This window comes from Pomacea canaliculata, linkage group LG1 (genome assembly GCF_003073045.1).
Source record: "Pomacea canaliculata isolate SZHN2017 linkage group LG1, ASM307304v1, whole genome shotgun sequence".
Taxonomy (NCBI): Eukaryota; Metazoa; Mollusca; class Gastropoda; order Architaenioglossa; family Ampullariidae; genus Pomacea; species Pomacea canaliculata.
This window is the reverse complement of record NC_037590.1, coordinates 7485462-7629147: the sequence shown is the minus strand read 5'-3', so window position 1 is coordinate 7629147 and position 143686 is coordinate 7485462. Positions and strand designations below refer to the sequence as shown.

Here is a 143686-nt window from a genome sequence, read left to right as displayed (position 1 = left end):
TGAACAATGATCAAATCTTAGCAATTAGGGTTTTTTAACACCTCGATCAGTCTCCTCTTTCATATTTTACAGGTTTTCTGGTTTGTGTTTGATGAGTTTTGCTGGAAGTGCTAGTACTGTGTCCTCTTTTAGCACAACTTCATGTACCCTCGCTATTTCGATTTGAATACAGCCGAAGAGAATGTGAAGCGGGTTATGGTCTAAGGTAGACAACCCCTAATATCTACATCCTGCTTTATACTCTACGGTTGTCTCCCATTTAACACCGAGCCCTCATCTAGGACTCCGCACAAGAAGTGTTTGTATGTTTGTTCGTGCTGTTTTCGCATTATGATTTTAATGTGTTTTTGTGTTTTCCTCCTCTCACCGGGCTGCTCTGTTCAGTCAAACAAGTCTTCGATAAAAACGTGTATTAACATTGAACTTTTATTACACTCTCAAAATGATTGTACTATCCGCATCAATAGCTTTGTCTGTGCTGGTCCACCCGCAGAAGACTACTTGAAGGCTGGTGACAGGAAAGAGCTGCTGAAGGTGTTCAAGATGGCGTCTGGAGCGCCGAACATCCGGCTGCTGTGGCCAGGTGTGGAGGCCAGGTACACTTCGTCACCCTGCATCAGCTGCAGCACTACAGTCACAGCTGCGCACACACACACACGTGCACACACAATATAATATGCAGCAACAGTGCTACATTCCAAAAAGAGATGCCGACGAGTTTACATAATTTAACAGAAGAATTTTGATATTTCTGCCCATTCAATTAGTAATTTGTATGCAGTATTATTATAGCCATTTAACATTGTATAAACTGTGTGTACCTTTTTTTTCTTTTTTGGACAGTTTTTTTTAGGTAAGTGATTGATCAAAGTTGGATGTTTTGAGGTTGAAGATTATTACAGAAATTAAAGTATGCACTGAAGTTTGATAACAATAATAATATAATAACAATAGCAATGAAAAATAATTATAGCGCTGAATTACGCTGATATATGAGTATACACAGCGCTTGATACAAAACTAGATTAACACAATTTGTTTCTGCTTTGAAGACCAAAAAGGCAGCCAAGTTCTGTACTTTCTGAATATTTGAAAGATATGTTTAGGGTAGCCCACGAGCAAGGAATTGCAGTAAAGTCTTGATAGAAGGAAGGCGCAGATATAGAGTGTCGGCAATTTGTCATGGTGGAGTCACTAATCATACGGAGCTCGTAGTAAGCAGGAGAAGGGACTTCAGCACGACAAAGACAAAGACTACGATAACGAACTTACTCTCCGCCTTAGAGTACTCGTCTGCGTGCACCTCCATCGTCTGCACGCTGGTGACCTCGTGATACAGAGACAGCCACAGGCTGGTGTGGCGGGGAGCACACAGGTGGATTTTAAACACATATCCGCCGGTCTGGTCAACACAAATAAAAGGACTAAATAGCATTTCTGTTAGACGATGAACACTGAGCAAAACTTCATATTAAAAGAAATTGCTCTGCGTGAACTTCCCTGAAAACATAAAAATAAAATTAAAAACAACACGAGTAACGTGTAATATGTTAATATTTAATAAATAAGTAGTACATAATTAATAGCTAATATAATAAAGAAGTGACATGGCTTTTATTATACGTTCCTTTTGTTATACTACAGAAGTCTTTAATGAAAAATCCATTAGTTTAACTTGGATATTTATTTTCCCTTTGAGAGAATGACCAGTAGACACATATTGTGAAGAGAGGAAAGAGTGGAGTGAAGAAAAAGTAGAATGTGTGTGTGTGAGAGAGAGAGAGAGAGGAGAACACTAATATCACGCACACGTGGACATGTAAAGATGCCAGTTATATTGTTGTAACCACTTCCCTCATTGACAAACACTGTGTCGTATACAATCCGCTGAGCTTTTGTGGCCTCCTGGTAGTGACTCAGACCAGCTGAAAATATTACGGACTCCTCCCACTTCTTCTTACCTGTACACATCATTTAAATCATCATAATATCCGCTCATCTATCTTAGAACTTCCGGAGAATTTGGCACGTTTACACATTAAAAATTTTCTGAAAGCAAATTGACCATATGCCCCACACAAAGATTACGAGCTTCCCAGTGACTCTAATTTTATCCTCAAAACGTAAATGTGATCAGATTAATCTAACATTCCTTAACTTTTCGCATGTAAGTACAACGACTACTGACAGACCTTTTCAACATGTCCTTAAACACACAACATCGCAATTTCTAATTGATCGGACGGCCATATTTTTCTTCATTTTGAGTTTGCTATTCGTGTACACCTCCGCCCCACCTCTTTTCTCACACTCCCTGTCACTGAAAAGAACAACGAACGACAAACGATGACTTCCCGTGGCTCTTGATGTGCCAGGTGTCGCTGTCATCGCTCACTTCCGCCGAACGACGACGTCTACTGGTTTCATGTACGTTGATCGTTAAAAGCGCTGGACAAGAATGATGGCTATTTCAAACACCTCCTACTGAAATAACTAATCCACAACAAAACGTGTAAGTCCCTGATAGTAACATAAACTGTTTCTGAAATCTCGTTTTACACGAGAATTAACGAGACTATAAATTATACAGATATGTATGTAGAAGAAGATTTACGGAGACATTCTGAAGACACATCCATGCACTGACACTGTAGTGTTTATCAAGTGTATTTTGAAATGTGGCTACTAAAGAAGTTACACCACGGAATTGGCTTTAAATAAATTGGAGTGGAGCACGTGTGCCATCAAATGTCGCATTGTATCTCGCCAAGCTCATTTTTCAAATCTTTGTGAAAAAACATTGCTCTACTTGTACTTTGGTGGTCTAGCCCCTAAATTTCAGGAAACAAAAATATAGATTGAAAGCTAAAAATTAAAACAATATTGCTGAAAACCTTGTTCTTTAACAAGTAATCATACCTGTATCTTGCTGAAGACTTGGCTCGGAGGCATTCACATCTTGTACTTGCAATGTCAGATTAAACTTTGTCACCTGAGTACTGCCGATAGGTACTTTTGTGTATATCATCCCATACTCGCTATCAATATCAATCCATGCCTAAAGAATAAGCAATGACAGATTAAGCTTTTACACTTTTCGCAGAAGTTAGTTCTAGACTGACCTTTCGAGAGAAGATGAGGATGATGATGATAGTTGTTGATGATGGTGATGATGAAAACGTTGATAAGGACGAGACAAAGAAAGATAATGATGCGAGAAGACACGTATGAAACTGCACCAACGTAACTTCTATGTTGAAATTTGTTTGTACTTAACAAAGATCATTTTAAATGATGTTTAGTTCTCTACACTTCTGTCATCAAATAAAATTTATTGAAGAATGAATATATCCTTACTGAAATAAACAATGAAAATATCTTTAGCGGAATAAACAATCATTATATCCTTAGCGAAAAAAGAGCGAGCGAAGAAAAGACTCCAATAGATTGATTAAAATAAAATTATTTATATTTAATATTCAGCTACGTACTCTCAGGTCCTCGCCAGGTATAGTTCCAAGCGCTTGAGATTGCCCATAGCTGTCAGTCCACAGAATGAAGTATTTTAAAACACTGTTCTGGTCTACGTCCACTGCACTCATGTTGTACACAGCACCCAAGAGGTCAGGGGTGACATCAACCGTCACGTGGTTCTCTCGAAACCGAGGCTGCTCGTCGTTAACGTCGGCAACATCGATGTGCACCGTGCAGAAGCTGTGAAGTGGGTCGGCTGCCTGGTCCCTGGCCATGACCTTAATGGAGTAGGTGGCGACACTCTCGTGGTCTAACATGTCCACAACCGTGATGGATCCAGTCACGTGATCAATCGTGAACTGATCGCGGTCGCCGGTCTCTAGAAAGTAGTAGACGTGGTTGTTGGGGGCGCTACCGTCGGCATCACGTGCACGAAGCATGACCACCTGGGAGCCTGGTGAAACACAATTGTTTCAATCTGTGAAAAGTAGATTAAGCAGTAGTATAATTAAATTTTTTTTTTCAGAATTAACTTTTTTTGTTACATTTTGAGGAATAGGTGCTTTCGAATATTTAAGAAGAGTTTAGGAGAAATGTCCATACCTACTGCGATGTTTTCAGGGACACTCACATGGTATTCAGAATACTCAAACTGTGGAGTGTTGTCATTGATATCCTAGGACAAAGTGAAGCAATACTTACATACACGATGCTACAACTGGTTGAAGGCAACGCTTACACGACTTTCTTTTCTTTTTGTCTGTCACTCACAGTCTAGTTTTGTCACGTGTTCCGTACGTTTGTAGCAGTGCTTTTCCCAGGTTTTGTTGTTTGACGGTAGCTAGACACCTGGGGACCCACCAGGCAGGTGACTAGGCTGCCTACGATCTGGAGGAGTCTCCTGAAGCATTTCACCTACTTGACATAGAACAGCACCCAAAGAACTCGATAGGCTTGGAGTATATTCACCACCCGGTCAGAAGAGAGATTCTTACCAATAGAGTGATAGAAACCTCAACAGTTGAGCTCAGAGGTCCAAGTCCATGATCGCTGGCAACTGCCGTGAGAGTGATGGCCCCTACTTGTTCGGCACTGAAGGATATGTTGTCGAAGTCCAGGGGCTGGACGACTGTGATGTCGCCAGTGAGGGGGTCGATGTGGAAGTGACCAGTGAGTCCAGGAGGAGTTGTAGACGACAGGCTGTAAGTAATGTTGCTGTTGTCTGTTCCTGGTTTGTCTTTATCTGTCGCCTGTATATATCACGAAGATTTGTCATTGCGTGGCACCAGAAAAGTCCTTTTCTTTTATAAATTATTTATTATTTTATTTTTTAATTATTTTTGATGTAAAACAATTTCTGAAAATGCTGGTGGCTTTTTTTTTATTTGTCAGTAACTAAATAAACATGTAGCATGTAATAAGGTTACTTTCGATTTTTTTAAAATTAAAAGTAAGTAGTAAGTGAGTAAAATTAAAGAATAGTCATATACCTGAGCAGCAGAAGCTTTATAAGTTCAATATGAATACCACAACAAAAGAGCTCGCTCACAATGGGTATTGAACACAAACCTCCAGACGCAGAGGTTTGCTCAAAGACGTTCCGTTTTCAAATAACATCATGTCGTACTGAGTTTGCCGGAAGACAGGCGGGTTATCGTTGACATCGTCGATAGATATTATCAGTGTCCTGATGTTGACGAGTCCACCGCCATCTTGAGCTTGCACGATCAAGACATAAGTGTCTTTCGTCTCGTAGTCGGTCGTGTAGGAAGCCACGCTCACGACCCCACTGACTGGGTCCATACGAAACCTTCAGGACATTGAACAGGAATTTTGAGAAAGGGTTTGGTAGGAGGGTAAAAAGTCAATTTTATAAACCTGTTTGACATACTTGTTAAGACTTGTCTTTATTACTGAGTATTTGTAAACAGCTTTATCCTCCTTGTGGTCACAACGAGGTCATGAATGGATGAGTGGATAATAAATACCAAGCAATTCCTGAGCTAGTCAAAACATACTCAAATGTAGTAAAGGAATAGACGAATCATGGAAAGTTATATCTACAGAACTTTCTTAATAAGTAAATTGTACGCACATGGTCTGAGTAGCCTGAAACGAGTAGGTGATCATTCCGCCATCTCCCAGATCCTTGTCATACGCCTTTAATTTAAAAAAAAAATACAAAATAGGGCTAGAAACTTATATCAGAGATGAAACATTCAAGTTCAGTTACCTTGTCAAGAAACTTTTATTTTATGGCAGCATGCAACTCTTATAAACAGCATTCGAGATTCATTTAAGCGACAATGTTTTGAAAACATTTGTACTGTTTTGCTTTTTCGTCTAATCCTTACTTTGAACCCTTATTATGGGTGTCGGACTACTTTTGCTGGAAATAACTTTTGTGGAAGACCTAGAGGCATACAATTTTCACACACACACACACACACACAATCTAACCGTAATGATGACAACGAAGTGCCCCACAGGACTCCCCTCTGGGACCGACGCCCTGATGTCAGTGAAGTTGAAGTTTGGGGGGAAGTGGTTCACTGGCTCAACTGTAGTCAGGCCGTCTGTTGGAGCGACTGCTGCAACGCTCTACAACAATCATGTCTCTAGGAATAACAGTCACAACCCCAGGTTCATGTTTCTCAAACAGAATATAACATTGTGAAGGGAACTGTTACAACAAACAAGTCGTGACTGTGACAAAGAGAACTCGACTTTAATGACATCCTACTAAGATAAACATGGATATGTGTACAGCAAGAACAAATATCTATATTATGTATAGATGGGTCAGAATACATACACACAAAATGTCACGAGCAGTGCACATAGTAATGTTTCTCTCTATAAAGTTAGAAACATTTAGAAAAATCTTACATAAACTGCTACCGCCATTATCAACCTCCACAATGTCGCCAGGACTCCCATGGCGAGATCACATGTATACGAGTAACTATGGCGCCTCGAGATTGAAGAAATCCGAACTGAAAAATTAACACAGGCAATGAATCTAAGGTCCCCAAGTGTGTCGGCTGATATAATACACAAGTGACTGAAGGTGACACAGTTCAGGTGATATATTTTATCGCAACACATCAAAGGCCATTATCACTCAGGGTGTGATAGCGAGAAGCTGGTGCAGCCTGACATTATGTGTCTGCATCTGTTTCGTGTTGATCTCCGACACCTCTTCATTCTCCATGCTTATTTTGCAAGAGGACGGACAAACAAACACAAATACATGTCTACATACGCACGTTTACACACACAAACAAACGCACGCGCGCACGTTTTATAATTACAATGTACAAAGAAATACAAAATCATTATTATGATACTTTTCCCTTCTCTCAGCAAGTGCTCAAATGTGTCTTAGCTGAAATAAGAATCTTTAAAGTTTATATCTCTGTGGCAGATTTCTGACAGGTGCGTTACCTTTTGACGTAGTGTGTGAAATTAGTCTAAAGTTTATGGTTGTAGCGATTTCCTCGTCTATCCTTTGCTATAACCCATCTCCCTTCTCTCTTACACTACAAACATGCACGAGCGCATGCGCGCACAGGCACACACACACACACACACACACACACACACACACAATTACAAAAACACAATCACATGCTAGAAGAAACACACATATTATTTGAGTTCACAGCAGTACAGACTACAGACACAAGGACAAGTATCAGCAGACACCTAATAAACTTCAAGGCAAAGTTATTGTAGCAGCTTTTATGTTTGGTATTTATTCAAATCAGCAAACAACACGCGTTATTCTACTGGTGAGTACACATGCCTGTGTTAGCTCATTAAGCTTAATGAGTGATTGGACCTTTTCCTTTACAACTTTACCATTGACAACAAAGCTTCACAACAATTTGATACAGTACAACCTCTGCTCAACCGTAAGACAAACTGACTCCGCTTACTACTACAGTGGTTATACAGGGAGGGATATCAAAAGACAATGGGAGCCAGTCTTGGTGTGTATCAATGCAATGCAGTCGAGTCAAGCTTCCAGATGGTGTCCGATGAATGTTCAGTCCGAAATAAAAGCACATACACAGTTTTTCTCATAACTTCATAGATTTTCGAGAACAGTTTCCTCTCAAGATGGAAGAGAGATCTACTCAGGATGGTATCTTTCTTTCCCTTTAGTGAAACATTTGATTCGTGTGATTCCCCTCAAGAGACAGAAGTCCATGTGTGACTATGTATGACCACTTTGTTCTAACAGGCATCTTTTCTCTACTTCACGCAAACTTGAGAGAGGGGAAACACAAGGTTGTAGTTATAAATAATATGACATCCATGCTTATAATGAACTGGCTTACTAACATGTTGTGTGTCTCGCTCTTTCTCTTGGTGCGTTTGTGAATGTTTAGCTATATGGGCTGATGTGTCCTTTAACTACTGTTGTACACGAGTTTATGAAAAGTTACAGGAAAGTGATTACAATAAAAGTACTTAAAGTTATATAAATTATACACAAACGTCGACTTCAAACTATTTTATCATAGAGAATTCAAAATATTGCCCATATCTGGGGGTCATTTGAACCAAACGTCCCTTTTGAGTGAATTTTATCGTCCATGGAGGTAAGAATTTAACGAAGTACACGATATTAATTGACAAACATTTAAAATAAAACACTTGTATGAGCATCGACATTTTTTAATTTGCTTTTATGACTGTACTTCGGTCAAAATCCAAACTGAAGGGTGTCAGGCGTTAAAATAAACAAGTCCTGCTGTGTGTCCACATCAACAGGTGGGTGTGGGTTGGTGGACCGGACAGCAGAATGCTACTCGGAGGCTGGTGACAGGAGATAACCGCTGAACGTGTTCAAGATGGCGTCTGGAGCGCCAAACAGTCGGCTGCTGTGACCAGGTGTGGACATCACGTACACTTCATCGCTCTGCAGCAGCTGCAGCACAGCAGTCACACCTGCAAACACATAATTATAACTCATAAGAAATTCTGTTATACTGTTAAACTGATTATGTCAAAACGCAGAAAAGTGATAGAAATATTTTATGATTATGACTATGATTGCGGTTATTATTCTTATTAGTAATGCAAGGTAATAAGCATAATCATTATCCATCCCTTAACTGCTATAATTTTTTAACATTAAATTTCAAAACAAATGAAAGTACAAAATTGATGTAGTAGTGCCTGTTGTAATAACATCATGAAAATATAAATACTAATATTTTTTCTATATTGTTTCGTTTAATGATAAAAAGTTCCGCTAAGTATTTTTTAAGAAACGTGTTCTAAAGTCACCTGCTCATGATAGTGAGTTATTTATTTCTCATAATCTACTTTGGAGTCAAAGGCAGCACAAGAAGGTGTCCCTTTATTTGCTCGTCTGAAAGTAATTGTTGAAAGTTGTATGCATTGAATCTTGCTGTTGAAGAGTACCGAGGAACTAGCAGAACACATACATCATTAACTGCTACAAGTGCTTACTCTCCGCCTTCGAGTCCTCTCCCTCGTGCACCTCGAGTGTCGTGACCCTGGTGACCTGGTGGTACAGCGCCAGCCACACGCTGCTGTTGGGGGGAGCGAACGTGTGGACCTCAAACACGTACTTTCCAGTCTGGTAAATAAATAAGCTCCAACAAATGACAAGTGATTTATAGTACTGCTGTTTGTCATTAATGAAATGTTTACTCCATAAAAACATGTTCTGGTGAAGATGCAACAACATCCGAAAAACATGGCTTACATCATGGGGTAAGTCTCTCATTCTAAGACTTCTCAAGAAAGGCTGATACCAAACTATCACACTCTCAACCTATTGAGTCACCCATGTAAAGTTGTGCTGAAAATCAACTGACTGTAAGCTCACAAGGAAAAAAGAATTGCATGTTTTTCAGAGCAGATCTCAGCCATTCCCATCAAATCTTCAACCTAAGAATAACAGCCGAGCAGTACTTGCAACACCAACAGGTTCTCTAAAATGTCTTAACTCATTCACTACCGAGTTTCCCAATGCCTGCCTAAGTATCCAACACCCTGGGTGGAAGCACTGCTGTAACCACAGTAGTCTGAATTTGTAACCCAGTGCGTAAATGAATAAATACCTAAGGGAGGCAATACTGGAAGTTGTAGGAATAGTACTTCTTTGGATTACTTCCCTTTAACTGCTGAGTGGCTTGTTTCTCGTACGGCGCATACCAGAGATTGGTTGAGTGAGAATATTGGCGACAGTTGATATTAATATTGTAAAGTGTCTTTTGGTCATTCAGGACTCAGGGACTGTGGAAGCAGTTTAGACATTTTCGGAAAGTAATGAAGGTGAGTGGGAAAATCACGGAAAGTGGGAAAAGAAAAGCAGAGAGGAGGAAGCGGTCAAATACCTGAGAACATGTGAAGGTACCAGTTGTGTTGCTGTAACCACTGCCTTCATTCACTAATATTTTCTCGTACACAATTCGCTGAGCGTTTGTCACCTCCAAGTAGTGAATATTAGCAGCCAGGAAAGATATTTTTGCCTCCCACTTCTGATGCTCTGTAAATATCAAGATGATCTTTAAAACATTCTTTAGCTTTTTTGTAACATCTACAGTTGGGAAATATTTTTCAGCTGCTCTGTTCTGTACACCGTGATACAAGATCTTTGGCAACCAAGTGACAATATGTTCCACGTTTAAAACTCTGCAATCACCAGTAGTAATGGTGTCCATAAAATTTTAAAATATCTTTTTGAGTTTTCCGACATAAAGATAATACACCTAAAATATTCAAAGGTTTTCTTCGATTTTTTCCGTTAATGAACGAATATTTTTTTAAATAAAATTTAAGTAGTTTTGTGCTAAACATTTTTTTTATTCTTGAAATTTCTATATTCTCCTGGCATTTAGGTTCTTTTCACTGAAAAGCCTCACGCTAAAGAGAAAAACGATTAACAAAATATGACTTTCCTTGCATTTCGTTGCTGACGTTGCTCAAATCTACAGAGCGGCGACGTCTGTTTGCCCCAGTTATGATGATTGCTACTATGGCTGGAGAAAAATTCAAGCTTTTTAAATATAACAGTCTATGAGAACAAACTTAACGTATTTCTGAGAAAAAGCTAACCAAAACAGTATTTTTTTCATCTTCGAGAGTTTAATATCGATCATTTCGAGGGAGGTATCGAGTTCTTTTGTTTTTCCCAACATAGTTATACAATACACAGTATTTACAGTTTGTAAGAAAAAGGTATTTCATGGGATACATCTTTAAAAGAGCCGTGACTGCTGGCAGCTAAGCCATACTCCAGAAAAGTCAGGTGCCAGTGTATGTACATCATTAAATATATTTTCCCTCCCGTCGCCTGTTTATTTAAAATAACATTCTCATTGAAAGCTCTGGCAGAAAACACACTGGAATTTGTCTTACCAGTCACTGAAAGTCACATTCTTTAGTCTCAGGGATACTTGTTCAGATTACTATCAGAAGTAATGATAAACGTAGAAAGTGAGAGGTAGTGGGAAAAATTCATATACCATTTTCAAAAGTAGAATACCGTACCTGTGTCTTGCTGAGGTTTTGGATTGAAGGCGTTGAGATCTTGTACTAGCAAGGTCAGGTAAAACCTTATCACATGACTGCTGTCGAAAGGCCTTTTTTCAAGTAGTATACCGTTCTCACTGTCAATATCTATCCAGCTCTAAGAAGTGGAGGAAAAGGAAGGAGAATTTCAGTAAAGTTAGTCCTAGACAGCATGGTTATTATCTTACATATCAGTTTTAAGCAATAAGCGATACAGTTAAGTCTTCTTCAAAGTGCATTTGCGTAAACAATGCATAAAACAAACATAAAAATTAATATGGATAAAAAGGTAGAAGAGGCTGCTGCTGCTGTTGAAATGATGATTACCCACAACTGATCACCAGTGATCATGGTCAGCGAAGCAGACAACCCATAACTTTCATTCCACAAAATGGAGTACTTCAGTCGGGCATCCAGGTCCAAGTCTACAGCACCCATGTTGTAAATAGAACCAAAGACACCATCAGATTCCGCGGTCGTGGCGTGTTTCTCTCTAAACCGTGGTGGCTCGTCGTTGATGTCAGAAACATTGATGTACACTGTACAGTAGCTGTACAACGGGTCAGCTCCCTGGTCCCTGGCCATGACATGGAGTGAGTAGTTGGCCAAAGTTTCACGGTCTAATTTCCCTACAACAGTAATGACTCCTGTCACGTGATCTATCGCAAAGTCATCGCGTCCGCCAGTCTCCAGGAAGTAGAAGACGTGGTTGTTGGGGGCGCTACTGTCTGAATCACGCGCATGAACCACGACTACCTCGGAACCTGGTGGAATAGAAGTATTATTTAGAATATCATGTAAATGTGCACAAGTCAATTGGAAATGTCAAATTTGTCATGTAAATAATTTTAAAGACATATTGTGCTATTTATCACGAATAGTGACTTCTGAGTTTTTGAGGAATGACCGTGAAATTTAAAAAGTTTAGGAGACAGGGCTATACCTGTTGAGATGTTCTCAGGGACAGTTTTATGGTATGTGTCGTTCTCGAACTGTGGTATGTTGTCATTGGTATCCTGGATGTGGTTCGTTATCGCGTTACAAGGAACGTACTTAGTCTGCCATCCATAAAATTAAAGTGTGTTAAGAGTGAAAGAGAGAGGAAATCATAATAACAAATAATGAATAGAGAAAATGAATTTTTTGCTAGGTGTGAGAAGATCAAATGTGTTTAAATTTGCTGTTCAGTTTATCAATGTTGAATCGACGATATCAATACTAAACCTAAACAATACAAATGGATAGGTAAATATATGAGGAGTCTTTTAAGCAAAACTGCTTGCAAGCAGCTTTTGTTCTAGCATTCTAGACCAACGTTCCAAATATATTGTTTCTTCTTTCCGGTTTTTGTAACTGATTTTTGCGATAGCAAAAGTGAAAAAAACAAAAAACGATATGAAAATAAAAAAAACTTACTGCGACTCAAGGGTTTAAATAATTGCCAAATGTTGTTTTTATTTTCTTACCGTGATTAAAATCGTTAAGTTTCGTGCCTTGTTCTTAACATAGAATTTGACTGAGAGTAGGAGATGTCGCTTGACCACATGAAGCACACGATGACATGAGAAACATATCAAGATACTCTTACCACAAGAGTGATGATAACAACTGCGGTTGAGTTCAGATGGACACGTCCATGATCCTTGGCCATTGCTGTAAGAATGATCTCCCCTGGATGCCCAGCACTGAATGAAATGTTATCGAAGTCCAGTGCCTGGACGACTGTGATGTTACCAGTAAGGAGGTTGATGTGAAAATGACCAGCAAGACCAGGAGGATCGGAAGACGATGAGAGACTGTAACTGATGTCGCTGTTCTCTGTCCCAGGCTCGTCGTCATCTGTCGCCTGTACAGGGCACACATGTTATCGTGTAAGGTTTACCTGAATAAACATCATCCCTCAGAAAGGGAACTATTGTTGGGCTGTGTTTCAGACATCCTAATGGTGTGGGCATTATTGTCATAATACCAACTATAAACAATTGAAATATTTACAACAATATTAAGAATGACAATACCTTGAGCTGTAAAGGTTGTGTGAAATACATTTCATTCTCAGGCAAGATAGCACTGTAGGTAGTTTGCCCGAATATAGGTGGATTATCGTTTATATCTTCAATAGTTATTATCAGTGTCATGGTGCTGAAAAGTCCTCCATCGTCTTCTGCTTGCACGAGCAGAACATAGGTGTCCTCCGTCTCGCGGTCAATGTTGTGTGAAGCCACACTAACCACTCCACTGACTGGGTCAATACGAAACCTTGGGAAACATTAAAAAATGTATTTTAAGAAGTAGTTGGCAAAGCTAAGAGGAGACTTTGTCTGTCTGATACAGTTTATTTCAATTGTGTGTGTTGTCCTGTCAGAAGCGATCCTGGTAATCCTTCTCAGAGTCTGATAACTTGCTGTTATAACAATGATGGGTAATAAATGTATTCAATATCTAAGCGAATTAAAATATACAACTTAAATAACAGTAGTGGTAGAACTGGTAAGTGTCATTTGTGTGTGTAGATAGGTACGATACATGTTAATAACTCACATCCCCTGGTTATAATGAAGTGAGTAGGTGATCACACCTTCATCTCCTGCATCTCTGTCATATGCCTTGAAAACAAAACAAAAGTGATAGAGCAGCCATTACAGATATTTTAACAAACAGCATTAACCATATACATCTAATAGACACAAAAAATGGAACAAGGTGAACATGAAATAGTCTTATCAATAAATAGTACTAAAACTATCTTAATACAACAAACGCCCTAGTCTATAGACTTACTTATAATACATTTCTGAAAGATATAGAGACAGAGGCTTCGCAGGGTTTACTTGTCCTCTTTAGTACATGCATTTTATGTTGTCTTAAAGCGTTTAGCTATCTGTGTGTGTGTGTGCGCGTTCACGTGCACTTGTGTTTAAACTAACTGTTATCTTGACAACCACTTGTCCCAAAGGGCTTCCTTCCTTCACAGACACCCGCATTTCAGTTGTGTCGAACTCTGGCGCGAGCTTGTTCACGTGGTCCAGGCTGCCTGTCCTTGTAGCAGCGCCACCTGTTGGACTGCCAGCCGCCACTCTCTGGACAGTCAGAAATATTCAGAATTATTGAAAAAAAACCCACTGTCTGTATACATGCCCTTGAATGTACATATGTTTTCGCATATTTGTCTGTATGCGTGTGGTTGTCGATGTGTATTTGCATGTATATTTGTATGTAACTGTCGGGGTGCGTATGCGTGTATGCGTGTATATGGGTATACCATACCTGAAGAGAAATCGGATGTATCTTCAAATTTCAGAGGAGCATCATAAAAAATAACGACAACGATGACGACGACGACGACGACGATGATGATGTATAAATATTTTTTCCAAATTTCCAAATGATATGCAACAATACTTTACTGAGCTAATAATATATAATTGTTTATTTCTTCTAGACTATCTAGTTTACAGAGAGAGAGAGCAAGGGGGTAAACACTTATTACACTAGCTTACACCCCAGGCATGGCTGGTGGTCATTTATTCTCAAGGCCAAAGAGTATGAGTGACCTAGATAGATGAAAAAACTCACATTTAAATAAATGCATTACGAAGCACAGAGAAATATTACTCGCAGTCAGATAAATAATGTGATGATGTATTGTTTAAGATATAGACGCATTTGAACATGCAATTTCGTCTATGTATCAGACAAGGGAAGATTGTTTACTTTCATTTTGTTAAATATCTTACATAGATTGTAATAATGATTGTCAAAGTCCATGTTGTTCGAAAAGTCCCCATCTCGATGACCGAGGTAGAGAATGAGCTGTTGTGTCTAAAAGAAAAGAAATTAAAGTGTAAAGTTAACAAAAGGGAAGAAATCGAAGTGTAAACTTTACAAAATAAATGATGCTCAGTCACATAGTATGTAATGTACCGACTTCAATGTACATACCTGTCAGGTGAATGCACTAATGATGACAAACTCAACAAACGTCAACAAGGTGCGAGATCGTCGAGTGCCTTTATCGTCGAGTGTGTGATAACCAGCAAAAGTCGGTATAACTGTGACGAGAGCCTTACAAACGCTATCTTACTCTATATCCAGATCTCACATTCCTAACCTCTTTCGCACACCAGAGAACACTGACACCCATACACACGTGTGCCCTCATGCACACATGCATGCTATGACACTAACAGTCTCATGTTCTGACACCAGTGACTTGTAACAGTCTTTATCATCCCGGCTACACACAGGGAACACTGCTACTACAGCACGATAAATGCAGAACTTCGGAGTCTGAATAATTCGAAATGTCCCTCATTTCCTCTCTGGTGTAGACGTCTGACAACGGTGTGAATGGTGCACTAGCGTGACGTAGTACACTGTTAGCGTGACGTAATACACAGTTAGCGGCACACCACATACACACACATACACAACACATGTACACACACACACCCCACATATATACACATACAAAATTACAAAGATTTCAAGAACTATTCTACTAGCATCAACATTTTTTTATTTTGCCTTTATGACTGTACTTTAGTCAAAATCTAAACTGAAGGGTGTCAGGCGTTAAAATAAACAAGGCCTGTGTGTCCACATCAACAGGTGAGTGTGGGCTGGTGGACCGGACAGCAGGAGGCTACTCGGAGGCTGGTGACAGGAGATAACCGCTGAAGGTGTTCAAGATGGCGTCTGGAGCACCAAACAGTCGGCTGCTGTGACCAGGTGAGGACATCACGTACACTTCATCGCCCTGCAGCAGCTGCAGCACAGCAGTCACACCTGCACGAACACCGCAATGTGGCATGAAACAGCAACAATATTGTATGAGTTTAGAAGCTAAATTCTTGTATAACATCAATAAACTATAAAATGTTTTAAATATCGAATTGAATAAATGGAATTCTTAAATACCAAATTATTTTGTTTTTTAATTATATACTGTTTGCCTTCCATTACGTAAGCAACTGGCATTTAGCGGTCTATAGATTTGAAAAATAAATAAAATCTATTACTTGCAACAGTATGTAATTACTTTGGTGTCAATAAGAAATCTGTTATGGAGATAACATAGAACTTACTCTCCGCCTTAGAGTCCTTTCCCGCGTGCACCTTGAGTGTCGTGACCCTGGTGACCTGGTGATACAGCGACAGCCATACGCTGCTGTTGCGGGGAGCGAACGTGTGAACTTCAAACACGTATTTACCGCTCTGTTAATGGAAAAATAACAAGTAGATAAGGTGTTATGTTAGTGTCTATCGAGTAATAAACAAATGTTGCAATAGTTATTTTTAGCAAAATGTGAACGAACGTCTGCAAAAAGATTTAGGTGAAATTGTGGGTAGCTTGCTTGTCTGCTGATATTTAATTTAGAAAGCTTGGATTTTTCGTGTTCTGATAAATTTATAGTCAAATAGCTTCGTTTAAAGCAAAATGGATTATACCAGAAGAAACACCATTTAATAACATGCCTGTCTGTATTGAAATAATGACCTCATGGAGAAACATAGTAAATATATGTAAACATGAAATATACTGGTCTGTGAAATCTATCTCCTTATACTGATATCTTTTAACACGAAAGTAAATTAAGCATTTAAAAGAATCTGTTATTTTGGTAACAAAAATTATTGAGAAATAAACACGCACATGCACGCACACACACAGAGAGAAACAATCAAGATAACAGACATACCTGAGGACAGGTAAATGTACCAGTCGTGTTGCTGTAACCACTGCCATCATTGATGAAGACTTTGTTGTACACAACCCGCTGGGCTTCTTTTACTTTCAAGAAGTGAGTCAGACCAGCTGAGAAAGCAACTGCTGTGTCCCACTTCTTCCAACCTAGAATCATCAGAGTCATTATGACCAGTGTAGCTAACCTAGTATTTACAAGGGTTAAGGTCATTTTATTTTAACCATATAATATTTAATATCGTTCCTGTTAACCAGTACAGCTGATACATTTAAAGCAGTTTCTCAAATAAACAGTCATTCAAAACATCATTAATTTTTCCTTGATATGTCCTTGCCCCTTTTCACTTTTCTTATTCTCCATTCTCTCTTTATATTCTTACCATCCTCCTATTTTTTTGGCATAATATAAAAAATACATAGAAAAAACCTAAATATTAAGCCAATAACTTGCCTTTGTTGGAGATGTGCAAAGTGTTGCTGATGTCGCTCACGTCCGCCGACCGGCGAGTTCTGATGGTCTCTCTTACATTGATTCTTAAAATGGCTGGAAAAAAGGTTAAACTGTTTCGAACATGATAATTCACTAACATTGCGGACTAAAATATCATAACCTTGTTTAACAAATAAAACTTCTTCAGCAAGGTACGCGAAAAAAATGTACAACAAAAAAACAACTTGCACTGTAAAGTTCATGCACTATTCATAAGAGTGGGGTGGCTGGTAGCAATAGCTTGCTTTGTTTCATGAGTATCAGTTTACAGCATTATCAAAAGTTGCAGTTATATTAAGTGACATCGTTCTTTTGTTTTTGGTTAGATATTATCTTGTTTAACAGGAAATCATACCTGTGTCCTGCTGAAGATTTGGGTCGGGGGCGTTCACATCTTGTACTAGCAAGGTCAAAACAAACCTTGTCAAATGACTACTGTTGAAAACCCTTTTTTGGTATATCATCCCGTGTTCGCTCTCAATGTCAAGCCATTGCTAAAAGGTGCAAAAAAAACAAAAGAAGCCCAACTTCATTTACATACCTTAAATAACACAGAATTAATTAAATTAGTTAAATTTGAGGTGGATAAAAAAGAATGAATACACCATATGGAACTGAACCCAGGGAATAAAAATAATAGGTGTAAAAATAAGAATCGTATGAGACTCATTCATGGCATAGAGACTGACCAGGACATCATGCTTACTGCCAGGTCTCCGCCACGTATGATGTCAAGTGAGGCAAAGACACCGTAACTGTCATTCCACAAGATGGAGTACTTCAAATGACTGTTCAGGTCCAAGTCGACAGCGCTCATGTTAAAAGTGAATGGAAACGCGCCATCACTGACTTCAGTGGTCACGTGCTTTTCTCTAAACCTTGGCGGCTCGTCGTTAACGTCTGAAACTGTCACGTGGACGGTGCAGTAACTGTAACGGGGGTCGGCGCCCTGGTCTCTCGCCATGATTCGAAGAGAGTAGTTGGCTACACTCTCGTGGTCTAACTTGCCGACAACCGTGATGATTCCAGTCACGTGATCGATTGCGAACTGGTCCAGGCCACCAGTCTCCAGGAAGTAGAACACGTGGTTGTTGGGGGCGCCACCGTCGCCGTCTTGTGCGTGGACTGCGATCAACTTGGAGCCTGGTGAAACACAGGTACTGTAGTTATAAACTAGTGGACTACATTGTAGCGAACATTTGATTATTAATCTTGGTAAATATACTTTATTTTGTTATAGTTAGATGGAGAAGCTGAAAACTGAAAATTAAAGTTATACTGTACTGAGCTTAAAAATATCTATGCCTATTGAGATGTCTTCAGGGACATCTGCCACATATTCCATAGCCTGGAACTGCGGGGTGTGGTCGTTGATGTCCTGAAACAGTCAAGCACACCTTATATTAAAAACGTAATCATCGTCATCATCATTATCATCAGCATCAGCATCAGCATCAGCATTTAAAATTATGATAAATGGTGTTTTAAAAGAGATTGCTATGCAGTTCGATCGACATTGAAGAGAAAAGGATGAAAACACAACCACGAGGGTAACGGTAATGTCCTTTGTTGAACTCAGAGATACAGGTCCATGATCCTTGGCCACAACTGTGAGGGTGATGACCCCTGGTTGTCCACTGAATGCGATATTATCGAAGTCCAGTGCCTGGACGACTGTAAGGTCACCAGTAAATGGGTCGACATGAAAGTGACCGGCAAGTCCAGGAGGACTAGAGGACGATGAGAGGCTGTAGGTAATTCTGTCGTAGTACGACTGCGGTTTATCTCCATGAGTTGCCTGTAAACCAAGGAAAACATAATACCAAACTGACTTTGTGATAACGGAACAAAAATCAAACATATTACAAATATTGGTGTCCTAAACAAATAAGACAATCTGTTAGGTTGGGTTACAGAATTTCAGGAACAATAACATCTTGAAAGGTGTATCTAATTCATATAGGAACAATATGAACAGAGATACGAACAGTTAATTTTCTGAATAACTCGAGGGCAACTCAAACCTCCAGTCGTAAAGGTTGGTAAAAAGAAAGTCCGTTCTCAGGCAACATGGTTTCGCACTTGATTCTCCGGAAAACAGGAGGGCGATCCTAAGGCGTACAAGAGAACGACAAAAATCACAATGAGTGTGGTAAGAATGAAATAAATACATGTAGAACGATATTAACAGTAATGTGTATAGATCTTAGACTGTAGATAATAGTATCTTTTATCTTCTTTTTCTTGTCTGCTTTCTTTCTTTCGCTCTTTTGTTTCTTTGTTTTTTTTCTGTAGTTTTTTTTTTGGTTTGTTGGTTTCTTTCTGTAGTCTTTTGTTTGTTTGTTTTGTATCTATCTATCACATATGTGTGCTTGCGTGCGTTTATATGTATACACACCATTGTGGTGCTATTCTGGGCAAGAACGGTGTATGATGGAAGAGTGTTCTTTACACCCAGAATGGCAAAGTAGAGATCTGCATGTGAACGGAGACCACCGCCGTCCTGATGAGGTTGAAAGTCGGACATTTTATTTTGTTCATACGTAGCACTGTATTAGTACAGATGTTTCAGGGAAGACATGGCATGATCTCACAACTTTAGCGAGAAACGTCAGTACAAAGAGGTCAAGACCGTGACGTCATGTTGGTACACAGTTACGCCTAAGAACCAAGGATACTATCAGTTTTCTTGTCTGAAGTATTCACAATGGAAAAGTATAGATGTACAATTGAGACGTCTGTTTGACCTCTTTTTGTGCATCGTAATTTTTGCGGGCATGGATAAATAGAACAGAAAAGAGAACTCACCAAAATTTTATAAAGTAATATCTTTCACTGCTATGCCCAATCCAAAGAAAAACTTGGTGCTGATCTCTCGTTATATCTTTAAAGTAAAAGCAAATACTTTAATAAAAGGAATAAACAAAAAGTTAATGGAAAAGATCACTTTAGAGATAAAGAAATTATCTGATATTCACTATTTCTTTTTTGAACCGATTATTATAAATTTACTTCAATGAACATCTTACTGTTGCTGTGACAAGATAATGAAATGAGTTTGTTGTCTGGAAGTCCAGTGATTGATTCAGTATAACACTTCCGGAAGTAGAGTTGATGACAAATATGTCATGGGTATCTGAACCCACAGGCTGTTGACAGACAACCAATCACACTTTAAAAGTCCACAAGGTGTACTAGCACCAACACAAAGATTGAAAATTCATGTTGCTATACTGTATGTCTTACCAATCTCATCGGAAAAAGATGCACGCGAGTTCTGAAATGAAGTGCTTACCACCATTTGATAGAAAACCACGCCCCCTGTTCCCGTGTCCGGGTCTGTTGTGTGGATGTCATTGAAGACAATTGTCCCCACAGACGTGTTCTGCAGAATTCACAAATTACTATGTCTTGAAAACATTCTGTCACACTGAGCTACCTACTAGGAAAGCATTAAAGACAAAAACCTAGAAAGTTGGGAAGTGTGAGTGGTGGAAAGGTCACCAACACCGTTCGATTTGAGTTTTATATTTTAAGTAAACTTGAAGTTATTGTGAAATCTGAGTTCCGTGATTTTTACTTCAGTCTTTGTCAATGTTTCAGTGTATTTGTTGACCCTCCATGAAAGAGTCATGGTGAGTAATGAAAACAGTGCAGCGTCTGATGACAGAATATTCTGCTGCCTGTACTCGTGAAACCTTCCAGCGGTGCGGCTGACACGTGGTTGACTACAAATAGTCTGTGAATGATGTTCTTTACAGATGACTAAGAGCAACAAAAGAAAGGATGACTGCACTTAACTACAGGGCAGCTGGACTTTGTACCACTCCATTCCCAAGCTTACACAATTTCATGGCAATTGAATAATGAGCAAACATAAACATTGTAGTCCATTCATCCAGCGTGTTGGCTGGCATAAATCGGTGCAATTTTATTTTGCTTTTATTACAATAATTTACTCTTTCAAAAGTTTATATGTATATACATGTTTATTGTAAAAAAGTCAAATATAAGTATTTAATAATTGTGATTTGAGTTTAGTTACTTAGATTCATCACCTTCAATTCTCTCAACGAGCATGCCTTGTGTACATTTTCATTGAACATAACTGTACAAATCTGAATTCATTATTCCAAATACTCATATATATATATATGCTAATTACGATTACTTTACTACCACGAGGAAACACAAACCTTATTGACGTCAGCAGTGTATACACTTCTGTCAAATTTTGGAGGGTTGTCGTTGACATCAGTAACCAGCAGCATGGAGTGAACTTCGAGCACAAACTGTAAAATAGTGAGATGATGGCTAAATTCTTCTCATATTCAAGTTTTAGAGGATCTGAACGTCTGTTGCTTTTGTTTGTCAAAACTCATATCCGTTCATTCCTCTGTCTCTCTGTCTGCCTCTCTACCGATATCTATCCCAGCAAGCAGCCTACCTTTAACTTTAATACTATGGAATACTTTTCTAGATATACTTCTGCCGTTACAATAACAAATAATAATAACTACAATAATAGTAAACGAGACATTGAGTAACTTAGTATCACACATTGTAAGGAAGGATGCTCATCATGTCTTTAGAAATACCTGATATTATAAGAACCAAAGAAATGATTAAAAGATCGTTAAAAATTAATGTTTAAACATTGCTAAAAAAATAAAATAATAAATACAAAATTTACATATTTACATCAAAAAAATTTAGACACGTCGTGAAAACAAAACAATGTATTAAAATATCCATTTAAAAGACGATGTGTAGGAAAGATGTTTACGAATGAGAACGACATATCTGTCTACATCTTTATTCTTCTTAATGGTATATATAATGTTTATATACGAGTTCTAATTTGCATGAAAAAACTTCTTTAAAAATATATAAAAAGAGAAAAGTACCATTGTCTCTATATCTTTCTACTTTCACAATTTTATGTTATGAAGAACTAACATAAAAAAACATCCATTAGTTTTTCTGCATTTGAAATTGAGATTTGACGAATTAGTGTATTTGGAGAAAAGTATTTGTAGGCTGCTGCACAACTTACATCTCCGTAAAGGGTAAAGGTCAGCGGAATTCTGTCCACATCCTGTAAGGAATTGAGAGAAAAGAAGTTCATGGGATATAACTATCTATGGACACAAAACTGCAAGACTAGACATTTATTATGTTTATTCATGTTACTTGCGATCGGAGGAGAGGTTATTCATTGCCATTTGAGGAACTAGTACCTTATTCTGAGCGCTACCCAATGATTTAAGTACAAAATGTTGCGTGGAATATCATTTAGTACTTACTTTATGTCAGGTTTGTTAAAGAAAGAGTTTGTAAAAAGTTTGATGATTAAAGTACCTGGTTACAAAACAAGTTTACAGACTACACACATATCTTCCAGTCTTTTCGTTATTTTATTCACAACACTTACCGTTCAACAGTCCATACTAAATGTTTAAGTATAACATTTGGAGATCGATACCTCTTCACAATCATAAACACACTTACTTTACTTGTACGTAAGCAACTTCCCGTACCATGTTATTATTGTACATTTGATTCATCGTAGTCGTCTTCTTTAAAGTTGTCTCAATTATTTTTGCATGAAAAAAATTCAATGGACCCCGCATATAGGAATATACAGGATTTAGCTCTATGTACAGTATATGTATCCACCCTTACCTCTCTATCCAGAGTTCTGTTCAGTATGACATTCCACACGCCTTGTGATGGAGTGATGCTTTGTACTATGATGTAACGATTGTACTCAGCTGTAACGGTCACAGCTCTATGGTTATCGTTGTACCTGGCCGTGAAGATGAAGAGGACCGAGCCTGGAGGAGTGTCCTCAGCAGCCACGTAGGAATGACGTAGAGTGACTACGTCAGGCGGTAAGCCTGTGCCCACTGCTGTTGCTACCGACAGAAGACAGTTTCAGCAATAAAAATGGAAGAAACTGCATTTAGTATTCAATATATTTCATAACATACGAAAAAATATGTACAAACACATTACGAGGATACAGATTTGCCAACTGTGGTGTATGTGTGAGCATCAATGGGGAACTGCTATATGAAGCCTGTCATCTTATTTGCTATTGTTGTAGAAATTAAGATGGTAAGGTCATGTCATTACAGAATACATAAATATGTACATAAATCTATATTGTATGTCATTATCTGATCTTTAACTTACTGTTTACACAATCTCAAGTGTGTAAGTGGTATGCATGTGTATGTCCAAGACCCTCCCAAACAAACTCACTTGAATGATGTCAACTTGATCTTTGCATACTCTTGCACGCTCAGTTTTTTAGTACAGGAAATATTTTTTCCTCTTATCGTTGATTTTTCTCTAAAATACAAAAATCATGACAAACAATATTTGTAAAACAAGTATAGAAAATACTTACATAAAAGTGCAGCCACCACCAAACACGACAATGGTTTTATTTCTCCCATCTTCAGCAGGCACGAAGAAAACACTAAGCAGCTGACGAACAATGAAATAAAACAGAAGACAAAGCAAGTTATGAACGCACAAGATGAGCAGTTGTACTGTGTGTATCTCTCTATAGTCTGTCAAATCCCGCTATCTGTTGCTGATAGAGTGTAAAGTAACTGCTAATGACAAAGTTCAGAGGCAGGTATCTTCCATCAAGGTTGTCTGGTGAAAGCAATGTGTACATCAAGGTGTGCAAGCAGTGTGTGACTTACATGTGATGTAAGCAGAAGATAACGGTTGTAACCTCTTCATCCCTCACAGCTACTTTCTCCCCATCCAGTCCAGTCTCTAATTCCGTATGTGGTTAAAGTAAGAAACGCAAATGATAAAAAATTTCCTGAGTCCTAAATGTGGATTTTACTAACTATCGTAAGTAACAGATGTGAATAATATCATACAGAATCAATGTCAAGGTGAGTGATATGTACAGGTAAAGTAGAAAAATGTTAATTTTACAATTGTGCGGAATGGTCCTGTTTCTGCCCGTCGTGGAGATAATTTACTTTAATATTCAAGCTCCGATGTTGAAGATGGTTTAAAATTAGTGGAAAATACTATTTCATGGGATTTTTTAAATGATCGTTAATAATTCTGAGAGAATATTTCTACATCAGCTGTGTTTTTTGTGTGAAAATGTTGGTATGTGTTTATTTTGTACCAAAACAATTTGAAAAAAGAAGTGTATCCAAAATAAATGTAAACAAAATAAAACAATCAAAAAGAAACAAATACAAGGAATAAGAAATAGGAAAACCAAGAGGTGTGTCATCCTGTCCTCTTATCGGTAGAAATTGTCATTACTAGTTTCCTCTCCACCTCTCTCACTCTCTCCAACTAGTATTCACACACAGACACACAGTGCGAGATATCTTCTTTTGTGTTTGAAATCAGACAAAACATATTCTCGTTTTTCAAAAGTTTAATATGGTTAATGTTTATTCAAAGCATGTAAAGAAATGCGAAAAAAGAGTCTCCACAAATAAAAGCTGTATTGTAAACATGTTATTTTTAGGTACATATTCACTGTTGATGACAAATGATAACTCGTGGATTTGAAGAAAGCGAAGTCAAAAGATAAGAGAATGATGCTGTGTCCACACTAGCAGCCTTTCCTTCACTTGTCATTTGACAGAGAAGACTACTCAAAGGCTGGTGACAGGAGAGAACCGCTGAACGTATTCAAGATGGCGTGGGGAGCGCCGGACAGCCGGCTGCTGTGACGTGGTGTGGGCGCCACGTACACGTCATCGCCGTGCGTCACCTGCAGCACGGCAGTCACACCTGCACACACACACAAGCCGACATGCAGCAGCAGCAGTGGTTTATTCGAAGAGAAAAATGTCAACTTAGTCAAATAAAGACGTTACTAAATAGCACAAGCTAAAGAGATTTTATTTATCATATCACATTTGGAGAACCATTTAATCATTCAGATTTTGTAATAAAAGAAGAGGAAACAATAATAGCAAACGGGCTGCTTTTACGTTTTTTATAACAAATATTATGAAACTTTAGTTCCTTTAGGTTACATGTAATAAATTTTAACGAGAACCTAGCCACATTTTCCTAACAGTTTTCCCTTACCTCAGAAAATTGACCAATATTGTAGTAAGAGTGTTTTTTTTAGGTAGTATGTATATATTTATCATAGCTGCTCAATAGCTAGTCAAGTAAGATATAAATATATATTTAGACTTTGAATGTGGTACTAGTGCAGCCTCGGTGGCGATGAACGCTGTGTTCTTCAGGTTCCACGAGACGCTTACCGTCCGCCTTAGAGTCCTCTCCCGCGTGCACCTCGAATGTCCTGACCCTGCTGACCTTGTGGTATAGAGACAGAGACACGCTGCTGTTGCCGGCAGCAAGCACATCAATTCCAAACACGTACTTGCCACTCTAGAAGTAAACAAACAAAAATATAGACAATGTTTCTGCTTAGCTCAACACTGTCTAAAAGTGTTTCCTTTAACAAAAACAAATTTCTGCGAGTTGCAAAGATCGAATGGAAGCAGACAGAATCATGCATGCTGCTTTTAGTTAATAGTTGTAGCAAAAATGAAAATGGATTTCATTCATGTATTACTCAATAATGAATAAAGCAGTCGTTTCGTCAGGTGTTAAATTTCCAGGTATTTTCAGGATATATTTCCTTATTAAACAATAAGTTTTTCATATGATTTATATTTCAATAATTCATGGTGAGATTGAGGGGGAACGAAAGAGTGAAAAAGAAAAGTAGAGTGTAGAAAGAACACTAGTGACACCTACTTGAGGACATGTGAAGATGCCAGTTCTGCTGCTGTAGCCGTTGCCCTCGTTGACAAAAATTCTGTCGTAGACAACTGGTTCAGCCTCTGTCAGTTCTAAGTAGTGCGACAGTCCAGCTGAGAAGGTCACCTTCTGGTCCATATGTTTCATACCTGCAAATGTCATTACATGATCAAAGTTTATTCTGGGTTATAATGTAAGGAGACACTTTTCAAATTTCTCAGGTGCAGTTGACAATAATTTCCCAACTGTCGTCACGAAAGACAAAGGTTTACTTAAAAATGAAATATAATCACATCTTCAATATTTTTCTATTTTGTTACGGACAGTGACTAAAACACAAAGTGAAATGCTGCTTGTTTGATTATTTTAAATTTTAATTGTTTCTAACTAGGTTATTTCGAGAATCTTTAGAATGCTTTCAAACAAGTTTTATCAGTAAATTTGCGTTGAGTTGAGTAAAAGTCAAGCTAGAAGGAAATAAATCCTTTCTCGTCTGACGTCTGTTAGACTTCCCTCGTCAAAGGAGAACAAGAAATGATAAAAGTACTTCCCATGGTTTGAAAAGGGCGAAGTGTCACGAACATCACTCCCTTCGGGCGAGCGGCGACTTCTGCTGAGTGCTCTCACATTAATTATTAAATATGCTGGAAAAATGTAAGCTCATTTCAAACATTACAGTTTGCTAATACTGTTTTTATTACAGCACATTATAGTATAATCTCGTAAATACATATTTTCAATTTGCCTAACTGTAACATTCTCCCTCACGTACTTTCACTCTGTCTTTCTAACTTTTTGTGTCTCTAATATATATATACACTCGCTTATACACCCTATATAGAGACAATATACCCATGGCAGTAAGAGACTACAGAGAATAAATTATATGCCAGCATTTATATAATAAAGATTTCCAACAACACACTAGCATTATTAAAAAAAAACAATCTTTTCCCTCTCCTTTTCTTTCATTTGCCCCATTTTCCTCTTTTTTCTTTTACTGTTTTCAATGTGAAAAGACAACTTCATATAATATCTCAATATCGTGTGAGACAGATGACCATACCTGAGTCTTCCTGAAGTTTTGGGTCTGTAGCGTTGAGATCTTGTACTAGCAAGAGCAGGTTGAGCTGTCTCACCTGAGTTCTGTCCAAAGGTCTCTTCTCGTGTATCATTCCATTGTCAGCGTCAACATCAACCCATTGCTAACACGGGGGAAGAGCGCAGAAAAAAAGATATTTTTCAATTGTTTTGAAAAGGATTTAAATAAGTAGGAAGCGATAAAAGTCTTTTTTAAGATAAATAGACAAAAACATTACCCCAAAGGGAATAGAAGACTACAAAGGTAGAGTAGAGGATGTAGAGTAGACTACAGTAGAGGATGATGATGAGGAGGAAGAGATTCCACTTACCATAAGTTCTTCGCCCTGTAAAAATTCATTTGAGCCAGTCTGCCCGTAGCTGTCCTCCCACAAGATGGAGTATTTTAAATGACTGTTGAGGTCCAAGTCCACAGCACTCATATCGTAGATGTCCCCAAAGGCGCCGTCACTGACGTCAATCGTCACGTGCTTTTCTCTAAACCGAGGAGGCTCATCGTTGATGTCAGAAACATTGATGTACACCGTGCAGTAGCTGTGAAGTGGGTCGGCTGCCTGGTCCCTGGCCATGACGTGGAGCGAGTAGGTGGCGACACTTTCACGGTCCAGCTCGCCTACAACTGTGATGGCTCCAGTCACGTGATCAACAGCCAACTGATCGCGGCCGCCAGTCTCCAGGAAGTAGAACACTTGGTTGTTGGGGGCTGTGCCATCAGCATCATGTGCACGAACCACCATCAGCTGGTAGCCTGGAACAGCAAAACTTCTGATTTGAATAACTATGGGACTAGATAGCAGACGTTATCAATATCATTTTATTTTATGAAAATTTTAATTATTTCATGACTAATAATAATAATAATAAAAAAGTATTTTAGATTAAAATTGAGCAAAACAAAATAGAGATAGATATGTATACAAAGCATAGAAATGTCCATACCTATTCTCACGTTTTCAGGAACAACACTAATATATTCAGATTTCTCAAACTGTGGAGTATTGTCGTTGATATCCTGGAACACAGAAAACAGACCTCATCAAAAATACTACATTGACTTACAAGCTGAAGGACACTTCAACAATCAGTGAACACCTCTGCCATCGCATTTTTCTCACTCACAGTTGTGCTTAAGTGCTACTGAGTTCAGTTCGCACATAAGAAAGTCGATCTGACTTTCAACCCAAATTAGTATTTCTTATCATAGGACTACAGATCAATAATCCAATCAGTTGCCATATATCGATATTTGACAAAGAATGTTATCCAGATAATGAAGTTTGCGAAAAAAATAAATAACAAAGAAACATATGTGGAAGATATTTTTACCAAAAGAATAATGGTAAAAGTACTTGTCGAGCTCAGAGGACTTCGCCCATGATCTCTGATTATTGCTGTGAGACTGATGGCCCCTGGATTGGCAGGACTGAATGAAATGTTATCGAAGTCCAATGGCTGGACGACAGACACGTCACCAGTGAATGGGTCGATGTGAAAATGTCCGGCAAGTCCAGGAGGTTCCGAAGATGATGAGAGGCTGTACATGATGTTGCTGCTCTCTGACCCCGGCTCTATCTCATCTGTAACCTGTGATGTAAGAACAAAATACATAACTACTCATGAAGTGACATTGAGGAAGAATAAAACTTTTAACTATTAGGATCCAGAAAAGAAAAAAAAACCTCCGCGTAATCTTTGTGTAATTAATAGCAGAAACTATAATAGGAAATATTATAAGAAATACTGCAGCAGAATCAATGGTGTGCAAGAACGTATTATAATCATACATTCTAATAGGATTCAGGTATACTCCACAGAAAAAGTAGACCTTATAAGTATGAACGGGCTTTTGTCAAAGGGACGACTCATACCTGTATGTGTAAAGGTCTGTTGAAGGAAACTTCGTTTTCATGCAAGATGGCATCACACTCAGTGCTCCATAGAGAAGGTGGAGGAGTCCCCCAGGTGGAGGAGGACTAAAGTACAGAAGGAAATGACAGTTATCTATTTATCTCACACACGCATGTCTGTGTGTGTGTGTATTTGAGCGTAGTTAAGTCACATTGTTTGTCCGATTCTCACTAAATTCTGAATTCTTTCCTATGTTTCTCGCCATCTCTTGATCGTTTAAGTTCCGACTTTCACCAAAGCCACTTCGCATTGTTTATATCGCCATCTTGAAACGCCGGGCCTCCTTTCCCGCTCTCTTTTGCTCTAAACGAGCTTTCAACCTCAACAAGCTAGGAAAGGGACATCCAGAGTGCAGCAAGTGCCACATTTAACTATCTGGACTCACTATGGCCATGATTGTTAATTACTTAATTGATTATGTTTGACCCACATGATAGCAGATCACAATAGAACAACCAAATCAGAGAAGAACTTTCGACAGGAATGGGCCACGGCGACGCTGTGGCCCGGTTAGTATTCTACATAAACAAAAAATAAACTAAATCATAATTGAAATGAGTATTTAAAACACCCCGATCTAGAGCTTTCCTTCAGGCGGGAAATGCTGCGATGTGGAGGGTTTTGTTATATAAGGAGATGTAGTCATCCTTTTTGTTGTGGAGTGAGTTGTAGTCTTCCGACCTAGTGAGTAGCTGTCCCATCCTTTACAACAATTATCAGATCTGCTACAGAGCTGAGACCATTGCCAGTTTGGGAAGGTTAAGAAACGTACCCTAGGGTGTCTATAACACCATATCGCTCCTTAACTCCGTACAAACTTGAGAAAGTTTGACTTACATGGTGGCTATCAAAATCAGAGAAAACCTTTTCGGCAGAAATAGGCCATGGCGACCCTGGGTGGCAAGGTTAATTTTCTATATTCTATATAAATTTTTAAAAAGTAACTCATAATTGCAATGAGTGCTTAAAACACACCGATGTGGAGCTTTCCGTAAGGTGGGAAGTAGTGGATTCCGAATGGGGCCATGAGGTGCGACTTGTTGTAGTCCACCGGTGAGTAGTTGTCCTGGTCGGTGTGTGAGTAGAGTGAGTAGATGTCCAGCTCGGTGAGCGAGTAGAGAGAGTAGATATCCCGTCCCGTACGACAAATATCAGGTCTGCTGCAGAGCTGAGACCATCGCCATCCTGGGAAGGTAAAGCAATGTACTAGACTGTCTATAGCCCCATATCGCTCCTTAAGCTAAAATTCAAAATGTAACAATCTCAAGATCTGAGCTGCAAGTTCCTTAAAAGAGTTAGAAAGTTTGGTAGCTGTCAAATCAGAGAAGTTCTCTACAGAAATAGGCCATGGTGATGCTGGGTTGCTCGGTTAGAATTTTATAACACCACATCACTCTTTAAGCTAAAATTTAAAATATCACGATGTCAAAACCTTAGACACAAGCTCCGTACAAGCTTTATATAAAACCAACAAAGCAGAAACCATCTCTAAACGAAGATTTCTTCAAAACACTAGCATAGTGCCGTTAACTAAAGTCCATTTGTTTGAACACAATTTTTCAATAAAAGTACACAACAATTAATGAATAGATGTGAGAATCTTACTGTGGCGGTGACAATGTAATAATACGACTTCGTTGTCCGGGAGTACAGTCGTTGGTTCAATGTAACACTTCCAGAGATGGAGTTGATAACAAATATGTCACGGGCATCTGAGTCCACAGGCTGTGGACAGAGAAAGTAGATTACTCATCCGGTCTGAATGAAAAGCTAAATAGAATAAATCGCGAGGCTTACATGATAAACTTTAGTACATGTAATAACATACAGCGTGTCCAATGTCATACCTGGATGCATCTTACTACTATAGTCAACAATAAAAGAATAAATAATGATTTCGACAAGAAAGTTTCTTACAGTCATGCTATAGGTCACCACTCCACCAACTCCTGTGTCTGGGTCTCTTGTGCGGATGTCAGTGAACACCGTCGTCCCCACGGTTGTGTCCTGCAGAGTAGACACGTGACTACATTAATTAATAAAGACTTTTCTTTTATTAGTCTCACACTGAAATGATTTACCCATAACAATTCTATGAACGACAAACTTAAATCGATAGACTGTTCATTTTCCATGGCTGACAAAAATCACACGAGTAAACGTCAAATATGAGCAATTATATAAATGACTTAGTTTCATTATAGTGTTATCCTACTTTTCATTTGCATCACAATACTGCTTGATCGCACAGACGAACCTCGCTCACATCAGCAGTGTACAAACTTCGTTCAAACGTGGGAGGGTTGTCGTTGACGTCCGTGACGTACAACGTGGTCCGAATTTCAAGAACGTCCTGTGAAAACGACGGAAGTGAATTTCTCAAGTTAGTTTTTTAATAGATATTTAAGCAAATATTTTCTGTATGTCAAACGTCTCATTTCTTCATTCCTCTTTCTTTGAAAGGAGAGGGAATTCTTTATTATTACTGTCTTTTATTCTTTCCTTTATTTATATTATTTCTATTTTTTCTCTTTTTTTTTCCTTTTATATTTGTTATTAATTGCGTGGTACTCATGTATAAAAGGTATCAAACACTGTAGAACGATTTTTTTTAAGGTATAAACAAAACTTTCGTATTTCTCAAAAATAATTTTTCTTTATGATGCTCAGCCAAGACTTACTACATCAGACCATTGAGTAACTTACGTCTGCTAAAACGAAGAAATTCAATTGAATTTCATCCAGAGTCTGAAAACAAATTAACAAGAAACATTATTGCAAAACCTTTAGCTATCTAGAAGCACCTCTCCCCTACAAATGTTTAGTGGTCGATGTCGATATTTTAGTCTATGAATAATTTTTGTAAAAAGTAAAGGTAAAAATGATGACAAGTATACCCTTTTAGCGTATCATCTGTGGTATTGTTCAATACACACAATCCACTTCAAGAGAAATGGTTTTGATTTGAATGTTTACTAATGTGTTATCAACTTCAGGTATGTAAAGCACTTCAAACCCGCCTTCGTTGATGGAGAAAGGTGCTCTATAAATAAATATTTTAATACTTGTTTGTGTCCACCGACTCCTATTTGTTCACGTAAAGGAGACTGGATGGTAATGTTAAATTATGTCTAATTAGGGTCATATTTCTTAAGATTAAAAATATTTTACTATAAAATGAATGCCTTTTATTGATAATCATACAGTAATTTCTGGTTATGCGCACAATGATCATCTCCTGTATCTTCTAAAAACTCATCGAACAAATGCCTAAGAAAATTAAGGTTTACAGCCAAGTTTACAGCGCAACATTAATACATGTGACAAAATGATTACTTCAGAATTATTTTAGCTTTAATGTTTTTCTTTCTCACGTATGTTGTGGTTCGTTACCTCTCTGTCCAGAGGGTAGTTGAGTAAGACATTCCACAAACCATCAGGTGCACTGAGTGGCTGGACTGTGACGTAGCTGTTGGGAGCAGTTCCCACGGTAACGGCACGGTGGTTGTCGCTGTAGACAGCCCTGAAGTTGAAGAGGATCGAACCGGGAGGGGTATCCTCGGGGATAAGGTAGGCATGACGAAGGGTTACAATGTCGGGGGGCAATCCTGCCTGCACTGCCACTGTGCCCAGTTCAATAAATAATATTAAAATGGTCAAGTTGTACTGATCTTAATTAACGGTACTATAACAAAGTGAGAAATGCAAGAATAGCAGGAACATTTGGAACTTCCAGTATATGTGTAAACACAGGAAACTGATGGTTAGATGTAATGTGAACTAGTGATGTATTTTCTACTGATGCCTTAGACAAAGCAGTAAGAGTGCGTGCCAGTGCGGTATGGGTGTGTTTATGTGTACTATGACCCACTACTTTGCATTTCAAGAAAGCAAACTTTCTACGCCTATTTAAAATGTTGTTTACATTGCCCAGAAATAGGAATATCAAGCCTTTATTTTAGTGTACGTTAGTGTATGTTAGTGGATGTTAGTGTGTGTGTGTGCATGAAGTAGTGCCTTCGGGGTCTGGAAATCGCCTTATAACTTTGGAAACTAAACGCTTTTCCTTGCGTTCCCCGGTTTGTCCTGGGAAAACGTCTTACTCTCACTTCCTAACTGTGACCCTAGGTGGTTTACGACTATATACAATCAATCCTTTGCCTGTCATACTTTTTCTCTTTACTTACAATCAGTTAAAAACTTATACTAACATTTTTTTAAAAAAAAGAAGCAAACATTGGAAATACTTACATAAGAATATGTTCATTGTCAGATACCACAACAACCCTATGCGCACCATCTCTAGAATGCACGTAGAGCGATTATGTTGTCCAATTGAAAAACGAAAATAAGAAAACTGTTGATAGAGTAACACAGCGTCAACGGTGCACAGGTGTTTGTATATATGTCAGGTTTGTCATACACTCGTATCTACTGCCCACTGATAGGGTGTGCTGTAGTAAGTGTTATCGACGACATCAGGTTATGTATCGAGATCAGGTTATCTACCTTCTTGCAGTGGTGAGGTGTCAGAGGCTACTGACAACAACGTGTACGAATAGTGATATGATAATGAGCAGTTAGTCATTGATTGAGTATTCCGTGGGTCTCTTGTGTGTATTCAAAATAGAGCAGTAAAATCAAAATGCATTCTTCTTTGGGTGTCTTGCCAATGACAGGTTAAAATACCTTTAACAGGACATCATCTCTTATATTGTATTTATTCCTGCAAAATACGCAAGCATCTCTGCAATTTACTTATATATTTTATCACTCGATTAGCCACCTTATCAACAATGCACGGTTAGCGAAATTAAATTTCCACGAGGAATAATTTCCGTTTACTTTTCTTGTTTCTTTACAGTCTCGCACACTTATCCTTCATGGTAACAACGTGGGTACCAGTAGCTCCCATAGTTTATAGATGAGATTCAAGATGTTTTCATTTCATTTTTCCTTTAAGGTGTGCAAAGTAATTAAATGTGTAATATAATGTAGTGTTTTGAATGAGAGGGATTTTTATACAAGTGATATTCAGTAATACATAGTTCGTTTAATGGCAGGCAAAGCGATTTATAAATTAACTTTATTTATATTTTGCTGAGAATTGTTTTTGTTTGTTTTTTAATGAAGGTTCTTTTAATGTCTGCCTTAAAAAAGTGTGATGGCATGACTGTGTGCCAAGCGTTTTGGGTCAGGCTGATGCTGCTGACAGGTGCTTTATGATTGTGATTAATATTATTTTCGGGTCACTTGAGCTTAGACTTGCTGTCCGGTTGACTTAGACTTGCTTCATCTTACATCCAGGTCCAAATTTAGCCAAGTACTTGAAAGAACATACCGAAGAAATTTTGACAAACAAAATTTGTGTAAGCATGAACCTTTCAGTAATTTTATTGAGGACTATACTGGAAATCCAAACGGAAACTCGTGGAAGGGAGGCCAGTACAGAAAACAAGAAAAAAGCCAATATGTCTGTGTAAATGATGTTGTCTGCTGGTCAGCTGACAGTAAGTGGTTACTCGGAGTGTGGTGAGAGGAGGTATCCACTGAATGTGTTCCAGATAGTGTCCGGTGCCCCGAACAGCTGGCTGCTGTGACCGGGTGTGGACATCACGTACACGACATCGCCCTTCGTCAGCTGCAGCACAACTGTCATGCCTGCACGCACACAATCCGACATGCAGCAGCAACATTATTTCGAAACACAAAAATGTTATTGTAATCCAATAAACAAAGTTTCTAACCAAGTTTTGCGTATAAAATTTATTAAAAAAATTGTTTCTTTCACGCTATCCAATGTTTTCTTTTTTAATAACACTTTAGAAGTCATTTTGTTCTTTCTTTGTTTATATTTTACTTGACTGTCGATACTAACAGGAATGTGCGTGTCTGTTGTAAATAAACATAGTCTGCTATCGTCGTTTGGATTTTAAAAATGTAAGAAAATAGAGACAACACCTTCATTAGTGGAAGCAGTACGGTAACTTTTTATCGCTGTATATACTAAACTATGTAGCCTTATTTAACGCGTATGTCTTTTTTCAGTTCTAATATGATAAAGTGTGTATTATAGCTATTTCACTGTCAACTAATAGTATAGACAATAAACTTTAAACTCTGTCTTTTCTTCGGTAGTGTTTAATAACTAATATTTGAAAATTAAATCAACGAAGGATGTACTACTCTGGGTGTATGTCTAATAAGGAGGATGGTAAAATTGGCCAGCAACTAAGGCACATTACGCAAGGCAGCTAACCCTGTAAACAAATGCAACATGCAGAGAAATAAAAGCATGCCCAAGACGAGAGCTGAACCCAGGACAGCCAACCTTCACTGTATTGATGACAGGCGCTAACCGTTGCACCACCGGACCACCCGTGTATCTAAAGTGTCTTTCGCACAGAGAAATAATTTTGTGTGCTTACTGTCCGCCTTAGAGTCCTCTTCCGCATGCACCTCGAGTGTCCTGACCCTGATGAACTTGTGGTACAGCGTCAGCCACACGCTGCTGTTGCGGGGAGCGAACGTGTGGACCTCAAACATAAACTCACCGGTCTGGTTAAAATAAAGATAAAGAGTAACTTATGGTACAGACTGAGAAACTACGTACTTCTAAAAGAAATGTTAGATACAATAAAAATAAATTGAAAGCAGCCTGCTTCTTGGATATCTAGTAAACAATTTTCAAACAGTTCTTATATCTTTTATGATTGAACAAACAAGTCTCTAATGAGTTTTTTTCATTCGATCTTTTTATTATTTCGTCATAGAGGAGGAGCAAACTTATATCTGTCTTATAATTTTGTTACTCCAGGATAATGTCAAGAGAATGAAAGATATGAGAAAAAATAGGAAAACACACCTGCGGACAGGTAAAGGTGCCAGTTTTGTTGCTGTACCCGCTGCCATCATTGATGAAAACGGTGTCGTACACAACTTGCCGGTCTTTTGATATCTGTTGGTTGTGAGTCAGACCAGCTGAGAAAGTTACCTCTGCATTCCATTCCTTACCACCTGTACATGTCATTTCAATGATTATGCTTAAGTTTCTTCGTATATCGATAGTCTGAAATGATTTTAGGAGATTTTTGAAAACGCAGCTCTAAGAGAAAATGGATGAGAATTTTCTGATCGCCAAGTGACAGTAATTCTCGCATAACAAAAGCTGTTGTAGCAAAAGAACGAAGTTATTCATAATAAGATTTTACTTTTTGCATCCTTTGATTTTCTGTTATAACACAATTATCTGTAGACTGGTGGACGACTTGACCTCAACCGGTTTTATTAATTTTTTGCCATTTATTTTATTCGTAGAATTAATGAAAATAAAGTTTTTCAAGGATACTTCTAAGACTTTGCGGTTAGAAACCGTTTCTTTAATAGGCAGGTCAGTCTCCACTCTATTCATCTTTACTGTCGAATGACTAACGATTGACCTCCCTTGTTTTGAGATGTGTAAGGTGTCGCTGGTATTGCTCAGCTCCGCCGACCGTACAGATCGCTTTGTTGCGTTTCTCCCTCCAAAGATAACCCTCAGAATGGCTGGGAAAAATGTTAGCTGTTTCAAGCATCTTAGACTGCTCATTCATTTGACGAAGAGATCAGAAAAGTACTATTTCATCACTAAAATCTTATTATAATACAATTATGATACACTACAGATTTATGTGACAATAAGTTATATCTATCTACATGCAATTTTGTAAGAAATGTAATCTTGGTGCTTTCATTGTAGAGAAACACATCGCTGAGTGTTGCTTTTGACTTAAAATGCATCCACTTTAGAAGCTCCATCGGTGTTTCTAGGAAGTATATTTGTACATTGCCCTAAGTAAATAGTTACATACAATAAAAACAAAAAGATGGGTTGCGAAGTCTATAAAAATATATTTCAATACTTTCTCCAACGAGAGCATGCCATACCAGTATCATTCTGAGGTTTGGGATTGAAGGCGTTGAGATCTTGTACTAGTATGGTCAGGAAAAACTTTACCACCTTACTGCTGTCAAATTGCCTTTTTTCATTTATTGTACCGAACTCCGTGTCAATGTCGATCCAGTTCTAGAAAATATATAAAAAGAAACAGATTGCCTTAGTATTGTTTGTCTTCTTTAGCATAAACATTTATTTTGCACATCGGTTTAAGAAATAGGTGATAAAATATTTGGTATTCGTTCAGATGAATTTGGACTAATGAACACAAGAAGAAGAAAAGAAAGAAAGAAAAAAAAAGAAACAAGGAGAAAAACAATACAACAAGAGCAACAACAGCAAGATTAAGAAGATACTTCAATTTCTTGATATTAAGGAGATGATGACAAGGATGATTGTTTATGTCTGTCTATTATTTTTACACACTTTTATTTAATCCACTATGTATATTTGTCTGAGAATTGTGTGAGGGGCAATCTTGGAACCTGGAACGCTCTAAGGTCCCTCTCACTTTTATGTATTACAAAATCCAGAGGCATAAAGAAAAAAAAAATAGTTTACCCTTTTAGTGTTTCAAATAAAAAATGATTGCTCATATATTCTGGAAAAGAGTAGAAGATAAAAGCGAGAAGTGAGATGGACAACAACATAGTGCCTGTGTGAGTTAAGGTTTCGTTTCTTACGGCGAGTTGATCACCGGGAAGAACTGCGAGTGAGGAAGACAGTGCGTAGCTTTCATTCCACACAATGGAGTATAGTAAGTGACTGTCAAGATCCCGGTCCACAGCACTCATGGTGTAAACAGCACCAAAGACGCCATCACTGATTTGGACCAAGACGTGTTTTTCTCGAAACTGTGGCAGTTCGTCGTTGATGTCAGAAAGGTCGATGTACACGTCACAGTAGCTCACTGAAGGGGGCGTTCCTTCATCCGATGCCATGATTCTCAACGTGTAGTTGGCAACAGTCTCGCGGTCTAACTTGCCCACAACCTTGATTTCTCCGGACCTGTGGCCGACCTGAAAGCTGTCATGGTCTCCCTCTTCTATAGAGTAGAAGACTTGATTGTTGGGGGCGCTGCCATCGGCGTCGTGTGCATGGACCAGAAGCAGCGTGTAGCCTGGTGACAAACATGGCGTGATTCACGTGAACACTTCACGTTACAGATAAGTGTAGCTTTCCTAGACCATAGCAGTAGCAACTTTTCCCACAGTCCTCTTGTAGGCTTCAAGAGACAACACGATGTAAATTTTCTGTGCTTTTGTATTGCTCTGATGCATTTGTCAATAATAAAGAGTTTAAAATTATATAGATTTTAGACATAACAAAGTGCTATTTCACCTTGTTATTCGACTTTTACTACAGTAAAACCTCGATTTTACTTTTCTCAAAGGACCACCAAAAATAAGAGTTCAATGGAGAAAAACGTTATATCAAGGACACTTTTATTTGTTTCAGAATACATCCAAACTTGGAGAAAGTATGATAGGCGCCGCATATCACAATCCTGTCTCATCCCGTCTAAATATATTACGTTGTAAAAGTGGAACGGTTGACCAGCAACGTTCTTCTCGTTTGCATACATCGTTTGCAGTACTTGATTTCCCCAATGGAGATGAAGTCATCCAAGGTAGCCTGTCATGTGCCTTGAGCTCGTGTTTGCAACATAACCTTTTCCACACGCTGCAAGTGTCCCAACATGTCGCCGCCCCCAGGTGCGCTGAAGGCAAACCTCCGTAACGTTTCCAGCGCTATTGGGACTTTGGACACTGCGCGCTAGTGTGTTGAGTGGAACAAAACCTGTTTTACACGTGTAAACAAGTCAGTAAACGAGTACAGAATATTCACAAAATTATAATGAACATACCGTTTGCAGCATCTTCAGCAACCGATAAATGATACGTAGTATTGTCGAACTGTGGAGAGTTGTCGTTGACATCCTGAAACATGGTAAAGCAGTAATGTAAGACTTATTCAGGAATTATTTTTGTGTCGTTATGTGTTTGCTTGTTTTGTGTGTGCGTGCGTGACTGCGTTAGGGCACTTGGGCGGTAAATTGCTACGCTCACCTCTTTATTGCCTAATCACGTTCATCGTTGTTTGAACATGTATGATCAACATCGAACCTCCTGATGAAACTACCTCCTTACCTTGACGGTGACGACGACAGAGACGTTGGTACTTAGAGAAGGTGAGCCGAGGTCTCGAGCGCCTACTAGCAGAGTCACTCTACCTGTTGTCTTGTCAGGTAAAGACTCGTAATCCAAAGGCGAGACTAAGCTAAGCTGTCCAGTAGACTTGTCCACCGTGAAGTTTTGATGTAAAGTTGAAGTGTTAAAAATGAAATATTCTATCTCCTTATTGACTCCAGCATCAGCATCAGTGGCCTTTAGAAATACAACGAAAACATGTGATATTAATGCAGACCTCTGGGTAAAAGTAGGACTGGGTCTTCATCGTCTTCTAAAGCCACGTGTTACTAGTTGTTGCATAAAACAGTTGATAGGATACTAGCCAACCAGACCAAAAACTGTACCTTACGTATCTCTATAAAATATTATTTTCAAAGGATTAATAAAGACGGATAAAGATTAATAAAACATAATCCCGTGATCCCGGTTCCCATTCTGATACTTTACCTTCAGGACAGTCATAGATATTACCTTGTAAATCCGTGTAAATATGCATAAGAATCAACACAGATAATAAATTTGCAAATTTGTTTTCGGTAGTTACACTAAATTATATACTTTTGTAGTGTTTATATAATTTATTAAATGCAATGGCTTGCTAAAATAATCTTTCTCTTTATTTTTACAATTTATTTGTTTATGTATTGGTCTGGGAAATATCAAAGAAAGTATCCTTTAGACTACCACATAACTGGTTTCCCACTCACTTTCACTGCTATCGGGGTGTCGAAGGAAGTCGTGTTTTCAGTAACGAAGGCCGAGTACTCGGGTTTCTCAAATATCGGAGGGTTATCGTTGATGTCGGTGATGACGACGTTAAGGGTGGCAGTGTCGCGCCTTCCACCACCATCCGTAGCCTCGACTGCCAGGCTGTAGGCTTGTCTCTTCTCGTAGTCAAGGCCGTTGTCCTGGGCAACCGTCACGACCCCTGAGCTGCTGTCAACGAGGAATCTGCAGACATGCGCAGTGCGTGTGACTCGCAGCGTGACGAGTGACTTTGCTGATCTTTAAATTCATCCACAAACCGTTTATCTTTTTACAATCATATCAACATTCTCCATTTACTTGTCTTTACTGTCTCCATTCGTTTCTTTTTTTCGACATTTACCGTATTTAGCTTTAATCGATGTTTACAAATATATATCGTACTAAAGTACTTCAGAACAATAAAACAGTTTTGGTATTAAACACGAATCCCATTAGTACTTTATGAATGTCACCGCTAGATCATCTGTCTTTGCTTACAAAGTTGTTTGAATACTGGCTGTAGTTATCACATCGTCTGATTACTTACAAACTGTTGGAGTCTGGCAGTGAGTAGGTGACTGTGTTAAACTTCAGACTTCCATCTTTATCAACAGCCTGTCAGAAACAACACGTATCTTCTATAAAAGATTTTCGCTTCCATTTCAGGACAATGCATAAACACTGTTCCAATCTTGTTCTTATTTACAGTAAAGTCCACATTTCTTCTTTTTTTCTGGTAGTTGAAATTTACGGCAACGAACAGCCCTAACATGCCATCGTAATAAAGAATCCTAATGTCGGTTACTTCTGTAAAATACAACCGCAGATTTGGGCTAAACTATCAGTTTTTTCAGTAGTTCTAATAATAAAGATTCGAGTTAGAATAAGAATGATAATGAAAATAACTTATTGAATGAACTGTCTCTTGTCCTTATTTCTGCTGTTGTCTCAGTTTTGATCGTTTGGCAGTTACTGCAATGTAGTCTGTGTAGTACAGGTGATAAGTGCATTACGTGAACAGTGGAGATGGATATTCCGTGGGAGGTGTTCTCTGGAATGGAGACGTTGTAGGAATGTTTGTCGAAGACAGGACTGTTGTCGTTCTCGTCCTGTATGGTCACGTGTACCATCAAGCTGTCTTGTCGTTTTTCAGCCGTCAGCGTCTCCATGGCCGTTATCTGAAAACAATTAAGCCTTTCAAAGGATAATGTTTACAGCGATATTTTAATTAAGCTTGCTATTTTTGCTTAAAATCATTTTAAAAACTTGTGTCTTTGTTTGTAAATGTTTAAGTGTTTCCTGCAAAATAGGTTTCATCGGTAAAATTATGGATGAATTAAAAAAAATTTCAGCTCAAAAAAGGCACAAACATTTATATATACTATTTTATCCAAATTATAGTTTTTATATATATATATACCATCTTTTTTTTACCAACTGATGAAGCATGTACAGCACTTTTTTAAATGCACGGATTTTGCATTGTGACTAGCGTTTTTCTCTGTGTACTCTTTTTTGTGAATGCCACAAGGATAGCTGATTACTAAAGGGGGGTAACCTGTGAAGGAAAGATGTTCGATTTTGCCTCATATACGCCAGAATTGTCAATCTTAATCTGCTTTATCACATCAGTTTAGTAAATAGCACAAAATAATGCAACCAAACTCGATAAAAGTCAGTATCCTAATTTTTTAAGTGCACTTTAATCTTACTTTGAGGTCTAGAGTTTGCCGCGTCTCATAGTCCAGGACGGTGTTGTTTTTCACTCGAATAATGACATCGGCAGACGACTGCACCTCCACAGGGTACACCTCAAAGTATGGTGCGAACGGCCCTTCGAGAGTCAGTTTAAACTGACTATTTTCATTCTGTCAAATGTAAGTAATGAGCAGTGTAAAAAATGATAAAACTCTTGACAATTAATCCAGTATTATACAATTAGATAAATGATAATATGATATGAACTGCGAGAAGCAGTTAGTCCTTGCACTGTTCTTCACTTTATATTTTTGTTTATATTTTGTGATTTTGTTCTACATCTTTGTTACTTTCTTGTTAACTTGTTCTAAATCTTTGTTCATATTTGCTGATCATGTTTAGCGCAAAGAGTTCACCTTTGGCTGAGATATTGCGCTTTATATATTGCCCCTTATTATTATTAATAATATTATAATTATTAGTACTAAGTTCATGGTAGCCCTTTAGAGTATTCAACTCCTCAACATTAACATTGTATTAATAACTTACATTGAATAATTTTGAAGTTTCAAATTTAAATATTACATTGCAATACACATTGTCCGTAGGAATAGTTTCCTGATTTCACTGTTAGCCTCACCTCATCGAGATCAGCAACATGAATGGAACCAGTCAAGAGAAGCGCCATGCCCTCCACACTGTTTTCTGTGACACTCGCCGTCACCGACCCACTGGGACTAAAGCGAGGTGGATTGTTGTTGATGTCGATTATGTTTATCTTCACAAATCCTTGAAAATAAATACATAATAAAGAATCCGTGCTAGCTTTGCAATATTTAGTATTGCCCCATGAAGAGGAAAGAGAGAGATTTCAGAGTTCGCCTTTCGTATTTTACATTGTTACCGTTTAGAAACCAGTCACAGAAACGCAAGTGTTCGAAAGATTTGAACACAAATTAAAACATATATACTATTTTAAAAATAAAATATTCTATCTCTACCTTTTGCGGACTGAGGTTTGTTCTGTTCGGCTTTGATGTCCTCTACTTGTATCGCCAAAGTGAACATTCTCGTCGCTGTTTTGTTTAGCGGTTTAAGAGCCATCAGTGCTCCAGTATTGTTATTTATTCCAATCCATTGCTTTACGAAGAAACGAAAAACGTCATAAAGTGAAAGTTACATAAAATTGTATTATAAACCATAACAACATAAATACTCGTATGCGTCGTAAATGATCTGTAGTTTTACAGGTTTTACAGCATTACTTATTCTACTTACATAAGTACGAGCACTTACGTTCAAGACCTGAGGATCCAAACTAGTGTAGATGCCGGACTGTCCAGTACTTTCAGTCCACAGGATGGAGTATCGGAGCTGGCTGTTCAGATCCGGGTCTGTAGCTGTCATGACGTAGAGTTGACCGGATGCAGTTTCGTTGACGTCAATCGTGACGTCACTCCGATCGCCAAACGTCGGCTTTTCGTCGTTAACGTCCGAGAGTGTGATGTTGACAGTACAATTAGAGGACTTTGGGTTCTCTGCCTGGTCCCTGGTGACGATGGTCAGTAGATAACTTGATGTTTTTTCGCGATCCAAGGGACCTGAAACCTTTATCGCTCCGGTCGTGGCGTTAATCCGAAACCGATCCTGAGCGCCGCTTTCAATGAAGTACGACACCAGGTTGTTGGGGGCGCTGCCATCAGCATCAGATGCGTGGACAGTCGTGACGACGGAACCTGACAGAAATTTATAGGTTTTTACTGATTGGAAGCAAAGAACATTAAAACTAATTGAAGAGGTAGTGCAAATAACAGCTAAACCCATTGTTTGTCATAGAATAAAATTCCCTGTATAATTCCAGCTTATTTGTTAATAAGAATATCTGAACAATAATGAAAAAATGATATTATGTATTCTAATATAGTCAAAATACCGTTTTGTAGATAACATTTCTCTTACAATGTTGCGGCCTTAAGTGCCTCGAGAAGTCACAAGGACTAAATTAATTCTCTTACAAAAACGAAAGTATCTTTTTACAACCATGGTACGAAGAATTTAAACAATAACAAATATCTGTATTAAATTACACTTAACGAGAAAAACCAAAAGGATCAAAGATCCCCTGCGAGATCAGCAATAGGAGCACACATACCTAGAGAAGCATCTTCTTTAATTATTTGCGAGTATGATGACTGTGTGAAGTTTGGAGCGTTGTCGTTGATGTCCTACACAGACAAATAAACAGTCACCTATTCTGCTCTTGTATGACAGGAAGCTATGACTTCTTACAGCAAAATAAGGGAATGTATAATCATAAATTTATAGGTGGTAAAGCAATACATTCAGTCAGTAATTATAAAATATTTACACGATATATCTAGACTTCTTACCAAAAGAGTGATGGTGACGTGTACTGTGGAGTTTAGAGGCGGCTGTCCCTGATCTGTGGTTACTGCTGTGAGAGTGATGGTCCCTGGCTGTCCAGCAAGGAATGAGACAGATTCATAGTCCAGTGGGCGGACAACTGTAACCTCACCAGTCAGTGGGTCAATGTGAAAATTACCAGCTTGGTTATCAGGAGATGAATTCGGTGACAGCGTGTATGTAATGTTGCTGTTCTGTGTTCCAGGTTTATCATCATCTGACGCCTATAACAGAAGAAACACGTGACACTCAAATATCTTGTGACATCAACTTTCTATGGACTCCGTGCTAATGACCCTTACCTTCTTTACATTAATGGCTACAGGAGCAGGCAGTGGTCTTTTTATTTCGCTACCTCTGTCGATTTTGTTGTCATTGATCTTTATTAGATAGTGTATTTTCTTTTTGGACAATGAAGCCTTGTATGGAGGAAGTTACCAGCTTGCTCTCAGAGAAACTCTCAGCGTCTCATACGGACGCCGGTTGTCCTACGCATGTAGTGGGAATATGTTGTCAGATGCCGTACATAGAGAACTGCTTGACAGGCCAGTTGGTAGGCTACTTGATGCCATTGTGAAAATACGTACATTTATTGTCCGTGCGAAAATTCGGCGAGATATATGATGAAAGCAGTTGTGTTTCCTCGGGATGAAAGCTACCAGTAGGAAAGGAGACTATTGAGTAATTTATTTAACACGATTCTTACCTCCAGACGTAAAGGTCTGGTAAAAGTGGTGCTATCTTCAGTCAAGATGGCGTCGTACTGAGTTCTCTTGAAATTAGGTTTGTTGTCGTTTAAGTCTTCAATAGTTATTGTCAGTGACGTGCTGTTGATGAGTCCTCCGCCATCTTGTGCCTGCACGAGCAAATTGTAGGTGTCCTTCTTCTCGCGGTCAGTGGCTTGTGAAGCAACGGTCACAACACCGGTATTGGGGTCGATTCGAAACCTTTCCAACATTAAAGAGAATCACTTGTATTAAACTTTAATAGAGTGGTTTCATAGCAGGTTAAGACATATATTTTATCATTTGTATAAAGATAGTTTAAGAAATGACAATGACATAAAAATTTCAAAGCCAGTATTATGAATCCAATACAAAAGAACTACAGGAAATGATAAAACAAGCAATACACACGTACATTCCCTGGTGGTTCTGAAGAGAGTAGGTTATCCTTCCATCACTTCCACCTTTATCTCTGTCAAAGGCCTTTAAAACGATCCACAAAGACAATCATTAGAGGAGCCCTTTGCGCTTTATACGAATATTTTGTAGACAACACCTGCATTTTACTAATAAAAAAGTGAATTGAAACAGACTATGAGAATCCATTCAAGCGCGTTTGACTTACTACAATGATCTCATGTCATAAGTAAATGTCAAAGGGTTTGTATAGTTTCGATGTGTACGTTTGTGAGTGGACGGAAAGCTGAGTATATTTGTGCCAGAATGAGTGGATTTGTGCATTCATTTCCCCTTTAACAGTAAAATATAGCCTGAGTACTTTATCAGTTTAGACGTAACAAACAAACATCTGGAAAATTCAATCGCCTGAACGAGGCGCTAAGCATACCGAGGCGTTGACCACCACGAGTCCCACAGGACTTCCTTCTGGCACAGAGGCCTTGATGTCCACTGCGATGAACTCTGGTGTGAACTCGTTCACGGGCTGGATGTTCACTGTCACTGTGGCAGACGCTGAATTCGTAGGACCTTTAGTTGAGTTGTCCCTCGCAACGATCTGGAAGAGTTACCTTTCTGTGAGCACTGGTCGTTAGTAAGGCAGATGCTTACAGACAATAATGTGAGGTACATCAATGCAGTGTTTCATTTAATAACTTTTTTTCAAACTGCAGATAACACAAGAGTTGGAATAGACTTTAAACTTACCGTAAAACTAAGTGTATCAGACTTTTCGTAGTCTAGCAATGCTGGGTTCTTAACCCGGATGAAAACTGGACCGTTAGACTGTATGTGGGTCTGTTCCAGGTCAAAGGTATCTCCTGACTGTATCAGTGATATCGTCAGAAGACTATTAGTGCCCTGGAAAAAGCAGAAATCGTAATAGACGACGAACATTCAAAAACGTTATGTGCAATTCCTAAACAATTCTATCATAGCAAGAATTCTGTCGTTACACCTGCCTACTGCAATGCTTCATTAACTTATGGTCGATGATCACCCATAGGTTGGAAACTTCACAAAGCAAACATATTTAATTGCGAGTCTTTGTTTTCTTGGCAATATTTGAACTGTTTAGTCTTTTCCGAGTGAAACCTTTCTCTATCCTACAAGCCCACTTGCCAAGGCCACTGCCTTGCGATTAATCTAGGGAGCGACAAAGACTGAGGGAGTAAGCATATAGAGGAAAGTCTGATCATGTCGGGGTTCAAGACTTACAATCGCAATCAAGGAGACCCACTGTTTGAAGAAAAGTCTCAGAGGAGAGGTAGGTGCCATCAGGTGTATAAGCCAAAAGAAAGGACTCAGGAATAATTGACGCAGATAAGACATGAGGATCAAAGTAACAACGATCACTCTCTCTACCAATAAAACTAATGAGAAGAAACTGCCACTGGTACACGTAATGTCCGTACCTGAAACCAATGTAGCAAAGTGAATGAAATCACCTATTAGGCCAAAAGATACTAAAAGGACATTGTGGGACTGGTAGAGATCAGATGATCATTTATGAGGAGACAGCTAATGACGAAGAATACATTGGCAAAGGTTTCTAACGACGTTCCCCACTGGAACCAATGTATAATTTTGTCACCATTCTTAAATAATAAAAAATAACAAAGAATGAAAAATGCTTGCGACTGTGTTTAAGAGCATTACAGAAGCTAAATCTGGAGTAAGCAGAGAAAAAGGGTTGTAATCCTTTCGTGTGCAGACTATACAAACCATTAATAAAATGTAGTAAACTATTATCAAACAAACCTTATTCAAAGTACTGAAAAAGTTTTCAAGAACTAAACGTACCTGATCTTTGTCTGACACCATGATCTGTCCATTAGACGGTAGGGTCAATGACACACCCGCCGGCGAGTTTTCTTTGATCATCGCTGTGAAAGAAGGACTAGAGAACTGGGGAGCATTGTCGTTGAGATCTTGAACCGTGATGGTCACCGTCGTTGTGGCAGTCGTGTTTCCCAACTGTGGAGGGTGCGTGTCTATCTCAGTAGCCTGCAGCATCGCCAGTAAGGAGGCATCAAGTGTTTTACTCCTTTTATTTTTTCATTCCTTTTTTCCTAAATTTCCCCAGTCGCATTTCTTCAATAATTTGGATAGTTGTTTTCACATTCTTTGAGTTTTTTCTATAGCTTTCGTTTGTCAATACATCGTAAAAAAAAGTAGACTTCTGAGGACTAGTCTTTATCTCAAGGTGATGTATTCAATTTTACTGACTTATTTTAATCAGCATACAGTTTAATTTACTTGTACATGTAGTTATTCAAATGTATGGTGCCTCTTTTACAAATATAAGATAAATGAAGTTTTTTTTAGAGCATTTTCTTTACTATTTAGAAAAGATGCCGGCTAGATTATCAACAACCAACTTTGTTCGCCTTCACCTGCTGGACATGAAGTATGAAGGTTTACCTGCACAGTTACACTGCATACACCGTTGACATCAGTTAACGGCGTCGAGTCTCGGTCAAGCTGAGTGTTTCCTACTGACAGAGCTCCTGTCATGTTGAGTTGAAACAGGCCTACACATGACTCTGAATAAAGACAAAATACAAAGAAATTATGATTATTTTTTGATCGAGGGAAACTATTCAGGGTTATCTTTTTCTCCGTCTGTCGTCGATATATAGAACCAACCTTGACAATGATGTAAACGTGCAATTATATCAACGACTCTGTTTGTCTACCTGCTATCCTGTCATTAACTTACTCTTTTAATTTCATTAAGAAGTGTACAAATATAACAAATACTCATGGTTTTGTACCTGCCGTGATGCTGTATTTCACGGCGTTGGATATTGCAGGGAACCTGTCTCCATCCTCCGCCTTAATTTGTAGTAAGTCTGTGTGCTGAGAAAAGAAACATTACTTCTGATTACATGGACAACAATATGTGAGCGATCAGTGGACTTAGCCCACTTTATCATACTCCTTCACTTTCTCTCCACTTGAGATTCTTAAATGACAAGATACTTGATATTGTTTGAGAGGCTGGGCATGTCATCAGCAAGTAAACATACCGCTTTGGTGTCTTCATCGACGGAGACAGTGTAAGGCAGGCCAGTGAAGAAAGGAGGAGTGTCCTGAACGTCCAGCACCGTGAAGATGAGATCTGCTGTGGAGTTGAGGCCGCCACCGTCCTGTGGAGGAGGGACTTGTGGTTATTTTCCCGTGTTCTTGGCTTAATTTTGTCTATTTTCTAAATCTTATGGAATAACATGTGGTATATAAGTATAAGGAGAACGCGTTCCCAACAGTGATATTTTTAATGTCGGAAACGTTAGTGGCTAATTATGTAATTAATTCTAGTCGTACAAAACAAACAGTTATATAATTATATATAAAGCAGTCAAATGAAAGGTACCGTAGGCCGGTCCTGTACCGCTACGTTTTATTTAAATGCCTATCCTAATAAGAAAAAAGGGGTAAAAACCAAACTAAAGATAAAGAAGACTTAAAGTTTTCTAGATATACAAAAACAATCTAAAGAAGTTTTATAACCGAGAATAGAAAAAAGATTCTTCTCGATGAATATTTTTTAACAAGTAGCTTGGTGTTGCTCGCAGAAAGTTAAAGATAAGCTAAAGTGTACAAAGCAAGCTGAAAGATCTTCTGTAAAATAAGAAACTGGCGAAAGACTAAACAAAATAAATTGTCGATTACAGCTCTGACATCAAAAGATATAGTAAACAAAATGATTATGGAAAGACGATGCTTCAATCGCAGAATTATATGGACTGACTGTAGTTAGTTAAAGACTACCTGCTGTAAGCACTAAAAATTGAAAATAGATAATGAAATATGAAAATTAGTTTTTGAAAAATAAAAGCCATTTAATGTTTCATCGTGTTTATTTGTCTGGCTGAGAGCATCTTACTGTTGCTGTGACGATGTAATGGTAAAGGTTGATTTTCTCGAAGTCCAGTGGTCCAGTCAGATGAACACTTCCAGTGATGGAGTCCATGGTAAATGTGTTCTGGGAGCTTGATCCTACATACTAAGCACAGAGATACACACTCACAGGCATGCAAAATAATGTGTACGGACCACACAATATTTAGATAATAATAGAAAGGGATAATATTAACAATAGACTTTAAAATCAGTGTCTATACCTTTATGCTTTATTAAAGGAATAATAAACAACAACAATAATAATAACAACATTAATAATAAAAATAATAATATCAAATTATAACTGTACGATCCTTACAGTCATGTTGTATGATACTGTTTTGCCTATGCCGTCGTCCGGGTCTGTAGTTTTGATGCCAGTGAAGACAGTTGTCCCCACACGCGTGCTCTGCAGAATGAAGATAGACTGAACACATGAACCAACAGACCTCGCTACCTAATCAAACACATGCACCAGCTGCCAACGGGAACCTTGTCATGTCTGCCTCTTCAACAAACCTTCACCTCAATTGTTTTACCTTCTGCTATTCTGTCCAAACTAAAAACATCCACAAAACCTCTACCTTAACCTAAAGACTACATTTAAAGCTCAAAACTTAACTAATCCTAAAGCTATGTTACAGATACGTCTTTAGCTAATACGTTAACAAAGAAACAAAAAAAGCTCTCCGGAATAATAAAAAAAGTATTTCAATAGAGGATAGCAAACCTACAACCATTTCATTAAAAACCACTTACCATTAGCCGCAATGCTTTCGCTTGTTTAACTAAAATCCGTTACGAATCAATCTGTTTGAATTGCAATTTCGTTGGACACCGTTAAAGGACAAATTAACATACGATGTACCCATGCGCGGCAGACTTGAGTATAGAAGAATTGCAAACCGAGTGAATGCTGGCACAAAGTAATGGTCAGGCGAAAAATACCTTTAGTGGTTCTTTTTAATTAACACATTTGGTTGATATTTGTAACTTTTGCTTTGTTGATGTTTGGATTCCAGCTGGTAGGTGAAGTTAAGAGAATCTCAGCAAGGTAGATTTTAAAAAGACATCCACCCGGATAAACAAGAGTCCTTACTGCGCAATCCAAGTAGTGTGGATTTAGAAGGTCAACCGAAAACAAACCTCGTTAACATCAGCAGCATAGAAAATTTTCTCAAACTTGGGAGGGTTGTCATTGACATCGCCGACAAACAACATGGTGCTGACTGGAAGAACAACCTGTAGACATGAAATGGCTTTTATGTTTCCTGTCATTCAAGTCAAGAGAGTTTGCTCTATGCATCATCAAATATAATCTAAATTTGGAGAAATTAAATAAAACAAACAACAACAAGATAATAATGTCACAGACATGAAGTGTTTTGGTGTTTGTCGGCATATTTGAATATCACTTTGTGTGCTAGGACATTCATTCATTTGTACCTGTTATACCTCTTTCAGTTCTCACTTTTTGATTATATTGATACACTAAGTCTGTATTTTGTCCTGACATGCGTAATTGTGAAGTGGAAAAACTTTTGGATAGTTACATTTGTAAAGTCTCCTTTCATTAACTAGCTACTTCATGTGTCTAAAGATTGTTTCATAAGTTACGCAGTTTTTTTTTTAATTTCGCGGGATTTTTTTTTTTTGGAAGATAGATTGATAGCACTGATCTTTGGATGGGAGTATGCCTCTGTCAAAACAACAGTTGTGGGGCTGGTAGAGAAATTCAGCTGCAGCCAGAAAATCGCCCGTTAAAACTATCATGTTCGAATGCAACAAAACATTGGAAGAGTGCAACACAGTGGGAAGTGAGCCTCGTGAAGTCGCTCACAACATCTGGGTATGTCAACATCTTCTGTGCATCAAATACTGAAAAAAAGGTTTTCACATGCACTCCTTCAGCTGACACAAGAGCTGAAAGCAGTAGATCATCCAAACGAAGAGGAAAATTCAAGGGATAATCGGGGACATTGTCAGGGACGTCTGCTAAAGAGTTATCGTTAATGTCAACGATCAGATGACTGCTGTAGAGAAAGTGATGGCGGACATACGCTCAATGTCATTTTTCATTATTAAATTTTGATTGAAATTAAATAAGAATCTTAAAGTTTTCTTTGATTTTGTCTGATTTATTGCATTTTTAAAAAAACTGTGTACTTTAGGAAACACGCTTTACCCTTCGTTCCTGTCCAAAAGGGATGTTGAAAGCAACTTGATAATGTTGTACAAGTCTTTTCGTTTTACTTTATCATATCCTATTACTAATACTATCACAATATGAAATGTATACAAATCTTTTTAATGAGGAAGTGTTTCTACTTTGTGCTGGAAACGAGTAAATAACACGATGTGTTAACTGCTGTCGTCTATTTGCATCGTTAACATCATCGTTGTTGATATAATCAGCTTTGTTACTTACATCACCGTGAAGGTCGAAATTCAGGATTATGTGGTCCAGGGTCTAATAAAAGAAAAACGTAAAAGTATTAAATGTATTCATAATCATTTATGAAAGAAAGATTAATACTACTATTACCTGTGCTACGACTACTGCTGCCCTCTACTACCGCTACGACTACGACTGCTGTAGTACTATGAGAACTATTACTACTACTGCTCTACTACTACCACATCTGTGACACCACAGCCCTTACTACTAACAATACTGTAAGTGATACAGCTTCTATTTAAAATATTTTGCTGTGGTTTCACAGCAGTTGTGGCGAAAAGCCTTACTTCTCAGAGGGTAAGATGCTCACCTGGCATAAACTTCTTACAAGATCATCTGAACAACGTTTTAATCTTCTAATTATCTACTAATTATTAACCGTTACAAACAACTCATAGAATGAATACATATTTTAACTTGAAAGCGTGAGGTCCTACCTCTCTGTCGAGGACGTTGTTTAGTCGGACATTCCAAACGCCGTCGGATCCTGTGACTTTCTCGACTGTGACGTAGATGGGGGAAGCAGACGTTACAGTAACATTACGATGTCTGTCCATATATCTGGCTGTAAAGTTGAATAGGATCGTGCCATTTGTGGTGTTCTCAAGGGCATGGTAGCTACGAAGAAGGGTAAGATCATCGGGTGCATTGAGCTGCTGTCCCAGCACCGCCACTGCATCCGCGGAAATACAATGTAACAAATCGAATACATCCATCAGAAAATAAACATGTTGTATTAACAACCTTAAAAAAACTAAATATTGCAAACTAAAAGAATAGCATTTTTCAAAATATTACACGAGATAAACTGTAACTTTAGTAAATAACTGAACCTCGAAACATCCTCTGAGTATGTTAGTATATGTGTCAGAGAGCACTCGCGCGCGTGGTATACACACATGGCATTACCAATGTTAAATAGTAGTGTCAACAATTTTAGAAAGAGAGAGAAGATTTGCTTTTTCTCTAGGGACTTGTTTTAAATTTACTGCAACAGTCGAAAATAATTGAAACGTATTAAAAGTACAGAATACGAAGTATACATCGACAAGTTTAAAAACCGAAATTGAAAGAGATGCGACACACTATACAAAAGTAATTTAATGTAAATAAATTAAAACAGATATATGTTAAAAACAGGATTTTACATTGATAGCACTAAAAACGACCCAAAACTAAGTAAACGCCCACAAAAACAAGTGCGCTACACGTCAAGTCATCTGCACACTGTGCACACGTTAACACTTACCGATCCTCACACTTACCTTGGGTCGCATACAAACAAACGCATGCTCACAAATGTAAATGTAAGAAGTTATTTTACTTGTAATATTCAGTATATTAACACTGACACATGCTAACAATACTTACACACTAGTCCGGTCACTACCATGTACAGCAGCATCTGTGTGATCAGCTTCTCCATGTTGCACAATCAACGATGATTTGTCAGTCTGGGAAGTGAGTAAATACAACTATTAGCAATTGTCTATTCGATAGCTTGAAACAGGTCTGTGGAAACAGATTCACTCGGTCTTTTAATGGCTTCAACATTTTAAATCGCTTTACGAATAAAAGTAAGTCAAGATGAAGGGTCTCGGAGGTTAGTGGCTGTAAGGCAGAGAACTGAAAGTAACCTGAAGTAATTTATTCTGGACAAGACATGCAAAAGGTAGCTAAACCTTCTTCCACCGACTGTACCTTTAACTATAAATCAGGACACAGTTTGCTGAGGAAGTATTTGGAGTTTTTCAGTACAAGGTACGATCAAACCTCCAATAAGTAGGTACCTTGCTTCAAAGTTAAACATACCAGTCCACATTACATCATTTTACGCACTCCACGCTCTTTTGTTTTCGTTTTGGATTAGTTTATTGTAACTACTTAGAGTTGTTTTTTTTACATATATCGGTACATAAGCCATATAAACCTAACATGTAAATATCAGTTTCCAAAAACCACCCATTAATTAATTATTCGCTACCAAAGTACTGGATTCGCACCTTCGATCAAAGAGCTCCGCTAACAGTGTTCTACGTCACGTTAGTACACAATGCACAACATTGCCAGCCGTCAACACCAATCAGAGCGACAGTTGTGGTTATTCGGACGTTGAATGTCTGCATTTCTCGTGCTGCAGTAACAGTTTTTCAGAACCACGAGAAATGCAGACTGTGTGGTGTTGACTGAAGGCAATGTTGTGAGTGGTGTACCAACGTGACGTAGCACACTGTTAGCGTGACGTAGCACACTGTTGTCAGAGCTCGTTGATCTCAGGTGCCAGTCGTAGCGGATAATTAATTATCAGATGGGTTTTCGGAGCTAAAATTTACAGGTTAGTTTTATATCAGCTACATCTACTGATATCCGAAAAAAAAAACCGTTCAGGTTGGTGTTTAAGTAACTCCTCATTGATATAAAGATTCTATCTGACAACTAAGATAAAATATACTTTTACTGGTGACATCTACACATCGTAAAAGCTTCAGATTATTACCGCCATGGGGGCAGATATGAGGTAGTTGCTCGTCTTTTGCAAAATCACGATACTCTCAGTCCTTTTTTGGTTCGTCTCTGCATTTTCTGTCTTTGGTTTTATTTGTCATCAGTACTGTTGTTTATTCTTTCGTAGTTCATATGTTGTTAGCTATTATGCCCCTCTTATGCTGTTGATGTCTCGTTTTTGTTTTTACACGCTAAGAGCATGCTCCTTAGAAGTATAAATATACCCTATACAAATGTTTGCGTTAATTATTATTATAAAAATAAGAAACTTCCTATTTAAAGATAAATTATTGGACATCGCACAAAAATAGAAAACTAAATTTGCCAAATTTTAGTAATAGAGTCAAGAGGGTGTATCACCAACAATCACAAATAATCTAACTTTAAACAAAGGAGGCGGACAAATAATTAAATGTAAAACGTGAGCTCAGTCATTCACTACAAGGATGCAGAAGTCACTGTCATTGTCAAAGATTAAACACAAGTATCTGCCGGGTGCCAGGTGTGAAACTGTTGACAACAACGCAATACCCCAAGTAACGAGTGACACAGGGTAAGATAACGAGCAACAGGCGGTGTGACGTTGATAACGGTCACCTTCAGTCTAACTTTCCTAAATATTCTACATCACCAGTCCACCTGCTCAACGCTCACTCACTCACACTATCAGTCTAGAACTCAGTCTCACACGCATGCAGGCCACACACACACACATTCAAACTAGTAAAGTCCAGTGCAGTTCTCCTGTGTAAGTGCTATTTGTCGTTTTGTTTTTATCCACCCTGAACAAAAAACCTCCCGCAGGGTAGGATCTTTTCAAACTGTGACATTTGAAGTTGCTGCCTGGGAGTTTATCTTCTCTTCGAGTGACTAAATCAGTACTGTGCCTTCAACGGAAAGATATGAGGGTCTCAGTGTCTAGGTGGAGTTTTAAAGATAAAACGTTGAGGCGAAGGTATAAACTTGCTGTGGCCTTCCATTGACTCCCACACGCAGTCTGGCTAACACAAAGCCGACTATCTTGAAAATATAATACACAACTTGAATAAGACACCGACAGAAATATTTTCCAAATATATAAAATACCATTAAACTGATGATAAGAGGCCTTATACACTAAACGCTGTTATCTCATCGCCTGCAGTGAGAAATTTTATGAAAAACAGGTTTTATTATAATGACTACTCATTACATACACACTAACATCGTAGACTGTAAACAGCAAGAATTCCTTACCTTAGTATTTTTCAATATTCACAAATAGAGTTCCCGTAGGAATGCAGATTCATTACATTCGTTGTGGTTTTTTTATTCAGATCTTTGAAATACCACATGTCCTGATGGCGGCCAGTCTCTAAACAGTAACAGTTCTCATACTGACTGCAAGATTTTCTTGGAACCGGTATCCGTATAAATTTACAGTTAGTCTCGACTGTGTGACTTCATCACAAGAGCATCGCACACACCCTGATAATCAGGTGGACTCCTAACCCGGGTGGAGCGGAGACTAATGCACGTGATAACAATGTCGGGTAGGGTCAAAGGTTCTCGGTGTCTTTTGACAGTAAAAGGTGGATTCAAAAGGTACTAACAGTCTTCTCTATCTCAGTCCATCCATCCTCAAGCTCGTTCTGTCTCGGATGTCAGTGTCTTAGATGCCACGTGAAGTCTGGAATATCTAGGATTTGAATCCCACACCATACTTGCTTTAACTCTGGTCTCGTGTTCAAGCAGGAACAATAGTACATCGGCACTAGAGCTACTCCGCACTATAACATTTCAGCCCTCGGCCAATATCTCTGAGAAAATTCTATTTTAGTGCTCACCTACAGGCTCATATCTGTGATCAAATATTTGAACTGACTGATGTCACTTCAGATCATGTCAGAAAGTTGATGAAGAGAAATCTGGTTTGTAAAATGTCTCGACTATTTATATTCCCTCATTACCTTACCTTCCCAACCCTTTATGGAGTCAGGTAAACATTCCCGCCAGCCAACAAGATTTTAAACAAACTAATGCCATGTGAGTTTGGAAATAAATAATTACTAAAACTTTTGATTGGCTTTTATGGCACCTAAAGATGAAGTGTTGAAAAGGCACAAATTCTTAAAAATATAAAAATACAAAACAGCACTCTGCGAAAAAAAGGATCTGGCTCAACAACATAACTGACTTAAGTAGCAATAATAGATATTATTAACATATTATTTTATCTGATACGTTTAATCTGCAGCTGACTTTAGGTTTGAAAATATGAACTCAGGTATTTCCATCATTTGGAGTTTTTACTTTCACCTTACTGATTGTAGTCTTTCGATTTGTTCGCCCTCTGTTATTCCGTCAAAGTCGGGGAAAATAAAAGTCTTCTTACCGTGTCTGTGATGTTGATGCTCACTGTGATCCTAGATATTTTGTCTTTCTATCACAGTGGCTATTTCTGTAAAAATGTCCATCTCATCTGTTTTATAATCTGCTGCTAGAAACTGAAGTATGACCCCCTACGTACAGGGTTCTGAGGTAAGAGTACCACGTGGTCACTTCACATTATGATACGACATCTGAAAGCGATAATGTATCGAGAAAAGGAAGTTCAGATTGTTAGTGTGCTTGTCCTGAAAACGTCACACCTTTAGAAGCACTTTGTTTTTTAGTTATCTCAGTCTTGTGTTGCTTAGGAGCGGACATCCCAAGTGGTTAAAGTGCTGGAGTCCATACTGAGAGCGTGCTGGTTCAATGCCCGATTAACGCAGCAAACTTCCCCCAGTCGACACACCTGTCGGGAATTGCTACCTGACACCATACAAGCTTGAAAAGATAAGACAGTGAGGGAGAAGAGATGGGCACAGCCCTCTCGACCACGAGAAAAGTAAGGTCTCTAACCCCTCACCCCACCCCACCCCCCCCAGGACCTGTGTTTATAGGTTGCTCAAAATTCTTTGAAAATGTTGGTTTCAGAAAATAGTGGACAAATCGATTTTTGAAAACTTTAAATATTGATATATTTAGCTGACGAACGTTTAATCTTTTGTAGCAGTTACGTTACAATCTGTGAATTCTTTTCGTTTTATCACTTATGGTGAATCCCACCGCCTTTGCTGCTGGTCTGATTATACAGTTGACAGCTTCCTTTAGGTGAGTTGCACGACCTCATCCCAGCTCGAAAGCTGAAGCTAAGTGAAAAAGATTATTGTTATTAGAAAAATGTAAGTCTTTACAAATCGTACGGTCTTCCACTTTGCCCATCTGTTCTCACTCGCTGCTTGTCTTTCTTCATCCTGCTACTGAGTCAGGTACCCACACAACGCTGCGTCACTCGGGTATCCAACCGACGCTGCTCCGGGGTTTGACTGTCGTATTCTAACTAATCAGCTAGGTCTTTTCCAGAACAGTACTAAACAATCATGCCCCTGGCTAAATTAGCCAAACTATAATCATCTTGTGTGTATTGACATGCTGTGCAGCTTCCTCCTTGTTATAATCCTCACGATAGGATGTTTCCAAACAAACAGAAGCAGTGACAGACAAATCCTCTTTTAGATAGCAAAGTTATTCACTTCCACCGCAGTTGGGGCAAGACTATTTGAGCAGACAACCGGTGACTGATGAGATAACGAGTAAAGTCAGACAAAGTTACTATCATGAAGGAAAAATACAGAGCTTTTTTCCCCCATGAGAAATAACCATGTCATACTGGATAGCTAATTCATACACACGAGTATCACTTTCATACTTCGGAATAATTTCTCTATTAATTCAATTTTTGTTATTACTAACTCCCTCTGTCACATTTTTTTCTTTACTATTAAACACGACAGCCTACGGTACAAATATATATATACGTAAAATAAGACACGTGGTAAGCAGAACAGCATTTTAGATATAGATATATGAAAAAAAACCAAAAACAACAAAGATAATAAAATAAAAAGAACGCTCTTACTTTGATCATAAAACCAAAAGTCTGTTGAGGAAGCAAAGGCGAATTTTTGTTTTATCAGTAAGATAAGTACCTGGCAAGTAGGTGAGTTATCTTGAGTTAGAAGCAGTCATGTCATAAGAATCGAAGTCAGTAAAGTAATACATTTGTAGGTATGTTAGCAAAGAACAACGTATCTTACAGGACATATAAAATTGCTTGGTTACTTTTGGTTTGATGTCACTTCTACAGAGTTGCTCAGAATTTTATGAGAAGGAGAGTTTTACTTCTACCTTTTGTTACACTTTCTGTTTTGTCATTTCCAAAAAATTAGTTTTTTTTTTTTTAAAGCAAACAAATCTTGCCGGACATATGTGAAGACATCAGATCTTTTTATACTGTTATCTATTTAAACTAGAGAATACTACGCACTTTGCAGTTGAAGTCAATATTTGCTGTGCTTGAAGGAAGTGCTACAAAATAATTGTTATCTACAGATATGGGAATGCCTGCGTCGTGTGTTTTTCAAAGAATATTTTCAATGACATATTTTTTAAAGCAAGCAGTCCGAGTGATGAAGATATTCTCCCCTGTTATAACCCTATCAGTTCATAGAATAATACAGTATAACAGGTAATAATTGCTTATAAAACAGTCCACACAGAAAAGAAACACAAAATTGTATACCCTAAAGGCAGTTTTCTTAGCATTATAGCACACCTACGAGCAAACCAAGCATTTTACTAGGTATAAATCACGGGAATAGCTGCAGAAATATCATGTGCAGTTATAATGTTAATTTATAACGCAGAATGCTTCCTGCTTTGAGTTGATTAACTCGACATTTGGGGTAGAAGGTGGATTCAAACGGTTGTAGAGATGACTTGCACTAGAGTAGTAGCAGACAGAACAAAGATTGCGGTTAAGGAGAGAAAAGAGATAAACACTATTTTTGTTCACGTCTGTCAAAAGATTAGGCAGCGATAACCTTTGACCCTACCCGACATTGTTATCACGTGCATTAGTCTCCGCTCCACCCGGGTTGGGAGTCCACCTGGTTATCAGGGTGTGTGCGATGCTCTTGTGATGAAGTCACACAGGCTTTCATCGGTAGGCTGAACGGAAAGTACCCGAGGGACAGTGTCGAGACTATCTGTAACCTTATACGGATACTGGTTCCAAGAAAAGCTTTCAGTCAGTATGAGAACTGTTACTGTTTAGAGACTGGCCGCCATCTGGACATGTGGTATTTCAAAGATCTGAATAAAAAACACACAACGAATGTAATGAAACTGCATTCCCACGGGACAACTATTTCAGGATATTGACAAATACTAAGGTAAGGAATTCTTGCTGTTTACAGTCTACGATCTTAGCCTGTATGTAATGAGTAGTCATTATAATAAAACCTGTTTTTTTATATATTTACTCACCACAGTGTGATGAGATACCAGCGTGTAGTGTCGTGTGTAAGGCCTCTTATCAGAAGTTTAATGGTATTTTATACATTTTGTAAATAATTTTGTCGGTGTCTTATTCAAGTTGTGTGTTATATTTTCAAGATAGTCGGCTTTGTGTTAGCCAGACTGCTTGTGGGAGTTAATGGAAGGCCACAGCCCGTGATAACAATGTCAGGCTGCCTGCAATGTTTTCTGTCTCCAGGGATTGTATGCGATTTATTTTGCTTTTAAACAGCCAAACCTGTGTAAATAAATTTATATCAGTTGAATGCAAGTTTCGTCAAATAGGTGTCAGGTGATTCACGACCTTTACTGGTCAAAACAAATAAAACCCGCATCAAATACATTGCATGTGATTAGTATTACAACTGAATAAAATACAGGCTGCAGTGGTCGTGTTAAAGATAACAGCTTATTCATTGCCCGCCATGTTGTCGTTGCTTGTTGTCAAAAGACTTTAGCAATTGACCTGTTAAGACTGTTCTGTGGCAAGAGAGAGAAAGAGAGAAAGTAGAAACAGTTTATTTATCTCGATACCATGTTTTAGCAATTAAACGGCAACAGCTATAGTATAAATAAGGATAAATTCAAGTGGCTACATCATTCCCATCGATCAGATATCCTCTGTAATGAAAGCCTTTTAAAAACGATTTTTTAATTAAACTTTTTTCCCTCATAATTGACATAAAGAGTAGTCTTTCCTACATAAAATCGCCGACTTCCAATGTTCCTTATCTCCAGGTACCTGCCCTAGTTACAGTGACGCCATTGACTGACTGCGATAACGGTTGTGACACCACAAACATGGCCGCCCTCTTGGCTCACCTTTGCTGTTTTCTCATTACGGTGTAACGATTAATTACAAATCAAAATATGCTCACTATCGCTGTGTGTCCACTGTTCACGTGAGCTTGTTATGCCACACGTTGCTTAGACAACAGTTTCAGAACACACACATGCACGTTTCTATGCTTTGTGCTCGTACATTTTGTCGCTTCATCCTAGAGGAGGCCTGGGTGGGTTGAAGGGAGAGGCAGATAAACAAGTTTATACCTTCGCCTCATCGTTTTATCTTTAAAACTCCACCTAGACGTAGAGACCCTCATATCTTTCCGTTGAAGGCACACTACTGATTTAGTCACTCGAAGAGAAGATAAACTCGCACGCAGCAACTTCAAATGGCACAGTTTGAAAAGATCCTACCCTGCATGAGGTTGTTTTTTTCAGGGTGGATAAAAACAAAACGTCCTAAACAGGAGAGCTGCACTGGACTTTACTAGTTTGAATGTGTGTGTGTGGCTTGCATACGTGTGAGACTGGGTTCTAGCCGGACTGATAGTGTGAGTGAGTGAGGGTTGAACAGGTAAACTGATGATGTAGAATATTTAATAAAGTTAGACTGAAGGTGACCGTTATCAACGTCAACACCGCCTGTTGCTCGTTATCTTACCTGTGTCACTCGTTACTTGAGGTATTGCGTTGTTGTCAACAGCTTCACACCTGGCACCCGGCAGATACTTGCGTTTAATCTTTGACAATGACAGTGACTTCTGCATCCTTGTAGTGAATGACTGAGCTCACGTTTTACATTTAATTATTTTTCCGCCTCCTTATCTTAAGTTAGATTATTTGCGTTTGTTTCTCATACACCCTCTTGACTCTTTACTTAAATTATGCACAGTTAGTTTTCTATTGTTGTGCGATGTCCATCATATTTACACTCCTAAATAACATGCTCTTAGCGCTTAAAAACAAAAACGAGACATCGACAACATAATAGGGGCATAATAGCTATCAACATATAAAATACGAAAGAATGAACAACAGTGAGCGTGACGTAGTACACTATTAGCGGAGTTCTTTGATCGACGGTGCGAATCCAGTACTTTGGTAGCGAATAATTAATTAATGGATATTTTTTGGAAACGGATATTTTCCTGTTAGGTTTATATCACCTATATCTAACGATAGATGTAAAAAACAAAAATCATTCAGGTTGGTCTCTAAGTATGTGCAATAAACTAATCCAAAACGAAAACAAAAGAGCGTGGAGTGCGTACAATGATGTAATGTGGACTGGTATGTTTAACTTTGAAGCAAGTTACCTACTGATTGGAGGTTTTATCGGACCTTGTACTGAAAATCTCCAAATACTTCCTCAGCAAGCGAGGTCTTGATTTATAGTTAAACGTACAGACGGTGGAAGAAGGTTGCACTACCTTTTGCATGTCTTGTCCAGAATAAATTACTTCAGGTTACTTTCAGTTCTCTGCCTTACAGCCACTAACCTCCGAGACCCTTCATCCTGACTTACTTTTATTCCTAAAACGATTTACAATGTTGAAGCCATTAAATGACCGAGTGAATCTGTTTCCACAGACATCATATTTAAGCTATCGAATAGACAATAGCTAATAGTTGTATTTATTCACTTCCCAGACTGACAAATCATCGTTCACTGTGCAACATGGAGAAGCTGGTCAAACAGATGCTGCTGTACGTGGTAGTGACAGGACTAGTGTGTAAGTATTGCTACCACATGTGTCAGTGTTAATATACTGAATATTACAAGTAAAATAGCTTCTTATATTTACATTCGTGAGCATGCTTTGTTTGTATGCGACCCAAGAGTAAGCGTGAGCGTCGGTGAGAGTCGGCGTGTGTACAGTGTGCAGATGACTTGACGTGTAGCGCACTCTAATGTTTTCGTGGGTGTTTAGTTTTAGATCGCATTTGTTGTCAATATAACATTCCGTATTTTACACACACATATACATATATATGTTTTAATTTATTTAAATTAAATTACTTTTGCACAGTTTGTCACACCTCTTTCGATTTCTGTTTTTAAACTCGTCGAGGTATACTTCGTATTCTGCACTTTTCTTTTAATGCGTTTAAACTATTTTCGGATGTTGTAGTAAATTTTAAAGAAGTCTTTAGAGAAGAAGCAAATTCTCCTTTTCTCTCATACTAAAATTATTGACACTACTATTTAACATTAGTAATGTCATGTATGTTTGCACGCGCGCGTGCTATCTGACACAAATATTAACACATGTACAGAGGATGTTTCCAGTTTCAATTATTTTCTAAAGTTACAGTTTATCTCGTGTAATATTTTGACAAATGTCATTCTATTAGTTGCAATAATTTTTTTATTATGGTTGTTAATACAACTTTTCTTCTTTGTTTTCTGATGGATGTATTCGATTTGTTACATTGTATTTTCGCGGATGCAGTGGCGGTGCTGGCACAGCAGGGCGGAGCACCCGATTATGTTACCCTTCAATTTTCCTACCACGTCCGTGAGGACACCCGAAATGGCACGATCCTATTCAACTTTACAGCCAGATATACTGACAGACATCGTAATGTTACTGTAACGTCTGCTTCCCCCACCTACGTCACAGTCGAGAAAGCCAATGGCTCCGAAGACTTATGGAGTGTCAGACTAAACAACATCCTCGACAGAGAAGTACGAACTCACGCTTTAAAGTTAAACGCAGAATAAAGAATATGTGTTCATTGTTTGAGTTAATTACAACGGTTAATAATTAGTAAATAACTAGAAGATTAAAGCGTTGTTCAGAAGATCTTGTCAGAAGTTTATGCCAGGTGAGTATCTTACCCTCTGAGAAGTAAGGATTTTCACCAGAACTGCTGTGAAAACCACAGCAAAACATTTTAAGTAGAAGCTGTAGCACTTACAGTATTGTTAGTAGTAAGGGCTGTGGTGTCACAGATGTGGTAGTAGTAGAGCAGTAGAAGTAATACTTATCGTAGTTCTACAGCGGTCGTAGTCGTAGCGGTAGTAGAGGGCAGCAGTAGTCGTAGTACAGGTAATGGTAGAATATTATTAATCGTTCTTTCATAAATGACTATGAATACATTTAATACTTTTACGTTTTTCTTTTATTAGACCCTGGACCACATACAGCTGAATTTCGACCTTCAAGGTGATGTAAGTAACAAAGTTGATTATTTCAACAACGATTATGTTAACGATGCAAATAGACGACAGAAGTTAACACAGCGTGTTATTTACTCGTTTCGAGAACAAAGTATAAACACGTCGTCATTAAAAAGATTTGTATACATTGCATATTGTGAGACTATTAGTAATAGGATATGATAAAGTAAAACGTAAAGACTTGTACAGCATTATCAAGTTCATTTCAACATCCCTTTTGGACAGGAACAAATGGAAAAGGGTGTTTCATAAAGTACGCAGTTAAAACAAATGCAATAAATCAGCCAAAATCAAAGCAAATTTAATATTCTTATTTAATTTCAATCAACATACAGTTAGATATAATAATAAAAATGATATCGAGCGTATGTCCGTCATCACTTTCTCTGCAGGCAGTCATCCGATCGTTGACATTAACGATAACTCTTTAGCAGACGTCCCTGTCGATGTCCCCGATTATCCCTTGAATTTTCCTCTTCATTTGGATGATCTACTGGTTTCAGCTCTTGTGTCAGCTGACGAAGTGCATATGAAGATCTTTTTCGAGTATTTGATGCTCAGAAGATGTTGACATACCCAGTTGTTGTGAGCGACGGAGAAGCGACTTCAGACGCTCACTTCACGCTGTGTTGCACTATTACAATGTTTTGTTGCATTCGAACATTGCAGTTTTAACGGGCGATTTTCTGACTGCAACTGAATTTCTGTACCAGCCTCAAAACTGTTGTTTTGATAGAGGTATAGTCCCGTCCAAAGAACAGTGCTCACAATATATCTTGCATATTAAAAAAAACCTGCGTAATTTATGAAACAATCTTTAGATAAATTAGATAGCCAGTTAATGAAAGGATATTTTAACACAAATGTAATTATCGACAAGTTTTTCCACTCCACATTTATGCATTTCAGGATATTATACAGATTTAGTGTATCAATATAATCAAAAAGTGATAACTGAAAGAGGCATAAAAGGCACATCTGAATGAATGTCCTAGCACACAAACTGACATGAAAATATACCGACAAACACTAAAACACTTCATGAGTGTGACATTTTTTCTTGTTGTTGTTTGTTTTATTTAATTTCTTCAAATTCAGAGTTTTTTTAATGATGCATTAACCAAACTGTCTCTATTTGAATCACAGAAAACATAAAAGCCATTTCATGTATACAGGTTGTTCTTCAAGTCGGCACCACGTTGTTTGTCGACGATGTCAATGACAACCCTCCCAAGTTTGAGAAAATTTTCTATGCTGCTGATGTTAGCGAGGTTTGTTTTCAGTTGACCTTCTAAATCCACACTACTTGGATTGCGCAGTCACTCAGGGCTTTTATTTATCCGGCTGGATGTCAGTCTTTTTAAAATCTACCTTTCTGACTTTCCCTTCACTTCCCCTACCAGCTGGAATTAAAATATCAGCAAAACAAAAGTTACCAATGTCAAAAATAAAGTTAATTAAAAAGAACAACTAAAGGTATTTTTCATCTGACCATTTGTCCCATAGTGCAATTCTTCTCCTGCTCACGTCTGCTGCTCATAGGTACACCGTATTTTAATTTGTCCTTTTACGGTGTCCAACGAAATTGGAATTTAAACAGATTGATTGATTCGTAACAGATTTCAGTTAAACAAGCGAAAGCATTGCGGCTAATGGGACGTGGTTTTTAATGCAATGGTTGTAGGTTTGATATCCTCTATGGAAATACTTTTTTTATTCCAGAGAGCTTGTTTGTTTTGTTTCTTTGTTAACGTATTAGCTAAAGACTTATTTGTAACATAGCCTTAGGATTAGTTAAGGATTGAGTTAAAGTGTAGTCTTTGGTTTCAGACGTTTTGTGGATGCTTTTAGTTTGGAAAGAATAACAGAAGATAAAACAATTGAGGTGAATGTTTGTTGAAGAGGCAGACATGAGAAGAATACAAATTGCAGCTTCTTCCCGTTGGCAGCTGGTGCATGTGTTTGATTAGGTAGCGAGGTCTGTTGGTTCCTGTGTTCATCCAGTCTATCTTCATTCTGCAGAGCACGCGTGTGGGGACAACTGTCTTCACTGGCATCAAAACTACAGACCCTGACGATGGCATAGGCAAAACAGTATCATACAACATGACTGTAAGGATCGTACATTTATCATTTGATGATGATGATGATAATAATAATAATAATAATAATAATAATAATAATAATAATAATAATAATAATAATAATAATAATAATAATAATAATAATAATAATAATAATAATTCCTTTAATAAAGCATAAAGGTATAGACGCTGATTTTAAAGTCTATTGTTAATATTATCCCTTTCTATTATTATCTTAATATTGTGTGGTTCGTACACATTTTTTTTTTGCATGCCTGTGAGTGTGTATCTCTCTGCTTAGTATGTAGGATCAAGCTCCCAGAACACATTTACCATGGACTCCATCACTGGAAGTGTTCATCTGACTGGACCACTGGACTTCGAGAAAATCAACCTTTACCATTACATCGTCACAGCAACAGTAAGATGCTCTCAGCCAGACAAATAAACACGATGAAACATTAAACGGCTTTTATTTTTCAAAAACTAATTTTCATATTTTATTATCTATTTTCAATTTTTAGTGCTTACAGCAGGTAGCCTTTAACTACAGTCAGTCCATACAACTCTGCGATTGAAGCATCGTCTTTCCATAATCGTTTTGTTTACTATATCTTTTGATGTCAGAGCTGTAATCGACAATTTATTTTGTTTAGTCTTTCGCCAGTTTCCTATTTTACAGAAGATCTTTCAGCTTGCTTTGTACACTTTAGCTTAGCTTTAACTTTCTGCGAGCAACACCAAACTACCTGTTAAAAAATATTCATCGAGAAGAATCTTTTTTCTATTCTCGGTTATAAGACTTCTTTAGATTGTTTTTGTATATCTAGAAAACTTTAAATCTTCTTTATCTTTAGTTTGGTGTTTACCCCTTTTTTTCTTATTATGATAGCCATTTAAATAAAACGTAGCGGACTACGGTTCAGTACAGGACCGGCCTACGGTATCTTTCATTTGACTGCTTTATATATAATTATATAACTGTTTGTTTTGTATGACTAGAATTAATTACATAATTAGCGACCGACGTTTCCGACATTAAAAATATCACTGTTGGCAACGCGTTCTCCTTATACTTATATACCACATGTTATTCCATAAGATTTAGAAAATAGACAAAATTATGCCAAGAACACGGGAAAATTACCGCAAGTCCCTCCTCCACAGGACGGTGGGGGCCTCAACTCCACAGCAGATCTCATCTTCACGGTGCTGGACGTTCAGGACACTCCTCCTTTCTTCATTGGGCTGCCTTACACTGCCTCCGTCGATGAAGACACCAAAGCGGTATGTTTACTTGCTGATGACATACCCAGCCTCTCAAACAATATCAAGTATCTTGTCATTTGAGAATCTCAAGTGGAGAGGAAGTGAAGGAGTATGATAAACTTAGCTAAGTCCACTCATCCTTCATACATTTTTGTCCCTGTAATCAGAAGTAATGTTTCTTTTCTCAGCACACTGTCTTACTCCAAATTATGGCGGAGGATGGAGACAGATTTCCTGCAATATCCAACGCCGTGAAATACAGCATCACGGGAGGTACAAAACCATGACTATTTGTTATATTTGTACACTTCTTAATGAGTTTAAAAGAGTAAGTTAATGACAGGATAGCAGGTAGACAAACAGAGTCGTTGATATAATTGCACGTTTACATCATTGTCAAGGTTGGTTCTATATATCGACGACAGACGGAGAAAAAAGATAACCCTGAATAGTTTCCCTCGATCAAAAAATAATCATAATTTCTTTGTATTTTGTCTTTACTCAGAGTCATGTGTGGGCCTGTTTCAACTCAACAACATCACAGGAGCTCTGTCAGTAGGAGACACTCAGCTTGACCGAGACTCGACTCCGTTAACTGATGTCAACGGTGAATGCAGTGTAACTGTGCAGGTAAACCTTCATACTTCATGTCCAGCAGGTGAAGGCGTACAAAGCTGTTGGTTGTTGATGATCTAGCCGGCATCTTTTCGAAATAGTAAAGAAAATCCCCTAAAACAAAACCTTCATTTATCGTATATTTGTAAAAGGGGCACAGTGCATTTAAACAACTACATGTATAAGTAAATTAAGCTGTACTCTGATTACAGTAAGACAGTAAAATTGAACAAATTACCTTGAGATCCAGACCAGTAGCTAGAAGTCTACTTTTTTACAATTTAGTGATAAACGAAGGCTAAAGAAATAACTCAAAGAATGAAAAAAAACTATCCAAATTATTGAAGAAATGCGACTGAGAGAAATTTAGGAAAAAAGAAATGAAAAAATAAAGGAGTAAAACACTTGATGCCTCCTTACTGGCGATGTTGCAGGCTACTGAGATAGACACGCACCCTCCACAGTTGGGAAACACGACTGCCACAACGACGGTAACCATCACGGTTCACGATCTCAACGACAATGCTCCCGCATTTTCTAGTCCTTCTTTCACAGCCACGATCAAAGAAAACTCGCCGCCAGGTGTGTCATTGACCCTACTGTCTAAAGGACAGATCATGGTGTCAGACAAAGATCAGGTATGTTTAGTTCTTTAAAAATCTTTGTACTTTGAATTAGGTTTATTTTACAATAGTTTACCACATTTTATAAACGGTTTGTGTCGTCTGCACACGAAAAGCTTACAGCCTTGTTTTCTCTGTTTACTCCAGATTTAGCTTGTGTAATACACTTTCTATACTAAAATACAGTTTCTTTGTTATTTATTATTATTTACATCTGGTGAAAAAATTATACATTGTTTCCAGTGGGAAACCCCGGTCGTTAGAAACCTATGCCACTGTATTTTTCTTCATTTGCTGTCTCCTCATAACCTGACCATCTGACCTCTACCAGTCCCACGATGTCCTATCGGTATCTTTTATCCAAATAGGTGATTTCATTCACTTTTCCACATTGGTGTCAGGTGCGGACATTCTATGTATCAGTGGCAGCTCCTTCTCATCACTTTTATTGGTAGGGAGAGTGGTCGTTGTTACTTTGATCCTTAGGTCTTATCTGCGTCAATTATCCCTTCCTCCTTTCTCTTGGCTTATACAACTGATGGCACCTATCTCTACTCTGAGACCATCCTTCAAACACTGGGTCGCCTTGACTGCGAACATGTAAGTCTTGAGCCTCGACATGATCAGACTTTCCTCTATATGCTTACTCCCTCAGTCTTTGTCGCTCCCTACATTAACGCAAGGCAGTGGCCTTGGCAAGTGGATGGTAGGATAGAGAAAGGTTTCACTCGGAAAAGACTAAACAGTTCAAATATCGCCAAGAAAACAAAGACTCGCAATTAAATATGTTGGCTTTGTGAAGTTTCAAACCTATGGGCGATCTTTGACCATAAGTTAATGAGGCATCGCAGTAGCAGGTGTAACGACACACATTCGTGGTATGATGGTGTTCAACTCATTTTGTGCATAGTATTGTTTTCGTAGCGTTGTGTCTGGAGTACAGGAGGAATTATTAATTCAAATTTTCGGGAGATAGTTTATAATCCCACATCACCAAGAAACTGCTGACTGCTAAAACAATTATATTATGACTGAATTGCTTAGGAATTGTACTAACGTGTTTGAATATTCGTCGTCTTGTGCTATTACAACTCCTGTTTTTTCCAGGGCACTAACAGTCTTCTGACGATATCACTGATACAATCAGGAGATACCTTTGACCTGGAACAGACCCACATACAGTCTAACGGTCCAGTTTCTATCCGCGTCAAGAACCCAGCAATGCTAGACTATGAAACGTCTGATACACTTAGTGTTACGGTGAGTTTAAAGAGTCTAGTCCAACTCTTGTGTTAATCTACAGTTTGAAAAAAATAAAATACTGCATTGATGTAACTCACATGATTGTCTTTAAGCATCTGCAATTTTACTAACGACCAGTGCTCAAAGAAAGGTAACTCTTCCAGATCGTTGCCACTGACAACCCAGTTAAAGGCCCTGGGAGGTCAGCGTCTGTCACAGTGACAGTGAACATCCAGCCTGTGAACGAGTTCACACCAGAGTTCATCGCAGTGGACATCAAGGTCTCTGTGCCTGAAGGAAGTCCTGTGGGATACCTGGTGGTCAACGCCTCGGTATGCTTAGCGACTCGTTCAAGCGATTGAATTTTGCAGATGTTTCTTTGTCCCGTCTAAACTGATAAAGTACTTAGACTATATTTTATTGTTATAGGGGAAATGAATGCACAAATCCACTCATTCTGGCATAAACATACTCAACTTTCCGTCCACATACATTGAAACTATACAAACCCTTTGATGTTTACTGATGACATGACACCATTGTAGTAAGTCAAAGTCGCTTCAACGGCTTCTCATAGTCTGTTTCAATTCACTTTCTTATTAGTAAAAAGCTGATATTTTGTACAAAATATTCGTACAAAGTGCAAAGGGCTCCTCTAATGATTGTCTTTATGGATCTTTTTAAAGGCTTTTGACCGAGATAAAGGTGGAAGTGATGGAATGATAACCTACTCGCTTCAGAACGACCAGGGAATGTACGTGTGTATTGCTTGTTTTATCATTTCCTGTAGTTCTTTTGTATTGGTGTCTTAATACGGGATTCATTACCTTTATGTCTTTGTGCATTTTTTAAACTACCTTTATACACCTGATCTGTCTTAATCTTCTATCAAATTATTCTGTTGGATTTTAATACAAGTGATTCTTTTTAATGTTGGAAAGGTTTCGAATCGACCCCAATACCGGTGTTGTGTACGTGGCCTCACAAGCCACTGACCGCGAGACGAAGGACACCTACAATTTGCTCGTGCAGGCACAAGATGGAGGAGGACTCCTCAACAGCACGTCTCTGACAATAACTATTGAAGACATAAACGACAACAAACCTATTTTCCAGAGAACTCAGTACGACGCCATCTTGTCTGAAAATAGCACCACTTTCACCAGACCTTTACGGCTGGAGGTACGAATCGTGTTAAATAAATTACCCAATAGTCTCCTTTCTTGCTTGCAGCGTTCGTCCTGAGGAAACACCTAACCCTAACACTTCTTCATATATTTTGCTGAATTCTCATATAATGATGATAATAAATGTATGTATTTACACAATGGCATCCACATAGCCTACTATCTGGCCTGTCAAGCAGTTCTCTATGTAAGGCATCTCACAACATATTCCCACTACATGCGTAGGACAACCGGTGTCCGTATGAGATGCTGATAGCAAGCGGGTAACTTTCTCCATATAGACTTCAGTGTCAAAAAAGACGATCTACCTGAAAAATGTCAATGACAACAAAATAGACTGTGTTCTCAAAATAAACAGACTACTGCGTGCCCCTGAAGCCAATCATGTGAAGAAGGTGAAGGCCTTTAGCACGGAGTCTATAAAATGTTGATGTCACAAGATATTTGAGTGTCACGTGTTTCTTCTGTCATAGGCGTCAGATGATGACAAACCTGGAACAGTGAACAGCAACATTACATACACGCTGTCACCGAATTCATCTCCTGATAATTTTCACATTGACCCACTGACTGGTGACCTTACAGTCGTCCGCCCACTGGACTATGAATCTGTCTCATTCCTTGCTGGACAGCCAGGGACCATCACCCTCACAGCAGTAGCCACAGATCAGGGACAGCCGGCTCAAAGCTCCACAGTGCCCATCACCATCACTCTTTTGGTAAGAAGGCTAGATATATCGTGTAAATGTCTTATAATTACTGACTGAATGCATCGTTTTACCGCCTATAAATTTATACATTTATTTAGATTGCTATAATTTACCATTTCTAAAGTTTGTCTGACATCTCACATACAATAATCAGGATATGTTAACGATCTCTCGCTTACTTTTTCATGATTTTAAATTCCCTTATTTTGCTGTAAGAAGTAATAGCAAATTTTCATACAAGAGCAGAATAGGTGACTGTTTGTCTGTGTAGGACGTCAACGACAACGCTCCAAACTTCAAACAGTCATCATACTCGCAAATAATTAAAGAAGATGCTTCTCTAGGTATGTGTGCTCCTATTGCTGATCTTGCAGTGGATCTTTGATCCTGTTGGTTTTTCTCTTAAAGTGTTATTTAATATAAATATTTGTTATTGTTAAGAAAAGAAAAATGGTATCTAGAAAATGGTATTTTGACTCTATTATGCTACATAATATCATTGTTTCATTATTGGACAAATTTTATTATTTACAAATAAACTGGAGCAAGGCAAGAAATTTTTAGATTATACGACAAGAAATGAGTTTAACTGTTATTTGCATTACCATTTCAATTAGTTTTAATGTTCTTTGCTTCCTATCAGTAAAAGCCTATAAATTTCTGTCAGATTCCGTCGTCTTGACTGTTAGCGCATCTGATGCTGATGGCAGCGCCCCCAACAACCTGGTGTCGTACTTCATTGAAAGCGGCGCTCAGGATCGGTTTCGGATTAGCTCCACGACCGGAGAGATAAAGGTTTCAGGTCCCTTGGATCGCGAACAAACATCAAGTTATCTACTAACCATCGTCGCCAGGGACCAGGCAGAGAACCCCAAGTCCTCTTATTGTACTGTCAACATCACACTCTCAGACGTTAACGACGAAAAGCCGACGTTTGGCGATCGGAGTGACGTCATTAAAGACGTCAGCGAAACTACATCCGGTCAACTCTACGTCATGACAGCTACAGACCCGGATCTGAACAACCAGCTCCGATACTCCATCCTGTGGAATGATAGTACTGGACAGTCCGGCAACTTCACTAGTTTGGATCCTCAGGTCTTGAAAGTAAGTGCTCGTACTTATGTAAGTAGAATAAGTAATGCTGTAAAACCTGTAAAATTACAGATAATTTTGTAACCCTCTAAAACTACAGATAATTTACGAAGAATACGAGTATTTATGTTGTTATGGCTTAAAATACAGCTTTATGTAACTTTCACTTTATGACGTTTTTCGTTTCTTCGTAAAGCAATGGATTGCAATAAATAACAATACTGGAGCACTGATGGCTCTTAATCCGCTAGACAAAACAGCGACGAGAATGTTCACTTTGGCCATACAAGTGGAGGACATCAAAGCTGAACAAAACAAACCTCAATCCGCAAAAGGTAAAGATAGAATATCTTTTTTTTCAAATTATATATTCTGAATTTGTGCTTAGGTCTTTCAAACTCTTGTAAAATACTACCGGCGAACTCTGAAATCAGTCATTTTCCTCTTCATTGGGCAACACTAAATATTTCAAAGCTATCACAACTTTTTTATTACCTATTTGTCGTGTTCTTTTCAAGGATTTGTGAAGATAAACATAATCGACATCAACAACAACCCACCTCGCTTTAGTCCCAGTGGGTCGGTGACGGCGAGTGTCACAGAAAACAGTGTGGAGGGCATGGCGCTTCTCTTGACTGGTTCCATTCATGTTGCTGATCTCGATGAGGTGAGGTTTACAGAGATATTAAGAAGCTGTTTCTTATGGACAAATTTGTGTAAAGTAAAGATAGAGCTTGAAACATCGAAATTGTGCAAAGTGAACATAACGCAGTCTTTGATGTGGATGTATTGAATATTTAAAAGAGCTTCATTACACACACATTTATATATATCATATTATTGTCTAATAAATCTCATATATTTTGCATAAATGTTATGTATTTTATACACTTTTACATTTAATTATTACATTTCACAGAATGAAAATAGTCAGTTTAAACTGACCCTCGAAGGGCCGTTCGCACAATACTTTGAGGTGTACCCTGTGGAGGTGCAGTCGTCTGCCGATGTCATTATTCGAGTGAAAAACAACACCGTCCTGGACTATGAGTCGCGGAAAACTCTAGACCTCAAAGTAAGACTAAAGTGCACTTAAAAAATTAGGATGTCGACTTCTATCGAGTTTGGTTGCAATATTTTGTGCTATTTACTAAATTTGTAGGATAAAGCAGATTAAGATGGAAAATTCTCTCTCATAAAGTGACTATTTATCAGCTATTACGGTGAGTATCTGTGTGCTGTCAAATTTTCTAAATCACAAGGCGAAGATTGTACACGTATGTGTTCAGTCGAGCACAACACAGAATAAATCAGTCGTTGACAAAGATTGTATGATAATATTAAAGAAAATGGATATTTCATGTACACGATTATGTGCACATCCCTCTCTCTGTATATAATTTTTATATTAAACATCGATGTACATATATAGTTATATATAAAATGTCCTAAAGCATAATAAAGGTATGAGCAGTGAAAAGAAATGGTTCATCGTGTCTAGAGCTTGGCGTGTACACAGCAAAATAGAACATCTTTCCTTCACATGTTACCTCCCTTTAGTGGCCAGTTACCCATATGGTATCCATAAAAAAGCGTATACAGAGAAAAACGCCAGTCACAATGCAAATTCTGTGCATTTAAAAAAGAACATGCCTAGTCAGTTAAAGAAAAATAATAGTATATATATATAATTTGGAATATATAGTATATATATATATAAATGTAAGTGCATTTTTAGAAGAAATTCTGGATCATTTTTTTTTAAATCCATCCATAACTTTAGCGGTAAAACCTATTTTGTGTAAAACACTTATACACAAACAAAGTAAAAGCTTTTTTATGAATGCTTTTAACCAACAAGGGCAAGCTTAATTAAAATATCGCTGTAAACATCGTCCTTTTAAGGGCTTAATTGTTTTCAGATAACAGCCAGGGAGACGTTGACGGCCGAAAAACTACATGACAGCTTGGTGGTCCACGTGACCATACAGGACGAGAACGACAACAGTCCTGTCTTCACCAAACATTCCTACAACGTCTCCATTCCAGAGAACACCAAACATGGAACTTCCATCTCCACTGTTCAAGTAATGCACTTATCACCTATAATACACTGTCTATCATTGTTGTCACAATGACTGCTAAACGATCAAAACTGAGACAACCACAGAAATAAAGACACGAGGCAGTTTATTGAATAAGTTATTGTCATTATCATTTTTATTCTAACTAGAATAATTATTATTAGAACTACTGAAATAACTGATATTTTAGCCCAAATTCTGCTGTTGTATTTTACAGAGGTAACCGACATTAGGCTTCTTTATTACGATGGCTTGTTAGAGGTGGTAGCTGTAATACATTTTAACTGAGAGAAACAAACAAAGAAATGTCGACTTTATTGTTAATAAAAATAAAGTTTGAACAGTTTTTACATTGTCCTGCAAAGGGAGCTGAAACCTTTTATAGATGACACGTGTTGTTTCTGACAGGCTGTTGATAAAGATGGAAGTCTGAAGTTTAACACAGTCACCTACTCACTGCCAGACTCCAACGGTTTGTAAGTAATCAGACTTCATGATATAACCATTATAGTTGTAAACTATCCAAGGCAAATATTTTACCCCATTACACACATATATATATATAAAGAGAGAGTTTGGTTTGTAAGACACTAGACAGTTTGAATGTAACCATAATAAGCTAAGACTCACGTGGTAAAAGCGTCTCAAAACACATAAGCCATTCCTCTGCCTTTCTTCATGGTAAAACAAATACAAAGTACATGAAGCGCTTTCAGAGCAATATTCAAGTACAGGGTGGATCACTTAAGTAGTCCACATTCTACAATACACTCAGACGATGCCGGCCCACCCATTACAACCACATGATTATTCACAAAATATCGCAGCCACCAGAAACATTCTCCATGCATCTTACGTGCAAACTAGTAGTACAAGAGAAGAAAGACGTCGATGGGGCGTTGAGTAGACGGATGATTGATGCAGATTTTCATTTTGCCCTCTGATGCACTGGTGCTTTGGAGAAGAGCGAAATGAGGATGTCCTGCCTCCACGGCAATGATTTAACGGCGACATTGCCACATTATTTACATGGTATTAGTATACAACACAAAGAATTATTAGTTCTTTCTAAACACTTTACAAGTGTGATTTCTAAGAAACGGTTTTAATCAAACATGATACAAGATAGAAGAAAACAAAATACATGTAACTTCAAAACGAGAAAATGGATAAAAGGTGGAAATGGGTGAACAGTTTAAGAATTTATTTAAAGAGCAGCAACGTGCGCATGTCTGCAGATTCCTCGTTGACAGCAAATCAGGGGTCGTGACGGTTGCCCAGGACGACGGCCTTGACTACGAGAAGAGACAAGCCTACAGCCTGACAGTCGAGGCTACGGATGGTGGAGGAAGGCGGGACACTGCCACACTCAACGTCGTCCTCACCGACGTCAACGATAACAGCCCGATATTTGTGAAACCCGAGTACTCGGCCTTTCTAACTGAAAACAAAACTTCATTTGACGCCTTGTTAGAAGTGAAAGTAAGTAAGCAAACATGTTTTCAAGCAATCAAAGGGATATTTCATGTGATAATTTACAGACAAGCTTGTAGATCAAAAAAAAAGTTTAACAGAAATGTTATGTTAACAGAATGTCATCACAGTTCAATCTGATTCTTATGGAAATAACAGACTTACCTAGTAATAGCGTAATCACTCTTTGTCATTATTAACTTTAACGCATTTTTATAAACTTAAAAGTAAAATAAAAGCAAGTTTATTATGAAAAAATAATTTTAAAAGTTACAAGTTAAGAATTGAGTGCCACGTGTTTCTTCTTTCACAGGCGACAGATGGCGACAAGAGTGGAACACAGAACAGCAACATTACATACACTCTCTCAAAAACTTCATCTCCTCCTGGACATGTTGATAATTTTCACATTAACCCTCTTACTGGTGGGGTTACAGTCGTCCTTCCAATGGACTATGAATCTGTCTCATTCCTTGCTGGACAGCCAGGGACCATCACCCTCACAGCAGTAGCCACAGATCACGGACATCCGGCTCTAAGCTCCACAGTACACGTCACCATCACTCTGTTGGTAAGAAGGCTAGATATATCGTGTAAATGTCTTATAATTACAGACTGAATGTATTGTTTTGCTGCCTAAAATTTACACTTTTATTTTGGTTCAAATAATTTAGGATTGCATCTAACATGTAAAAATCACGTTATGTTTACCATCTCATGTTTACTTTTTATATACTGTAACTAATACGTAAATACCTTATCTTGCTGTAAGAAGCAACGGCTTCCTGTCATTCACGAGCTGGAATGTGACTTCTTATTTGTCTGTGCAGGACATCAACGACAACGCTCCAAGCTTCAAACATCTATCATACTCAGCATCAGTTAAAGAAAACACTTCTCTCGGTATGTGTGTTTTCTTAGCTCATCTTGCTTTGGTTTTCTTTGTAAAATGTTATTTAATACAAATACGTCTTATTGCTTAGAGTCTTCATGTTTTAGTTTTAAAAAAGTACTTTTGCAAGGGAAATGATGCTTATAAAATTAAAGTTTGTATTTAAATGCAGCAGTACATGTTTACATTATTGACCAGGTATTCTCATGGAAATTAAATTATAAATGAATTATTGGAGAAACTGTGTTTTACTGATACTGACATGAACATTTTAATAAATCCTTTGCTACCTATAAATAAAAATCTACAAATTTTTGTCAGGTTCCGTCGTCACGACTGTTACCGCATCTGATGCTGATGGCAGCGCCCCCAACAACCTGGTGTCGTACTTCATAGAAAGCGGCGCTCAGGATCGGTTTCGGATCAGCGCCACGTCCGGAGAGATAAAAGTTTCAGGTCCCTTGGATCGCGAACAAACATCAAGTTATCTACTGACCATCGTCGCCAGGGACCAGGCAGAGAACCCCAAGTCCTCTAATTGTACTGTCAACATCACACTCTCGGACGTTAACGACGAAAATCCGACGTTTGGCGATCGGAGTGACGTCACGATTGACGTCAATGAAACTGCATCCGGTCAACTCTACGTCATGACAGCTACAGACCCGGATCTGAACAGCCAGCTCCGATACTCCATCCTGTGGACTGAAAGTACTGGACAGTCCGGCATCTACACTAGTTTGGATGCTAAGGTCTTGAACGTAAGTGCTCGTACTTATGTAAGTAGAATAAGTAATGCTGTAAAACCTGTAAAACTACAGATAATTTTGTAACCCTATAAAACTACAGATAATTTACGAAGCATTCGAGTAATTATGTTGTTATGGTTTATAATACAGCTTTATGTAACTTTCACTTTATTACGTTTTTCGTTTCGTCGTAAAGCAATGGATTGGAATAAATAACAATACTGGAGCACTGAAGGCTCTTAAACCGCTAGACAAAACAGCGACGAGAATGTTCACTTTGGCCATACAAGTGGAGGACATCAAAGCCGAACAGAACAAACCTCAGTCCGCAAAAGGTAGAGATAGAATATCTATTTTTTGAAAGTATATATTCTGAATTTGTGTTCAGATCTTTCGAACTCTTGCCTTTCTCTCACTAGTTTCTAAACGGTAACAATGTAAATTGCGAGCGGCGAACTCTGCAATCTGTAATTTTCCTCATCATGGGGCAACACTAAATATTTCAAAGCTATCACAACTTTCTTATTACCTATTTGTCGTGTTCTTTTCAAGGACTTGTGAAGATAAACATAATCGACATCAACAACAACTCACCTCGCTTTAGTCCCAGTGGGTCGGTGACGGCGAGTGTCACAGAAAACAGTGTGGAGGGCACGGCGCTTCTCTTGACTGGTTCCATTCATGTTGCTGATCTCGATGAGGTGAGGCTTACAGAGATATTAAGAAACTGTTTCTTATGGACAAAGTTGTGTAAATTTAAGTAAAGATGGAGCTTGAAACATCGAAATTGTGCAAAGTAAACATAATGCAGTCTTGGATGTGGATGTATTGAATATTTAAAAGTGCTTCATTACACACACACATACACATATCTATATCATATTATTGTCTAATAAATCTCATATATTTTGCATAAATGTTATGTATTTTTATGAACATTTACATTTAATTATTACATTTGACAGAATGAAAATAGTCAGTTTAAACTGACTCTCGAAGGGCCGTTCGCCCAGTACTTTGAGGTGTACCCTGTGGAGGTGCAGTCGTCTGCCGATGTCATTATTCGAGTGAAAAACAACACCGTCCTGGACTATGAGACGCGGCCAACTCTAGACCTCAACGTAAGATTTCAATACATTTAAAGAAATAGAATATTAAGTTCTATCAAGGCTGACACATTTCGATTGCAAACTTGTATATTACATCATTATTTAATTATAGAAGAGTTTAAAACGGAAAATATTTTTTTTAAGTTTGCTTCTGCTGTGTTGACAAATTCTAACTAAAACGATGAGGTGAGGTTTGTGTATGCATGCGTGTCAGCTCCAGCAAACTATGGTATTTTTTCGCTGCAAGAAGGAAAAGTAGTTTTCTTATAAAGAAAATAATGATTAAAATGTCAACCAATATGGCCTACGGAATGACTACCTCTACGATGCGGCAAAAGAAAGTCTCAATCAAAGATTTTATGAAAATATTTTTAACTGACTTTCGTGTACACAGTTAAGTGTGCATTAACCCATCTATGCCTTGGTTGAAATTTTAAAATCTTTCAAATGATCTAGAGATACTTAAGCAACAAAGATTTGTAGAAAAATTATTTTGTTTTATTGTTGAGTTATGTGGTGGAACAAATATGAAAAGCCAGGCAAATCCACCTCTACATTACATATAATATACACGACTCGGATGTCCCCACTGATCCAATAATGAAAAATGAGCCATAAATGGGTTAAGATATATCAATTATTTATATGTGTATATATATATATCTGTCCTAAAGCCTAATAGAACTAGGGAGAATTGTAAGTGGTTCACATGTTCTAGAGCTTGGCGTGTAGAAGGCAAAATCCTTTCCGTCAAGCTTGCTTTAGTTGTCAGTCATCTATGTCCTCTCCATAAAAAGCGCACACAGAGAAAACGCTTCTAATCAGCATAAAATACAGACATTTATAAATGTGCTTCACTTGCTTCTCGTCAGTTGGTCACAGATGATAGCGTGTATATGTCTAATATATATAAACATTATAATAACACTGGTAACACTCGCTGTGTTCAGATAACGGCCATGGAGACGTTGACGGCCGAAAAACGACATGACAGCTTGGTGGTCCACGTGACCATACAGGACGAGAACGACTACAGTCCTGTCTTCACCAACCACTCCTACAACGCCTCGATTCCAGAGAACGCTACACACGGAACATCCATCTGCACTGTTAATGTAATACAGTTGTTATCATTTATAATATTTAGACTTACATTACAATAACGACAAATACCAAGATCAACATCGAGACAGCAACAGCAATAAGTTAGTGTTGTTATCATTCCTAGTATTGTTTGTATTCTTATTGGAAGAACTAATACTAATGTATTCACTGACGTTTTTGCGCTGGTAATAATTACAGAGGTATCCAACCTTCACCTCGTCTACTGTAATAAAATGCAATCAATCATTTGCTATTGACACAAATAAACAGAGATGAACGTTACTTTTAATAACAACAATAATAAGAACACGATTTGACAAGTGTTCATGTAATGTTCTGCAAGCAAATGTAGATTGCAACTCCTTATAGATGATATGTGTTGTAACAGGCGACGGATGGAGATAGAAGTCAACAGTTTAAAACAGTTACCTACTCGCTGCCAGACTCTAACGGCTTGTAAGTAATCAGACTTGATGTCATTCAACAGACGGTGTATAAGCAACTACACATAGAATTCAAATGACTAGTGGTAACAGTTTTACGTCTATGTTTGGAAACAATGCGAATAATTGATGTTTTGTTTGTGAACACATTTGTACAATCTGTAGTCGTCATCATCGTAAAGCTAAATACCATGAATATGGCAAAAGGAATAAGTAAATAAAAGATGGAGAACAATGGATGATGTGGATAAAATTCTAAATAGATTAACGGTTTGTGGATTAGTTTAGAGATGCGTGAAGTCCCTTATGATGCTTCGAGTCACACGCACTGCGCATGTCTGCAGATTCCTCGTTGACAGTAAATCAGGGGTCGTGACGGTTGCCCAGGACAACGGCCTTGACTACGAGAAGAGACAAGCCTACAGTCTGACAGTCGAGGCTACGGATGGTGGAGGAAGGAGGGCCACTGCCACCCTCAACGTCGTCCTCACCGACATCAACGATAACCCTCCGATATTTGAGAAACCCGAGTACTCGGCCTTCGTCACTGAAAACGTGACTTCCTTTTACACCCCGATAACAGTGAAAGTGAGTGGGAAACCAGTATGTGGTAGTCTAAAGGCTAGTTTATTTGATATTTCCCAGACTAATACATAAACAAATAAATTGTAAAAATAAACAGGAAGATTATTTTAGCAAAGCCATTTCATTTAATAAATTCTATAAACGTTACAAAGCTACATAACTTAGTGTAACTACCGAAAAAATGTATACCAACTCATTATCTGTGTTGATTCTTATGCATATTTACACTGATTTGATAGGGTATAGTCGTTATCTATGACTGTCCTAAAGATAAAGTACCAGAGTTTAACCCGAGATCACGTGATTATTTGTTCGTCTTTTTATTCCTTATCAATACTTTGAAAATACTATGTTATAGAGATATATAATCCATATTTGTTGGTCTGGTTGGCTAGTATCCTATCAACTGTTTTATTTAACAACTTTGAGCTCTGAGCCTTTATAGAAGACAATGATGACCCAATCCTACTTTTACCCAGAGGTCTGCATTAATATTGCATGTTTTCGTTGTATTTCTAAAGGCCACTGATGCTGATGCTGGTGTCAATAAGGAGATAGAATATTTCGTGTTAAACACTTCAACTTTACATCTAAACTTCACGGTGGACAAATCTACTGGACAGCTTGGCTTAGTCTCGCCTTTGGATTACGAGTCTTTACCTGACAAGACAACAGGTAGAGTGACTCTGCTGGTAGGCGCTCGAGACCACGGCTCACCTTCTCGAAGTACCAGCGTCTCTGTCGTCGTCACCGTCAAGGTAAGAAGGTAGTTTCATCAGATACAAACTTGTATCCATCATCAGATACATTAAAAGTCTTCTTTCTGTGAATCATTTTATCAGTTCAAGGAAATACTTGTCCTGAATACCTCCAACCTAAATGAGTAGAGGAATAAAAAAAAGGAAGAAAACTGCGTGCTTGACATACCGGAAGAACTGGAGAATTGGCATGCCACACAAAAATAGAAATTTCTAGAAGCACATGTACTGGTAATTTACTCAGCACTGAGTAAACACTTTCCCCTTTATTCAATCAAAAAGCACAAAATGTTCCACTGGCTTCATGGATTAATATCTAAAAATGCCTCGTCGTTCAAATCCGTTTTCGCCATGCTCGCTTACGCAGCACGTGTGAACAAAACCAGCCAATCGCTCAGCACCTTGCTTTTTGTTACCAAGGAAAGTTCAGTGTCTGATACTCCCATTGGATGCGTCGATATTAATACGACCAAATTTGTTCACTCCTAAAATTTTGGAGACAAATGTCTTAATTCGTTAATATTTGAATCGGTCTTTGATGCGACTTTTCAGTACAGACTCTCGGCTCTTTGTCAAGGTATAATATGATGGGTGTTTTCCAGGAAAATAGTACTGAAACAGCGATTGAATTTCGCCTTTCTCCTGTAGAAATCTGGACGGATGGCTGGGGGGAGGGTACCTCGATTAATATGTATTTTAAGGCAATTTCTAACATTTTATTTTAACATAGCAGTGCGTCTTCCTGTTAGTTTTATGACCAAGGAATCCATTTTTAAAGAAAAGTCAAATTGCACAAAATTGACCCCAGTCGCCTTTCGGGGCCTCTAGTACGAAACTGTTCTGCACGACTTAAGAATCACTTCGTCGTGGCGGGTCATATATATATAGAGAGAGATGATTATTTGATCGTTCCTTAAATATTGTTATTGACGCAATAGTTTATTAGTCTATAAATGTCGAGTAGTCTTACATGACATTCCTAATTTCAGGATGCTAATGACTGTACACCCAAGTTCAATTCGTCACTTTACCATTGTTCGATTCCAGAAAATACTGCAGCAGGTAAATCATTAATAAAACAAATGTGTAAGTGTGTTTTTAGATACGGACACAATAGAATGTTTACAGGTTACTACGCACCACAGACACGCTTTCTCCCCAATACCCACTCATATGATACTTGTATGAAATGACACTTTTGAAGATGTTCTACGTATTGCATGTTTTGGTGTTTTGTTTTTTTTCTCGCTGAAAGTTCTATAGATTTTCAAGAGAAGTTTACACTTGGTATTTTACAGACACATTTCAAAACGAAAAATAATTAGATTGAAATGCATTAAGTGAGATGGATGGCTTCTACAGGTTCTCGGGTGGCTTCTGTCAGCGCGACAGACGCCGATGGAAGCGCGCCAAACAACGCCATCTTCTTCGTCTTGGGCTCGGGTGGGTCCGGTAACTTTAGGGTGGACAGCACTACAGGGGAGGTCACTGTGGCGCTAGAATCCCATCTAGACCGCGACACGACCCCAGCCTTCAATTTGACTGTCCTCGTGCTGGACAGGGGGGACCCTCCACGTTCCTCCAGCGCTACCGTCACCGTTAGACTCATTGACATCAACGATGAACCTCCGGCGTTTAACGAATTACAAAGCAGTCGGAATATCAGCGAAAACGCTCCTCAATGGATGACTGTAGCCGTCATGAGAGCCCTAGATAGAGACAGTAACCCTGACTTGATGTACGAGATAGTGCAGAATGAAACAGAAGCTTACAACGACCGGGGCACCAGTGTCAACATCAACAGCGTATGGGTAAGATGTGATTTTACAAGTAAAGGTTATGAAGTCTCTGCAAACATTACAATGTTTATTATTTGTCTTCTGCATTCTTACGTAGTTTCAAAATCTGGACTTCTGTCTTTGTATATGTCCCACGTTTTGCTGGCTTAAGGGAAGATGGCATCAGACGTATTTTCTGTGTTATGTTTTGATATTCCTGCCTGTTGTCTGCCTGCGATTCTTGCTAGGAACTTTAGGATTATCGTCGTGAACAGTTTTCCTTTAAATGGCTTTTGCTGTTTCTCTTCGGCTTTATGATTTCCTGATTTGCCAGAAGATGAACATTAACTGCTCCATTCATATGCTTTTGAATTTTAAGGTAGGGTGTTCTTTCTTTTCTACATGGTGTCAATGGAACCAGCTATCTGATTTGCTGTCAGGACTGCGTATTGATTTGTCTACTTTCTCAGATGACATGGTGACTTTGTTGAAGTCTTCTGGGGCTTACTTCACTGAACAATCTACATAATATGCATATTAGTTTTGCGATGTGTGATGTGATTGCTGTTTGATGAACGCGAACGTGAGACGAGATTGTCTGTGTACAGCGCAAATAACTTTGATGGATTTTTAAAACAAACCGTTTATTTTTTGTAAAAGTTCTTCTGTAAAGTTCCTTGGGCCGTCTTAGTTGGTGGTGTAATTACAATCTGTAAATATCCACTGTTATATTTAGTGGAGCGATTTCAGAGTAAATGAAACTTTGTCGTTTTATTTGTTATTGAAATGTTAACAAATTGGTTTTGAATCTGACACAGGACTGGTTTGCGATAAACTCCATGACTGGCGAGGTTTATGTCAACTCCACGTGCGACCGAGAAACTGCGGAGACCGTTATGTTGGTGCTAAAGGTCACAGATAAGAATGGCGTGCTTAACATCCCACAGACAGCTTCAGGTAAGGACAGGCTTGTAAGGACCTGCAATAGTATCATTGATAGCATCTGTAATACCTGTATGACGTACGTAAATGACAAGGGCAGTTATAGTGTCAGGTGTGAAGACTTTTATGTGGCGTCAGATTGTGAGTTAAAATGTTAAAATGTGAAAATAGTGTTCGTTAAACCAGAATCCGCTGCAGATTTTGAGGTTCCTGGTCTGCTTTTAACGATAAGCACATCCGTCTTGTACTTTGACATTCTGTAAATAGTTCAAGAATTATTTTACCAGCACAAGGCGCAAAAACAAATATTGATGACACTAAGCTGATACAATTTTATTCATAAACCTTACAATCGGTCCTCATTGTTAATCATGCACATTCCTTTCTTAATATTTGCTTAATGTATTACCCTTTTTCTTTGTGAATTTGTTTATTTGTTATTTATTGCTGTTACCACTGCTGGAACTGTGTTCTATTGACCTGTTTTCTACTGACCTCTTTCAGCGAAAATAACTATCACATTAAACGATGTGAACGACTGTTACCCTGAGATCAAAGGTCCTCAACTGCTGAACGTGTCCGAAGCCGTAACCATAGTAACAGAGGTCGCTTCCTTCACCGCAACAGACAGAGACAGAGACCAGACGGTCACCTTCTCCATCCCAGATACCACGTCCTCATTTTCCGTTACACCAGACGGTAAATGACTTTATTCAGGGTTTACATGAGAGTCACCCTGTGAAGCGATTCAGTCTTACGCTAAGAACGTGAGTCAGAGACAGTACTTGTCTACAAATAATATGATCTGAGGGGCTTTGTGATATCAGACAATCCACGAAAAAATATTGCACTATGTCCTATTCTTAACGTTTATATCCCTCTTGAGTCTTTACATTACTAGATTATTAGTTCAGTTTTAATTAACGTGATGGTCCTTATTCTCTGTACATTTTTTTCCAGGCAAGATTTCTCTAAGAAAAAAGCTGGACAGAGAAAGTCAGGATACCCTCAGCTTTACTTTGGTTGCTACTGACAACGGATCGCCCGCTTTGTCATCTAACGTGACTGTCGTAGTCAATGTGATCGACGCCAATGACAATGCCCCTAACATCACTAATGCCAACACGACTTTTTTTGTCTTTGAGAATGCTACTCTGGACACGTGGGTCGCTCTCATTACTGCTGAAGATCGTGATGAAGGGGGCAATGGAAGAGTCTCCTTTGGTTTTGAAGACGATGTCCAGGACTTCGACATTACCACTGATCCGGGAAATAACGTATGCATTTGATGATGATGATGATGATGATGATGATGATGATGATGATGATGGATTGATGGATGGATTGATGGATGGTGATGATGATTGATGGTGATGATGATTGATGATGATTGATGATTGATGGATAATAAGCAGGGCACAAAGAGAATGAATGATGAAGACAAAAAAAAAATAAGAGACAAAACATTAATTAACAGATTTTTATGCACTTAAGATCATTTTTAACCTTATAAAACAGAGATTGGCCATTTTATGTATATTGTAGTGTATCGAGGGAAGAGTCTTGTTTATTAACAACGATCAGACCGTTTGTCGGTTCCTCACCAACTTTGGCCAGAGTACATCTTTTATCTACGGGAAACGATTTTTTGAGAAATGACATTTTGAGAAACATTGTTCACAACCATTTAACGATTTAGAAAATTTAGGACTACAAGAAAACAGTTCAGTTTGCTTGGGATTTTTTAATTCTAACGGTTCACCTGTCACATATGTACAAATACAATGTAATCCAACTGAAACACATGAGATTTTTATTTCTGGGGTTATCTTTTGTTTATGCATGCATATTTAAGCCCAAGCTTTATCTTCAAACCTTTCTTTGCTACAGAGTTTTCTTGTTTTATAGGGTGCAATCACAGTGAAAAATACCCTAGACCGTGAAAAGAAAGATACATACACTCTGAGTGTCGTTGCTCTTGACAACCCCACGTCAGACTTCAAACTCCGTTCCACGAAGCAGATCGAGATCAAGGTCTTGGATGTCAATGACAATGCACCCGAGTTCCACCCGGCTAATACAACCATATTTGGTAGAGTTGTGGAGACTGCTACGAAGGGTGACAGAGTGTCAGACATCAGTCCAGAAATAAAAGTCACAGACCAGGACTTGGGGCAAAACGCAAAACTGACATATCAACTGACTCCGGAGCCTGGAAGTCTCGACTTGTTTACCGTCCACCCGGCTACTGGCAACATATTAGTCAACATCAATCTTACAGGAAAGGCAGGAGACTATTTTTACATACTGACAGTGACTGATGGCGGGGATCCACCCCTGAGTGCCACAGCCAATGTTACTTTGAAGGTTATAGATGTCAACCTCAATGCACCTCGCTTTGTGGACATTGGACCGGTGCCGCCAGTATCTGAGGTGATTACATTGCATGATTAGCATGAAAGACGGGTGTGTGCCCTGGTAGAATACGTAATTAAAGTTGTTTGACTTTCTACTAGAGACAAAGGATAGTTTATGGAACCTTAATGTGGTCTAAGTAATAAGTTTGGCTAATAAACCAACGTTTGATGTTTGGTTTGATTTGCTTGGAAGTTGGAGAATTTCTAGATGGCACGTTCTACAATAAATAAATAATATGGAAAAGAATTCTACTTATAATTAAATGTTGTACGTGTTCATATATTTTTTAATGTCAATAACTACCTTTGTTTGAAAGCCGATGACCAAGTCTTTCTCCCTGTGGCTGTGTACAGTGTTTAGAGCCAGGGTCATCAATCTACACTTTCCTTGCTACTGATGAAGACAAGGACAAAGACACTAACGGCAAAGTGGAGTATTTTCTGGACAACACCACGATCAGAGCCGACGACTTGGTTTTCTTTCGCCTTGACCGTGACAGCGGCGTGCTCACGTTGGCACCGAACAAGAAGTTCGACAGGGAGACAAAATCGCAGTTTGTGGTTAGAAATGTTCTTGTTTATGTTTGGAAGTGCAAATTGTCTTAACTAAAGATTCTACAATGTGTCTTTGGCGTCAAATTAAAACTCAATAAGCGCATTAGAGCTTTTTGTCAGAGAGAGAAACTGAAAAAAAGACAGAACAAAGGAGGCTCAAGTACAGAATAAGTCATGACATTTTTGGCGACGAAGCTACTTACCTTTTATCACTCCTACTCCTCGGTTGAGACTGCTGGTAATATAGAGTTAAAGAGGAAAGCTTCTGTTGCTATTGGTATAACAAGGTTCTAATCAAGGACTAACGTTTTGGGGTTAAGAGTACTTTTCTATTTCTAAACATTTTGGAAACTTTTAATGAAACTTTAATCCACAAGAACATTATCCATCACGTTTCTATTTCTACAACTGAAATAGAATGTGTAAGTGTGTATTTATATGTATGTGTGTGTTCGTGTGTACACGTCTATAATGCATACACTATTTTATGTGATAATGCTAAGTTAACGAGAACTATAATAATAAAAATTGTGGTAAAAGATCTTTAAATGCTGACATACTCTGTTATCTGTGTGTCTGATCTTCTTAGTTGCGGATTCTCGCAAAGGATAAAGGACTTCCAACCCCTCTTTCCACTATGTCAGATCCGGTGACGATAAGCATCAACGATACAAACGATAACCCCGCTCAGTTCAAGCAGAGTCCACCAGAGTTTGCAGTGGAGGAGAACAAGTATGCTATTGTAGTTGGCAGTGTCCTTGCACTTGACAACGACACTGACGCAAGGACCTGCTATAAGTTTGGTAAGTTGCCATGGGATTGTGTGTAAGTGAGAGAGTGAAAGAGAAAGACGAAGACTCGAACATTCAACTATGTTTTCGTAATTTAATTCTGAGTAAGACTGATAACATTTTGCAGAGCCCAGTGAGTTCTCCGACTACTTTGCTGTCGAACCTGATTCACATCAAGAAGGTGTCATCACGCTGGTAAAGCCTCTGGACAGAGAAAAGCAAAGTGAGGTCACGGTCACAGTCACAGCTCATGATTGTACTCCTGGCGGTAACTGTGGTGTAGATACACAGGTAAGTGACATATGAGATCTTATAACATCTATACAACGCTTAATCAATCATTTGCGGTCCAGACAATGGCCACACGAGGCAACAATAAAGTTTTTAGCGCAAAAGCAAAGTAACACCAAGGAACACTTTCACTTACAAATATGCAACAGAGACAGTTGTGAATCATGCAGCATTTTAAAAATGTATTTCTTAAACTTTAATGTTGGGGTAAAAAATCTCTTTAAGTGACCGCTCTCTTATTAAATTAGTCCTCGGTAGTTACTGTCATTGTCATTTTCAGACACCGACGTCACTTAAAGTGCGAGTCGTTGTAAAAGATGTCAACGACAACCCTCCCATCTTCACCACCTCCGTTATTTCTGCTGGTTTCCTGGCGACATCAGAGTATGGGACAGAGATCCTGAACCTGCAGGTAAATAACTAATCAAGAGGAAGCAAGTACAAAAAGTGATAATCATAGTAAGCAACATAAGTCATCTGTAGCAACCCACCAAATGATGGATGTAACGGAGTGTACTTGTTTCTCAATAATCAAGAGAAAGACAACAGCTCTCACAATATTGACATTCTTTTCAGTCAAACGTGTCTTACAAACATAATCCAGTTGTATAAATAATATCTTAAAAATTAATTTTAAATCTTATAACTGTAGTAATGTCTCTAACATCATGAGTTATCGGTGAAGGTTCAGTATAAATTGTTTCTGCTGTTTTCTTGTTTTTGATTTTTACTTTCAGGATTTAAAGCAAATATTTTACTTGAATCGCACAGCTTATTAATCATTATTCTTGTTATTGTTGCTATTGTCTTCGTTTGTCCACTAATTAGTATTATAGTGACACATGCAAATTTCTTCTTTATGTTCCGAATCATCCCAGTAATGTAATTCCAGGAACTGGTGACGGATCCAGACCTGGGGCCAAACCGCTTACACCAGTTCTATCCGGTGGGTCCCATAGAGGCTGATGCAAGTTTAAACCTGTTTAACCTGGACAGTCCACTGAAGCTGAACGTCAACGGAAGTCTACAGACCAACCGATCCTTCACACCGGAAATGCAGGGCTTGTTCAAATGGCGAGTCTTGGCCAACGATTCCGCTGGGAGCAACCAAACACTTCTGAAAGTTAGTTCTCCGTCTGCATGCCTTTCATTCACTCTGGTTTTCTCCTAGAGTTTTGACTTTTGTTCCCCCCTCCTCCCTGTATGTTTTACTAGCAGGATTTGCAAAATAATATTAACCTGCAGGGCTTCTGCTTACGCAAAAAATTGCGTACAGTACGCATTAAAAGTTCGGAGGACCCCTTCAATTTCCGTCAATGGGGTCCCCTTCAAATTTGGGCAAAGAACAGGGACCCCTTACAAATCTGAAGAAGGGGACCCCAAAGAATTTAGCCTTAGCAGAAGCCCTGAACCTTAGTCAACGTATTTCTGTTTAGAATACATTTAAATTAGACATTTCCCAAAATATGTATACTTCATATCTCGAAAATATTTTTTTAATGTAATGCTTAAATTATTAATAACCGACTTCAACTGCCACTGTACTCCGGAATACTCTTTGCAATGTCCATTTTGGCATAGGGGCATAATACTTATTTCAGATTTTACTTCTTATTATTTTAATACATGCATCATGTGTTAATAATAGTATATAAACATACTGTAATGGCACTGGTTGTAAACTTTATTTATCAATCCAGTGTGTCTGCTGATAAACAAAACAACTTGATTGAAGATGTGAGCTCATTCATGATGATGATTACTATTAGCGTTTCTTCTGTTGTTATTGTTGTCTTGTAAATGTTGTACAATGTGTTTGCGATGAAAATTTATTTTAGCTTTAAATTTATATTTTCTCTGACCACATTGAAAGGAGCTCGGGGTTAACACAAACCTACTGATACTTAACCAGTATGAGTAAGATGACAGTTTTAACCAAAAACAAATTTTACAATTAGGTTTTTGATTGATTCGTCCTTAGTTCTAAACTGCATATAACTATATTGAAACACTCACACACACTCACTTTCACACACACACACACTCCGTACACACGTGTGACATACCCTGCACTTGTTCGTCCTGATAGTCTGTTGCTGCTCTCACTCCAGTCAGTTATATTTGCAGCTCTTCATAGTCGGGACAGACCAGATCATTCGGATTTCGCTCTTTCACTCCAAAGACGAATTGAGGACATTGAAGTCACAAATACTGAGGTTAGTGAGTGTTTCCTTGGCTTTCTGTCTCAGTGAACAAAGTTCTCTGAGACTTTTTTTGCTTCTTCACTCAAAACTTTGTACATGTCTGCTGTGTGTTTATATGTATGTGTGTGTCTGTATGTGTGTCCGTTCGTGGTTTTTTTATATATGTACATGCGTTTGTATGGGCGTGTGTGCTTATTTTGGGAGCCCAGAGAGAGGCGACCCTTCTTTTTCTTCTTCTCTAATTCTTGGAGTCATTTCGCTTTTAATAAACTGAGAATATTGCCTTTACTATCTGTTATGATTTTTACAGCTAGTTTATACCTTAAATTCCAGTTTTATGCGGAATACATCGGAGTACAATTTCATTGACGACGGTACTGAGGATTTTATAGTTGGAGATGGAAAGGCTGATCCTTCGAGGTAAGCCCTTGGGTTTTATTCTAAGATACACTTATTAACACTATCTCAGTCAATTTAATCCATAAGCACTTCATAGTAAGCACAGTAATAACATAACACCTCAAAAAACTGCCAAGCAGATATTTATTATCACGATTGAAGTAAGCGGTTTGTTTCAAACCCGACATTGAAAGTGGGAATAATTTAGAATGTCGGTATCTATCGTTTGTGGTCACCTACACATTTCACTTACCTGTTCATATAAAGCCACAGCTGAGTAATGTTGTGCTTGTTCACAGGTCTGTGTTGATTCTGCACGCGGTGGATAAAGACGACAAACTCATCAGTGCGGCGACCATACAAAAGTGAGTAGTTCATGACCAACCCATGATACAGCTTTTAGTAATAGTTATCGTTATGTCATGTTTATATTGTTAGTATTACTAATAACGGTATCAAGATGATGGCAATATTTATTATTTATGAAAGGTTAGCATTACATTGATTATTTAAAGCACTTCATAAGTTGAAGACATACAGATACAACTTTCTCACATCCACAACTAGAGGTTAAGCATTGACAGAGACTTAACGGCATGTACATATATCAACATACACATCACCATTTATGCACATACATATATTAGCATAAACACTAGCACTTCAGCATAGATTCATTTTTTCTAATTCATCTTATTTTTACTACTGCGATTCTTTCTCTCTCTCTCTCTCTCAGTCCAAGAGATCATTCCTTAGTTTCTGATTTCGGATCGAAACGCATATAAAAATTATTTGACTTTTTTTTTTGTCTTATACCTCCTTGTATGTATTTATATTTGCAGTGAACTCGACCACAATACCAATCTGGTGCAAGGTCTAAACAAGTTTCAAGTCCTGTCCATAGAGGTAAACTATTAACACATTATTTTCAAACAATAGTTGTCCCACTGTATACATGCGTCTTCATAGCGCTGATTGGCTGTAAACCTTTTTGTTTTCTAACATGTAGTCTGCAAGAGAGGCTGAGGTGAAGGCAAACGACAGTATCAAACTGGAGTACGTTCTTGTCGGCATTATCGCTGCCCTCATCATTGCCTTCCTCATCACGCTGACTGTGATGATAGCGAACATATACAGGCAAGTACAAACAGGACGAGGACCAACAACTCCTTCCTGTTCTTCTTTAGATATCACGTGTTTTCGTTTTTAAACAGAAAAGTTCTTTTCTTGGCTGATAAGAGCAAAGAATATGTGTCATGCAATTTAGAAACCAAACCGCTTTATATCCTCAGCTGATAAGTAAAGATGTTATCATTTGATCCCATACATACCTTACACCTAAGCTACAAAATTGTTTAATGATTATTAACTCATTTGCCTTGAAAAACTCATCGATACTCTGCTTTGGGACCAAATAAGTCTAAATGTTGTTTAAGAATGTAAAGCTTTATGTGGGAGAAAGGCTTTATAGACAAGAAGAGACACACCTGAGTGACCTGAAACCTTTGTGTCGTGTACCTGCAGGTTCAAACGCAAGCTGAAGGCGAGCACCACTGAATCCTATCGTAAGTGAAAGGACAGCTTTGCTAACAGTTGTGTTCCACTCAAGACTTACTTATTACACTTTAAAACTAAATTCTATCTAATCCGAAACAGGAAGCAAAACAAATGAAGAATGGATGCTTATATTAGTTTTGTTCCATGTATTTCCATATGGTTGTATGTGGTCACTTACAGTTTACAATTAATGCATTTTAGTATAATTTCAAACAATAACATACAGAATTTTATCGTTTTAACAGGATAGTTAACAAAATTCATTATTTCTTAGTTTAGTTTAACGGATTAATATACATCTGTATTGAAAGTAGATATTGCAAACAGTAATATATTTTAAAACTGACCGGAAATATGAACAATGTGGCCCTGCGCACAATAAATATCATGACAAAATGTTTGTGTTTTAACAGACTACTGCTCGGTTACTTCAATAATATTATCATTTTTCTTTGAAAGACATCAGTATGAGTTATTTTATTATAGTGTGTTATTTAACTAAATGTCGTATTGTCTGCCATCATTTCCAACAGCAATGACAAGGGCTAACACAGTCATAAAGTTGAATCCTGGGACCATGAGGTATGTAAATTATTAACTTTATTGAACAATGCAATTAACACATTATTGAAATATTTTGTTTTTCGATGCAAAGGGGAAAGTGTTTTATGCTAATTCAGAAAATAATGCTTCATGCTATAGTGCGTGTTCCTTATGCTAAGTTCGACAGAATTTCACCTACAAATAAGAGTATGTAACAGAGTTCTTACAGAAGTTGTTTAAGCGGTGATTAAGGAATGAATAACCGTATTTATGTGTTTGCTTGCAATAGTAAAATTCGTGTGCACGTGGGATAGCGTGAGGCTAGAAATAAAGATCTGCTCCAACAATGTGATGGAAATCATTGAAATTTTATCGGTTTCGAGTGATGGTCAGGGGAGGGTTGGGAGAGGAAACCTAACAACAGTAACAAGAAACAGTAACCAGAAACAGTAACAAGAAACAGTAACAAGAAACAGTAACAAGAAATGTATTTTTATAACGTGTCCACCTCCGGGTTTATACACAGGAACAACCCAATGTATGGCAAGGAGCAGATTGGAGAGACGGGCGATGATGATGACAGCCGGTAATGTATTTATCTGAACGAATTATTTTAATGGCACTAAGCTAAAAAGGCATCATCATCATCATCATCCATCCATCCATCCATCCATCCATCCATCATCCATCCATCATCAATCATCCATCATCAATCATCCATCATCATCATCATCATCATCATCATCATCAAGGGGAAATTGCTTACAGGGGACATGAAAACTGTACAAACAAATAAAGTCTAGACTAAATGACCACATAGCCACAGTCCGAGAATATTTGAGGACATAAGAAGGCCTCCTGTACAAGCTGTTACCACCATCATCCAAGTCATTTTGTTACTATATCACATCAACCATTAAATTCTTCACTGGTTTCTGTTTCATCAGCTTCGACTACTACTCGATTGACGACAACAACGTCGACAACCGTCCAGCAAAAGTAAACGAGACAGACGAGCAGGAAGTGACGTTGGACCTGTACGGCACGGAAACCAGTTCACCCCTTCCTCCAAGAAAAGGAAACAAGCTCCTGGATGAGGTCCTTCAAGAACACGAACTAACTAGTGAGCATGCTAAAAACGGTGTGTCAAAGCAGGTTTCCAATGGCAACGTCTATTCCTCCCATTTTTAATGTGACTGGCCTAAAAGGTTCAAAAATCTAGAATATTTATGTGTGGCATTGAAAAGGACAATAAAGGAGAGTGGGACTTACTGCTGCCATGATGTGACAAGTGCAAATTACAAATGACAACTTAAAATCGCATCTAAAGACATTATTTTCTAGTCTTCTAAAGCTTCCTGTCAGAAGTGAAACAACAGCAGAGCCCCGCCACACTACACGTTTCTCTTTTTGTAACGATGTTTTAACAAAATACTAATTAATGAAGACGGTATAAATATTTTCAAATACAATTTGTTTTGAGTACCCATGCATTTCAACTTTTTTCTCAAGTATGAACAATGCATAATGTTTTTATAGGACCTTGTTAATGCATTTGGCTTGTTGTAAATTTGTGTTAAAGACATATATGCATGCAAATGACTTATGTCAGACGAGGATATCATTTTAAAAACAAACATAAGTGAATAATTCCTTTCTGCTCCGTTTCCATGCATTTTCGCCGCCATGCATTTTGTCCTGACCTACAACATTAATGGATCCGCCGAATAATGGACACGTGTTTGCTGCCTTCCAGTTTTTTCTAACCTTAGACTTTTGTCATAGTTTCTCGAAGTGGATTGTGAATTGTTTTTGTTTTCAAGTATTCAATGAAGGAAGATGGAGGGAGGAGGTGAATGTTGATTTAAATATCAAAAGAAATATATCTATTACTGCGTCCAACTTAACTAATTTTGAAGCAAATTGCACAATAGTAAAGTTTAAACAGTATTACATGTATTTATTAATCTGTTGTACAATTTAAAATTTTTTAAAAAAAGAGTGTTTTAAATTATTATATCTGCTTTGAAATTTGTATTTTTTCTGTAAATATTAAACGCTAAGAAATGTAGCATTTGTATATTAACATTTGTCTTTCTGTAAGGGGACGCAACACACGAGATTATCTTTTACTGTCCAGTTTTATTCATAGCCTTGCTTATATTTAATATTTATCTTTTCCATAACCTTCGTTCAGCTGGACTTCATTTTATTTTATCTCTATATTAGGAAAGTGGATTATATCACACTTTAATGGCTCTGTATCACTCACCTGTTTGTTTCTGTAAGCCATGTCATTAATTTTGTAAAACTCTCTGACTCTAGTCCGCATGCATTGCTGTTAATTGCAATTTCGATATTAATTAATACGTGAAACGTTTGTTCAGTGCAGTTGAAGTACAATACTATTATTAAGAATACATTGTCAGTTTGTTACTTTGTAGTATGCACACCACATGTATGAGAAGGAAAAAGATTTTTTTCACTGATTGCCGGTCCTCGCCTGCATGTAAATGTGCATCTTTGTCATAATTATATGTAGTTCTTTGAATAGATAATTGCTCAATCTTGAAATTATGAAGGTGGTGTGTTTTTTTCGTGTAGTCGATTTTCTGCTAACAAAAATCTTTTCAGTAAAAGGGTCAAATGCCAAGCAGAATATCAAGTAAAATGTCAATTATCTTGTTCCAGAAGAAGAATCAGATCGAATGTACAGCAAATCTATGTCAAACTATAATTTCTGGTTATTTTTAAGAACAGAGACCAACGAACTCTACCGGTGTATGCCATGTAAAATATTGCTTTAGCAAGCGTATATAAATGTACTGCTGGTGGTGAGAAGAGGACGATGATAACGATCATAAGGACGACCGCAAGAGAAATCAGGAAGCTGTGTGCTTATCGTGAAATAAAGCATCAAAGACGTGTTTACTTCTGTGTCTGTTATGCTACTTTCCTCACAGTAGATAGTGGGGTACATAATGACAGACCTTCTTGTCAAACGAGAGAAAGTCTTAGGGCGGTCAAAGGCTTGACAGGGACAAACAGTCGGTGCCTTTCAATATGTCTGTGCGCAATCAATCTGCCAAATGTGAAGCACAGTGTAAAGACGAAGTCAAGATTTGTTTCCAAAGAAGCTATTTGAAAAAACGAGTTCAAGAGAAGTGTGCGAGAGAGAGGAGAGAGAGAGAAGAAGAAGAGGGAGAGAGAGATTAGCGATGGATGAGTGCTGATAAGTAACTGCACGAACAAATAGAAAACGAACTTAAACGTTAGGATGTGTTACGTCACGTCACGTCACCTGGCTCAACAGTTCTAATGTCAAGGGAGGTAGTCAACGTGAGTGACGAGGTTGTTTCGTGTTCCTGAAACATTTGGTAGTCAACTTTCTTTGTAACAGTTTCATAGAATTGTTTTAAGGAAAAAATCCCGTTGTAGAATTCTGATTCGAATCATTATGTCACGTAAAGAAAAGTTCGTTAATTTTTCTGTTTCTGTTTAATAGGATGAAAGTTTTTAGAATACTAAAAGTTATTGGGTTTTTTAACAGCAAAACAAATAAGGACGTGATTTGACCTGAATGCCCAAGTAACATTTCTTCACCGCCAGTGGCTGTTGCAACTCTATACTTTCCAGTGCGCTGAGTGCTGGTTGACAAGAAACAGCACGAACACGGCACTTGAAAACAAAGTTTGCGGCTTTCGAGAACAGCACGACCAGTAATTTATTACCAAATTATTACGGCCAGCAATTCAATCTCTTTATCTTAATATCAATGACAGTTCCCCGTTTATTGTTTTGTTTGTTTTTTTTTTAAATAAAAGATGCATGTGCAATATTGATGCCGAATGATTTCCGTTTCTTTCTGGACAACATTACTCTCTGTATTATCTGTGTAATGATGATTCTACTTTCTGAGTTAAGAACAAATGTGGGAGACCCTGTGTATGCCTGGTGATAGCGAGATCAAACACTTTTGTTTCCTTGTGACTCACAAGAGTTTAATGTAAGCTGTTGACAGCAGAAATAGAAGTGTGAGTGTAGTTCTTCCTGTTTGATAATGATTAATTTTACCTGGGGTGGAGAGAAGGGGGAATTCGCATGACTGTAAACACATCTTGTTAGAGGGCAAGGGACAGGACAACCTTATCGGTTTGGGAAGAGGAGTAATGGAACTACAAAAGATTAGCCTGTGATAAGGTGACTGACGGGTGACCATACCTACATTCTCACTGGGTGCACTCTGACTCCCTCCCCGCCACCCGGATCTCGAGACACTTTGATTAGCGAGTTGTGTGCAGGACCTGTGAATGTGTGGAACCATGTTGGCACAGGTGTGTGTACAGGTGTGTGTGCAGATGTGTGTACAGGAGTCATTGCACAGGTTAAACTGACTGCACACTGTATTTATATCGGGAAACGTTCCCAGAAGGCCTTGTTCAGGACTAAATGAACTGAGAACTGTATCTGTTGTGAGACTAGACTGTGCGGTAGGATATTTTAAAGAGATAAATACGGAACACACATCGACTTGTATTAACCTTCATTTCTGAGGCAAAGGTTCCTCTGAAATTTACAAAATCTAAGGTAAGAGGCTTTTTCAGTTTGAGGGCTATGATGTTGGTGAGAGATGAAAGCTTGTGTGAGAGACAGAGAGGGAGAGAGAGTGCGTAATTAGAATAATTCGATAAGCCGTTAGTTTTTCCAAGAACCACTCACCTGAGTATACAGATGATCAATAACTTGTCTTGTCGAGTATTCAGACTAATTTTAGCAAGTTAATAGTAGCTAGTATGAAAGTCGTGTTTTTATAAAATTTATATTAATATTTTCCTAGATTTCGGGTAGTATTGTCAGGAATGTCTACTTTTATTAAGCCAGATTAAAAGTTTTGTGAGGATGGGGATGGCTTCCAAAACAACTCCAGTTAGCTGAGAAGCATTCAGGTGTGCTTAGCATTGAGTCTTTTGATGTGTGGGCCCCACTGTCTTCAGTGACCAGAACACTTCTGTAACGCCCAGAACTCATTTTGCCTTGAAGTAAAGTTTTGTTTAAAAGCATAAAAACTGTAAGTCATTAAAATACCTTTTTATGAACGTTCGTGTCGTAAAACTAATTAAGAGAATCCTGCCTGTGTTATAAAAGAGGTCTCTCTAAATCCACCTGTGGTTAATTTATTTTTTTATTTTGAAGATAACTTCAAGATAACAGTTTATTAATTGTATGTCCGACCATATTATCGCTCCCGGCTTTTCTCTTGGCTTGACACTAGAAACGACCAGGTACATTTTATTTGTGCCATGCAATCAATCCGACCACAAGGAGCAGTGTCTGACAGGGGGGCAGGGTAGAATATTTGATAGTAAACATCAGGCAGCTTTGAGAAACACTTGTCATTGTAGAGGCTATCAAGATACATTCACTTCTATCCACAAAACACATCTATAACTGTCAATGTCCTTGTTACTCTTTTTTTTTACATTTTAATGTGGTAAACTTATCTAATATCGTTAGTATTTCTTGATTATATTCAATCGTCATGCTTTAGCACTAGCTGCCATTGCTCTGCAAAATAACAGAATAGACTTTGTAACTTTGTGCTAAACTAGATATGCGGTATGTAAATGTTTTTATTTTTATTTTATTATTAAACATTGGATTAAATTTTCTTCAGTTAAATACTAGTAATACTTTAGTGAGATTTAAGGACTCAGTTTTAATGTATAAATCGGCGTTTATAGAGAATTCTCGTCGTGGTCATATGTCACAATCTTTCTCAGTCTCTATGTGCTCCGTTCCTTCTCTTTTCCCTTCCTTGATGAGCTGTAGTAGGCAATGAAGGAGACAGCGAGGAACTGCTTGTGAGGGCTGTAAACAGTTTCACTCATTGATCGACTGATTGAAACAGTTGTCATACGTGGAACAAACGATGGAATAACTAACCACTACTTATTTAAGATAGAATCATTATCTGCACAGAATTGCAAACAGGTAAGTAGATAGATACAAAGGCCTATTATTACTACTACTAAGGTCCATTTCCTGACAGCATGAGCAACACTAATAGCACTAGCTTGCAGTAGTCGCCATCTTTCTCTAGCATGTTATCGCTTGTATGCGATAATGGACTGGAACCACCACACCCCAGGACCAGGGGGAGAGAAGGTCGCTAGGTGCTAACTCGAGGACTGACGCCAAGCAGCAGCTAAGACAGCTTTAGTTTATTAGCGGCTAATTATTTATGAGAGTTAGCTACCTGCTGGGTGTCAACCATTGAGCTAGCACCTGGTTACGAAGTTTGAATCTGGCTTCTTGCGTCCTGTTCCTTCCCTTTTTAAATCACTCTCTTGCTTTGAACTACGAACCACTTGTATTAAATGGCGATAAATCTCGGACCTTTCACATGAACGGGTTAGCAGGGTACGATTCGTGTTTCAAATGACTGACCTGAGCTTGGTGCAGAAATGTTATTTGCTGAAGTCTTAGCGAAGAGCACCCTTCTTTTTGAAGACACCCGTATACACATATTACCAGGCACACATGCAAGACCCGTGAAGCTACAAATAACCACACACAAACTTAATTAACTTTTAGTCCCAGCTCTCTTATTAGCTATAGCCTTAACGAGTAACTTGTCAAGTTTGTGGTCTTGATCTTTTTGATGTTTGTAAGCTTCTTTCCTTTTTTTCAGAACAGAGAGCTCAGATTTTAGGAAATAGTATTTTTATCAGATTCAATCCAGTCATATCCAAATTGCCTGCGCAAAAGTCGTGACAGCATTGCTGCTTCATAAAAGTAGAATAATTTATAAATAATAATATGAAATGAATGAACTAAGAGTTGGCAAAATACAGAGAATATAAAAAGCCTCGTTCTCGTGTCTACGATGAATATTTGACTATCTAAACTAATTTATAACAGGAAAATCTAGTTTAGTTCAGGCAATAGAGAAGCATCAAACTTGTTCTTAGTACTTAAATTTCTTCACTCTTTATGCCAGAAACACAATCTTTTGGAAAAGATGGACAAAAGGATACTGGGATGTTGCCTTGCAACAAATTTCTGTAAGTTTCAAATTCCTGTTGTCATTATATATAATTTAATAACTATATTTCTGCACGAACATGTGGTGTCCATTGTGCTTTTAAGTGTTTCGCCTGTCTGATCACGTATGTATTAAAGTCATGAGATTGTAACTTTTTTCTTATAATAGATAAAGCCTAGTGCAAGATACTTTTTCACAAAATTTGGGCAAATAATCACCTCCGTTCTCTATCATCACTTTGCAACAAATCTGTTAGCATTCGTGACGTCACAGCTGTACATAGAACTGTCCAATTAAAAGATGATCTCATTCCTCCCGTTAGCTGAGACCTTTTTAAAGGTCCTGACGTCTGTGTTGCTAATTTGTTTCTGTTTAAGTCAATTTTAATTTGATTTTTAGTGAATCTGTTTAACACAGTACCTATGCGTTTCGTATTTTACCTTTGCTTTGTGTATTCTTCTGGACAGTGTTGATGCTGGCACAGGCTATTTCACTGCCTAAGGTAACAATCGAGCAATACTACACTTGCCTCGAGAACACCACTCGAGGCACGGTTCTTTTCAACATGACGGCCAAGTACAGTGATGGCCATCGTGAGATGAGAGTGAGCACAGGTGACTCCGACAGGTATGTTAAGGTTCAGCATGTCAACGGATCAGACGGCGTGTGGAATGTGATACTGAACACAGAGTTAGACTGGGAGGTGAGTCTTGACACAAATAACAGCTAATGCAAATTAGAACAGAACAGCTGTACTCAGTCCCTTTTTATCTATGAATATGAATGAATGTTCACCAGTGTGAAAATTTTAAAATTCGCTTTAGAAAATTAGATGATGATGATGATTATTATTGTTGTTGTTGTTGTTGTTGTTGCTGCTGCTGCTGCTGCTGCTAAAACCATTTTCACACATTTTGTATAAAGAATTGCAAACCAAGGCGGTAGATCTCTCTCAATACTTCAAAGCATCGCTTGAAAATGTTGTGTGAGCTAGCAGAAGAAGTGATTTTCCAGAGTCATTAATCTACCATAAATTAATAAGTAAAACCATAAATTAATTTCTTGGGTTTTTTCAGATCATGAGGGCTATTCATCTGGTCTTTGTTGCTGAAGGAGACGTAAGTTGCACCACTGACTGTGTCAGGACTGCTGCACGTGAAATGTGAATTCTGTACTCTTCGGTTTGGACAATATTTATCAGATTTTAGTGTGAACACTTCGAAACTAAATAACTAGTTGCCTTGTTTAATGCCAATAGAATTTTATCGATGCAATAGTTATAACATAACAAAACCGTCTCATCTACAGGACACTTTTAATATTCACACTCAGCTGATTGTAGAGGACGTCAACGACAATGCCCCAACATTTAGAAACCTTCCCTACACTGCTGGTGTCCAAGAGGTGTGCTTACTTTGTCTTTATACAAACTTTCCAGCATGAGTGCATGAATGTGTGTGAATACGGATGTAGACGAAAAATATCTAAAAAAAAGCTAGCTGCTCTTGAACAAGTTATTTGACGGTATTATGACGAGAGTTTGACACAAATCTGTGAAAGGACATGGAAGTTTGCTGTCCATTCCTCGTCTGTAAGTTGCACCGACTAAGCCCCAACGAACACGGAAGATGATTCCTCGAATCAGTTCTCTGTGAGGAAACGGAGGCACGACTGCGCAATGATATCGGTCGAATCAACACGAGAAATAATGTGTAATGCACTGGGAAACAAGGACGTTTGAGAAGAAAAAAAAACCTAGCAGACATCCCTCAACCTGACCGGGTAGCGACTCCTAGAGACTAGCGTGTGTATGTGTGAATGCAGTGAATGACACAGATATGCAATTATCAACATTTGATGAGACAGAAGTATGATTTTACACTATCTTAACATTAAAAGAATGACAATACACAATGCTAGCCGTTGTTCTTTAAAATAATGAATATATTTTAAAAGCACCCGTGACTATAGATATTAATTTGATCACTAAACTACCTTGTCACTATCTGCTATGAGATTTGGGAGACAGAAATGATGGCTGATGACCTTATTTGGCGTTATGTAAGTGTTGTTGAAGTTGTGGTGATTGTACGTTGACCCCATGATAGCCTTTGTGGAAGTATGGCTGACAAGTACACTTTTATTTATCCTCTGTATCGTCAGTAAGAGAAGTAATGAGTCATAATATTCATGGCTTGTATGGCGGATATCATAATATTCAGCCATCTTAGCCGCAATGACATCTCAATGATAAGAATACATAATTAAAAAATGAAACTCTGTCTCAGCAATATCAGTACAAAAAGGACACGTTCTGTCTGATAATTGCGAAAGAATTCCAGGGAGAAAACAATCAAGTATTTATTTTGCAGGGCGCATCTGTGGGAACAACTGTTTACACTAAGATCAATGCCATGGACCCGGACAATGGACAAGGTGGCGCAGTCAGCTATTACATGACTGTAAGCTGAACTATCTTACATAATGAGTGATTGTTAACACCTTAGAAACTCTATGACAGGCATGAATCTTACTTGTGAATTCTCCCTGAAATGCGACTTTACTTTGTCTCTAAAAGTTACTAATTGCATGTAAGTGCATGTTTGTGTTGGTGTGTGTGTGTTTGTGAGTACGCGCACGTTCGTGTGTATATTTGTCTATGTTTTTTTTTTCTTTTTTCTGCGGCAGTGTGTTTATCCACAGTCTGAAAGTGCGAGAGTCCAAGGCACATTTGTCATCGATTTGGTCTCTGGAAAGGTTACACTCAATGGTTCCCTGGACTACGAAACAGCGAACTTCTATCATTACATCGTGACAGCAATGGTCAGACACCTACACATGAACTTTTAGCATCATTAGTCTCGCATAGGCTGCTGTTACTAAAGCTTGTATTTATTTCAAGAAAGACTTTTTCCACGTGTCATCTTTCATGGAGGTTTTGCCCCTTCCTTTTGAAAAATATGACCATGAGGAGGATATCTGAGTGTTAAGAGAATGAGAATCGAGACTAACTAGTCGATGTGATACTTGTGTGGCGCAGTAATTTTTCACAAATGATTTGTCTTTCGCTCTGGTACCTGACCCTTTAAACAGAACTGGGGAAGAAATGTTAGTGCCGAAAAGTAGATGGATGGACACGGAGCTATTAAAAATTTGCCCTCAAGAGATGTACAGTCTCAATTAACTCATTTTTAAGTATCTTTAAAGTAAAACTCATATTTGGGATACATATCAATGCATGTATAGAGTTGATCCGTTAATACTGGTAGTCGGGGACACAGATGGATAGATGCAGCGGTTGACATACATCGCCACCTGTTTTGTATCGTGAAATATTTGGAAGTCTTAAGTTGTTACCTTTGCATTTACATATCATATTTTATTTAGTGTATTTTTAAGTAATTGGTGTTAAGAAACACAAGATGTTTTGTTTTCCACAGGACGGTGGCGGTCTCAGCTCCACAGCGGATCTCTTCATCACAATACAAGATGTTCAGGACTCGCCCCCCTTCTTCACTGGCTTGCCTTACATCGCCTACATTGACGAAGACGCCCAAGTGGTAAACTTACATCCACTTACTGAGAATTGTTGGAATCTGTAAGAAGAATAATGTGTTTTAGTGTCTTCAAAAGTCGGTTCTGGTAACATATCTAGAAATATTAATAAAATAAACATTAAAATGGCGTAGTAAAATAAAAAAAATCTTTAAAAAAGTATAATCCATCAAAAAATGCGTAAAGCTAATATTTTCGTATGTTCCTACTTCCTTTGTCAATCTATTTGAAGTTACATTGCCTATTTTTCGCTTGTATGTTTTCCTCAGAACACTACCATACTCACTGTTGTAGCCCAGGATGGAGACAGAGGCCTCAATGTGTCCAACCCTCTCACATATAACATCAGTCAAGGTAAAATCACAACTTATATGATGTGTTATTTCTACAAATTTAGAAAATGTTTCACAATTTTAAAACATTTAAATAGTTGAACTAAATGTATGAGTTTTAAAGTTTCAAAACAACTTCAAGAGATTGCAAGATGGTCACAAAAGTTAGACGGTTAAGTGGTAATCAAATTATTATTCTCACCAAAAGGTTAATATTATTTGCTCAAGTGACTGGATTTTATGTCGCTAATTACAAATACAACACTCAAAAGCGCCACTGTAAGGCATCCCCATTTTTTCTATTTCGACTTTGAGCTGTTGATAAATGTAACCGATCCTAAAGTTGTTTATTTTTTCAGTACTAATGTTAATCGTCTCTGTTCCAGACCTATGTGTAGGTTTATTTCAAATGAACAGCGCTGGAACCCTTTCTGTTGGAAGTAAAGCTCTCGATCGAGATATGTCGACACTAAAGAACACAAATGGAGTATGTAACGTCATCGTGCAGGTAAAAATATACAGGTGATATCGTGTGGTGAGACAAACAAAAATATTGTAGATGCCGTATCCAATCAAAAACGTATTATAAAAAATGCCTGATTGTATACTGTGTAATAAAGTACTGCGACCACGAAATAAAAAACAGAAGATATTGTCACCGAAACACCTTCCGGGCTGTTATTAAGAAAAGTGGAAGGTTTCTTCTGCATCGCACTCACAACATGTGTAATTTTCTTTCTTAAAAGAGCAACTAATTGTTCATTTGAGCGTAATTCTGTTTAAAGATATCCCAGGCACTAGAAGCTACTTCCTAAATAGTTTGAGACAGCGGTTAACCTAACATTCTCCCGTCAAGAAAACATACAGAAATATTACAGTAATAAAAAATCGTTAAATTGAAATGTTTTAGTAACAAGTATCCTGGTAAACATCATAGAAAAAATTAAATGACTAAAAGGATAAAAAAAAACGTATGAAGGAAAGATGACATGAAGAAACTTTTGTTACTGTCTCAGGCCACTGAAGTTAACAAACATCCTCCCCAAATGGGGAATGTGACAGCCACGGCGACTGTGACCATCACCATACGTGACGTCAACAACAACCCTCCCACGTTCTCCAACACTTCCTATACCGCGACGATCAGAGAAAATTCGCCACCCGGGGTACCACTGACCCTAAATGGTAGTGCACAGATCACAGTGTCAGACAAGGATCGGGTTCGTATAGAGAACACACGTGCTTAAACCCAAAACTGTCATTGAGAAGCACAGGTGGAAGGACAAATCATAATGAAATGCTTTTAGAAACATGTAGTCCATTTTAACTTTAGGACATTTGATTCTGACTTATCTCTGCCAGTCGTTTAGGAATTTCAAAAGAGTTCTTATATAAACTAAGTTAAGCATATTTAAAAATGATGAGCTAAACTGAGTACTGAATGCTTTCTATACCTTTTCTAAAGTGCGCTATAGACTTGAGATTCATTCGACAGCAACATTGTAAATTTCTTGAAATACATGTCAAGCATATGTTATTTCAATTTATTTTCCATTGAAATCACGATTTATTTAAACCAGTTTATCAACTGTTTTGCTTAATCAGCATCTATGATTATCTTTTATCAGGGTGACAACAGCGCCATAAAGATATTTCTCATCAACATGACCGACACGTTTGAACTGGAGCAGAGCAGCTTCCAGGATACAGGATCGGTCTTCATTCGGGTCAAAAACAACTCAAAACTCAACTACGAAGAATCTAAACAACTCTTTTTTGAAGTAATTACATATATACCTCCTGCATATAAATTTCTTGAAAGAAGGTATTCAGTTATTGTAAGAATATAAAGAGCTGTTCCTTTAAAATATTGTTTGTTGTGTAGCTTTGAGAAAAGCAAAGATCCTATTGAAGCGGTTCTTTAGCAAAAGACATCCATCATCTCAGAAGTTCTCGTTTTACAAGAAATTTAAACTTTATTTTATGTTTATTTACAGTGAGTTTTTTGTAGCATAAAACTTTGTAATTGACGGACTCTTTCAGATCTTGGCGAGGGACACTCCAATTAACGGCACGGCGTTGTCGGCGTCTGCCACGGTGACAGTCAACATCGAGCACGTCAACGAGTTCGCTCCGGAATTTAACGAAACGGACATCAGAGCGTCTGTACCCGAGGGAAGTCCACCCGGATACCAGGTTTTTCATTTTCAGGTTAGTTTATCGACACTGAATTTCAGCAATATTTACGCAGCTGAACTGTTACATATGTAAGGCTTTCTTCGTGTTGTTTGGAAGAATACACGGACAAAATTTTGGCAAATATTTTTTTATTTAAAATTATATTTACTGTAAACGCAATGTCTCCTTTTATATCCTCATTTAATTAGCATTATTTCCTGACTTGATAATAAATAACAACTTAAAATAGATTCTTTAGTTCATCTTTCTTATACAGCTGCCACTCTAAGCAAGCTAATGTGCTGAAATTAATAAAAGCAAATAACTTATTCAGTGTGTGTATCCTATCTAATCGAAGGCCTTTGACAAAGATTTGGGAGGAAGTGACGAGAAGATCACATACTCACTTCAGAATGATGGAGGGATGTAAGTATGTGACGTTTGTTTAGTTAAAGTTTTTAGTCTATTATAGTTTGTCTGCTTCTAACATTTTACCCAATTTTGTTCAGTTATCAGTTTACTTGTCATCATTATATAAAATTATCGAATCGTAGTCATCACGATGACTATCTTCGTGTTAGAGACTTGAACTCTTTCGAAACGGAAATGTTAAAGGGTAGGCATACATCTTTTTTATTTTTCAAAATGTAACCAACGTGTATAATTTTTGTTTTTGTAATTACCACAGATTTGACATCGATTCGCACAGTGGCAACGTGACGGTGGCTTCAAACACAACAGACCGCGAGACGACTGCCAGTTACATTTTGCTCGTACAAGCTCAAGATGGCGGAGGACTTCTCAACGTGACGTCACTAACGATCTCTATCAGCGATGTAAACGATAACCCACCTGTTTTTAGAAGAAATCAGTACGAAGCCATCTTACCAGAGGGTGAAAAGAATTTTACCAGACCTCTGCGTCTTGAGGTAAGACTGCATTCTGTTTACTCGTCTTTACTAAGGGCTTTATTTGTTTACATTTATTCTCATCACATATGTATAGAAATGGCTCCCACTTCACATTCAAGATGAACTTATGGTGGTGTGTTCTTTGCTGCCATAGGCAACAGACGAAGATGAGCAAGGGACGCCGAACAGCAACATCACCTACAGTCTTCTACCATCTACCACTCCCCCTGGACTTGTCGGTCACTTTGAAATCAACCCTCTGACTGGGGACCTTGTAGTCAAGATGTCACTGGACTTCGATGCCATGTCAACCAGAGGCAGAAGCTCAGAAACCTTAACTCTGACAGTGGAGGCCAGAGATCAAGGAACTGTACCCCTGAGCTCGACAGTAGATGTTACCATCACACTTCTAGTAAGATTGATGACTAGTAACTTCCTACTTCTCTTTTACATTTTTCTTTGTAAGCGACAGCTGAGCATAGATCATCATCATCTTCGTCGTCGTCGTCGTCATCATCATCATTTGTTCAGCACTCAAAGAAGATAGCAGACTTTTCATTTATTATTATATATTTATGCTCTTGCAAAGGCTTCTCGCTGCTGTTTTGTATTTCAAAAATTTACTTGATTATTAATTAATACAGTTTTAGAATCATGTGGTGTATATGTATGAGTGTGTTTGTGTTTGACGAGGTTTATAAAGCGTATGTGGGCAAATAAACAATCTTTTTTTAAAAGAGAAATCTAGATATCACGTTGAATAAATATAATTTAAAAAGCAGCAGCTTTCTGACTTTGTTATTTCCTTGATTTTAAAATTATTTAAAACGTTGTTGTTAAATGTGCAGGACAAAAATGACAATGCTCCAAACTTTGACAAATTATCATACAACGCAAGTATTCCTGAAAACAGCACTCAAGGTTTCATATTATTTTGCTTTTATAAATAATATGTTTATGAATTTTCTCAAACATATTTTAAAGGTATCATTTGTTTAAAATTAAAAATAAAATAAACTGTGTAAAAATTCTATAAATTGTTTTTGTTATTTGATTAATGATACTTTTACAAAAATAAAATTAGTATACAGCTTCATTTTTGTACTAATTTATCTAAGATGAGTCATATTGCTGAAACATGTTTTATATGTTTTGGAATATGTTTTCTTAAAAAAATCTTTAATGTAAATCTCAAATTAACCACTTTGGAACATATTTCATCCACTTTTATGTGTGTCTGTAGTCATGTGATCATATTCTTACAGGTGAAAGTGTCATCAAGCTTACAGCCTCTGACAATGACACCAGCGCACCAAACAACATCATTTTCTTCGTCCTGGACTCCGGAGGTTTCGACAATTTCCGAGTAAACAGCACCTCGGGGTTAGTAACAGTAGGCCCAGGAGCGAAGCTTGACCGAGAAAAGGAAGATAACTTCCAACTGTCTGTTCTCGTCCTGGACAGGGGTGATCCCCCCAGATCAAGCAGCGCCACCGTCTCTGTCTTCCTCCTCGACATCAACGATGAACCTCCGATGTTCGGAGCAGCGCAGGGGGAGCGAAAAGTTGCGGAGAATTCCACGGTGGGCGACACGGTCCTTGTCATGACTGCCACAGACCCCGACACAGATCACCTGCTGACCTATGAACTTCTGAAGAATGAAACACAAGCCTTCAATGACCGCCTTCTCCATGTCAACAACAGAGAAGTGTGGGTAAGTCATACTTTCTAGCATTGCTTCTTATTCCTCCCTTTCTCCATTATGTGCTCCTTTGTACAGCTGTAATAATTTCTTTAAACGAGGGGTAATTGTTCCTGTAAAAAGGTAAAAGGATTACAAATATTTGATAAGAAAAAAATTAAGAAAAATTCGGCCTACACAGTGTGTTTTAGACATAAATAAACAATTGGTAATCGTCGCAGGACTGGTTTGCTGTCAACTCCACGACTGGTGCTGTTTATGTCAACTCCACCTGTGACAGAGAAACTGCGGACCTTATTGTTCTCAGCATCATGGTGACTGATATCAAGGCCCAGATAAACCTGCCCCAGACTGCTGTTGGTGAGGACGATGCAACTGTTTAGGATTTAGTTTTGCTTCACAATGGGGATCTTTTGCCAAGCTGACTGTGGTATGATGAGCGCCATTAACTCTACATTCTTCTGTTTTGAGTACCGATCTCAGCGACGCCTCGTTAAAGCAGAAAGAAGAGCGAGGATGGGAAAGCTGTCAAACCTTTTGTTATTTCACAAGTTTTTATTTTAAATGTTAATTTCCATTTCTTTTAATTGAAAACATTTCCACTTCTGGGCACCAGATGATTATTTTTTAAACGTACATAAACTCCACGGTCCGTTGTCCTACACTTCCAGAATCCTGTCTAGTATCTAGTCACGCGTTATTCCTCTTGTTCTTTTGTTTTTAATCTACCTTTATAATATTTCGTAATTTTTTGCTCCCCATTTTATTAACTTTATACTGCAATAGAAAGAGGTCCAAGAAATGGTTAATAGCGTTTATTTATTTTTTTTATTTTGATTTTCAGCAACTGTTAAAGTCACTCTTAAGGACGTGAATGACAACAGCCCTGTCATCCAAGGGAATCCAACGCTCACTGTGTCAGAGGCAGTAACTGTGGGTACAGAGGTCGCCACTGTCACAGCTACAGACAAGGACAAGGACCAGACTGTCATTTTCTTGGTTCCAGACAATACATCGCACTTTGAAGTAACGACTTCTGGTAGGTAGACATTGGCTTCCTCCAGCTGCACTACAACTTCTCTGGATGCATTAACTAGCTGTACATAATAAAAAAAAAATTCAATAGCTTATGCACACTAGCACTGAAAGGAGTTGTGTGTCTGAAAAAAATCGTAAATTAGAAGTTTATTCCCACCTTCTGTAATGCTTTTGGTGGCATTGTAATAGCAAGCACTTTTTTTTACCCTGTCATTGTAGGTTAGTGACTAATCAACATAATAAGTGTCTACTAAACGTGATTAGTGTCTACTAAACTTGATTAGTGTCAACTAAACGTGATTTGTGTATGAGTGTCTAATAAATATAATGATGAAGGGACATCATCGTCGTCCTCTTCCGCCTTCAACCACCCCTTTCATTGCCGTCAATGTCATAGATCATCTTTGACATCATTGTCACAGAAATATCGTTTTTTAGTGAAATTATAATTGTGGTTTAGCTGCATTTTGCGAGTTTTTTTTCCAGGAAAGATTTCTTTGCGTCGGGGACTGAATAGAGAAGAACAGTCTCTAGTGAATTTCACTCTTGTGGCCACGGACAGTGGGTCCCCGCCCTTGTCCTCAAACATCACAGTCAGTGTCACTGTAGTGGACGCCAATGACAACGCCCCTGTTTTCACCAATTCCACCACACGGTATTCTGTTTACGAGAATGCTACCCGGGGTACTCTGGTTGGCATCATGACTGCTACAGACGCAGACGAAGGAGTTAACGGTCTGGTCTCGTTTGTCTTTTCTGACATCGTCCAAGACTTCATCATCAACAAAACAACGGTAATTATCGCAGTCTAAAGTTTTGACATTCATACATCTTTACTTCATACTTCTTTACATGGCGTCTCACATTAAATTTTATAGTTCAAAAACGTCCACGTTTTATATAATTATATATATACACATGGAGAGAGACAGGCAGAGACATATTTGGTTTTGTATTTGTTTTCAGGGTGAAATAACAGTCGGAGGAGGACTGGACCGTGAAATAAAGGATGTGTATATGCTAAGTGTTACTGCCTTTGACAACCCAGTGTCAGGCATCAGCCTCCATACATCTAAGCAAATTGAAATCCGTGTTCTGGATGTCAATGACCATGCGCCAGAGTTCCATCCATCTAACACAGCCATAGTGGGTAAGATTGTGGAGACCGCTATGAAGGGAGATAAAGTGTCCGACATCAGTCCAGAAATAAAAGTCACAGACCAGGACTTGGGTCAGAACTCGGAGCTGACTTATCAACTGACGCCAATGGGGAACTTCAGCTTGTTTACAGTCAACGAGACAACCGGAAGTATACTGGTCAACAGCAATCTTACAGGAATGGCGGAAGTCTACTCTTACATTCTGACGGTGACTGATGGCGGTGATCCGCCCCTGAATGCGACAGCCAATGTGACGATCACAGTCATTGATGTCAATCTCAACGCTCCTCAGTTTGTGAACATTGGACCGGTACCAGCAGTGCCTGAGGTAGAATCCTTTAGATGCTTTGACCATTTGTGTATGGTATGATCCTTAAATCTGCTTGTTCAGCAGATAAATATCATTTGGGTGGTTACAACGTGTCACACGCTTTTCGAGCAAAAGGATTTCGTGGAAACTAGGTATATTCCAGAAAAAAATTAAGCTATAAAGCTAAAAATCAGAAAATAAAATACCATTGATTATTTTCTGAAACATATTTGTTAGAAAATAATTTTACATTTGCTCATGTGTTATATTACTGTTCATGATTCATTGTGGCAACATTTCTTGTTTCTTACAGTGTGTAAGGTCCGGGTCATCCATCTACACTTTCAATGCTACTGATGACGATAAAGACAAAGACACTAACGGCAAAGTTCAGTATTTTCTGGACAACACCTTGACCAGTGCCGACGACCTGGCTTTCTTTCGTCTCGACGTCGACACTGGCGACCTCACCTTGGCTCAGGGGAAGTCATTCGACAGCGAGACCAAGGCTCGGTTTGAGGTCAGAAGGTCTTCTCTCTCGCAATGCGGGTGTTTGTAATGAATTTGCAATTCTGCTTTCAAAAAGGTGTCTTATTCTTAAAATATTATTTTAGTATATGATACACAGACCTTTGTTCCGTCTCGGATGATAGAAGTAGCATTATTAGAATAATCATTAAAAAAAACTTAGTTGAGCTAGACTATGAACACTGAATTAGGGATAAAGTGTGTGACTTTAGATGATTTCATTATATTTTTATCAGACATTTAGAAAAACAATTTTATTTACTGTTTTCTTTTCGGATGCTTCATAATGTTATTAAATATGTATAAATATGTGTACTTGTGTACAGGCATTAAAATATAAGCAGCGAACACAAATTTTGAATGAGCTTCTTTGACTAAAATCAGACACTTCTACAAATCGTGGAGAGACTAATTGCTTTCCAACACCTGTCGTCGTGTTTTTTTTTGTTTTTTTTTTAGCTATGGATCTTCGCCAAAGACAAAGGGCTTCCCTTCGTCCAAACTAGTCAATCACAACGTGTGACAATCATCATCAACGACACGAACGATAACTCACCCAAATTCAATGAAAGCGAGAAACAGTTTGAGGTTTACGAGAACTTGTCTAACGTCACCGTGGGCAACGTCTTAGCCTTTGATCCTGACATTGATGCACGGACCCTCTACAGGCTTGGTAGGTAGTTAACACCTGTTGGTCTGTCCCCGAGCTTTTAAGCACTTTATCTTTGTGTGTGTGTGTGTGTGCGTGCGTGTTGTTGGTTATATCTACGGTAACTGGAAACCCTGAATGTATGATTAATCTTATGTTCTAGAGGTCGGTGAGTTCTGGGACTATTTTAATGTCAACGCTAACTCACGCCAGGAAGGTGTACTCACGTTGCTAAAGCCACTTGACCGGGAAAAACAGAGTGAGGTCACGGTCACCATCACAGCGACAGACGACACGCCTTTCTCACAAGAATGCGGAAACCCACCCCAGGTAGGTGACGGACAAGAATTTATTGTGCAGCATGTGAAAGACCTTTCTGCAGTAGCAGCAAAAAAAAATAAATAAATAAATAAATAAATAAAAGGACAAAAATAAGTTATTTTTCGCAATTCGCCAGGACTGTTATTTGTTGTTGGGAAGACAATGGATGTATCTGAGGGTAAGCAAAGAATGTCAGAAACAAACCGACTGACGCAAAGACGGGTAGACAAACAGTTGTATAACCAGTGTCTTCAATTGTTTATGGCTAATTATTTATTTTTGTCAGGCCCAGAACACGTCCATTAAAGTGCGTGTACTGGTCAAAGATATCAACGACAACCCTCCAATCTTCACCAGCTCCGTTGTTTCCGCTGGTTTCCTAGCAACGTCAGAATACGGGACAGAGATTTTAAACCTTCAGGTAAATAACTACACTAGCATTTGGAATCACCAAGATCCCAGTTTCAGACAGTGATCATATTCACAGGGGTATGAAAAGAAGCCGATTGTGGATAAATAAGTACCTATATTGGAATATAAACAAAATTATTCATTATCAGGAGAACTTAATAATGCACTCTGATCACGTGTGAATACAAGTGCGTGGAAAGGCTCCTGAGTGAGGTTATCTAGTTTACATTGAGACAAGTGAAATATTATATTGTAATTTGTGGCGAGATTAGTAAGTTGTTTGTTTTAGGATATACATAATAATTTTCTTGGTGTGTTTTGAATTATTTCCAGGACCTAGTGACGGATGCAGACCTGGAACCTAACCGTGTGCACGCCTTCTACCCCGCGGGTCCGATAGACCCTGTTGGACACCTGAAACAGTTTGGTCTGGACAGTTCACTGCGTCTGACCGTCAACGGAAGTCTTCAGACCAACAGGTCGTTCTCCGCAGACATGCAGGGCTTGCTCCAGTGGCGAGTCTTGGTTAATGATTCAGCTGGCAGCAGCGAAACACTTCTCAAAGTCAGTTTTTGGTATAATTGTGTCTTTGTCTTTTTCTATGTCTCTATCAGTCACACGTTAAATCTTTTCCAAACACACACACAATCTCTCTATCTTTACCAGCACTGCATACCACTATGAACCTTTTATTAATTTCTTATATATTGACTGCTGGCAATGTTGTGAATGGTACACCAACATGACGTAGTACACTTGTACGGTGCTCGTTGATCGCAGGTGCTAATCGTAGCGAATATTTTATTAACCGATGGAGTCAGAAATTTACAGGTTAGTTTTATATCGGCTACATCTACCGATATCTGAAAAAAAAGCAAACCGTTCAGGTTGGTCTTTAAGCGATTGTTTCACTTACTGAGTTCAGTCATGTCAGTTGTATTTTCCAGGTCTACGTAGTTGGAACAGATAAGATTATTCGAATTTCGTTTTTTCATTCCAAAGACGACATCAGAAATATGAAGTCACAGATACTCAGGTTTGTAGCGTGTTTTCATCTTCTCTTATCCCCTACGCACACACGCACACATACAAACAAACATGTGCCATCGGGTGTACCTCTTGAAACTAATGAAGCTTAATGATTCTGATAAGCATTATCTTACATTTCTTAAATTTAAATACAGTTTCTTCTTCCTCTTTCTTTGCGAGGGCGGGAATGTATTCATGTATGCGGTCTCTGCGTGTCCAACAAGGACCTGTCATTATTTATTTCGCTAATTTTTATCTCCGAATACATTAGTCATTTATATTACTAACAGCGCCAATTTAAATTTTGACAGAGCTAATTTATTAAACTTTGTCCTATTTTCTTCTCTCAATGCTAGTTTCATGCGAAATACATCCCAGTTTGACTTCATAGACGACGGCATCATAGATTTTGTGGACACCAACGGGAATGCCGATCGCTTCAAGTAAGCACTTCAGCATCTTCATTGCTAAAAACTTGTTAACATTCTGAGTTTACTCATGCTCTGTGCAGAGTAAAGCACTTAGAAGATAAGGGCGGTAGTTCGCAGTTACAAAATGTTGACAGTCGCATGCCATTGATCCTGTGAATGTTCACATGTGAATAATGTTCACAGGTCTGTGTTACTTGTGCACGCCGTGGACAAGAACGACAACCTGGTGGATGCAGCGACCATGCAAGCGTGAGTATTTTTGCAGTTGTCGTCCTTGACATAACTCGTGAATTAATAATTGTTTTTCATGGCAAGCTCATAAAGAATTAAATTCATTTCAAGGTTTATTGCTCAAAGAAAATAATTTTAATAGTAATGGTAACAGCATCAACATACAAATTTGGCTAACGACACTCGAGATGAATTGCAGAAGCTAGTAAATAGAAGATTGAGGATAGTAAGGGCAGATATAAACGACACCTCGCAAATATGGACTTAAATTTATGTATGTTACACTCATGCATAAATAGAATCCATATAAGTCATTCTTTACCCTTACCTGTTAATGGGAATATATTTTTTCACGATTGCGAAAGACTGCCTCTCTGAGTTACTAGTTTCTACACACATGCTTGCACAGAAAGAAACGGAGAAGGAGGTTAAGATAGAAGGGCAAGTAAAGGAGATTGGACTGTTTTATCTAAAATAATTAATTGTTGTAATTATCGTTGCAGTGAAATCGATCACAATACCAATCTGGTGCAAGGTCTTAATCAATATCAAGCTCTCGCCATACAGGTAGAGTATCATCGTCCTTCATCATTTTATATTTCAAAATAGTTCATCATAATACACAGTTCCGATGGTGTATAGTTTTGGTGTTTGAAAATATTTACATGCTTTTTTTCTCAAAATTTGTCCTTTGGATTAGACTGGTCAGTATTTTTGTAAAATTTTCGTGACAGACTGCAAGGGAGGCCGAGATGAAGTCAGACGACAAAACGAGAATGGAATATATTCTTGTTGGCATTATCTGTGTCCTCGTCATTGGCTTCCTCGTCACGCTTATCGTGATGATAGCGAATATATACAGGCAAGTACAGTGCAGTGTACTTGTTTACAACGAGTGTTTGTTTTATACAAAGACAACCTAGCTTTGTATTTTATAATTTAATTGTGGTCTTTCTATATCATTAAAAATTTCGCAAAGTTATGTAAACTCCCATATCTTATAAAATATCTCGTGTGATTTTGCCACATTAAAAAAACGCTTCATCAGTTTTATTATTCTTTTAAACTCATTTGCTCAGAGTTTTTCTTATAGGCACCTCAAACATGCTATACCTGTAGGTATGGTTTTTCAAGAACAAGTATGATCCTGTCACTGCTGTTAAAGATTGTTCGGGTATGTTTTCCTAGTTATTGTTTCTGTTCACAGGTTCAAACGCAAGCTGATGGCGAGTACCACGGAAGCCGATCGTAAGTGAAAAGCCAGTTTCGCTAAACAGTGTTTCCTACACAAAAACATTAAATAGGAAAATAAATTGCATTTTAATCTATTAGTCAAAAAAAAAAAGTGATGGAGGTGTTGGTGTTCTCCGTCAAGCTAGCAACTGATGCTTTATCATGACAGCAGTCAGCCCTGTAAACAGATGCCGCTCATGCAGAGAAAAATAACAATGTGCCTGAAACGAGATCTGAACTCAGGACATCCAATTTTCTCGGAATTGGTGACCAAATGATATCAAATAGAGGATAAAGGAAATAGTGAAGGCATACGTTTGTGACTAAAATCATTTCATTAGCATGTCATCGTGTTTGCATACATTTTGTTTGTTCTTTATTGCAAGAAGTTTAAATGAAAAGTATTTTTAGAAACTGATTTACTAAGATGTAATATCTTCTGTTTCAAATTTATTTGAATTAAATACTATAATGAAATGGACGATTATATTTTTATTAAAATAAATAATTTGTACAATATCTCATGTTAATAAGTTATGATGTAGGATTTTACTGAAATGGATAAGTTTCTTTAATTTATGCGTATTCTCCTATTTTATTTTACTATAATGTATTTTCATATTTCATTTTACTGAAATATGTTCTTAACTCTTCTATTTTTTCCTTTCAGCATTGATGTCAAAATCTAGCACATTTTTAAACATGAACCCTATTACTGTGAGGTATGTCGAAGAACATTATTATTCTCATTTGTTGTTTCATGAAAACCGGCAAATTAATCATAAAAATGAATCATCAAAGGACAATTATTATAAACAGATATTAAGACCGAAATGTAGTACAGGTATTTTGCGGGCATTTTTACCATTGTTTTTAAAAAAAACCTAAGGCAGTTTCAATTTCGCTTTCTTACATAAGGGTTAGGAAAGAATGGAGATCCGCGAGAGACATGTTATGTTCATACTGTCATTCTGTCTGTTATTTACAGGAACAATCCAGTCTATGGCAAGGAGCCGACTGCGCAGACTGGCGATAATGAAGATAACAAACAGTAAAAAGTTTTCTCTAAACATTCAAGTAAACAGTATGCTTAACACGCACCACGTGATTTTCATTAGCAACTCTCCCTACCACTCGTCATTGCCCTTCTCCGTCCCCTTTTCTTCTTTCTCAATGCTCTTATATTTCTTTCTCATTCTGTCTATTTGTCTTCTTTCTTATTATTAAGTCTCACATCACATGTTTCTCAGTTCCATCTCTTTACATGATCATCATACCTGCTTCCTGTTTTTATTTTTTTTTTAGATATAACGACTTGCTTGATGACAACAATGTCGATGGTGAGCCAGCGCCGACCGAGTTCGATGAAGAGGAAGTGATGCTAGAACTGTACGGCACGGAAACCAGCTCTCCTGTTCCTCCAAGAAAAGGAAACCCACTTCTGGATGAAGTTCTTCAAGCGCATGCGTTAAGTAATGGACATGCGCAGAGCAATGAGTCAAACCAGGCTTCTGTACAGCTGAAGAATGAGACTGGCCTAAGAACATCGAAAATATAGATTCTCAAAAACATTCAGAGGAAGATGTTTTGTCAGACTTGCTCGATGAATTTATGACACCATTTGTGTGTTTTAGCGACCTGTGAAAACACAAACAAATGATTAAACACTTCTTCTTTGAGATCATCGAGCATAAACTGCACAATGGTGGACCCTCAACAGCAGGACTGGGACAAGCACAAGGACAAGGACCAACTTTATTAATCCCAGTGGGTAGCTATACTCAGGAAGTGGTCTCAGATTAAAAAATAAACAAACAAAACAAAACAAGTGCTAGTTACAAGAGAAAGATAAGGACAAGATAAGAATTACTGTTTTAATAAATGACTATTGATTTTAAAACTGAACGTTCCTTAAGTTCATTAAGTGTGTTGTTTTCAGTATTGATAGGGTCTCTAAGGTTTATTTCCTCAGCTCGACGGATATTTCGAAATAGGTCCCAAGGTAGGAGCTAACCTCCCGATTTCCAGTCTTGTTCGGTATTTCTACATTTATATTTGTGTATTTTACAAACTGTTGGCATCACATGCAATTTTGTAAAGTTTATTTTCACATCTACATTGAGAAGCTGGATGATATTGAATTATAAGAAATTTTAAAAGACCATGTCTAGTTTGGTAAATCTTTTATTTATGCACTATTATTTCTGTTAAGTTGAATTTATCGCAAGATTACTAGCCTGTGACGTGCGCAAACGTTTATTTTTAGACCATATTTGCTTACATCAACATCCGCCTTCATTAATACGTGAATTGAAATAAGGATTTGAGGAATTTACTTACCAAAAGATCTCATTTCGTATATCACTGCAAAATTTCATGTTATCGGCAGATGTGTCCTCTAATAGTATATTTTACTTAGCTCTCAGGTGAAAAAATTCAGTCAGTAAAAGCAGGCAAAAATCACAAGAACTAACGGTTCATCTTCAGATAACGAGAACGAATGAGATCCAACATTCTGCAAGTTTTGGCAAAACTGCTTCATGTAATTAATGACAGAAACAGTACAAATGGTTCTGTGAGTTCTTCTTGATATTTTGTTTATGATACACTAGCAGCATTTATAACAATTTGCACGAAACAAAATTTCTTATTAAACAGCTTTACTTTATCTGCCTATTGTTGTGTTTGTGTTATTTCGTTGCTAGCAAATAAATTGGACTACAGCCTTCAACCTGATTGTGTTTATTAATGTTTACACTGTCACAAAAACACTGCGTTTTTTAGAACCAGAAAAACTGTGATGGCTGGTGATTTTTAAAAAAAAATGACAAACGCCCTGGGAATTTAATTTTTTTTTTATCTTCAGTTTATAATAAAGGATTTTAATGTTTTAAATAAATCCAGCCTGTTGTGCAATGATAATGAACAGAATCATAAGGACCTGAATCAAATATAATGTGCTATTTTGTTTGAAATAAAGTAGTCGGAGCTCTAAAAACATCACATTTCATTCCTACAACAATTATATCTAGCTCGGTTTGTACTGTCAGTGCTTACCTCAGAATTTATTGCATATACTGATCTTATCTTTTTCCGAGAATGGTGCCAGAAAATATATGTTCTGCTCTGGTCTCTTGATCTTCCTATAGCAATGTGTCAAGAGAGTTGTTTTCCCGGTTACTTCTGCAGATGAATATTTAAAAGTATAAATTAATTTGCTATTTTTTCTACTAGGAAACGAAATTTACAGCAGAGTAAGGAAATGTGTATGTGAAGGTAATGAATTACCTTATTAAGATTAATGTCGCTTGGAAATCTCTAGAAATGTCAGCGCAGTGCGCAGGAACCGCAGCTCTGACCAGCAGCTGGGCTCTGCGGAGGGAAAGCAGAAGAAAGGGAGAGCAGCGAACTAATCAAGCATGAGTTATCTCAGATTAGCAAATTAATCCGCTGCCCACGAGGAATGGAGCGCGAGTCAACAAGGCGCTGGTCCGGCATGGAAGAAAGATGAAGATGAATTCTTTGAGGCTGGGAACTCTTGCAACAGTCGATCGTTAGAGGAGGTTTGTTGCTGCCTGGTTCAGGCCAATCTTCCTTCGTCCGGAGAGCAACGGCGACTTCGCGGAAAGTTTACGAAATCCGTATGGGTATCCGTATTCCTATACCTTTAGCAGGTCTTTTTATTTGTAAGTTTTGTTCAGTTTCAAAACTTTATCTAAATGTTGAAGGGAAATATTTTACCTGTTTTTATTGTTTGTAATTTGTTTATTTCAGTGTCGGAATTCGTACACGCAAATGTATATCGTACAATTTAAACAGGAAGACAATTGCTGGTTTATTTCAAAATTATTTCTCCCTGACGCAAAATTGTTTTAAGTCTCCAAAATAAATTTAATTATGTGACTATTTTTAAAATAAGTTATGAAGCAGATAAATAAATAATACCGACAATGTTTTTTAAGCAATGGGAAAGCAAGACTAAAGAGAGTGTAGACAAGGGTTGTTGTAGGAATTTAAATTTTAAAAAAAACATCAGTTTGGTGCACAGCTAGGTGACCGGTTACAAGACAGTCAAATGAACTTAAAAGCAGCATATCAACCAAAGCATATTTAGTGCAGGTACTCTGACATATGAAGTTATAAAGTCTCTCAATAAATCACACATATTTTTAATTAATCGCTACGATTTTTTTGAATGGCTGACCAGGGCTTCTGCTAAAGCTAAATTCTTTGGGGTCCCAGGGACCCCTTCTTCAGATTTTTAAGGGATCCCTGTTCTTCGCCCAAATTTGAAGGGGACCCCATTGACGAAAATTGAAGGGGTCCTCCGAACTTTTAATGCGTACTGTACGCAATTTTTGGCGTAAGCAGAAGCCCTGGCTGACTCCCTAGGAAAGTGACAAAGTGTATCTGGATTTGTTTTTCGAAAGGTTTAAGATAGAAGAATCAGAGCATTGATGCCATGTTTGTCGGCAAAAAAAGAAAAACAAATCTACTAAAATACTATCCATTTTTTAATATTAACATACATTTCAACTACATATACAAAATATTTTTTAAAACCTAAGACTTACATAAGAACCATTATTACAACGAAAGACAACCCTTCTCTCACGTACAATGACGCTGCCCAGCCAAGATACGGATGCGGGATAGTCAGCAAGGGGAGAAAACAAAACACGAGTTACTCGCCCATGTAGCTAAAGCATGAAGCGACAGCCGTTGGTAAATAAAGCAAATTGCTGTCAACGACGTTTGATGAAATTAAAGTGGAACAAATTGGTCATAATCCGCAAGCCGACCACTGCCTCAGTAGATAAGATGAAGCGGGGAGGTTACTTAAGGCAAAAGACGGGGGTTGTGGTTCTTGCAGAGCCTGCAGGTAGTCTCTGGCACCCAGTGGACGGCTGCAAGATGGGATATCAAGCTTCCCACAGTTCCTAAGTTATCGCCAGAGCTGCCTTTTAAAAGAAACTCCTGGCTAAATGGACTCATGACAAGGTTTTGAAGTTGTGGAAGTATAAAGACTGCTAGGTATGGAGTCATATCAGAGTGTTCCTGATCTCAAAACACCTGTGTTGTCGTTTGGGATGGACAGAATTCTTGCTGACGAGCAACCAGCTTCAAACACAGACCTACAGGTACCTGGAACCATTGTCCCCAAAACGAACAGAGAAAAGGGTAAGATAATTAATTAGAGTATCTTGCTAAATATTTTTCTTTTCTTTATTAGCTTGTAAGTTTATTTCTTTCTTTAAATATATCTTGATTGTACTTCCATACTAACAAAGAAAATAATTGATTTAAATTTAAAACAGTCTGTGTCATATTATTAACATATTCCTATATAATTTTTCTGTCCATTTATTGGTGGTTAAGCTGCTGTCTAATACAATATCTTTTGATCCGTTATGCCTCTGTGTGTGTTTATTTATTTCAATCTATTTAGCTGAATGTTTAGCTGTTTATGTCAGTTGCTTTTGAGTTCTAGCTGCATAACTGTCGGTGTTTTCTTTCAATTTGTTAAGCTTTATTGAACTATGAGATTTTTGAGTTTATTGTCTTCATAACTCATGTTTGTAGATGATTCTGAATAAGATCACGCAAGTAGCACTTTTGCATCTGCCCACTGTGAAATATTGTCTCCCTTTAATGGTGATAATGAGGAGGATGAGGTGGAAGAGAAAAAAAAAAAATTAAGTAGAAGAAGAGAGGGTAGAGAACTTACTGAGTACCGCTACCCACCCAAAGTCAGGGTATCTTTACAAATAAAACTCAATTAAATTTGGTAGACAGCAAATAACTACGAATACACAATACTTGCTAGCATAATCTCTTTCTGAACAAATCACTGGCTAGCATGACACCCCTTCTGTGTTTTCACCATTTAGGAAAGTATTTTCCTGTCCCACCAGCTTATTGTAGTGCCATACACTCCTGCAGGCGCCTCCCGTCCCAGACACAGGACGAACTTCACCACGTGGCAGATCTCGCAGCTGGAGCGAGCATTCCTCGTCACCCACTACCCGGATGTCTACACCCGGGAAGCCCTGGCCTACAGGCTGCAGCTCACAGAGGCCAGAGTGCAGGTGACTAGGCGCTCACTTCGTCTTTTCTCTTCTTTTTCTGACTTTGTCTTTCATTCCGATGATGGATATCCTTTGCGTGTAACGCTGTAGAATTTTCGATGAAAAGTGAAAAGAAAGAAATATAAATATATGAGGGATGGAAAGCATAGAGAAGATGTGGAGTATCGTGTTCTCACTCCTTAGTGCAAATAAATTGTTGGCTTCTTGTTGTCAGTGAAAAGGCGATGACAATAACTCGTTATTTTCTTGTACTTACCCCTGGTCTGGTTCTCAAGCACAAAGAAAGTTCATTTTCTCCTCAAGATGACTTAGAAAGCTAAGTGCTGAAGTTTTGTCATATAATATTTTTTGGGAAGAGGGTGGCTGTTAGCGACATTTGGATGTTTTGGCCCCCATAAAAATCTCATACTTATAATTCAAACTAATTACAACAATTATTTGTATTCTGGTTCCTACAAAGAAAGATTTACGAATCTCTGGATCAGCTGCACGTCTTTCTTTTAGTTTATTTACTTTTCTCATTCTTTTGCGTTTGTCATCATTGGCTGTGATTGTCATGCATAGCTGTGACGTATACTGGGCAACGAACTTTATTGTCTGTCAGAAGAAGTCCAAGACAAATTATTCTTTTGTTTACAAGCCCAACCACATATTCACACATAATATGAGCACACACATATATATATATATACACAACATAATGCCCACACAAGACGCACACCTACACCTTCTCTCACATACATGTGAACTTCATGAATGATTGTAACCTAAAAAAGGTATGGTTAATCGAAAATGACTGTAACCTGTAACCTGTCTGGTTAATAGAAACAGACTAAACTATAACAGGTCTGGTTTCAAAACCGCCGGGCCAAGTGGCGCAAAATGACAAAGCGGGGTCAGGTGTCCTCCGTCTCCTCCTCACCTCTCTACACATCGGCAAGAACTGCTGACCAGGATGGCAAGAACGCTCCCTCCTCTACCCTCCTGCCTCTGTCTACAGCCTTCTTCAGCAGCTTCACCAGCGGCATTTCCGCAGGACTGCGCGACACCTGCCGGGCGCTGCTGCCATGTCCTTCCTTTCCCTTCTCAGGTAATCCCGTCTGCTGCTCGTCGCTGGTCTGCCAGTGTGACCTCCCCTCCACGGTGCCCTCCGTGCCTCGGTTGCCTGGTAACCTGAAGTTGTCTCAACATTCACGTAGACTACTGGGGGAGCTGGACCTTAGGGTGCAAGACAAACATGGCTACTGCTGCTATTTCAGGGGAGGTCCCAACACTTGTCTGCCTGTCTTCGCTCCCCTTAAGTAAATATCCGTTTTTCAAAACAAACAAAAAATCATGAATGTCTTTCAATGATTTTAAATAAAGATTTTTCTGAGCAGAACAGTATTTTTAATTTCTTTAATGTAAATAAAATTTTTATTTAAAATTTACTTCATTTATTTTATTTCTTTTTGAGGCAGACTTTCTTCTACATGATTCTTCACCTGTTATGGCGTGTAAAACAGTTCAGTATGTTCTCCATGAAAAGTTCTTTTCTTCGAGACCAGAAACCCTGCTCCTTATAATCAGAGCACTCCTCTAATGTTTTCAGTATTTTTTTTTTAATTTCTGTCCTTTCTATCTCAACCCTCTTATGGCTTCCTCACTCTAGGAAGTTATCTCCCTTTCATCAAACATTCGCTGCATTCAGGCGCAATTATTTAAAATTACATCTTTAAAATTTATATTTTAATGTAACATTTAATTAATAATATTACAATTTTGTTGTCTTAATTGCATCGTATTGAACATTTATTTTTCTTTAATTATTTATGTTACAATTTGTAATAATTATTTAATTTTATAACTTCGTAGTTTTTTTTTTTGGTCGCAGTTGAACAAGTGCATGTTTCAGAACATCTTTGTATTTACAGTCATTGCACATACATGTCTCAGTAACAGGTAAATTTCAGGCAAAAAAAAAATTAGATAACCTGGGAGACAGAGAAATTAGCATAAAGTATAATGTAACTTACTCGTGATTAAACAATAAATGAGAGTTAACTTGTGATCATAACATTTTAGCAGACATGCGATACTTTGTATACTTTACATGTAACACACCACAAAATTCAATACGTTTGTACGTCTACAAATTTATTTCATTATTCAGAGAACATTTTGAGGACGGAATTCAATCAAAAATAATTGTTGGTGAACCAACAAAGCTGTGGTTTGTAATTTCTTTCCTCGAGTACAAAATCACTGCATTGTCAAAAATGCAAATCACAATTTAGTTGGTGACACTACAGTGAGGCATTAGAAATACATTTTAAATACAGTCTCAGCTTCTTGTCTCGCCAAACTCACCAACTTTGTTACAGAAATGATTTCCCCAAATTTACATCAGATATTTTTTTCTGTACCCTCGTTATGTCGCCACGCTCGTCTAACATTTGTGTTGATGGCGAGAAAACGAGCCAGGACTGTAATTCTTTGATCGAACATATCAATAAGTTACAACAACCTCAAGTTTCTTTCTACTCAAGTGATACTGAGATGTCTGTTTTAAAGAAAAGGCAATTTTTCATAAATATATAAGGACGGCAATAGCTGCGTGCCTAGAACTATTTATGGGAAAATATATTTCATCTTCCCAATAGTTGATTTTGACCAAATGTGCAAAATGTTTCTGACAAACAGTGCAAGTACACCCAATCTATAACTGTTTTGTACAACAAGTCATATTTATAAACAGTGCTCTTTTTTCACGCATGATTTTATTTATTAAGAAGCTTCGTAAAACTCGTCAAATTCAAAGAACTTCTACCAAAGAAAGTAAATTTTTTAAGTCACACATATAAAGTCTGTTCTAAACCGGCCAAAGGTCTGAAAGGTCAGACATCTGAACTGTTCCCAAGTCACTTTGTATTAACAAACAAATCTGGATTTAACATGTTGACCCAAATTCACATGTTCAGAACATTTGCCCCAAAAACTTAGTTTCCTGTGAACTCCCCAAACGACTTTGCCAAACCTGATCGAATGCTTACCCGATTATAAAGGTCCTTAACAACTGCAAATTTAGTCCATTAGAAAAAACAAAAACACCAATACACCGAATATAAAATATTAAAACATAGATTAGCTTCCTTGATACAATAATCACTCGAGTAACGAAAATCTTATCAGTTCATTCGATAAATTATACCTGCCTCTTTTCTTCTTGTATTCATTCTCTGTACACCAAGTATCTCAATTTCTCTACTAAAGCTAATAAGTGTAAACAATATGTTTATCTGCATATACTAAGTTCACATGTAACTACGTCACAAACAGATTCAAGCAATATCAAAGCAATGTGTTGTGATATAACATACAGGCGACCTGCTGACACTAACATGAAAAATAGTGAAAAAATCAAACAATAATCCAAATTAAGTGCAAAACTATCAACAATCTTATTACAGTTTCCGATAAAAGAGCATCCAATGTGTTTAGAGACAGTGGTCAGATTTCAATGCTTTATTATTTAAGCTATTGTGTTAGAAAGAGAGAACAAAAAGCTAAACAAACAACAGGCTACAAGCGAAGAGCAAACATGGCATTCAGCTGACTTGTGCCTAAGTCCACACAGAACAACAAAGTGCAGAACATCTACAAAATCGACTTTTTTCAAATGACCAGGAGAGCAAAGGACATTTCCAAAAATCTGGATAAGTAACCCATTTCTTTTCATGTCATACTCTGAACTTTTCTCGAACCCATTGAAGTGTGAAAAATTGTTTTCGAGACTTAACATGGGGCTACTCACCCAGATTTTGAAAACTAATTCTTTCTATCCGAACTCAGTCATTTGGAAAACAAACCCGCATTCTGTAGACTTCATGAAAAGTATCCGCTCATCTGTTCTTTTTATAATCAGTCCTATTCTCTTACAGGAGGAATACTGATTTTATTGTTGATGTATGTCCGATAGTAATCATCACTGTCGTCTGTGTCTCGGCGCACAAGGCTGATGTCATCAGAGGTTTATGCGCGTCATCAACGTCATTGACAATGACAAGGTTGATGTCTACATGGATGTGTCTGCATGTTCGTATGTAAGTGTTTGTGTGTATTTATGTCTGTGTGTCTTGTCAGTCCTAGCTTCCTCAGTTTGGCCAAAATGACATGTTGCTCCACTAGCAACACACGTTGCAACAGTTTGTTTGTAAGCGCGTGTAATATTAGCATCCCAGAATTCAATTTTGAAATTATTTTTTCTTAGCCTGTAATAACACTTTAAATCTTTTTTTTAAAAAAAAAAAAAAAGAAAAGAAAAAAAGAGAAGTGGAGAAGATTTAAACTCTGCATTACCGGCGCAGTTGTAAAAACAACTCATGATAACCGCTTCATTCTCTATATATAGTTGTTTGAAAACTGTTTCTCTTCTAAACTTTATGTCTAATCACGAAAGACTGAAGAGGTGTAATTGAAACAATTAAACAAAACAAACAACCTATCAGAGGACCATCAAGAAATTGGAGGAAAGCAGTGTTTGTGTGTTGTATTGAAAACATTCGAGGTGACAGAACACATAAACTGTTGTGTTGGTTGAAAAAAACCACATACCAACGAATCTCTGGGTGCATCGCGCACACAAACCTTCCTCTCAAAGTCTCTCAAATACGATGTTTTAAGAAATCGACCAAGAAAATAGAAAGAGTCGACATTTTTTAGCATAGTCTGCTGCAGAAGCGCCATCTGTTTTGTAATATTTTGCTAGTCGTGAAGGCATTCACCTGTGCATGGTTGGCTTGCATGTTGTGGAGCTAGGCAAAGGAGAAGACTGTAAACAAGTAAATAAGTAAATAAATGCAGAACAAATGTATCAGCTGCAAAGAGAAAGACCATGTGCAGACTACATCATTCTCAGAAGGCCATAGCCGGCGGCAATGATTAGAGACAGGTAGCCAGGTAGAAACTCAGGTGCGGTGTTCAGATAAGACACAGAGTTACAGTTATCTGTACTACAGCATTGGTATTCCGTAGTAGGTTTCGCTGTAGTAGTTGTGGACGAGGCCGACGTCGTGGTCGTCGTAGTGGCTGTGGTGGTGGTGGTCGTAGTGGCTGTGGTGGTGGTCACCGAGCAGTCATATGGTGAACATTCTGCTGTGATGTTAACGCTACCTCCGGTCGTCTTGCGTGTGATCTGAAACACAAATGGCGCCCGACCTTCAGACGCTTTGGTGTTTGTACACCTGTCCTTCATTCTCAATATTCATTGCTTTTGCTCAGGTCCATCATTGTTTCTTACATTTTCCGTAATAAACCTGGGCGCCTTATTACAACAAATATTATTAACAACTTTTCATTAATTTTCCGAATAAATCTTTTCACCTACTCGCACATGTTCCCGTTTAAGCTTCTCATAAGTTTATCACATTCAATTCTATTTTAGTTGCTTGGAGCAGCACATCAATGATGCCCTCACCCTGTCAGTTGGTTTCAGCATTGGACAGGACAAAGATAAGAGCACGGACATGTATAGGAAGTCGTTCAACAACTGTGTGACTGTAGCACTATGCTACTTGTGGACCAGGAGGTGTATAAACCGCCAATGTTGTACATCTGGTGCTTGATGTTTCTTAAGCTTGTTACCAGCAGTCATAGTTGTTTTAGCATCTCGTGCTTTTGTCCAGTTGGCACTGGTGTAGGAAGATGATCTGAAAGTCGTAGACTTGCCTGTACTGCATAAATGACTGGATAACAACTGATTTTAAAATGTTTTGAGCATTCTTGAGTACAGTGTGAAGACGAAGTCACACGGCAGGTTTGAGCAAAGCAGAGATGTGTATATACAGATGTCTGAACAAAGTTACTCCACTGGAGTCTGTTGCCATCATCTTTAGGAAATGACAAACTAACTTCATCAACAATCTTAATCAGCAACAATATCTTGGTTTGCTTTATTTTTACAGAGTATCGCATCTTTCTTCTTTGAATTCGGGTCATGCACACGACGCTATTTTTAGAAATATTTCCTGTTTTCTTGACAAATCCAGGTGTGATTGAAATAAAATTTTTATCATAAAATACTACAAGAATATGTTTTTGTGATACTTTATGCTCTATTTCCAAGGATTTTCCTTGAGCACACAGGTTAGTCTTTTATGGATTTTGTTTTGCTCAATACAAGTGGCACATCGCATAATATTGACAATGTCATCTCATTTTTACAGATGGATACTTCTATACGCGTGTAAATTAACCCAAGACAGGGTGGCTTCTTGCTGGAGTCCCCTTGGTTGAAAGCTCCAAGCAAAATCACATCTATACCAACTGCATGGTGATGCCACACATAGGAACCACACACCCCTTACCCTCACAACATCCAACACTTATCATGTAAAGACAGAGAAGAATGTTATCATCAATATTTCTATTCTGTGCAATGGAATGGTGCCTGTGTACTTGTAGTCATAGTAATTGTGCTAGGTGATGGATGGGAATGTAAGTTAATTCATCAACAGGATTTAAATGGAAAAAATAAAGTTTAATAAGAATAACTACTAAACGACTGTACCTGGCAGGAGTTGTTGAAGCAGTTTACGGAGTTGGTGCCGCAGGTTGACGCTGAGTCGCAGTTGGAGAAGCTGTAACACTTCTGAGATTGAACACAAATATGTTAGCAGCAGACTGAACGACCCTACCTCTCTCTCTCTCAGTGGCCAGTATTATCATCACCACAATCATCATCGTCATCGTCGTCAATGTTATCGTCATTATCGTTCTCATCATCATTATTAGTGATTTACTAGCTGATGTGCTATTCTTCTGGCGGACAAATGTTAATTAACTAGCATTTGATGAAATAAAATAGCTCTTTGTTTTTGTTTTTTGTGGGAATGGGGATGCAATCGAACAAATTTTGATGGTGAGATATTCCTTTTTTGTTTTTGCGATAATAGCTGATAACAACTTTGTTTCTGTGTTGTGGTGATACGTCCGTTTCACTGTTGTGATAATAACTCATCTGTTTCTGTGTTGTGACGACGACTCGTAGCTATTGTTAGCTGTTATGATGACAAGTCTGTTTGAGTCCTGTGACAATGGCACTATGACATCCGTGTTGCCATGGTGACACTACAGCTGCTGTAATGTGATGGAGCAGCTGTGTGTTTGCGTGTAGGTCCTGGCGTGGTTCTGGTGCGAGCATCCTTAGGGAGCAACAACTGTAAGCTGAGCTCAGGGTGCGAGTGACTAGACATGGACTTACTCGAGGAGCAGTGGTGGTGGTGGCGGTGGTAGTAGTAGTAGCTGTGGTAGGGGTTGAATCTAATGAACCTCCACTGGCGGGGCTGCTGATGGTGGTGTTGTCTGTGTCTGTGGAATTCACTGAACAAACCAAGCATTTTCACAAGATCATGAAGTTCATGTGAGTGCCACCAACTCATAACCTCGCCTACACCAGCACCTTGCTGACCGACCTTCAAAGGTCACCTTAATGTTTAATCATTAACCTGACTGTTTACTTCTCCCCATAATTCCATGGGCACGGCATATACCCGTTGTTATAGTGTGCTGCTTAACAACTAGCCTTTGTATTTGGGTAAAATCTTTATTTCTCAAGAAACTCTTGCTTTAAAAAAAAAAGAAATATAATAAATGTGTCAACTACTTTTGTTTTCTAACTTTTTACTTGATTTTAAAGCATGCACGCTTACATTGTGTATGTTTTAGTCATTGAGAAAGCTATGTCCATATTTTAATTACAACTGTGACATCTTTTTTCACACACATACCCACTTACAGATGTGGTTCCGTCCCGATAAACACATTATTGACAGAAAATATTATCAGTCTAAAATGTATTTTACACTCCTACCCTACCTACCGAGCAAGGCAGCTTATCCTAGTCTACCTTATAAACATCCCATGATGTAAGAAAGAAATCATAATCGTGAAAATATCGGTCTTTTACAAAAACTATTTTCCACGGGTTCAAAAACGTTTTGCTATAGTTTAAAGAATTACCAAAAAGTTGAAATTGAAATGACTGTGTGTCCTTACACAGCTTGAAAATGTGTTTATGTTTATTCTTGTTTCAATCTATATTACAAGCATTACTTGATGTATACAGTAAAGCTGAATTTACATACTTGTGGTGGTGCCTTGTATTCCAGACAACGCTTGGAGGAAGACACCTGTATTAAAAAAACAATGTGTGTGAAGAGATAAGTAGTTAGCAAATGTTTTGTTCAGATCATAAATCTTTTGTCACAATACTCTAAAGCTGGTTTGGAAAAGATACACCAATACAATAAATATTGGTCTCGGTGCAATGAAAAAATGAACTAATAATTTGTATAAAACAGTCATTGAGATCATAATAATGCTAAAAACATTGTTTCACTTCAATTTTCGTTTGTTTACCGGTCACTCAAAAGAAATACTGCAAAACCAACTTACACACAAACAAGACTTGTAAGCATGAAGTCCTCATTTTCCTTTTTGTTCAGAATCCTCTCGCTAAAATTCCTGGAAAAAGACCAAAAAAAAAAATATTTAATATTTAATATTTTTAAAATCTCTATAACTTATGCAGAGGCCTGTTCTGAAAAAATAACTATAAGTTATAGTTTATAAATAAGTAGGGATTGAAGATATATTTCATGGATAGTGAATTATTAGTGAGCAAACATAATAATGGTCTTTATGTGCCATTGGATCCCTCATTTTGCTCTTGAACTGTTATGTAATATAATTTGCCGGTTTCTTTGTATTTACTCAGTCATAAGAATCAATTTGGACCCTTAAGCTCTAATTTATTTTAGAAAGTGTACCTATGACTTACAAGTGACAATTCACAATGTCTAACCAAGAAAACTGAAATATTTTAAAATCAATCCTTTATTTTCAAGATAAAGATGAAAAACGTTTTTCTTCTTGTGATCGTCCTAAGAAATATTTTTCAATATTCTAGATAAGCTCCTTAAAGTGTTGCTAAGGGTACTATGGGAATGTCTGGCACATTAACTGTTACTGGAATACATTTGTTCTTCTGGCTGAATAAAGCCATTGTGATTCAAACACTTGAAATTTATTAGACAAACTAACGGCAGAGCCAGAATATTTCCACTACTTATTGTGCACTACTTACAAGTGCTCTTTTATCGTTGATGCAACTAGAAATCTCAGAAAAATCATCAAGGTTAGTACTAGTTGAAAGTGAATAACCAGAACTCTGTAACAACTGTTATAATCTGAACACTTTCATAGCTTCAGCTCAATCAGATCGACAGGGTAAGGGATCCATGAAAGAAAGGAAAAATATTTTTTTAAAAAAACCTTTCCTTTCTAAACTCAAATATGGAAGAAAAAAGGTATCGAAGCAGAAGAGGCACAGTTTAAAAGAAACTATAATGTCTTTAAGTTCCAGTCTGATAACTGGCTGGACGTGGTTGGAGGCAAGCCGCTATGTCAGAGTTATAATGATTCCAGTTGTGTGGTTATGTAACTGCACGCATTCATGAGCGACAACAGCCGTTGATGAAAGCAGAAAATGTCGTCTTATTTATATAAAAATAATCAATGTGACAACAAAAGCCAACCCGCCTGCTTTAAACTCCAGGGAATTGAAGTGGAAACTAAAGAGCAAGGCCCTGCTCCACGTAAGCCACCCGCGGCGTTGCTAAGAGGTCGCCACAACAAACAGATCGCGCTCGGCAGGCAGGAAAGGCAAACTTCATGGGAAAAAGATGAAATCGAGCCGCACAATTTTTAGTTTATTTATTTTTTTACCTTTCGAGGCAAAGGGAAAAAAGGTCCCGGATGTTTTTTTCTGGAAAGAAAAGCAAAGACAAGCTTACACACCCTGTATTACTGTGTATGTGAGACTGCATTCATTTCAACTTTATTTCAGTCACGATATATTGTGTGATGTGATATACACTAGTATGATAGAAAGTTTCGACATAAAGCGGGCATTGATATTTAAGGTGAAGTGCGCAATGATGTGAAAATCATATCCTTGTCAGACCGTATTTCCAACGACACATAAACAGACAGACATGCTAACTCACTGTCGTTTGTGCTTGCTTTTAGTATGTGCGCGCGCCGATAACCAACATCAAGGAAATAATTTCGTTTGTAATCCAGAATTTTGAGAAGAATTAATTCAAAACTTCAGTATCCGTCTTGATGACTATTTCTTGCTTGAGTTGCCGTGCTCTTTAATAAAAGATCTTCAAAAGGCTGGCCCATGCCGTGTACAGGTAAGCCGCCCGTTCTGACAGTTTCTTAGCAACTGAAGTGTGTGCTTCTGCACTCGGTGGTGGGGCTGTGGTCGATATTAGCCGGCCTCTGAACCCACACCAACTGCAATTCTTTGTCTTTGCCCAGTCCATGTTGCTCAGAACACGTGACTGAATGCAGCTTCCTGCCGACTCCGAGCTATTGCCGCACTCCATTGCTTTGTCTTCATATTGTAGTACCACCGTGACGTCATCAAGATAGCTAACCCACCAAATCTACTATCGTTGTGAGATAACTGTCGGTGTTTTATCCTTATTCCTGTCATTGATTTCATTGAAGCCGAAAACAAATTCAGAAAGTTGAGATTTCTTCTTTTCACACCCGTTGGGATGTTGTTTCTCGATTGTTTATCGAAAGTTCAATTTCTGGTCTAAAAAAAGTTCTTCAAATTCTTTTACAAAGTCATCTATGACTCCCAAATCTTGAAGCCGATGTGTACTAGGATTTACAGCTGCTCAGATAAATAATAGACATAAAATAATATGTTTCACTTACATGTTAAAGAGATAGTCCGGTTACTGTCTACCCCACCCCGAAAATACCCCTTAAAGCACAAATCTTTGAAAGCTGTGACACCTCTAAATACGTGTATATCTTGAAAACTCCAGTTGTTTTTCATCCACCTTTCTCTCCCATTGCTCTTTGATCATCAACATAACTTCTGTTCAGAGTTATCTTCAATCTGTCCGCAAGTGACCTGGGAAAGGCGTTTGTCCTGCCACACGTCCGGAAACTGAGACATGTTTTGGACAAACACGTCGCTTAAAGCAAACAGCGCATGCGCAGAAGGGTCGTGCGAGCACGTGAGATATCGAAGCTACACGAGAGACTCACAGCCCATTGTCATGCCGAGGACAGAAGAGTGTCGGGGGAACAAAAATCGCTTCTGACTGTTGACAGATTGCGAGATGAACCCCGTTTCTCTGGGAGACTGGGCCAAACATGTCTCAAAGTCGCAAACGCATTCAGAAAGGTCACGTGCACTGACAGACTTCCGGATAACCGGTCCTTTGCAGCTACCCAATCGCTGTAAAGTTCAAGTTGGATTAAGGTCATTTCCGCATGCGCACTAATTTCATTTCCGCCACGCACGATCGATTCTGATATGAAATGGAGAACTAGTCCCCTCGGATAAGCTCAATCGTTAGAAATGATGGTTTAGACATGGCTACACCAAAGATGCATTTTCATTATGTCGTGACTGACGACTCGTTTTCATTACATGGCTTCTTGCGATTCATTGTCATTATCTTGAGACCGATGACACGATTTTGAGATTTCTTTCTCATTATGAAGTTCCACCCGGTGACTTTACACCAGTCTCCCTTATAAACTTGTTCACTTATAAATGTATGTCGTTGTGACATTTTTCGGACCAGCCATTTTTTTCTCTGCGGAACTGTTCTTAATCTCTGACATCCCCGCCATTGCTCTTTCTCCGCATGGGCGGCTTGAGTAGTGTTCACTTAAGAAGTCTACAAGCGGAAAGAGGCGGCTTAAGTTAACAATGAAGTAAAGGCTGCGACAATAATGACATTGCACACCTTCAGTCAAGTGGATTAAAATATTAAAATAAACAGAGAAAGTGAATACCAGGTCTATCGACTGTTTTTGATTGAAGCCGACATACTGGCGCCATGACAGTAAGGCTTGGCTTTGGTTTGCCAATCAACATGATTTATTCATTAAGTTTCTCAAGACGTTACTGTCAAACTCAGGACCCTCTCTTTCTGTCTCTCTTTTTCTTTTCCTTTCTTTCTTTTTTTGCACCACCCTTCCACTTCTTCCGGGTACGTGGTGTTTGTGCTTGTCTGTCTGAGAGAGAGAGAGCGTACTTAGCCCATTGTGCAATTTGTTTACCTGCGGTCCTGTATGTGTGATACACGTTAGTGGTTAGGCACTTTAAAATGCACAAACACAGAGAGAGAGACACACACACACAGAGACAGACAGACACACACACATGAGTTTAAAATATTAAAGTATGCCAGCTCGCAAGAGTAGTGTTTTACTTCCTTTGTTTTTTCATTTTAGTTTATTTTAGAGGAAGAGGAGTAAAAAGGGGGCAAATATTGAATTTCCGGGAATTGGCTACTACAATGATCAAACTGTAACCTGAGAAGCCTAAAATAAACGTGACTAGTTCACAACTTATCCTCCCTTTGTTTTCGCCATTCTTCCTTCCCAACTGTACCTCCGAGGAAAATTTTGAAAACTGTTTCGTGTTTGCTGAAGCACAATGTGCAGTGACCAACAGTACGTGTTAACATTATCTCTGCTTGCTTTTGGTAACCATGGTCACGATGAAATTCGAACATTTGCCAAAAGACAGCATCGATCTGTTGCTGGCTGGGCATGGTTTGATAAGAGGCCTGACCCACCCATGGGATCAAGTATTCTTACTCCATATGCTGAAACAGGAAACTTTCGTGCAGGAGAACTGGTGGACTACTTTTTCTTCTACGTAGATAACGGTTAGTAGAATATCTGTCTGTCTGTCTGTCTGACTGGCTGGTGGTGAGAATATGCTTGTCACAAAGATAACTAGACTCGTGGGTTGAAGGTCTCTGCACACCCAACTATCATCTGCATCCTTTATGGGTGCATGCATGTACGTTTATATGCACGGACATGTATGCACGCTTACACAGATGCATTATGGGTAGGTGTACAGGTGAACAACAGCATGCACCCATTAGCACGAATGAGGAAACAAGCAGCTATTCAATACCAGGGAAATCGTAAAGATTTGTCCTTATCGATCCTGGCGGGACCTCTCATTGGCATCAAGGGGCGCAATGTCTGCCTGATAGAGGAAAAAAACAATGTGCCGTGACAACGACTGTTTGTCTGTCAGTACAACTGACACAGTGTACATTTTATAAACGACACTGCAATAGAACAAGCGAAAATATGTCTTTCATTGCCCTCTTGTACACAGAAAAACAATCTGGGCAGCAGAAGATTTCTTGAACAAACATACACACAATCTCTCTCTGTGTCTTTCTTTATTTGTCTGTCTCTCTCTGTCTCTTATTCAATAGAGTGCTGCAAGGAAATTTTAAATAGTGACTTACTTTGTGTTTTGTGACATGACACTGTGTACACACACTGACATATTTACGATGGCTATATTTATTGCTGACAATTTGAGTAATAATAATAATATAATAATAATAATAATAATAATATAATAATAATAATAATAATAATAATAATAATAATAATAATAATAATAATAAAGATAAAAAACAAATCGGGTTAGAAGTTCGTTATTAAAGAACACATTAAGCCAGAAAAACTTGGGTGCCGGCTGTTAAACAAATGAACTGTATGAACAGGCGGGTGGCAGCATTTACTGCCAACAAGTCAAACACAGTTTTAAAGCTGCAGACAGCAGAGCAAATGTCAGAAGATGAGGGATAACACTGATATAATAAATATGAAAGGCATGGAGAGGCGGAGTCTCATAAGGTGAAGATCAGGGACAGGGAGACAAGGGACTGTTTGTGACAGACGGTCGCTCTTCGATTTTTCGATTTTACCCCCGACACAGTTCAAACTGAAACTCTTCAGACATCCCAACTATTTCACAACGATGAGATTCCTTAGAGGAATACACCCAATGTTCAAACTCATGTGTGCATATGTGTGTGGGTGCATGTGTGTATATGTGTATATGTGTGTATATGTGTATGTGTGTGTGTTGGGGCGGGTTCCATGCTTCATTAAGTCAGATGCAAGTGACACCATAATCGTTGATTGAAAGGATGTGTTTACGCCAATACGAAAATGAAAGTCAATTCATGCGTAAATGGCGACCCTTCAGAGAAACAAAACATCTTTCTCAGTAGTCAGCCCTAATCGATAGAGCAACTAGCAGGCTAAGATGAAAGGCCAACAGTAGGGTGTGTCTGTGTCTGTGTGTGCGTGTGCGTGTGTGTGCGTGTGTGTGTGTAGAGCGGGGGGAGGGAGAGTTGGTACGAGAGAGGATTAAGTAGGAATAGGCATATTTATTTTCTGTCACAGTTGCTTGCCTCACTTGTGTATTTTCCCCATCCCCGCTTTGTCTTTTATTTGGTTTACAAAATCCGCAAAAAGCTATTTTTAGTTCAATATCCAACAGTGTGCCTCAAAATCAGTTGGCATACCCTCCTCTCTGCTTTAGGAATATAATGTAAATGATAGTTGAAATAATACAGTTATGCACTTTTACTTTGCTTCTTGAATTATCAGTACACACATAACTACCAGAAAAAAAGAGATAAATAATGGTTATGTACATTGTGGAACCAGTACAAGTACATCCTTTACTGAAAGCTACATTTCGTTCATTTATACATTTATACATTTCATATAAGAAAACAACTTGTCGTCTCAATAATAGTCTATACAGACATATAAAATACTAACATCATCTTCAGAGATTAAGATCTGAAAAGAAAGTCGAAATTCAGATGTTTGAAAGCCAGTCGCTAGGGAGCTAAAGCCAGTACGAGGCCTGACTTTTCTCTGTATTTACATCAAAAAGCTGGATCGGCTAGCATTTATACAGGTAGTTCGAAACAACAAATAATTTTCCCTAACATTTTATAAAAAGTAGATGTGTAATACCTCGTCCTTATGCAACACTGTTTCCTAAAAAAAAAAAAAAAAAAACTCAGTCTTTCTATTATTTAGAACACCATTTACAAACACTGAATGTGCATAGAAAATATGCGTTCAGACTAGACCATATCAGAATAAAAGCACGCACACATCACAGCATGACAACACCCGCAGAAAAGAAAGATTTACAACAAGAATCAGGTACAGGAAGCATGCCACCTCACTACCATCCAGACATCATCATAAATACAACGGCTGCGGCGATAACTAGTGTCTATAAATAGCTAAGAGGATTATTTTCATGATACGGCAAAAAATGGAGATAACTTAAGGACATTGTTGTCCATTTTGTTACTGACCTGTATCAGAATCCGAGGAACGGTTTCTGCCCCGAACGCAGAAGGCAAGCAGGCCGACAGGTAGGACACCGACACTCAAAGCTGTTTTGCCGTCGCCACACCGGCGCCCCCTGGTGGTGTGCGTTGTCAGTCGCCCAGGTAACGCAGGCCGGTGGTCGAGTAAGCCAATGGCCGAGCGATAAGAGAGGAGAATCAGGACACCTGACCGCACGACGCTCTGCTCTCCTGCATCAACAACAAACAACACAACAACACAACAACACAACCGTGCGGTGGGTCAGTGCGGGTCAGTGGGGGTCAGCTTGGACAGCCGGGCACTTAGGGCTAAGCATGATGAGCTCTGTGTTTATATATATATATGTATTTAATAACACACTTATTGTTATCGATGAGCTAGTATACATACAAACAACTGTCATGACCAGGTGTGGGAAGATAGTGTGTGTGTGTGATGCCTCGCCTTTGTATTATTTATATATACACACACCTGTGTTATCCGATCATATTTGTCACACCTGCACAAACATCGAACGTGAGGCAGGAAGTCCTGGCTGTGTGAACCGACGCCTGACCTGTGCAGCGGGCCGGTAAGAGATAATGTTTGTAACTGCAGAGATTTCAACATCGGTGTCTCCCCGCCAGTACCTTGCCATCAGCCACACCTGGCGCAATGATGACAGTCGCTGGCACACCTGTGACGACGAGGCTCGTGTGCATGTTACCTGCGTGAGAACGTGCACCTGAACATGACAGCCACTTGCACGGGCGCCGACATGACGCAGCCATCAGCAGGTGAGAGACAAATTGGTGGCCGCGTGACGACAGGCGGGTCCAGACTGGCAGGAAGGGATGGAGGATATTGGGGGAGGAGGGAAGGAGGAGACCACCCGCACGTGTAGTGTCAGTCTGGAAAACACGGACGGTTCACAGACTGCCGCACCCGCCATGAGTTACAGCGGGGGGAAGTTGGAGGAGGGAGCACTTGCTTCTGGGAAAAGGGGACGGGAAACCAGAAGTAATTCATATTCCTTTGATCAACTGCAAACAGGTGGAGGTGCAGGTGGTCATAAACAGCCTACAGGTACATGTTACCGTTAGTTACAGCTTGATGGAGCTCTCTGGAGCAGAATCTATGAATCCATTTAGTCACTGATCCACTTCATTATGAGTTTAAAAGGACAATTAATTATATCCATTTCTGTATCTTTAAATTACATGTTTAAGATAAATTAGAACTGTTGACTTCTTTTGTATTTAGCTTTTTAAATTTATAAGCATTTGTTTTGCAATACAATGGAGTCCAGTTATCTGCTTAATTTTAATTTCATCTTGCCCTGTTGTTTACTTGTTGAATTTACAATTACGTGAATTGCGTTTTCTCATCTCTTCGAGATAGAAAGTTATCCAGGCTGTTCCAAAAATATTGAATGACTCGATGGTGTCAAAATAAAGGGTACCTGTCTTCCCATGACCTACATTCCTGATTTTTTTCGGGTTCTACGTATTCATCTCTGAATTTGAATTCCTTAACCACACCCAGCTGTGAGCGCTATAGACCTCAACACAGATTACAGAAAACTAGAATGATGTGAATGAGAAACTCTTTCAACGTTGTAAAGAAAGGTGTTGACAAAACCTTGAAAAGAACCTGATCCTTCAGTTTAAATTGTGCACTTGAGACTGGTAAACAAGTAAACAGTGAGACCTTCAGGTAGAGACCGCGGCCTTGGGTGGGTGGGGCCTTGCCACGTGACGACAGGCGGGTCCAGACTGGCAATAAGGGATGGGGGATGTTGGGGGAGGAGAGAAGGAGGAAACTAACCTAAGTGTAGTGTCTGCATGGAGAACACGGAGGGTTCACAGACTGCCGCACCCACCACGACTTACAGTGTAGGCCGTAACTATGACAGTGGGGAGGGAGGAGAATAGGGAGGAGGTGGGAGGGAGTGCACTTGCCTCTGGGAGAAGGGGACGGGGAATGAAGCAGTGAACTAGAAGTAATCCATATTCCTTTGATCAACTGCAAACAGGTGGAGGTGCAGGTGGTCTTCAAACAGCCTACAGGTGTTAGCTCTAGGTTCCTAGTTACACCTTGATGGAGCTGGCTTGACCATTATCTATGGGTCCGTTTAGTCACTGATCCACTCAGTTTTGACCATAATCGTTTGTAGCGTGTGTCTGTAATGTACTTTGTGTATGAGTGAGTGTATGTTGTAGAAGTGAGCTTGTCTGTTATAGGTGCATGGCTGTTGATGATTTAGTCTATGTATCAAGAAAGTCGACTTCACTGAGTTTGGTCTAATTAGTCGACTTGCCACTTGAGACCTGTAACTCAAAACTAATTCTGAACACCTGAAATACCCGCTAGCTAAAGGCAATGTTTAGAAGTTCAGCCGAGAATTGTGGGCTTAAACTTAAGTCGGAATTAAGACCTCGCATGCAACCTAACCCAGAAATCCTCGGGTTGCCAGAGCTCAACAAAACAGTAAAAGCGACGGAGTGGAATGATTTTAAAGAGTTGTTGATGGATGCCAGAATGCAGCTCTTCATCGTTTATACTAGAGAACAAGAAAAGACACCACTGGAAGCAATACATAAATAAATAATAATAACGATGAATAAAACAATAGTAAGTGCTAGGCCCGGCAGGCACCGAATGTTGTTGGCTGGCACAGGGCTGTTCAAGTGGAATCAAGAATGGAGACACACAAGAGAGAAATTTCCTTTGTTTCTATTGTTAACTTTGGTGGCAAATGTTTACTTACATTTCGCAAAGTGAAGAGTCTGTTCAATCACTGCTGTAATACAGGCCGATGGCTTGAGCAATAACTGAGTCGTTTATTCTCTCTCTCTCTCGCTCTTTATTTTATTTTTAACTATGTAGTATTTTTGGTACCTATATAGATGCACTCTAATAGACAACAATATAATACCCCCAGGTTCAAATATGTATAATTGTATGTTTGATACAATACACAGGTTTCAACGTATCTTTATGTAATTCATTAGCAATGTCATTGTGGTGTCGCCATCTTGTTAGGGGTCGATGGCATAAGCAATAAAATATTCGATTCGATTCTCTCTCATATACATATGTATATATATTCTCCCTTTTTCACAGGCATGTCATCACTGTGACTGTTGAGACTGCCAGCATCATCAGCCATGGACATCCACGGGTCTGCAGACGCCGGCACGCAGCCAAGATGGAGTTGTCTCCTCGTAACCAAAGAAGGGAGGAGGCGGCGGGAAGTCTTGAGGAGGATATCGCCTGCAGTGGCAGGCCCCCTGTAACTAAAACATGAGAGGTTCACCTGAATAAGACATGAAGCTAGGTTCCGTGTTGTTTTCTGGGCTGTGTTCAGCTTCCCCTCAAAGGTGCAGTATCGAGCGTGGATGGCTGTTTCTCAGTCTGGACTTCGGCAACCGAATTATTTGTTGATGGCTGGTGTGGACATTCTAAGCGGAAACGCCTCACTGCCTTAGTCATGTATCATGCAACATATTAACATACTGTGCTCTCTTTCTCTCTCTCTATATATATTTTTTTCACATTAGATATTCATACGGTCTGTGTATGATACCATAGCTGTTTTCTATACTACTTTTTGGTTTTTGCAAAGCACAATGAGCCTTCTCCTTTTGTAATAAATTTTCTTCATTGCACTTCTTGTTGCTGTTGTTATCGTCATCATCATCGTCATCATCATCATCATCATCATCTACTTTGTCTCCAACATTATGGTAACAAATACCTTAGAAATATTGTAGAAAGATTCTAATTCTCTCCAAAAGATTTTAGCAGGAGCATAATAATCAAATAAAGCAGAATTTTTAAAGTGTTCTTCTTCCTTTAGAAGAGGTTTTACACGACACAAAAAAATGGAAAACTTTACATGAGCTATATTATCGTTTTATAAACTAATGAAAGCAATACACCATGATAACCGAATCATCAGTAGGAGCCTGGAAGGAGAGAGGATTCTGAAGAGACAAGAATGTCAACGAAGTTTTTCCTCCAAAACCGAATATCTTCCTCCCCACTGTCCGTTTGCATAAAATGATTTTTCAAGTTAAATATCAAAACAATCTGACTTTTGACCCGAATAATCATGTTTCCTTGTGCCCAGCAAATCCCAGTAGAAGATAACTACCCCCGTGTCAGGTACCATAATTGTTGCTGTCGTCGATCAGCGAGGTTTCTCCTTTCATTCACAGATTTTTTAAGATTAATCTTTTTATCCGATGTTTTTCCTTACAATGAGAACACGTGTTTGACTGATTGCGGGGCTTGAGGAAATAAAAGAAGAAAATCCTAGGTTGCAACGAGATGGCGTGAGAATTTGATTGACTGAGGAAACCCCAGGGTGAAAAGGACAATTGAGACTACTCATCTTACCTGCAATAATTTTGACCTCATGCTGACCTGACCTCTCTTTGTTACCATGTGTATAAAAAATTGTGTGAGTGCATTAAAAACACATCAATGTTTATTATTTATAACTGTACTGCACTTAAAATTGTTACTTTGATAGGAAACTGTTGGTAGTGGGGGTGAACAATTGGTGGTATGGTTGTTGTTGTTATTATTGTTGCTAAAGATACATTGCCCCATTGTGCGTTTGACAAACGCTATGTATGAGAACAGTTGCAGTACTGATCACATGATATATAACCAGTCTACATACAAGTGATTTGATTAAAGATCCAGTGCCGGTATCTTCAGAGGTAAGGTGCACAAGGTGAGGGAAGGGAAAAGCAACCATTAGCCGGTTTATTGATTAGCAAAGCGCAAGAATCATTAATATCGTATTACGATAGTCTGCTGATAATGGGCGGGTTTCGTATTAATGCGTCCTTCGCATGCGCAGCGCAGACCACGTGATGCAAGTCCATGGCGCACGCGTTCCACGCATTAGACGATCGATCTAAGCTTCTCGTCACCAAGTATAGCCTTTTCATAGCAAAACTTTATACTTATCACCAAACTACACAGTGTCTACTTGATGAAAGAGCGGGAGTCGGTCAGTTGTTCCTTGACCGGCCCCTGTAGTCGGGGCTACATGTCTCTATTGTGGGCGAGAGTGAGCAGGACGACCAGTCCAGTCTTTGACGATTCTAAGCCAGTTTTTTTCTTTGACCATCTCGGAGTTGATTACCCTCCAAGGTGCCCTGATGGATAGTCTTCGACAGGGTGTCGTGCCGAGTCACGCAACGATTAGCGCCTGTCACCAATGCAGAGAAGACTGGCTGTCCTGGGTTCAGGTCTCGTCTCGGACACGCTGTTCTTTCTGTCTGTGGCATCTGTTTACAGGGTTGGCTGTCTTCCCATGATATAGGCTTAGTTGCTGGCTCGGCGTAAAACACCAATACCACTTCCACCCCTGTGTCTACTCCTATACACTTTTCCTATTTCTGTATGCACACAGACGTATATTAGTTCGTGGCATTCATTTGTATTTGGTTTCTTTTTTTATAAGGTTGTACAGAATCCGGCACAGCGTTGGTTGTCGGGCAAATCTCGGTGCTACAGATCGAATACAAAATCTGGAATTCTCCACACGCTTGAAGTTAATGACGGTGTAGACTTTCTTCTCGCTAAAATTAGAAAAAAGTATAGTGAAACAAGTGCTTGGAGTCTGTAAAATAAACATTTATAATGAGAAAGGTCTTAGTTCTCTAGAGGGGTATTGCTGAGGTAGGCAGCTTTCCGAAGCTTTTTTTTTTTTGTATTTTTGATTATTTTGTTGTGTGTGTGTTTTTTGTTTTTTGTTGTTTTTTTTTTTTGGTGCCTATTGTATAGGCCAGTGCTTATTTATTTGCCGGGCAGGACTGATTCACTTTTATTTTCCTCTACAACTTTCAAATTTCCCGTCGACTGCCGGTCTTTTCTACCTGACGCCATAACGGTTTCTTCTGTTTTTCCAAGTCGGCACTACTATGGGCATTCCATAGCTAAAGGATCAAACAGTCCTCTGCTTTAACATTTTTATGCAATTTTGGCTGCTTGTGATTGCATCGATACCAACAGTCTTATGGCGATTTCATCTCCGTTGGCCCGAGTCTCTTTTGATCCATTCTGAGTTCCGACAGACTACACAATGGCTTTCCGAGCTGTGGAATTGTAACAACTCGCCTCTTGGTCCATATAAAGGATGCAATATAGCAGAGCAACGATCAAGCCTACCACTAACGGCAACGACAGCAAAGCTGGATTTTAGTCGTTCCTTTGTCGGTTTGTTTGTTTGTTTGCTGAAATGTTTTGGGCTGTGTCTGTGTATGTTATGCACATTTAGTGGCCTTTCTCTTGTAAAGTGCATAGAAATTTCTGCTGTTGGAAAATGCGCTACATCATCATCGTCGTCGTCGTCGTCA

The 143686-nt window shown here is 38.4% G+C and overlaps 8 protein-coding genes across 13 annotated transcripts; 3 read left to right on the top strand and 5 right to left on the bottom strand.

Moving 5' to 3' along the window:
* Positions 1 to 425: 425 nt before the first annotated feature.
* LOC112576846 (cadherin EGF LAG seven-pass G-type receptor 3-like) lies at positions 426 to 6558 on the bottom strand. Its single transcript, XM_025259640.1, has 12 exons — positions 6364 to 6558; positions 5935 to 6075; positions 5570 to 5634; positions 5044 to 5284; positions 4470 to 4724; positions 4078 to 4150; positions 3492 to 3928; positions 2920 to 3058; positions 2356 to 2448; positions 1810 to 1961; positions 1273 to 1402; positions 426 to 640 (listed from the first exon to the last, which is right to left on the bottom strand). Exons 1-12 carry the CDS (start codon positions 6412 to 6414, stop codon positions 498 to 500), a joined length of 1920 nt encoding a protein of 639 aa, XP_025115425.1. The 5' UTR covers positions 6415 to 6558; the 3' UTR covers positions 426 to 497.
* Positions 6559 to 8144: 1586 nt separating this feature from the next.
* Positions 8145 to 15342, bottom strand: LOC112562127 (cadherin-23-like). Of its 2 annotated transcripts, none has more exons than XM_025235181.1 (13): positions 14974 to 15342; positions 14769 to 14853; positions 13959 to 14111; positions 13573 to 13637; positions 13050 to 13290; positions 12620 to 12877; positions 11975 to 12047; positions 11359 to 11795; positions 11011 to 11149; positions 10419 to 10499; positions 9855 to 10006; positions 8962 to 9091; positions 8145 to 8433 (listed from the first exon to the last, which is right to left on the bottom strand). In XM_025235181.1, the coding sequence occupies exons 2-13, from the start codon at positions 14817 to 14819 to the stop codon at positions 8291 to 8293; spliced, it is 1923 nt and encodes a 640-aa protein (XP_025090966.1). In that variant the 5' UTR covers positions 14820 to 14853; positions 14974 to 15342; the 3' UTR covers positions 8145 to 8290. The 2 variants fall into 2 exon arrangements, with proteins under 2 accessions (XP_025090966.1, XP_025090959.1); XM_025235174.1 differs by having other exon boundaries at positions 11975 to 12089; positions 14974 to 15341.
* Positions 15343 to 15533: 191 nt separating this feature from the next.
* Positions 15534 to 23839, bottom strand: LOC112562120 (protocadherin Fat 4-like). 2 transcript variants are annotated; one of them, XM_025235150.1, is made up of 16 exons: positions 23644 to 23839; positions 22914 to 23146; positions 22285 to 22326; positions 21425 to 21520; positions 20524 to 20613; positions 20258 to 20377; positions 19627 to 19731; positions 19253 to 19339; positions 18772 to 19026; positions 18534 to 18606; positions 17935 to 18371; positions 17584 to 17722; positions 17190 to 17282; positions 16734 to 16885; positions 16119 to 16248; positions 15534 to 15819 (listed from the first exon to the last, which is right to left on the bottom strand). In XM_025235150.1, the coding sequence occupies exons 1-16, from the start codon at positions 23690 to 23692 to the stop codon at positions 15677 to 15679; spliced, it is 2244 nt and encodes a 747-aa protein (XP_025090935.1). In that variant the 5' UTR covers positions 23693 to 23839; the 3' UTR covers positions 15534 to 15676. The 2 variants fall into 2 exon arrangements, with proteins under 2 accessions (XP_025090935.1, XP_025090945.1); XM_025235160.1 differs by having other exon boundaries at positions 22914 to 23140.
* A 797-nt stretch (positions 23840 to 24636) lies between these two features.
* On the bottom strand, positions 24637 to 56587 carry LOC112553661 (protocadherin Fat 4-like). Its single transcript, XM_025221022.1, has 48 exons — positions 56437 to 56587; positions 52929 to 53011; positions 51995 to 52230; positions 51528 to 51569; positions 50246 to 50341; positions 49419 to 49508; positions 49083 to 49202; positions 48226 to 48345; positions 47971 to 48055; positions 47618 to 47739; positions 46997 to 47200; positions 45902 to 46054; positions 45585 to 45752; positions 45153 to 45220; positions 44719 to 44959; positions 43979 to 44236; positions 43741 to 43813; positions 42885 to 43324; positions 42590 to 42728; positions 42229 to 42377; positions 41603 to 41758; positions 40904 to 41068; positions 40438 to 40505; positions 39851 to 40094; positions 39102 to 39338; positions 38819 to 38891; positions 37635 to 38071; positions 36942 to 37080; positions 36459 to 36560; positions 35881 to 36032; positions 35444 to 35573; positions 34537 to 34676; positions 33267 to 33423; positions 32409 to 32638; positions 31722 to 31763; positions 31273 to 31368; positions 30933 to 31022; positions 30621 to 30740; positions 29991 to 30200; positions 28976 to 29080; positions 28434 to 28691; positions 28047 to 28119; positions 27419 to 27855; positions 27073 to 27211; positions 26558 to 26650; positions 26004 to 26155; positions 25502 to 25631; positions 24637 to 25016 (listed from the first exon to the last, which is right to left on the bottom strand). Exons 2-48 carry the CDS (start codon positions 52981 to 52983, stop codon positions 24874 to 24876), a joined length of 7377 nt encoding a protein of 2458 aa, XP_025076807.1. The 5' UTR covers positions 52984 to 53011; positions 56437 to 56587; the 3' UTR covers positions 24637 to 24873.
* Positions 56588 to 59030: 2443 nt separating this feature from the next.
* Positions 59031 to 95844, top strand: LOC112562104 (cadherin-23-like). Of its 2 annotated transcripts, XM_025235118.1 has the most exons (54): positions 59031 to 59320; positions 61881 to 61963; positions 62684 to 62919; positions 63364 to 63405; positions 64590 to 64685; positions 65437 to 65526; positions 65800 to 65919; positions 66666 to 66785; positions 66956 to 67040; positions 67273 to 67397; positions 67817 to 68020; positions 69113 to 69265; positions 69412 to 69579; positions 69934 to 70001; positions 70189 to 70429; positions 70908 to 71153; positions 71416 to 71488; positions 71812 to 72251; positions 72436 to 72574; positions 72758 to 72906; positions 73159 to 73314; positions 74162 to 74326; positions 74732 to 74799; positions 75562 to 75805; positions 76110 to 76367; positions 76627 to 76699; positions 77010 to 77449; positions 77634 to 77772; positions 77990 to 78138; positions 78403 to 78558; positions 79497 to 79661; positions 80039 to 80106; positions 80438 to 80681; positions 81200 to 81436; positions 82426 to 82498; positions 82799 to 83247; positions 84033 to 84171; positions 84661 to 84855; positions 85117 to 85433; positions 86065 to 86589; positions 86928 to 87134; positions 87718 to 87931; positions 88047 to 88210; positions 88491 to 88622; positions 89103 to 89333; positions 90338 to 90426; positions 90748 to 90834; positions 91113 to 91178; positions 91656 to 91719; positions 91823 to 91950; positions 92338 to 92378; positions 92904 to 92952; positions 93440 to 93499; positions 93861 to 95844. In XM_025235118.1, exons 2-54 carry the CDS (start codon positions 61909 to 61911, stop codon positions 94102 to 94104), a joined length of 8886 nt encoding a protein of 2961 aa, XP_025090903.1. In that variant the 5' UTR covers positions 59031 to 59320; positions 61881 to 61908; the 3' UTR covers positions 94105 to 95844. The 2 variants fall into 2 exon arrangements, with proteins under 2 accessions (XP_025090903.1, XP_025090910.1); XM_025235125.1 differs by lacking the exons at positions 71812 to 72251; positions 72436 to 72574; positions 72758 to 72906; ... (4 more) ...; positions 76110 to 76367; positions 76627 to 76699 and having other exon boundaries at positions 59032 to 59320.
* A 1153-nt stretch (positions 95845 to 96997) lies between these two features.
* LOC112562115 (cadherin-23-like) lies at positions 96998 to 117877 on the top strand. Its single transcript, XM_025235138.1, has 36 exons — positions 96998 to 97500; positions 99914 to 99977; positions 100426 to 100661; positions 101035 to 101076; positions 101267 to 101362; positions 102331 to 102420; positions 102647 to 102781; positions 103399 to 103518; positions 103783 to 103867; positions 104232 to 104353; positions 104862 to 105065; positions 105474 to 105626; positions 105889 to 106056; positions 106382 to 106449; positions 106712 to 106952; positions 107089 to 107346; positions 107783 to 107855; positions 108200 to 108648; positions 108858 to 108996; positions 109481 to 109675; positions 110161 to 110468; positions 110641 to 111162; positions 111458 to 111664; positions 112132 to 112345; positions 112485 to 112651; positions 112929 to 113063; positions 113387 to 113617; positions 114001 to 114089; positions 114439 to 114525; positions 114697 to 114762; positions 115248 to 115311; positions 115479 to 115606; positions 115952 to 115992; positions 116648 to 116699; positions 116966 to 117028; positions 117283 to 117877. Exons 2-36 carry the CDS (start codon positions 99935 to 99937, stop codon positions 117533 to 117535), a joined length of 5544 nt encoding a protein of 1847 aa, XP_025090923.1. The 5' UTR covers positions 96998 to 97500; positions 99914 to 99934; the 3' UTR covers positions 117536 to 117877.
* A 2812-nt stretch (positions 117878 to 120689) lies between these two features.
* Positions 120690 to 123432, top strand: LOC112570945 (paired box protein Pax-6-like). The gene is made up of 3 exons (XM_025249699.1): positions 120690 to 121158; positions 121921 to 122066; positions 122913 to 123432. The coding sequence occupies exons 1-3, from the start codon at positions 121014 to 121016 to the stop codon at positions 123369 to 123371; spliced, it is 750 nt and encodes a 249-aa protein (XP_025105484.1). The 5' UTR covers positions 120690 to 121013; the 3' UTR covers positions 123372 to 123432.
* A 752-nt stretch (positions 123433 to 124184) lies between these two features.
* On the bottom strand, positions 124185 to 137955 carry LOC112569670 (cell wall protein DAN4-like). Of its 3 annotated transcripts, none has more exons than XM_025247547.1 (7): positions 137799 to 137955; positions 137312 to 137536; positions 130500 to 130568; positions 130190 to 130234; positions 129307 to 129425; positions 128614 to 128694; positions 124185 to 127239 (listed from the first exon to the last, which is right to left on the bottom strand). In XM_025247547.1, exons 3-7 carry the CDS (start codon positions 130531 to 130533, stop codon positions 126949 to 126951), a joined length of 570 nt encoding a protein of 189 aa, XP_025103332.1. In that variant the 5' UTR covers positions 130534 to 130568; positions 137312 to 137536; positions 137799 to 137955; the 3' UTR covers positions 124185 to 126948. The 3 variants fall into 3 exon arrangements, with proteins under 3 accessions (XP_025103332.1, XP_025103340.1, XP_025103349.1); XM_025247555.1 differs by having other exon boundaries at positions 137827 to 137950; XM_025247564.1 differs by lacking the exons at positions 137312 to 137536; positions 137799 to 137955 and adding an exon at positions 131646 to 131823.
* Positions 137956 to 143686: the final 5731 nt, after the last annotated feature.

Coding starts and splice junctions, on each gene's coding strand:
- LOC112562127 (XM_025235174.1), bottom strand. CDS start 14,819: ATGGGGACTTTTCGAACAACATGGACTTTGACAATCATTATTACAATC. Junction 13,638..13,958: donor AAGTGGTTGTCAAGATAACA/GTTAGTTTAAAC, acceptor TTTGTTTTCAAG/GCATATGACAGAGATGCAGG. Junction 13,291..13,572: donor CTTCATTATAACCAGGGGAT/GTGAGTTATTAA, acceptor ATGTTTCCCAAG/GTTTCGTATTGACCCAGTCA.
- LOC112553661 (XM_025221022.1), bottom strand. CDS start 52,983: ATGGAGAAGCTGATCACACAGATGCTGCTGTACATGGTAGTGACCGGA. Junction 49,203..49,418: donor CAGTATCATACAACATGACT/GTAAGGATCGTA, acceptor CTCTGTGCTTAG/TATGTAGGATCAAGCTCCCA. Junction 28,120..28,433: donor CTTTTACCATTATTCTTTTG/GTAAAAATATCT, acceptor TCTGTGTTCCAG/GATATCAACGACAATACTCC.
- LOC112576846 (XM_025259640.1), bottom strand. CDS start 6,414: ATGGGAGTCCTGGCGACATTGTGGAGGTTGATAATGGCGGTAGCAGTT. Junction 6,076..6,363: donor TAATGGCGGTAGCAGTTTAT/GTAAGATTTTTC, acceptor TGATTGTTGTAG/AGCGTTGCAGCAGTCGCTCC. Junction 1,962..2,355: donor CTGGCACATCAAGAGCCACG/GGAAGTCATCGT, acceptor TGATGTGTACAG/GTAAGAAGAAGTGGGAGGAG.
- LOC112562104 (XM_025235118.1), top strand. CDS start 61,909: ATGGAGAAGCTGGTCAAACAGATGCTGCTGTACGTGGTAGTGACAGGA. Junction 86,590..86,927: donor CGGTGCCGCCAGTATCTGAG/GTGATTACATTG, acceptor GGCTGTGTACAG/TGTTTAGAGCCAGGGTCATC. Junction 89,334..90,337: donor GCAACCAAACACTTCTGAAA/GTTAGTTCTCCG, acceptor TTATATTTGCAG/CTCTTCATAGTCGGGACAGA.
- LOC112562120 (XM_025235150.1), bottom strand. CDS start 23,692: ATGGGAGAAATAAAACCATTGTCGTGTTTGGTGGTGGCTGCACTTTTA. Junction 19,732..20,257: donor ATTATCTTGTCACAGCAACA/GTAAGATGTTCA, acceptor CAACCTCATCAG/GACGGCGGTGGTCTCCGTTC. Junction 18,372..18,533: donor CCCTGAAGACATCTCAATAG/GCATAGATATTT, acceptor GTGTTTCACCAG/GCTCCAAGTTGATCGCAGTC.
- LOC112570945 (XM_025249699.1), top strand. CDS start 121,014: ATGGAGTCATATCAGAGTGTTCCTGATCTCAAAACACCTGTGTTGTCG. Junction 121,159..121,920: donor CAAAACGAACAGAGAAAAGG/GTAAGATAATTA, acceptor ACACTCCTGCAG/GCGCCTCCCGTCCCAGACAC. Junction 122,067..122,912: donor TCACAGAGGCCAGAGTGCAG/GTGACTAGGCGC, acceptor AAACTATAACAG/GTCTGGTTTCAAAACCGCCG.
- LOC112562115 (XM_025235138.1), top strand. CDS start 99,935: ATGGACAAAAGGATACTGGGATGTTGCCTTGCAACAAATTTCT. Junction 107,856..108,199: donor TCCTGAAAACAGCACTCAAG/GTTTCATATTAT, acceptor ATATTCTTACAG/GTGAAAGTGTCATCAAGCTT. Junction 116,700..116,965: donor ATGAACCCTATTACTGTGAG/GTATGTCGAAGA, acceptor TGTTATTTACAG/GAACAATCCAGTCTATGGCA.
- LOC112569670 (XM_025247547.1), bottom strand. CDS start 130,533: ATGAGGACTTCATGCTTACAAGTCTTGTTTGTGT. Junction 129,426..130,189: donor AATACAAGGCACCACCACAA/GTATGTAAATTC, acceptor TGGTTTGTTCAG/TGAATTCCACAGACACAGAC. Junction 127,240..128,613: donor GCTTCAACAACTCCTGCCAG/GTACAGTCGTTT, acceptor TTTGTGTTTCAG/ATCACACGCAAGACGACCGG.